This window comes from Beta vulgaris, chromosome 6, assembly GCF_026745355.1.
Source record: "Beta vulgaris subsp. vulgaris cultivar EL10 chromosome 6, EL10.2, whole genome shotgun sequence".
Classification (NCBI taxonomy): Eukaryota; Viridiplantae; Streptophyta; class Magnoliopsida; order Caryophyllales; family Amaranthaceae; genus Beta; species Beta vulgaris.
This window is the reverse complement of record NC_079207.1, coordinates 43359302-43503480: the sequence shown is the minus strand read 5'-3', so window position 1 is coordinate 43503480 and position 144179 is coordinate 43359302. Positions and strand designations below refer to the sequence as shown.

Sequence of the window (144179 nt, the reverse complement as noted above, 5' to 3'; positions counted from 1 at the left end):
TAGTGTTTCCATTCAGTCTTACCACAACCACATTCAAGAATCGAGTAATTGAGTAATTAACTTGGTGAACCCTCACTTTAGTTGTGCAAATAAAAATAAAATATTACTCATGTGTTTAGGGTATAATAATTATCACTCAAAACCTACAAGGTCGACTCGAAATGAAATATGTCGTCTTTAAATTAGCATATCGTTCAATTCTCCACCACTGAGAAAACATAGAGCATACAAAAATCAAAAGGGCTTTAGTAAGGTTGTAATGTAAGGCTCGGGTAAGGGGTAGGAAGTATTTAGTATCTGGTACTCAAAACTTTAAGACTAGTGGAGTACACAATCTGTAACAAGGCCAAAAGTAATGGCCGCAACCAAAACTCCAACTACTCAAATGTTAGCAATATATATCTAATATTAAACTTCCTCGAACTCATTTTCATTCTCAATAACAACCTTTTCTTCCTTTTTCTTATTTTTTTTTCATATTTTCTCATTTCTTTGTTCCTTCATATTTTTCATTTCATTTTTTGATATTTTCTTTTTGAGAAAAAACATAAACAAAAACTAATAGGCTCACCTACACGTAGAAGTATTTTACAACCCCATTCAAATCATGTCACATATTCCACTAGCTCAAAGATTAGGTAAAAGTCAAGTGTTTAGGAAATAAGCTTGTAATGTGGTTTAAACAAAAGAAATAGGCTTAAGGCTCAGATGGGCTTTAGGAAGGGATATGATAATGTAGGTGGCTTAGGCTAAATGTAGTTCAACAAAAACGAATGCCTTAATCATTTTTATGCATGCTCATGCTTCAATGTAGTCTCGAAGAAACCAATGCAAAATCAAGAGTTTATACTCACCAGGAACTAACACACACTCTCAAAAAAATAGAGACTAATATAGATGTTTAAGTATACTAAAAGGCTCAAAAGTCTCACAATAGTTATAGATGTCCACCAAGTAAATCACAATCAAATCTTAAATAACTAGCAGTACCCCTTGCTAAACACATTAGCTTGCAACAAAACTAGAAAAACTATTTTAAAACAAAAATTCAATTTCAAACACTGTTATTTTTTCCAGTCAAATTAAGCTACTGGAATTTGCCTCCAAATCAATATCAGACATGAAAATTATAAATTTCTGCACAAATTTTGGCAGCACCTCCCTTAAGATATGGCATATCCAATTATATTTCCTCATTTTCTAGACATGTTCCTTCACACAAATTAATTCCAACATCACAACAATACACCAAATCTAGTAATTCAAGGATTAAGCCTCTCCCCTACACTTATTATAGACATTGTCCTCAATGTACTACTCAACGTCCATCTAGGGGATAGGGGAACATAGTTGTAAAAAAAATGCAGCCAACAGAAATGGAGAACAAATTAAGTAAGAAAAGGAGAAATACAACCTGGTGTATTTAGATTGCAAAGATATTCTCCGCCATGTAAGTGTTGTCTAGTGCATGACTATAAGCAGCAGAACATTAAAGACATCTGCAGTTGCTGAAATCTAACATACTCGATGTAATCATTTAATTTTAACTACCTACAATTGGGAAGAGAAAGGTAAAAGAAAGAAAAAAAAATAACAATACTAATAATAGGAAAAGAAAAGGAAACAAAAAATAAACGAGCTTGGGTTGCCTCCCATGTAGCGCTTGTTTAGAGTCTATAACTTGACTTCTATCAAGTTCCATTTAACCAGGATCAATTGACGAGTTAGTCACTCCTTTAATGGTTGTCTTACTAATTAAGGGAGACTTACCTTTAGTTTTGAATTCACCCTTTTTCCTCCATGAAAAACATTCCTTGATTGGAGGAAAAACTTTTCTTACCTTTTTGTTCTTAAGCTTAGGAGTACGTGTTTTACTCAAACACACTTCAAGTAGATCATTAATAGCATCAATTACATGTTTCTTATTAGTCATGTCTTCAATTATATCAACTTGACAAACAACATCACGTTGTGAATTGTTTTTAGAAGAACTTAATATATTGAAGTGAACTTTCTCTTCACCTATTTCAAACGTTAAAATACCATTCTTAACATCTATAATAGCTCCAGCAGTAGCCAAGAAAGGTCTACCTAAAATAATAGGTACCTCTATATCCTCATCCATATCAAGAATAATAAAATCAAGAGGATTCATAAATTTATCGACTTTAATTAGCACATTTTCTAGTATTCCTATTGGATATTTGATAGATTTATCGGCAAGCTGTAAAGATACAGTTGTATGGGGCTGACTAAGTTCCATACTGGTCTAACTAGACCGGAGCACACTGATGTGATCACACATGCTTTCTACAGCACCGTTGACTTCGTCATACCGACCTTATTCAGATACCTTGCCGATATCATTCTACGGGCCTATTGCCAATGGGTTGGGCCTGATCCATCCTCGTTCACCAGCGCCTACGGGCCTAAAAGATAAAGGTTGCTTATGAGATAGAAGTATATCCTAAGGGAAAATACGTAGAATATCCCCCGTAAATACAGGGCCTAACCTATATACGGGCTTATTCGGGTTCCTTATAAATACCCCGTTGATCTAAGTCATAAGGTACGTTCGCGAATCCAAAGAATCTATACTTGAGACCTACCGGTGTTTCCCATAACTGACTTAGGCATCGGAGGGGCGTTCCTCGGATCAACCCCCGAGGCTAGTTTACGTGTTCTTTCTTGCAGGAACTGGAACCGGCTTGATTGACTAAAGGCATCCCTGTTTGTACCCTAAAAACTTGTCCCATACCAGAACAATTGGCGCTAGAAGGAGGGGCGAACAATACCTTGTAGTCTAAGCCATTTCTTGCAAACAAATTAACCCTCATGGATCCTAATCAGCAATTTGGGATGCCGGAAACTGATGAAAACAATGTTCCCGTTGAGAAAACCCCCCCAAGATTCTCAACTCCGCTGCCGGCCACAAGACAAGGTAGAAAAAGCCCTGAGACTCCCCAAGAGAACATCTTCCATACCCTGCAGCACATGTTCACCCCAGAACAACTTCGGAGAGCTGCAGAGGTCTTCCAAGCCATGGCAAGCCATACCCCACCGACCGGTCCGCCCGCTAAGCGACCTCTGAGTAGAGCCCACAGCCCAGTGAGAAAACTTCGTTCACTGGGGACGGGCCGCCAGGGAGAGCAAGGTCGGCATGACCAGGATCAGGTGGCCAACTCCAAGACCCCCACAGAGCATATGGGAGAAGAAGAAGAAGAGGAGGAGGAAGCGCAGGACACAGAGGTCTAGCAGTAATCCTCTCATCTAAGGAAGGGAAGTGAGTACAGGCGAAGAGCACCGGTATCATTGCAGAATTCGCCATTCTCCACTGCTATTTTCCAAGAACCCATGGAGAAAATCAAGATGCCAACATGTAAGTATGACGGTAAGACTGACCCGGAAGACCATATATCGGCCTATGAGGGGCACATGCTGCTATACACCGACACTGACTCAGTATGGTGCAAGGTGTTCCCCTCTACACTAACTGGATTGGGATAGACATGGTTCAAAAGCATACCATCGGCAACTGTCTTTGACTTCTGCCAGCTTACATCAATGTTTTTTACGCACTTTGTTAGCAACAAACGCAGGGAGAAGACCACCGACGAGCTGATGTCGGTCAAGCAGGGGGAGACAGAAAGTCTAAGGGACTATGTCGGGCGTTTTAACGCAGAAGCTGTCACCATTCCTACTCTTCAGCAGGAAGTTGCCGTCCTAGCTCTCATGATAGGACTAAAGGAAGAAACTCCCTTCATAAGTTATTTGGGCCGAAAGAAGCTAACAAGCCTTACAGAGGTGTTGGGCAAGGCAAACGACTTCATCCGGGGGGAAGAGTTTGACAAAGCGTCAAATACTAAGAGGCCTGCAGCAGAGGAGAAGGATAAGGAAAAAACCGCAAAGATGATACGTATCGGAAAGACAAGAAGCCGGACACCTCCAATAGAAGAGAGCAAAGTAACTATGTGAAAAAGGGCCATGAAGGCCGACCTGATAAGTACCACAACTACACTCCTCTCACGACATCCCGTGCTCAGATATACGAGTTGCACAAAGATGATGACAAGTGGCGTAGGCCTAGGAAGATGTACTACAAAGGCCGGGATAAATCGAAGTGGTGCGAATTTCACAGGGTTTACGGTCACATAACCAAAGACTGCAAAGACCTCAAGGACGGGATCGAAGACATCATTGGAAGAGGATATTTCACCTAGTACCAAGCGAGGATTGACCGAAAATGTCCATCTAAAGAAGATGAAAACGGTAACAGAAAGCCAGTCAAAGACGGGATCACTGAAATCCATGTTATCTCGGGTGGACCGACAAGAGGTGGAAGCATACATGGTGCTAAAGCTAGCTTGAAGGAAGTCAGGCACCAAGTGAACTACCACAATGCAGGGAAATTGCCGGCACCCCCAGCCATGCCGTATATGGCTTTTACGGCAGAAGACGCCAAGGGCATCGTCTACCCCCATGACGACCCTTTGATAGTATCGTGTGCTGGTAGATGGGGGAAGTTCTGCCAACATCTTGTATAAGGAGACACTCGAAAAAATGGGCTTCGACACTACATGTCTAAAGCCGGTCTCATATCCTGTTATCGGTTTCACAAGGGCATCTGTCGTCCCAGAAGGAACCATCAAGCTAGCTGTAAAGCTGGGGGAGGGATCTCACTCAAGAGACCTGCTAGTAGAATTCCGCGTTGTTGATGTACCGGCGGCGTACAACGACATCATAGGAAGACCCCTGATTCATGACGCCCAAGCTGTGGTATCAACCTACAACCTTATAATGGTTTATACCTCAAACGACGGCAACCCCGAGAAGCTCAGGGGGAACCAGGAGTCGGCAAGGGCATGTTACTTGACCGCTCTCAGGCACTCTGACCATAAGCGTGTCGCTGATACACCGCCGTCAGAACGGAAGAAACGAAGGCTGGAAAGTAAGGCCAAAAAAGATCTGTAAATGGAGAATTTTGAGGGAAGGCCGACAGATCAGCCGAGATCTAGCCCAGAAGGAGAGACAGAGGAAGTAAGCTCAGAGCAGGACAGGCCGGAAAGAACTATGAAGATTGGGGCAGATCTGGCAGAAGAGGTTAAAGTTAACCTGATTTCCTTGCTGAGGGGTCACGCCGACATCTTCGCTTCTCCGCGGATGAGATGTCGGGGGACCCGGAGTTCATGGTGCACTGGCTGAATGTAAATGAAGATGTCAAGCCGGTAAAACAAAAGAAGCGAAATTTTTCCAGTGAGAAAAATGCATCCATCAAAGAGGAGGTAGACAAGTTGCTGGCATCAGACTTGATTGAGCCCTGTGACTATCCTGAATGGCTTGCGAATGTAGTCATGGTGAAGAAAGAAAATGGGTCTTGGCGGATGTGTGTTGATTTTACCAACCTCAATAAAGCCTGTCCCAAGGTCTGCTACCCACTGCCCAGAATAGACCAACTGGTGGACTCTACTAGCGGCCATGCCTTACTAAGCTTCATGGACGCTTTCTCTGGTTATCATCAGATCAGCCTGCTAGAGTCCGATAGAAACAAAGTGGCCTTCATCACAGATGCTGGGGTCTATGCGTACAAAGCCATGCCCTTTGGGCCCAAAAATGCCGGTGCCAGGTACCAAAAATTAGTGGACAAGATTTTCGAGCACCAAACAGGCCGGAATGTCGAGGTATACGTCGACGACAGCATAGTGAAGAGCCTGACAGAGGAAGAGCACGTCGTCGACTTGGAAGAAACCTTCGCCACGCTCCGGCAGTATCAGATGAAGCTGAACCCCAAACAATGCGTATTCGGGGTGAGATCCGGCAAGTTCCCGGGGTTCATGGTAAGTGAAGGAGGCATTGACGCCAACCCTGACAAAGTTAAGGCCATCAGCGACCTCCCGAAGCTAAAGAGCATCCGGGACATTCAAAAACTGACAGTAAGAATGACGGCCCTCACCAGGTTTGTATCCAAGTCAGTTGAGAAAGCCCTATCGTTTTTCAAAATCCTTAGAGGAAATAAGAAGTTTGAATGGGGGGATGAGCAAAAGCAGGCTTTCGAGGAAGTGAAAGCGCACTTTAAAAAGCTACCGACAATAACCCGACCAGATCTGGGAGATAAATTACAGCTCTAAATCTCGGTATCTGAGAAGACGGTGGCAGCGGTGTTGTTGGTGAACAAGAAAGGGCATCAGAGCCCCATATACTTCGTGAGTCATGTACTGATCGGAGCAGAACAGAGATATGAGTTGTTGGAAAAAATGGCACATGCCGTCTTGATTGCGGCAAGAAAATTAAGGTCATATTTCGACTCCCAAACCGTCCAACTACTCACTAATCAACCTCTGGAAAAATCTCTTCATAAGCTCGATACAACCGGCAGACTACTCAAGTGCGCAATAGAACTATCTGAGTTCGATATCGAATACCGGCCTCGTACAGCCATCGAAGCCCAAGCATTAGCCGGCTTCATTGTCGAAACTACTTACACAGAACCATCAGGATCCACCGGTGTCTGGAAAATAGAGGCCGACGGTTCAGCAGCCCAGAGTGGAGCTGGGGCGGGAGTGGTGATGACGTCCCCATAAGGGGAGATCTTTGAATACGCTATACAGTTTGGCTTCAAGGCGTCTAATAACGAGGCAGAATACGAAGCAGCCCTGGCCGGACTAAGTCTGAGCATTGCGGCTAGAACCAAAAAAATCCTCATGACCACGGACTCGCAGTTGGTATCGAGCCAAATCGAGGGAACACAAGCCTGGGAGCCGGTTATGCAGAAGTATCGCAGTAAGGTGAAGAGCATGACGGCGGGATTACAGAGCTTTGAGGTCAAATTAGTACCAAGGATAGAAAACATGGCGGCTGACGCCTTATCAAATCTGGCAAGCTCGACTGTCAGTGACAAGAAGCGAAGTGTCATGGTCGAGACTCTGGGGGGAACGAAGCATAGACACTCCAGCACTAGACGTCAACACCATAGGCTAGAGCCTGGAATGGTATGACGACATTATGGCCTACAAACTGACAGGTTCCCTCCCGGAGGAGAAGATAGCGGCCAAAAAGCTGAAAAGGGACTCAAATTGGTACTGCATATTTCAAGGCTAGTTGTACAAGAAAGGGTTCTCACTCCCCCAACTAAGGTGCGTAACGGCCTATGAGGCCACGAAGATAATAGAAGAGATTCATGAAGGAGTCTGTGGGAATCATATCGGTGGGAGGGCGCTGGCACTAAAAGCATTAAGAGCAGGCTTCTACTGGCCAAGTATGTTGGCAGACGCACAGGCATACGTCAAGAAGTGTGATAAGTGCCAGCGGTTTGCACCAGTGATAAACCAGCCGGCAAACTATCTGCAGCCAATCCTAAACCCAATCCCTTTCGCTCAGTGGGGGATGGATATAGTAGGACCTTTCACACCGGCATCTGGAGGAAGGAAGTTCCTAATTGTGGGTATTGACTACTTCACGAAATAGATTGAGGCGGAACCGACTGCGAAGATAACGGCCAACCAGGTGAAAAAATTCATCTGGCAAAACATCATCACCAGGTTCGGGATTCCTATGGGAATAGTGATGGATCATGGCGTCCAGTTTGATTGCGGTGCCATATGAGACTTCTTGCAGCCATACAGCATCAAGTTCGCTTTTCGTCGGTTTGCCATCCCCAGAGCAACGGACAAGCAGAAATCGCCAACAAGCAGATCCTCAATGCACTAAAAAAGACGTTGGACAAGCTGAAGGGAGCATGGGCCGACATGGTTCCGGCCGTGTTATGGTCCAATAAAACCACAGAAAAGGAAGCCACCGGCGAAACTCCATTCAGGCTAGCTTTTGGAGCAGAAGCAGTGTTGGCAGTAGAAGTGGGACTGCCTAATTGGCGAATCTTAAACTACGAACCAGAGCTGAATGGACAACTACACAAAGAAGACCTAGATCTTCTACCAGAAGTCAGGCTGGCGGCAGAACTAAAGTCAGCAGCATACAAGGAACGGATAAGCAAGGCCTACAACAAGCGAGTACGGAGCCAGCCGATTTTCAAAGGAGACTTCGTACTCAGACGCACGGCAGCAACCGGGAAAGCCCACGTGGACGGTAAGCTCACAGCTAATTCGGAAGGTCCATATTTGGTCAAGGAAGAAATCGTGCCCGGATCTTACCGGTTGGAGGACATGTCGGGCAAGCTGCTAAAAAATAGCTGGAGCGCTAGTGTCCTCAAAAAATACTATGTGTAGTCAATTAAACAGGCATTGTTGCCAGTAGGATCTAATCTTTCCTAGCATTCTTATTTTTACCATTGTAGGCCATAAATCCGGCACAGCGGGGAAGAGCCGTTTTATTTTAATAAAATGAGCAACTTCTACGTACAATTCTTTAACTATCTAAACCTGTAGGTCAATGACCTTCGTGGATCTGCCGAACGAAGTTAAAACAGCATTATTAATCATTCAGTCAATGACCTTAGTGGATTTGCTGAATAGGTTAAAGTGCAAAGCCGGTCAATGACCTTCGTGGATCTGCCGGATAAGATAAATCAGCAGTATGGATTAATCAGTCAATGACCTTAGTGGATCTGTTGAATTAATCCATAAGCTAAACCGGTCAATGACCTTCGTAGATCTGCCGGATAAAATTCAAAGGCGTTACAAATTATTCAGTCTACGACCTTATCGGATCTGCTGGATTAATTAAAACGCAATACCGGTCAATGACCCTCGTGGATCTGCCGGGTATTGAAAATAGCATTATTCATGATTCAGTTAATGACCTTAATGCATCTGCAAAGTTAACTTAATAAAATGCAAAGTATAAACAACAAGACGACATCGAAGTTAAGCAAAAACTGGGTGTCTGTATTAATAGCCAAAAGAGAGTTGAAGTACAGCCCTAACTAAAATAAGCAGCCCGCCACAGACGGCAAGACTGCAGAAGCTAAGACTACCGGTCACAAAAGACCAGATTCACAGGGGAGTAGTAAGAAAGTTAAAAAATCTATCTATTTAGCACGTTCTTCTTCCTCAGAACCGTCGACCACCACGACCGGCTCCTCCGGCTTATCAGCACCGATAGGAGTGTTGACGGTCACCTGCTCCTTAGTAGTAACAGCAGTGTTGACGGTTCCCTGGTCCTCTGCAAACTCGGCATGAGGATCAGCGTTGGCTATCCGCCTCAGTAACGCCGGTATCCAGAATCTCGCCCTCAACCGGATTCTCGAAGTCACCGCGTAGATGAGCTGCCTTGATTTAGGACCAATCATAGTCCGGAAAGTTATGGCGGACACATCTCATGACGGCTGACCAGCCACCATTATACCGGTTGAGAAGGCGAGACACGAAGTCCATGGACTTCTTATACTCTTTAACGACCTCACGCTCCTGAGTCTTCGCCTCTGCAATCTGTTCACGGAAAAGGCGAATCTCCTGATCCTTGGTGGACAATACCAAGGAGTGGTCCTTCACAGCCTTGGTAAGAGCCTCATCCGCCTTCTTCTCGGCAGCCTGGGCGGCATTCATTTCAGTTTGGGCCGCCAGCAATTCCTGCTCCTTGACAGCTATTTTGCCTTTCAGCTCCTTGTGATCCTTTACCTCCTGAAAATAGGAGGTATGGAAATACCGGTAGAGATCACAAAGCTCCTTACCGGACTGGGCTGACTGCAGGAGGCACAGAACAAACAAATTAATACAGGGAAAAACCGACAGCACACTTGTAAAGAAAAAAGGTGAGAAGCTATGAACTTACCAGGTCCAGGTTATGCACGTGCAAAGCCACCAGCGCGTGGATCTCGTCCACAGGCATATCGTACTTCAGCTGCATAGCCTTCAAAATACGGTAGCCTAGGTTCCCGCTCTCCAGGGGACGATCAAGCAGCAGGGACTCATCGTCCAAAACGTTGAGCTTGGGCTCGAACTTCTCGCCGTTCTTGACTGGGGAAGGGACCAGCGCTTCTTTAGTATCTTCGGCACCTCGAGCCGGGAGCGTTCCAAAAAGCCAACCTTTCTTGGTTTGGCAAACAGCTCCAATCCCGGCACCATTTCAGGCAAGGTGAGTTGCTTATATATTTTAGGTCGCATTGAAGAACTGCCAACCTCTGCCACCCTGCCAGAAATGAGGTCGGTAGCCTCTGGTACCTTAGAGACGGAAGGGGTAACTTCCACTACCGTCTTCTTAGCAGTCGTCTGCTCTTTAGTCGGCTCAGCTTTTCTCTTGGCAGAGACGGTAGCGGACCGACGATGAATCAGGGGCATTAAGTCCTTGTCCTCCTCATTAAGGCTGGAACCCCTGTCGGCTCCACGCCCCCCTCTGCCTCCTTGGCCTCCAGCAGACGCTGGGATAGAAACAAATCGGCGGGCGGGCTTGGGAGGCATGTTAATAAGAGGACAGTAGCGATGGTCGACGTGTAAAGCTTCGCGAATCAAAAAATCCTGGCCTGAGGACAAACACCCAAGGAAGATATGGCATTTAGTAAATCAATCATGAGAAAGAGCAATTAAACAAAAGCAATTAAAGCATGTACCCACCATAAGGGTCGGTACGGCAGAAGCCTAAAACCGACAAGGCGAGGTTGCTAAACACATATGTGGTATGAGGCAACCAGTGTTTTGGCACTGCTATCTGTTTCTTGCCCCTCAATGCCGGTATCGAGGAAGAAGAAAAGAAGTTATAAGCCTCTCTCTCCCACCGAGTAAGGCCTCGATCACGGATGTGTTCCATCCGAGAGCGCGGTTTAGTCCAGTGGCGCGAAGGGGAAAATTATCAGGTACCCGTACCTAGAAAAATCTCTCCCTCCAATGCTTGAGGGAAGTAGGCTTGGGGTACACTGTCAGCTTGCCGGCCTTCGTGCATAAAGACATCCAGCCACCCCGGCCCTCGTCTTCATCGGCCCGGGATCTCCTTTTCCTCCCGGCTCCTTTCCCTTTGGCGGAACCGTCCTCCTTGATCTAGTGCAGCTTGCGGAAGAGGTTCAAGGTTTACGGGAAGCCTTTGTAACGAACCACCCAGGCGTATGCTACCAGATTCCGCCATCCTAGGCGGGTCAGCTGGGCTAGGCAGATATTCCAGGCTTTGAAAATTTTAACAAAGAAGGGATCCAAGGGAAATCTCAGCCCAAAATGTAGCATATGGGCATAAATAGCGATGTGACCGACTGGACAATCGGTCACACAGCTCCCTTAAGCCGGGAGCACTAGTTTGTATTCATCCGGAAAGGCAAAATATTGGGGTCCTTTGATCAGAAATTTATTCCCCCGGCAAATATCGGCCCAACCTCCATCTACCTGCACGACGGCGGCACTACCGGGCTCGTTGGGGGGCATAAATAATTCAGCCAAGCCCTCTTCATCTGACTCCTCTGGGATAACTTCTGGAGGATCCTCCCAGTCAGAATCGTCCTCCGCCTCCAGAGTGACGGATTCCTCATCAGACTCCTCCGCAAACCGGACCATGCTATCTACTGCGTCCGAGTGCACAAGCGACACCCTTGTCTCTTAGGGTCCCGGCCTACCTCAGGTTTCCCCAATCTCAAAAACCGGTCTAGGGGCAGATGAAGTACCAGGAGGGAACAGTTCAAGGAAGTGTTCAGCTAAACCTAACATGGTCCCATATTGTCCGTAAACATTCACTCCCAAGGCCTCTGCCTGCCCTACAACCATCCCCAAAGGAGAGGCCTGTATTGCCTGTTTGTCAATAGGCCGGTCAGAGGTACTACAGTCATGCTGGGCTTTGGTTCTAAGTTCCCTAGCAGTTTCTATTATTGGTGAATTGCTAAGTTCTATGGACCTAGAGGAAACGCTATCAGAATTAACGTCACTTTCAGACAGGGCAGAAGGAGTTCTAGAAATGTTTTGTGAATCAGAATCTGAAGACATTATAAATAAGACGGTATGAAAAACGAAAGAAAGACTTGAAAGAAATACCTGGAAGGAAGAGTATAGAGGAAGAATGAACCGGTATCAGCAAGTAGCGTGAGGCCGGAAAGAGAGTTTGGTCACAACCGTCAGGAATGCAAGGGACGAGCTTAGAGAGAGAAAGTCTGTTGTGATTGGGAGAGCAAGTGCGAAATTGTGAGAAGTGAAAAATAGTTCTCACTCAAGGCGTATTTATAGAAGAAGTCATGGTTGGGATTAGGCGACTCTTCGTCTTCCCGTCCCGATCACGCCACGTGTTGTTGAATGGTACCAAGCTGTGATGCAACTTCTCATTAAGATCTCTGACAGTTGATGCGGATATCAAGGCAACGTTTGAAATTCCCTAGCCAACGTTTCAGCTTCCTACTTCAGCTCCAGTCAGCTCCACCCATGTTGGTTTACAAAATATTTAAGCAGGATACGTCTATGCTAGACATACCAGCTTGGGGGCTAGTTGTATGGGGGCTGACTAAGTTCCATACCGGTCTAACTAGACCGGAGCACACTAATGTGATCACACATGCTTTCTACAACACCGTTGACTTCGTCATACCGACCTTATTTAGATACCTTGCCGATATCATTCTACGGGCCTATTGCCAATGGGTTGGGCCTGATCTAGCCTCATTCACTAGCGCCTACGGGCCTAAAAGATAAAGGTTGCTGATGAGATAGAAGTATATCCTAAGGGAATATACGTAGAATATCCCCCGTAAATATAGGGCCCAACCTGTATACGGGCTTATTCGGGTTCCCTATAAATACCCCGTTGATCTGAGTCATAAGGTACGTACACGAATCCCATGAATCTATACTTGAGACCTACCGGTGTTTCCCATAACTGACTTAGGCATCGGAGGGGCGTTCCTCGGATCAACCCCCGAGGCTAGTTTACGTGTTCTTTCTTGCAGTAACTGGAACCGGCTTGATTAACTAAAGACATCCCGGTTCGTACCCTAAAAACTTGTCCCATACCGGAACAACAATAGTAGATTTTATATTATGCAATCCTAACTTCTTGCAAATCGATAAAGGCATAAGAGAGACATTGGCACCTAAATCACACAAGGCTTTATAAAATTTAATATCACCTATAATGCAAGGAATGGAAAAACTTCCCGGGTCTTTCAGTTTAGGGGGAAGCTTTTTCTGAATCACAACACTACATTCCTCACTCAAAGCAATGATTTCATATTTTTCCAACTTCTTCTTTTTAGACATAATTTCTTTAAGAAACTTATAATAAGAAGGAATTTGCATTAAAGCATCAATAAAAGGAATGTTAATATGTAATTGCTTAAACATATTTAAGAATTTCTGAAATTCACTATCTAATTTAGTTTTAAGTCTTTGTGGAAAAGGAATAGGGGGAACATAAGGTGTCACTGGGGGAAGAGGTGTCAATTCAGGTTCTTTTTCAGCTTCATAATTATCCTTCTCCTTTTCACTTTCATTGGCGACCTCATTTTCTTCAATCGTACTTTTTATGTTACTTAACTCCTTACCATTTCTAAGAGTGACAGCATTGCAATGTTGTTTAGGATTAACTTCAGTTTCACTAGGCAAAGCTCCTTGACTTCTAAAATTGATGGCATTAGCTAACTGTCCAAGTTGAAGTTCTACATTTCTATTAGAAATAGCAATCTGATCCACTTTTGTTTCCAACTTTTCAATTCTTTTAGAAGTAGCATTAGCCAATTTTTCAATAGCCAACTCCCACGATGGTCTAATTTCTTGTTAGGGTTGTTTTTGATGGAAGCCAGATGGAATTTGTGAGTTAACATTAGCGTTTTGTTGTCCTTGATTCCTCCATGAAAAATTAGGATGGTTTCTCCATCCAGGATTAAAAGTATTGGAGTATGGATCATTATTGGGTGGCCTATTAAAATTAGAAACAAATTGAGCTTGTTCCACATTAATGCATTCATTGGTCAAATGAGTACCTCCACACAAATTACATTGCATAGTAGTAGACACAGAATTGACATTACTCATGTGCAAGGTGCTATTTAGATCCAGAATCCCTAATTCTGAAAAAACTTGCCAAGCATCACAGTTTTTAACAAAAATGTAGTTATAAACCTTAGAAATTAATTATATACATTTCAAGGAATCTAGTAAAAAAAAACCCCTAAGTAGAAGATAAAATTGAAAACCATGAAAAACGGTGAAAGAAATTACACTTAATTCCAAAAAAAATGAGAGTTTATCGTCCAAACTTTGCAGTACATATAGCAACACACAAAATCTTAAATTTTATAAATTTATTCAATCAAATTAACCTGCAATATGAGGATGCGGGTGAATCAAGTAATAGTAGATTCATGGTAAATAATTTAGGGAAGCTTAGCAATAATAAGTCACATAAGAATTGAAAACCCCAAATTATATATTCTTCAAGATTGATAAGTGGATTAATGGATACCTGAAGGAGTAAGATATGAGGAGAGAGAAAACAAACTAAATGTTGGACAACGAAGAAAGATGAAGGAACTATGAGGAATTACATGTGATAATCCTCTATTTGGGCTCATGAGAATGTTGGCAGCCATTGATTAAACTCGAGATAACATGCTCGTGAGCGTCCGGGGTGGAAGGAGTCACGGGTTCGGAAGACAGGAGGGTAGGGAGTCGTGAAGTTCGAGTAACTAGGGACTAAGGGGTTCGTCGGCGTCGGGCGACAGGGGATTAGTGACGGGGGTTTGGGCGTTAGAGGCTAAAACTAATAATACATTATAATACAATATTTAAAGTTCTACTTATATCCTTCTAGGGTTGCATTATCAAAAGGTCGGTTCGTAATCTTATTCACAAGATTACGTTTCCATTTTTTTTTTTTTGGTAAATTCTAATGTACCTACTAATGACTACTTAGTGTATACGAAAATTAAATTTGATGGATGACATCAATTTTCAAAAAAGGATGTAAAATCAAAGTAACCACTTAATAAGAATAAGGGTTTTTTTGTCTTGGAATTTTTTGGATACATGCAAAAAGACCACTTTTCTAAAAAGTAGGTCTTTTGTCATATGAAAAGAGACCCCTTTTCTAACGAATTAGGTGCTTTTTACTAAATAACCACTTATATCATCAATATGGTCTCTTATGGGTGATTTCTTTGCACATATTTGTAGTAGTGTGACGAAGCTCAAAAGGCATTTGAACTTGTAAAAGAAAAGATGTGTAACACGCCTATTCCAGCTTTACCTGATTTTACTAAACCATTTGAAGTTGAGTGTGATGCAAGTGGAACAGGTATTGGAGTTGTTTTGATTCAATGTAGCAAGCATATTTCTTATTTTAGTGAAAATCTTAACCACGCCAAATTGAACTATTCTACCTATGATAAAGAGTTTTATGCTATGGTTAGAGCTCTTAATCATTGGAGTCATCATTTACGACAACAAGCTTTTGTTCTTCATTCTGATCATGAATCATTGAAATATATTCATGGACAACATAAGCTTAGTGATCATCATGCTAAATGGGTAGAATTCTTACAATCATTAAATTTTGTTGTTAAATGTCGAGCTGGAAAAGCTAACATTGTAGCAGATGCACTATCTCAGAGGCACCTATTGCTTAGCATGGTGGATTCCAAGGTACTTGGGTTCAAATTGATAAAAGAGTTCTATGTTCTCGATGAAGAGATGTGTGACCTGTTCGTGGCTACAAAAGAAGGTCCAAAAGACCATTATCATCAAATGGAGGGGTTCTTGTTCAAGGGGAACAAACTTTGTGTTCCTAAGTGTCTTGTGCGTGACTTATTGATTAGAGAAGCTCATGGAGGTGGGTTGGATTGTCATTTTGGTGTTAGCAACACTACAGAGCTATTACAAGAGCATTTTTCATGGCCTCATATGATCAAACAAGTACATGTTATTTTGGCTCGTTGTGGTGTTTGTCAAAGAGCAAAGAGTACATTTCATGAGGGGTTATACAATCCTTTACCAGTGCCGGAGAGACCATGGGAGGATATTAGCATGGATTTCATTGTAGCATTTCCTAGAACACAAAGAGGGAAAGATTCAATCATGGTGGTGGACCGTTTCTCAAAGATGGCATACTTTGTGCCTTGCCATAAAACAGAAGATGCTATTAACATTTCATATTTGTATTTCAGGGAAATTGTACGTTTACATGGAGTACCAAGAACTATTGTCTCAGATCGAGATAGTAAGTTTTTGAGTCACTTTTGGAGGTCCCTATGGAGAATGATGGGTACTAAGTTGTTGTTTAGTACTTCACATCACCCTCAAACTGATAGTCAAACAGAAGTGACCAATCGAACTCTAGGCACCTAATTAAGAGGCTTAGTAAGCAAGAAAGGAAAAGATTGGGACGTGAAGCTATATCATGCAGAGTTTGCATACAGTAGAACTCCAACTTTTGCAACCAAACACTCACTATTCAAAGTTGTATATGGGGTAAATCCTTATGTACCTATTGATCTTATTTCTTTGCCTAAAGACTCTTATGTTCATGGAGATGCTAGGCAACAAGCTGAAGCTATGGTGAAGGGTCACAAGGAGATACACACTAACAAAGAGAACGCAAATGAGATGTATAAGAAGAAAGCAAACAAGAGCCGAAAGCCTAGGGTGTTTGCTCCTGAAGATTTGGTGTGGATTCACTTAAGGAAGGAGAGATTTCCAAGCAAAAGAAAGCATAAACTCATGCCTAGAGCTAAAGGGCCTTTCAAGGTTCTTGAACATTATGGAGATAATGCATAAAAGATAGACCTTCCCGGAGGGGCGTGGATGATTAGAGGTAGGCCAATTTCAAATATGATTAAGGGTTGTTTGGTTAGTTTGACGTCATTATCATCACTAAGATAATTTAACTTGTAGGGGCGTGGATGATTAGAGGTAGGCCATTTTACTTTATCAATGAGGGTAGTAGACACAACATTAGCACAACTACCATTATCAATGATCAAGTCACATACCCTTTGCTTCACTAGGCAACGAGCGAAGAATATCTTGTCCCTTTAAGTGTTGTCCAAAGGAGCTGGTTGTGTATGTAGCATGCGTCGAATAATGAGTTTTTGGCCTTCATGGACTGGTTCTTCCTCTGAATCTACCTCATAAGCATCTTCCTCTTCCTGACTCTTAGTGTGATCACCATCAAGCTCCTCTTCTTCGAAGCTACCCCTTGCATAATTTGCATCAATCTCTTGGAAGTCTCTTAAAGTCATGACCCTATTGTTGAGGCAATCCTTCAAGATATGGCCATAACCCTTGCATTTAAAACAAATGCGCCTTTCTTCAGTACATAAGGGTGTGGAGGTCTTCCCTTTTTCACCTTTGAACTTGTCAAACCTAGGTGTAGGTGTGGATCCACTTGCTTCAACATTCTTGTGGTTACTGTTTTGTCCAAGTTCTTCATAAAAGGTTTAAAGGTCGAGGATTTTCTTGGCCTTGACATACTTCTCAGCTCTCATGGCCACTTGAACAACCTCCTCGAAATTCCAATAGAGTTGGAGATCAACTTTCTTATCTTCTTGTCTAAGCCAGAGAAAAATCGAGCTATCTTATGCTCGGCCTTTTCGTCCACATCACAAAGCATGTTAATTCTTTCAAACTCCACCACATAGTCTTCAACACTCAAGGTATTTTGTTGAAGTACTTGGAGCTTTCGAAACATGTATTGTGTGAAATCAGGAGGAAGAAATCGTTTCTTCATCCTTGTCTTCAATTTCTCCCATGAACGTAGACTAGGCTTTCCATCCTTGCGCCTCTTAGTTTTTAGGCTCTCATACCATAGGCTAGCATATCTTGTGAGTTTAAGAATAGCTACCTTGAATCTCCTGGCATCATCATAGTCCTTGTAATCAAAGACTCGTTCCATTCTTTGCAACCATTCCAAGAACTTTTCTGGTTTCATAGTTCCATCAAATTCAGGCAAGTCGAGTCTTAAGCCTCGATCATCTATCCTCCTTTGGTGGTCTTCTATACCTAGGATTGTTAGTCTCCTCATCTGAACTATCCTCTTGGGGGGTGTTTATAGTACTCCTAACAGGACTAGGAGTGTTGTTGGTATTAATTCCCACGCATCCCTTGTTGCATCATGTGCATCAACTCGTCCATGCGTGTAGTTAGGTCCTCTAGCCGGCGATCCCTACGCATGTTTTGAGCTTGTTCAAAGGTTAGTCCTCTAGGGACTCTACCCTCCCTGCCACCTTGTTCGTCGTCCATACTAAAATCCAACCATAACTTGGATCAAAGCTTGCAACTTGTGCCCCAAGCAACGAAGGAACTAGGTGTATGATTCGATTCTTGGACGTTTTCAATGATCTTGGATGATTTTCTTTCACCACTTGACAATTAGTAAGGATGTCCTTTGATGAAACTTTGTGAAAAATCAATAATCTTTAAAAAAAAAAAGATTTGATTTTTATAGGTTTCTTTAAGATCAAACTACTCCTTAAAGGAAAAATAAATTGAAAAAAAAACGAACCTTGTATGTATAATGGCTCGAATTTTTTTGTGTAATGGATGTCACCAAAGCTCTTGATACCAGATGATGTATTTAATCTAATAAGATCAAATAATATTGTGCGAAAGAACGTGTATTAAGTAGTTAGATTGTTCAAACAAGAATCAAGAAACAAGAACAATACAGTTCTTAGATGCTCAATGATAAAGGCAAAGCCACTACAATGAACAAACTAAGGGTTTTGATGCGTAAAGGCAAAGCCACCAGTAATCAAGATTGTTTGTGTTTGCACACTCAAGTTTTAAGAAAACTCACAAAACTTTTATTCAATCACCTAATAATAATTGGAACTACACCTTGGCTATTTATAAGAAAACGTGCATACTAACCCTAGTAGGCTTAGGACAAGTCCCTAAGTCCTAGACTCCTAATACTTTGAATCATGTAAAATCCATCATTTTAAGAACGTAGGCAAAACCATGATTACTAATACAATTAGAACTAGGAAAGCAATAAAGATAGTATGAGTCCTAACAGAACTAGAACTCTCACAGACATGCTATGCATTGGCCTAGTCCATGCTACCTAAGTTGGTTAGCAAACATACTACCACCTTGTAGTCGTCCCCATGAAGAGTCCTTCATGTACACCAATTGAGCCAAGGTCCACTGAGACATTCTTATGAGCAAGAGTTAGTAAAGCTTGCATCAACTACTCCTGTATCCCTTACAATCCAAGATTAATTCCTTCTTTATTCCAATCCTTCTTATTTGTTGAACCTAGCCAACAACCAACTTACCTCTCCAAGGTAGAAATTATCAACTTACCAAATAAGGACCACAGTCCCCATAGAGTAATTAAAATAATAAAATAAGGGAACACATGATTCATCATGATCAAACTAATAAATATATTAATTCCCCCACGTGATTTAATAAATAAAGTTTCCAACCAACATGCTTGCATCAATATTCCATACAAACATAATATCAATCTCATAATTAAATCTCCATATACTTAACATGTTCGCCCACATGCATAAAACATGTGAAATTCAATCATAATAGCAATCATATATGTAACAACCCGCTCTATCAAGCTGCTAACTAATCACACTTAAGATACACAAAACACGATCAGACTTAATAAACCTCGAATTTACATTTATTTACAGGGGAAACAAAACCTATAAAAACGATTCTAGATCTGTGGGTCAGGGGCCCGTAACATAACAACTTGAAAATCAAATTAAATAACAAATTACGAATACTTCCAAAAAAAAAAAGCATCTAACTTTAACCTCAGCCCACCATTTTATAACATAAAAATATTCTTTCTTGATCAATAATCATATTCCAAGTCCTCGACATCAACCCTACAAAATCACTAACAATGAACCTTGCCCCCACCAGGACAGGTTCCAAGAACAAAATTAGAAAAACTGAATACACACACTGTCCAACCAGAAATTCATTTTGGTGGCTTAAAATATAGTTGTGCGGTTTATTACTCATCAAGTGGAACAACCCCAAACTTCAAAATACTTAAAATCAAATAGTTAAAAATGTTTTTATTACGACACCAGTAACCCCTAACTAGAAAATCCGATAAAGAGTACTCATATATATACTACAGATAATAAGTTCCTTGCCATAAGGACAAAGTTCAACACAGTTGAATACATAAGCTCATCCCAAAACCTCATTTTTGGTAGCTTAAGACCATTCGTATACAATTCATGCTAGAATTCAGTATGCTTCACAAGTAAGGTGCTTGATTAAAAATCTCAAGATTACTATCCTTGCACAATCGCATTAAAGTAAGAATTTTTATCATGAAGATCACCATTTAGATCATTCAAAACCCTTTAGGTCTATAGCGTTTAATTTATTTAGGTAAAGCGAACACGAATAGAGAGGGGCTCCTTACACAAGGAACCGACTGCCTCTAAACTAATGGAGGTCGTCACCCCACCGTTTAAATATTTATGCTTGCAAGCCTTAACCAGGACATGTCCCACTTTTATTTATTTGCTGGACTTCACCCACCCAGCGAGGGTTCGGAAGGAGATCACCCATCCTCCAAGAGTTGTTGTTCACACCGTACCTTATTTGGTATCGGCGTTTACCCACTTGTATCCATAGTTTATTTACATAAATAGTTTAAATGCAAAATTTATCAATACCACACGTGTTCCAAAGAAAACATATTCATCCATGGAGAGGAAAAAGAATCACAACTACTATAGTATCGCTAATCATTGCAAGACTTTAATCTTCTTTTGAAATCTTTTGTTTTACGTCAACAATTTCACATATTAGTTACGTGTAAAGATATAAGGAAATAATCAATTCTTTACTGCTTGTAAAAGTCGTATACGCACTTAGTGGGCTCATTTAAACTTTACTAAAAAGGTTGAGTTAACTTGAACATTTGGAACTTTTTTCAAACTAATTGCAGCAAAAACACTGAACTTAAAATAAACATAACTTCCTGCTCGGTACTTCTAATTAGGAATTTTCAAAACTTATACTCTTGTTCTCAATTCGTATCGCATACTCAATTTCAAAGTGTATCGACGACTTAAACTTCCGTCAGTAAATTAATATAAAACAAAAAAAAGTTGAAATGTAATTAACATATCCAAAATACCTGAACCTTAATAATCTTATTATAACACAAAATCGAATCTCAAATAATCTCACTTACCTCAAATATTCTTTTAAAGGAAGTAATATACATAAAACGTATTCGAAATCAAATGTCTCTCCACAGTCGAACCCATAACATAATCAAAATGTAAAATATGTTTGTTAAATAGTTATAAGATAATTAACTATTATCGAGACCCAATTCTAAGCTCGTACAATTAACGTGTAATATTTTACTTGTAGACTATAAGGTATCCTCTAACACGTTTTGCCAATTCCCTTCATCATAATAGTTTCTCTTTGTACTTGGACTTCCATCTTTAACTTATAGCATATAAACTATAGCATTCCAAAATTCTCATGATTTGAATCTTACCCTTAAAGATTTTCTTATCCACAATACATGAACTCTCATTGCCAGAATATAACCTTATCACTTTACCATAAATCACCTACAATTACTATGGCAAGTCAAAATATCTCACTCCATATTTCCATGTTATACTTGAATATTCTATGATGCAACTTTCCATCTGAACTTTAGTATTTCCCAATACTCAAACTATAATAAAGAGTCTTTCGTACTTTCAGAATTCCATATAAAACTTATATCACAAATATTTTCACAATTGTCTTAAACCTGAAATTTTAAATCAACATCCTTGATCAAAATTCCTTTATTTTTCTCTGAAACTTTCAAATATATCTATAGTTTAAATCGAGAGCGAGTTCATAAAGATATCGTGTCGACGTCCCGGCTTAGTTCGTAAATCTAAGTACTTGTTGTAAAACCACTTATATATTAGATATACTAAAGATCCTTGCTATAATTCTCATAGCTACACTTTATAAAAAGATCAACTTACTAAGCATAAGAAACTTATTATAAATTCGATGTGGAAACAAGTAGGTTTAATAATATCACACATCTATATTATTGAAGGATTCAACTACCTCCAATCAGTTCTTCATAAATATATCACTCAGTAAAACTCATCACATATATAGCTTTCGCTCATAGATTAAAACCAGATATATAGTCAACAACTTTTGTAAACACACGAATAACACTTTGAATAATTTTGTATTTATATAAAAGGCTTATTAAGCTCAGCACATGAAATCACATAAAACACGGATATAGATTCGAAGGTGGAAGGACATGTGTGTACCTTGAAATAATTCCCAACAATTCGACATTCGGGATAACCAACTATAGCTCGAACTCCATAAATTATCTCCATATACATACTCCAACAACGACCTCAAAACAAGAACAACAATCATTAACCATCCTCACAGCAATTTAGACAAACAAATTGAATTACTCATACTTTCTAAGCTCTTCCATGAACTAACCACAACAACCCTTATATATAACTCATTCTAGTAATCCAACTCACAACATCAATTCTATCTCTAATTAACATCATTCTGATTGGGAGTATTATCAAACAACATAATTTATAAAAATCAGTTTTTATAAACTTACTTATATTAAGAGGATTAATTCATATTAGAAGCTTCAATCCAATAAGAAAGATAAAATATTCAATCTTTAAGTTTAACAACTCTTATCATAACTATATTTGCTAATCAATAACAAAATTGAGAACCAAGTTTATTTCTAGAATCAGAATATAAAATCCAGTTGCACCACACTTGAATTGGAATCAAAGGAGATGAGGAATTAAGAAAAATTAGCTTATACCTTCATATGGAAAGGAATACCAAAACAATGGCAGCAACAAGGCAAACAAGTTAGCAATGACAACATTGGCAAAAAAAAGCCAACCACGGCAGCAGCGCAACACAAAGTACAGCAGCAGTGCTGAACTTGTGTAAGGTGTAACTCATAGCTCCGAACTTCGAATTGAGCGATTTTTGTGCCCAAATTCGTTAGATTGAAGTGATCTACAACTTTGATGCAGCAACAAAGAGCAAAATTGAATTGCATGTTGTAGATAATTGAGGCAACAGATTATCGGAATAAAAACAGAGGAGAGAGAAATGAAGGTAGCAACACGAAACTTTCAAAGACCATAACTCATAGCTCCAAACTCCGAATCAAGTGATTTTTAGGCCCAAATTCATTATCTCAAAGAGATCTACAACTTTTATGAAGGAACAAAGACTAAAAAATGAGTACATGTTGCTTGAATTCGACGGACTGAACAGAGGTGAGAGGAATGAAGAGATTTTGGGGTTTGGGTTTCTTCATTCCTATTTAGAAAGATTGTAGGAGAAGGTAAAACTTTTAACAACAAGGAAAACTCTTGGCTTTTCCATATTAAGCCACGTAAGAGAGGAAATATTCTTTTTCTCTTTAAAACACTTAATTTGCTTGACAAAATACATCAAGTTATACTAAAATATCATAATTAATTTATAACAATGACTAGCCTTTAATTAAACTTGCTTAAGATATTTGGCTATTACAATATATGAACTCACGAAGTTCCTATACATATGATACTACATAACTTTCCTTCCTAAAGTCATTATACTACATAACTTTCCTTCCTAAAATCATGATACTACATCAAACAACACATAGGTATGTACGTACCTTGTGTAGACAATTAGTAGGCCACTTTTACAAATTTAGAAGTCGCCTACAGAGAATTCTTCGCGTAAAACAACCAATAGAATTTATAATCAATACCCCAAATGAATTCCAGCAACTTTTAAATACTTTAAATTCCCTTTAAAAATATTTAAAAGTTATTTTATCGCTAAAACTCCAATTACTCATATTCCCTAGCATATTACTACTATACTAGTCATAAAAACTCATAAAACTCCATTAATAACAACCTTTCTAAATTCCAGCAACTTATAAATTATTAAAACTCCCTTTAAATTCATAAGTTAAATCAATTTCATAGTTTATAACATGCTACTATGATTTTCCAATCTTTAACACCCTAAAAATTCACGCTTTGATTATTAAAATCCCAATTTAAACATAATACTCAAATCTGAATTTTTATTCGTTCCATACATAATATATATATAATCATAGATTCATCATTAAAACAGTAAATTAAAGCTTCTAATCATCGAATCTGAATTTTTATTGATTCTGATGAATATCATACAACCAAAATAACGTAATATACAACTGAAATTAAATAACAGATATAACAAAACAATGATTATTCCAGAAATCTTAGTGCTGAAATGAAAAAAAACGAACGAAAATAGGAAAAAAGGAACGAAAATAAAAATAGATTTTAACAAAAATGAACAAAAAATGAAAAAAATAACCCTAAAATTATAGATCTGAAAATGAACTAATCTGAACATTAACAAAAATGAAAAAAAAAACCTAAAAAAATAAACTAATCTGAAAATGAACAAAAAATGAAAAAAAAAAACCCTAAAATTATAGATCTAAAGTTGAAATCAAAACACTAACAAGCGAAGTTCACGAGGAAATCTCTAGCAAGACCACCGCCAAACTTGTCGGAGGCGACGAACAAAGGCTGAAATAATGGCGGCAGCCTTCGTGAAGTTTGAATTTCGTTACTGTTTGCTGCCATTTCAGCAGGCTTTTCGTTTCTATCGTTTCAGCAGTTGCGGGCATCCTTGGCTCCCGACGAGGCGGCGACTAGTTTCTGCACTTCCATTCACGACTTTCACGGCAGGAGTAAAGGTTAGTGTTATCAAATTTCTGATGAAGAAGAACAGTCGAGTCTTCGCTATGAACAGGCGACGCCGTTGTGAGAGAGAATGAGATTGTGAGAGATGAGAGAGATTGAGAGAATGAGGGAGGGAGGGTTGGAGAAATAAACCCTAGCGCGCTTCTTTCAATCCGAATGCGCTTCTTTTCAAAATAAAATAAAACAAAAAAAAGCCCATGAAGGGTTGCGCTTGTCCCAAAAATGCAGCCCTTCAATTAAAGGCTGTGTTTGACTAAAAAAACGCATCCCTTCTCTTTACAGTAGGGCTACGTTTTTTAGTCAAGCGTAGCCCTTTTTGTAAAGGGATGCACTTTTCTATAAAAACGCAGCCCTACAATAAAGAAGGGTTGTGTTTTATTTAAAAGCGCAGCCCTACTGTATAGAAGGGCTGCGTAATGAAGAAAGAGCAACCCTTCCTTTATTTTCCCCTAGTGTAGGATTGATGAATAAACTCCTAACATTACTAGAAGTTCCTTTTCCTAGTCCAATTAGTATTTGGATTCCTCAAGCCGATTTAAAATCCTTTTTCAAATCCAAATAGTATTTAAAATATTTTTCAAAGCATGCCTTAACAAAATATTTTAACTTCCTTTAATCTTTAAAATAATTCCTTTGACTTTCAAAATAGTCAACCTTTTAAATAAATAAATTATTTTAAACTAAGTTATATTTATATATATATACACTAATATATATTTATAAAATCCTTGAATTTACGGGGGATTACACTCTTGGTGGTATCCTTTGAGTTCTTTTAAGCGACAAATAATCAATGTGTCCTTTTTGGTGTCGAGAACATTTTTGGCATATATCAATTTATAATTGCTTACTCCAAACTAAATTGATAAATTGGATAAGTCGATTTAAACATGTTTGTTATGATGTTTATTTATCTGCAATACCATGCTAGGTTCTTAGCTTCTATGTACTCAGCTTAGCTAATATCGTACTTTATATTTTGATCATAACTTATACCTTACTGATCCGGTGATGACCCATTATTTAACGAGCAAGTAAGTCCAACAGAATTCAAATTTTTCTAAAATAGGGGCACAACTGACCTCATGTGGGAAGTCTAGAGATGGAACATCAAGGATGTTATGATCCATATAGATTAGAAGGTTAAAGGTGGCTCACATGTGAGAGTGAAGTGATAAGAGTATAACTCATATGTGAGCAGATTAGCTACCCCACCTGTTATCAATTGGTTATAGAATGAAATATTTTTAAATAAGGTAGTCTTTCACAAAATTGTGTATTAAATTTTTTGGTACTTTATGATAAAATTTTCCTCATATAAATCTACATAATATAGAATTTTTTCCTTGAATAATGCAAAAAAGGGTATTAATTCCCAAAATGTGCCCAAAAAAAATTTAATTCCCTGCGTACCGTCCACGTAGGACGGCACGCGAGAATTTTATTTTTTTTGTACTTCAGCTAAACTGCTACTGCGAGTAGCGGTTAATGCATAAAAACCGCTACTCGGAGTAGCGGTTATGTTTGAAATTAACCGCTAGTTCGAGTAGCGGTTCATATATGTTGACCGCTACTCTAAGTAGCGGTTTACTAAGCTTTGGACCCGCGCCTGTAAACCGCTACTTGGAGTAGCGATTCATTAAAGAAAATCGCTACTCCGAGTAGCGGTTTACTAAAATCCCCAAATCAAACCCTAACTCTTCCAATTTCGCACATTCACATAACATTCTCTCAAACTCTCTTCTCCCTCTCTCTCTTAACCCGACAGCAGACACCGGAGTTCACCGCACCGCACACCGCCTCACCGGAGTTCACCGCACCTCACCAGCGCACCACCACCGGAGTTCAACAATTTCGCTGACGGAGACCTCACCGGCGCACCACCAGTCCACCACCGACAGCCAAACCTGATTTTTGTGAGTTTTTTTTGTTACTTTTTTAATTTAATTTGCTTAGCATGCCATATTTGTTATGTATTTTAGGTTTTAGTTTGATTAGTATAATTTAGTTGTTGATGGTTAAAAATTTAGCATATTGTGATGGTTGATTTTGCATGAATTGGAAGGTGATATATTATTGATATTGGTTGGTTAAAAATGGCTTTGAGCATTTTGTGATGGTTGATTTTGCATGAATTGTTGTGTTTAAGTTGCAAATACTACTAGTATAGGTGAAAAATGGTGTTCATATTGTTTGAATGTGTAGAATAAGAATAACTTAAACATTATGTTTTTTGTATGTAGAATATGGAACAACCTAAATATCCTCTATATCTTTATTGGAATGGTGAATTATCTCAAAATGATGTTGATATTGTGTATAGAGGTGGAAGGAAAAAGTTTTTGTTCATCAATTCCGGTATGATGTTTCAAGAGATTCTGAATAGGGTATATGACGTTGTTGGATGTGATCGTATGTATGTGGAATTGAAATTGTTTATGAGATATCTGATGTCGGGAAAATATGTACCAATTGCCCTAGAGGATGACGAGTCACTGAATGCTATGTGGCTTTCAGTGACACAAACGTCAGCCATGGCAATGGAGGTGTACATTGAACAAGTTCCCAAGGAGATAAATGTGCAAAGTAATGTGGGTTATGTACCTTCAATGGACTTTAGGGATAGCATGGAGGTACTGACATCAGCTCCTAATATGCAATTTGAATCATTTACTAGCATGTTGTCAGACCCACATTATGTCAATTAGCACATGAATGAGTTTATTTCTCCTGGTTCGTCTCCCCACATACCATCCACATTCCATCTTGACACTTTACATCAAAATGATGTTGATTTTTTGGGAAACGAGGAGGAGCATGTGGATTCTGATAGGGATGAGGATGATGATGCAAGAGAAATAGCTGACAAGGCAATAAAGGCTGGTGTTCCTTCACAAGATTGGCTTAGAGTTGACGAAGTTGATCAAAGGTTAATAGATTCATGGATGACTTGGAATGCACTGGTTCATTGATGTGGCTTCTGAATTTGAGATAGGACAAGAGTTGCCTCATTGCAGCAATTAAAGAATTTTGTGAAAGCATGGTCGATCTCTAGAAACCAGATGTTTCGGTGTTAGAGTCAGAGCCCACAAAGTATGTCATTGAATGTGCCAGAAAGGAAGTGTGTCACTGTCCATGGAGGTTGCGTGCAATCATGACTAAGTCGTTCTCATTCAAAATTGTACGATATGTTGGTCCACATGCAAGCAATTGTTTAGGAGACATAACATGTGGAGACCATCCTCTCATTTCATCAGATTTCGTTGCTGATCTTATCGAGGATTTCATTAGGACTGATCCTTCATTCAAAGTTCAGTCCATCCTTACTTTTGTGAAGAACCAATATCAATTTTCAATAACATATAAGAGAGCTTGGTTAGCAAAACAAAAGGCAATCAGCAATATTTTTGGTGATTGGGATAAGTCGTATCAAGAGTTACCGAGGTACTTGCAAGCCTTGAAAGAGTCCAATCGAGGCACTGTCGTTTACTGGTGTACGATCCCAACACAAGATCCTACTACGCACATCTTTAGAGGGTCTTCTGGGCCTTTAAACCCTCCATTTCCGGATTCCGTCATTGTCGGCCTCTTATCATATAGATGGTACTACTTGTACGGGAAATACAAAGGCAAATTATTGATTGCTATGGGAACAGATGCTAATTTCCAGCTTATTCCCACTTGCCTTTGCTGTTGTGGAGGAAGAAAGCACGGAGGACTGGTCTTGGTTTTTAGCTTGCATTAGACGTTCTGACAATAGAAAGGATTTGTTGTCATCTCTGATCGTCATAGGGGTATCCTTGCAGCTATGAACGAGCCTCAAGTGGATGGGAAGAACCATATGCACATCACCGCTTTGTGTGAGATCTTGCTTCGAACTTGAATTCGAAGTATAAGAATGCTGCCATCAAGAATCTATTCGGAAAAGCTGCATATGCTAGGCAGAAAAGGAAGTTTTTGTACTATATGGATCGAATTGGCTCCATTAATGTCGAGGCAGCTAGATATCTGTTGGACATTCCCCTTCATCTATGGTCTCTGCATCATGATGGTGGGTGTAGATATGGTGTGCAAACCACCAACATGTCTGAAGTGTTTAATGGTGTCCTAAAAGGGGCAAGATGTCTTCTGATCACTGCTTTGGTAAGAATGACATTTTATCGTGTCAATTCTTATTTTGCTACAAGGAGAGAATTGGTAGAAAAAGACTTGAGGAAGGCCATGATTATAGCCCGAAGGCGACTACCATCATTGAAAAGAACATGGAGAAGGCAGGTGCTCATGAGGTGATTGTGTTTGATTATGAACGAGGGCTATTTGAGGTCACTACTGGCGTGGAGACCGTATTGCAGGGAAAGGTGGAAAGAAACACACGGTTAACTTAATGCAGAAGACATGTACATGTGAGAAAGTCATAATATATAAGTTGCGTGTTCTCATGTCCTTGCGGTATGTCGTCACCGGAGCTTGTCATATAGTGGTTTTGTGGACGCTTCTTTTCTGACTAGCTCGTATCGATCTACTTATATGTCCTTTTTCAAGCCTGTGCCTGATATGCATAATTGTTCTCCATATGATGGTCCGAGAATTATAGCTGATGAGAGGCTAAAACGTGGAGCTGGACGTCCAAGGTCCACTCGAATACAAAATGAAATGGATGAGCTGATAGGCTGGCAAATATAGATGTAGCATTTGTAAGGTTTCAGGACACAATAAGCAAAGATGTCCTAATAAGAACGGTGAAGGAACATCTGGGTAAATGTTTTCATATTTTTTAAATTTCATAAATTTATATTATTTTCATAGTCGTCATTATGTTACTAACCGGTATATGTTTTTTTTTCTTATTAGGTCTGATGGCAATCCATCTTTCCCGCCCCACTGATCGCAGCGTTCTCACCCTCCAGGACCAGCATCGGAGTGAGGATGTCTGGAGGGGAGTAGCGGACACGGTATATCGTGTCGGTTGATCATCATAGTCTCTATCTTGACTGGGAGATTCACAGAGGGTTCTTCGGTATGTCGAGCTGCTGGTTTTCTCGGCATACATCGTTTGGTAGGGGGAGGTTTGGAGATTGATAGACCACTTCTGACGGCATTAGTGGAGCGATGGAGGCAGGAGACCCATACTTTCATTTGATGTTGGGGAGGCGACGATTACTTTGGAGGATGTCGCTGTTATCCTTGGACTTAGAGTGCACGGGGCACCTGTTACTGGTCGAGGCGAGGGTAACTGGGCTGCATTAGTTTTCGAGTTGTTAGGGATTTGGCCCAACACACCGGAGAACGAGCCCAAAGTTCTCCAGGGTTCGTCTTGAGATTGACATGGCTTCGGCAACATTTTTTCTTGTTGCCGAAGATGCTGATGAGGTGACAGTACATCGATTTGCACAGGCTTACATTCTTGTGTTGATGGGGTCCATTCTTTTTGCTGACAAGAGTGGAGATGCAGTCCAGGTTCTTTATCTCCCACTTTTAGCTGATCTCGACGTAGCAGGGACATATAGTTGGGGTAGTGCGACCCTTGCATACCTGTATCGGCAGCTATGTCGGGCATCACAGAGGGGTGCGAGGGAGTTAGGTGGCCCTGTGTTGTTGTTACAGATTTGGGCATGGGAGCACATACACATGGCAGACCTCGGATTTCGAGGGGCGGGACCCACCTCCACAGTTTGACGAGGTTGTTCCTATTTTAGGCTCCCAGCATGTTCCGGGGATTGACCCCTTAGCTGTCAGGTAATATTCAATGTCTCACATTTGTTGACATTATTTAGTTTCATTTTTCTCATGGATAATAACGTGTATTTCTTTTCAGTTGGCTTCGAGTACACTCACTAGGTCCCACTAGCAGGTGGGCTTCCTTACTACAGGGATGCACTTGACCATCAGACGGACGAGCAGGTACATAGGGTCGTACTTGCCTAACTTATATACATTGGTAGACATTTCTCACTGCCTAATATTTGAAGATTCTTTTTTTGTAGATGACTTGGCAGCCATATACTGATGCGAGACTGGCGTTGTTACCTGCTATATGTCAGCTGATCGACATGTATGGGCACAGTGGCCCCACTTATTCTGTTTGACATTGTAGAGTTCCATTTCCCTGGTCGAGTTATGCGCCAGTTTGGATTCGAGCCGACAATTCCAGCACCTTGTGATACGAGCACAACCCTTCATGGCATAGATCGGAGGTCGAAGAATAAGAACTATCCGCTCAGACATCGACCTTACATTGCACAGTGGGATGAGCGCGAGGGACACATAGTTCAGGGAACTCCTTTTAGTGGTCGTACTCATGCCATTGAGGAGTATATGATATGGTATCGTCGCATCACGAGGTTACGCATGACGAATCCATTGAGGCGACCACCTTCTACACATTATCAGCCTGCGTCTGCAGATATAGTACTGGTAAGTCCAATGATTTATAGTTGTACTTTTATTTATTTATACGACTATATAATATGTATTCTTCTTTCTATGCAGGCACATACTTTATCTGATATTGCTCATAGGTGCGGTCTGTACTAGAGGCTTCTGAGTCATTGTCTCCAGATATGGTGCGTTAGTTGTATGGACAGACATTGCAGACCATGAGGGGACTGTGTATTGATGTTGTTGGCCGAGCTGGACATGGCCACATCGTACAGGGCGTGCCTACTTCTGCTGGACATACATTGACTTCTACATCTTCTACGTATGTTGCCCATATATCTACCACGACAGCTTTGCTTTCACCTCCAGTCAGCCAGAGGACCTATCGACGACGTTCTGACACTACTCCACCTTCTCTTGATGCCATTGCAGAGTCTCATGAGACCACACCTAGTTCATCTACACCTTCACAAAAGAAGAAGAGAGGGTCTTAGCATTTTCATTTATTGTTTGTATAGTTAGTTAACATTATGTTACATTTTAAACTTTGTTTCTGATTGACATATTTTCTCAATCTAACTCGTCATTAAAAAAAATTTGCATAAATTTGAATGTGGATGAACTTGGTGATTGGTGATTGATGTGTGGATGAAGTTGGTATTGTTGAATGGAATTTGGTGCTGGAATTGCAGGTTGGATAATTGTTGGAATTGGAGGTTGGATAATTGTTTGGAATTGCTGGAATTACAGGTTGGATACTTGTTTGGGATTGCTGGATTTTTTTGTGTTTCTGGCACTTGGCCAGTTATGGGGAAACAGTGCAATGCGCTGTGTTATTGCAACAAAACTGCTACTCCGAATCGTGGTTTACTTGTGCGGTGGAACTGGGGAATCAAACCGCTACTCAGAGTAGCGGTTCAGTCATCAAAACCGCTACTCGGAGTAGCGGTTTATGTGAATGAACCGCTACTCCGAGTAGCGGTTTTGTTTAAATGAAACCGCTACTTGGAGTAGCGGTTTACCTGCACCAAAACAAAAAAAAAAACATTTTTTCGCGCGTCCTACGTGGACGGTACGCAGGGAATTTATTTTTTTTGGGGCACATTTTGGGAATTAATACCCTTTTTTGCATTATTCAAGGAAAAAATTCACATAATATATATACTTCATCTATTTCTAAATAAGTGCAACATTTCTCATTTTAGGAAATATAGTAATAAGTGAAACATAGCTCAAAATTTTTATTTCCTTTATTTACAAAAATGTCATTACTTAATTCCTCCAACAACACAATTAATTTATAATCCACCAAGATAAACAACATTAATAATCAACCCAGCCCCCTCTCTCATTTCAGCCACCTATCTCTTTCTCTCCTCAACTTAACACACCAACCCGACACTATGACTAGCACCATCAACCGGACACCACCATGCCACCACCTTCAACCTCACATTTGTAATCACCCCAACCCCCACTCTCTTTCACCCTCCACCACCATGAGACTCACCACCAACACCATCATCTCTTTCTTTTTTTATTCATCTTCACCACCACTGTAACACCCGATAATTCTCTCTTTTTCAAAGTACCTTATTAATATAAAACATTGAGAATTACCAAAGTATTATCGCCCGAATGATAACGTATCGGCTTATTCATAATTTTGCAGCGGAAAACATATAACTAAACTTTATAATTGAAATATAATAAATAAACAAAGTACTTAAAACCAAACACACTATTAATGTTAACTTCAAACCAAACTTAAATAATATGTTCCTACTAAAACAATAATTAATATAAGTCCATCAGTTACGCAAGCTCTCCATTCCCAGATCCCCATGATGCAACATCTGCAAACATGTAGATGTCAATGCTTTAAAGAATCTGCTCACCAAAATGGGTTATCACAGGATCAATAAGGCAAAGTCATGATCAACATACACAAACAAAGCACCTAATTAGCAAAGCTGAATACTACATAATAATAATAATAATAATAATAATAATAATAATAATAATAATAATAATAATAATAATAATAATAATAATAATAATAATAATAATAATAATAATATAATAATAATAATAATAATAATAATAATAATAATAATAATAATAATAATAATAATAATAACAATAATAATAATAATAATAATAATAATAATAATAATAATAATAATAACAATAACAATAACAATAACAATAACAATAACAATAAAAATACAATAACAATAACAATAACAATAACAATAACAATAACAATAACAATAACAATAACAATAACAATAACAATAACAATAACAATAACAATAACAATAACAATAACAATAACAATAACAATAACAATAACAATAACAATAAAAATAATAATAATAATAATAATAATAATAATAATAATAATAATAATAATAATAATAATAATAATAATAATTCCTAACATGATACTAATAAATGATAAGCAGGGCTAAACAATAATATAACAATCTAACATTCTGCAAATAACTTTTACTAAATTAAACTTTAACCATCTTTTTATTACATTAATGGAATAATTATTGGACCGAGTTGTATAACTAAAACTTGCATTCACCTAGGAAGACGAAATACGGGGGCGACTCCGTATTCCAGAATGACCTGCGATATCGAGGAACCTTTGAATAGAATAGGAACGGTTATCAACTCAATTCCCAGAAAAAGCCATGGCATGCTCACCATGTACCTCCTGATTGTTCAACTTCAGACGTGCATCAGTCTAAAGTTTATTACTATCCAAGTTACAGTTTACGTAATTTACCAATTATTACTTGTTATGACAGACTAGCAACACATATAAATATAATCGAACATTCAAAACTTAACTCATTTTTATCTTAGGATTGAATAAGTGATCATACAACTTACAACCCAAGATTAATTCCTTTTTATTCCAATCTTTCTTATTTGTTGAACCTAGCCAATAACCAACTTACTTTTCAAAGGCATAATTAACAACTTAACAAATAAGGCTCACAGTCCTCATGAAGTAGTGAAAATAATAATATAAAGGGAACCAACTCAATAAATATATTAATTTCCCCATGTAAATTAATAAATAAAGTTCTCAACCAACATGCTTGCATCAATATTCCATACAAACATGATATTCAACTCATAATCAAATCGTATAATCAACATGTTTGCACATAGGAATAAAATATGTAAAATCCAATCAAACTAGAAATCACATACGAACTTCCAAAGTCCCTATACATGATACTACAACATTTCCTTCCTAAGATCATGATACTACATCACATAACACATAGGTAAGTACGTACCTTGTGTAAATAAATTGGTAGGCCACCTTTAACACTTTAAAAATCGCCTACAGAGTAATTTCCACCTAAAACAACCAATAGAATTCAAAATCAATACTCCAAATATATTCCAGCAACTTTAAAATACTTTAAATTTCCTTTAAAAATATTTAAAATTTGTTTAATTTAATCATTAAAACCTCAATTACTTATTTTACCTAGCATAGTACTACTATACTAGTCATTAAAATTCATAAACTTTATTAATAACAACCTTTCTAAAATTCCAACAACTTATAAATTATTAAAACTCCCTTTAAATATACTCAAACATGCTTAAATTCATAAGTTAAATCAAATTCATAGTTTATAACACACTACTATGATTTTCCAATCTTTAACACCCTAAAAACCCATGCTTTGATAATTTAAAATCCAATTTAAATATAATTAATCAAATTTGAAATTTTATTCTTTCAATACATAATTTACATAATCATAGATTCATCATTAAAACAGTAAATTAAAGTTTCTAATCATAATTAGTACTAAAATAAAACATACACTACAAAAAAAACTACATATAGATGCAATCCAAAATTGCATCTAAATATATATCTGTAGCCTCTAATGGTGTTTAGAAGCAATTTTCTCGCTGCCTCTAATTAGTCCGTCGCTAATTATCGGTTGCCCCTAATGCCACGTTTTAGAGACAAATAAGTTATGGTGTTGCTAATTGTTGGTTGCCCCTAATCCCACCCTTTTGAGGTACAAAACTTGAATTGTTGCTAAAGCCACTTACATTTAGAGACGACCACCAGGCAGTCGCTAATTATAGGTTGCCTCTAATGCCATATTTTTGGGGCACACATGTTACGTTGGTGATAAGACCATTTATATTTAGAGGCACCCATAAGTTTGTCTCTAATTTTAAATTGCATCTATTGCTTAGTTTTTGGGGCACAAAAATATTGTTTCTAAAACCACTTATGTTTAGATGCAACTATAAATTTTGCCACAGATTCTAATTTAAGGCAACCACTTCTTTTGCATCTAAATATATTTAGTTGCAATTACATTTCATAGGTTCAAAACACATTTAGGGGTATTTATACATGTTGCTCCTAATTATATTTAGATGCAACTGTAAAATTTTATAAAGTAGCTTTTTAGATGCACCAAATTGTTATAATGATATTTAATAATGCTACGTAATTTTTAATATTATTTATTTATTTACTTATTTTGCATAATAATTCAGAAAATTAACATAAATGGAAGAAAGAAATTATAAATTTATCAAAGAAAGAAATATGCATTTATATAAACGTGACAACTATACACAATCCAAAATAATATCCATAGATGATGAAACATAATAACCTAGAAAGTTTTAACATAATCATTCCCGTATATCTAAGGAGCCAAAATCTAAGTAACTTAAGCTATGTAGTCAATGCACCATATCTACCAATCTGTTCCAAAAAGGTATGTGCCCAAAAAATCTCCTAAATATGCAACTGTTGTACATCTTCACTTATAGTTCTAAGCCGGGCTTAGTAATACCCTGTAACCTCATCGTCACTAATACTACTATCACTGATAATCTTTATGACCTCATATTCGTCGCTTTCATAAGCTATAACAGAATATCCATCCCCTTTCAAGAGCTCTATGACCTCATCATCACTGTTTTCACTTTCAGTGTCCTTATATGTGTCTTCTTGGTTAAAGATCATGACCCCGTTGTTCGTCCTCCTCCTGTAAGACCTTCTTCTAGGAGCAACCAATCCTGAGTACAAACCAAAAAGATCCAGCATTAAAATACAGAAATAACATATATAATAAAAAGAAATAGAATACATAAGATGTGGTCTTCCATGTGCCAGGTTAATAATGTTATATGGTATACCAGAAGATAACGCATAAATTACAACGCAAGCAAGAGATAAAAAGCATCATACACTGCAAGACAGTAGGTTGTGAAGATTCTAATCTCTGCAACTCAGAGCCTCGGAGGTAAAAGGCATATCTTCAGACCAAGGTCAGAAGACAGGAAAAGCGCACAGGCAGAAGCAGCGAAATAAGATTAACAATATGAAGTATCCACCAAGCAAGTAAGATTAAGAATATGAAGTGTTAACACCTTCTGCTGTAACAGAAGTAAAAATTTTAGTGATTTTTAAATGTCAAACTATAACACATTAATAAACAAGACATTTTGCTAAGGCCCAGCCCAAACCTCCTATTTATTATACATATAGCAGGAGAAAGAAGAGGGCAGGCAGTGATAACTAGCTACACTTATCTAAGGATAAGTCACTAAGGGGGATGTACTGAGTATGAGAGAATATTGAAGCAAGGAAAGAATCTGTTAGGCTGTTAGGTTGTTAGGCCACCTGTATTTGGCAGGCCACTAAGGTCCACTCAGTAGTAAATATTGTAATAAATAGCCTGAAGGAGAGGGAGAAAAGGGTATGCAGACATTGAGTGTGGTTATTCTAGTGGGAGCACCTCACCTCTCGAATGTGAGGGAGTTGTAATTGTGGATTCACTGATCCTCAATACAACTTCTATCTTTGTGTGTTTGTTTGCTGTTAATTTTCTGCTATTTCAGTAGCTACAATTGTGAGAATCTAGCACAAATCTGTAACACAATTACACTATTAACATTACACCAAAAACCTTATACATTCATCTTCTTAACAATTGTGATCACATCCAATGATTGTAATGCTTATCATAAGGCCTTCAGGTTTCATTAATGAACTGCAATGCTTATCATAAGGTCTTCACCTTTCTGTAAGATTTTATTGATGAACTGCAATGGTTATCATAAGGTCTTCACCTTTCTGTAAGATTTTATTAATGAACTGCTATTTCAGTAGCTACAATAAAGTGCAGCATCACATCAAATAGTCTTAAACTGAATTCAAGCCACTAACCTCTCAAGCCATAAATTTCATAAAACATATCAATACAATCACAAGTTCACAATACAATTATTAAATAAGAAAGCGAAAAAAGAAAAAGAAAGGACCTGAGAAGCAGAACAAGAGGAATCAAGTTACCTTAGATCAAGGAGCAACAACAACCACAAGATGATTTGTAAATATCACTATCTCAATTCATGAATATCAATTTTGATATGAACTCAGGCACATAGGTTTCTTGCATAAGGTTAACAAACATAGCTAGTCAGATACATACACTGCCATCCCATTAAAGAGAAAAGAAAACAAGAGGAAAAGGTTTTATGTACCATTAATGGCTGAGGTGAATCCTTCAATTGACACCCTAACATTGTTGCTACTTTAACAACCCGAGGAAAGACATCATAATTTAAGAACCTACTATATCTCTATATCATCATCTATAGATTGGTCACATCTTCCACAACCTAACATTGCTGTTAGTTTAACATGCTACAATATAGGTATTAGTTTAGTGAATAGGGTATAAATTCTGATTCTTTAATAATGTTTCATGGATTTTGCAGTATTATGAAAATAAAGAGTTTTTGTTAGTAATATCAGATTACATTATGTTTATAAAATTCTTCCTTCTATCAATTGTATAGCATGGTTAGATTTCGAATTATGCGATTATGGGTTACTTACTGAATTCATAACAAGACTTCGTTAGAGACTTTGAATTATTCTTGCAATTGCCATCGTAGACAGTAGCATATTAGGTTATATAATAGTCCCTCCGTTCCTAAAAGATTTTCTGTTTCTCCTTTTCACGTTTACTAGTGCAGGTTTTATATCATTCGCATCTTTAATTACATATTAGGAAAAAAATTATAAAATTCTGATTTAAAAACTTAGAGTTTTCTTATACTTTAACATGCTGCTAAAATGATTTGCCCTGTCCAACACTATCGTTTCCCCTTATTTCCAACAACAACAACAACAACAACAACAACAACAACAAGAATAACAGCAACAACAACAACAATAACAACAACAACAACATAATACCAGAATTAAAGGGACGTATTTAGACCTTCTGATTTGAAAAAAAAATTATTAACTAAATTGAAAAAAAAAAAATTTTTATACCTTCAGAATCATCAACCATCTTCTCCTTCCCCTTATTTCCAGCCGAATTTTTCGGGGATGAAACCCTGGCTTTCTTCCGTTCCTTTTCATTGACCAATTCGCTCCCCTTTGCTGGAAGGGCACACACAATTTGCCTACCTTCTGCAATAGTTCTCATGATCGTGTTGAAGGCTGTTTTGGCATATGGACTCATGAATGGCGTTGTTGCTTTGTTTCCCATCAAAGAAAGAAAGAAATCTAGGAATTTTCTTTCACTGATAAGGTCGAAACAAAGTTTCAGCCATGCCTTTCTTTGTGGATCTTCTTCAATTTTATAAGCTATTTTTAATGGTGTTAGATCTACCATTTTTTGGTGTTTTGGGGTTAGCTCTACCGGAAAAGGGAGGGAGGTAATGAATGCACAAGAGGATGAACGCACAAGAGGGAGGGGAATTATGAACGCAAAAGAGGATGAGAATTAGGGTTTAATGGGAATTTGGGGGTCATATAGTTGGTTTGGCAAAGGGAAGGGAAGAGGTTAGGAGGTTTGTTTCATTAAGGCGGGAATCTATTTCAGAAATAAAAATTTTTCCCTCCTTAAGTTATCTTCATTATATCTTAGATTTTTGGGTTTGAAAAACTCTGAAATTATACCGTAAATAATATCTAAGATTTTAGAGAATTTTCATATTTTCTTCTTTATACAACAGATATTTCGTTTTGGGAAAAAATATTCATTTATTGTTCCGTATGAAATAAAGGGCATGTTCTCTTCGGTATAAAACAGCTGAATTGAACTGAACTGGACTGAATTGAATTGAAATTGAATTAAATTGAATTGAATTAAATTAAATGTAATAAATATATACATGATAAATAATAATAATGAATAATAATAGTATTTTGGATATTTTTAAATGATAGTTATAAATAAATAATATTAATAATCATAAATTAATAATAATAATAATTAATGATAATAATGATAATTGCATCATATATAAACCATTTTGACGCGATTTTATTGGTTTACGAGCTAAAAAACGTGGGTTTATGTGTGCTTTTGACCTAAACCATGTTCATCCTAATAATAATAATAATAGTAATAATAATGAGTAAAGCTACAATAAACAAAATAATATATAGAACTTTTCCTAATCCACTTAGAATTCGGGTTCCTCAAACCCATTTAAATTTCTTTTCCAAATCCAATTAGTATTTAAAACTTTTTCAAAGCATGCCTCAATAAAAATATTTCAACTTCCTTAAATCCTTAAAATAATTTCTTACTACGCACTTTCCTGTCGAGAATCTTGACAGGTCTTTCCTCATATGTGAGGCTACTATCTATCTGCACTCTTTCAGGCTCTAACACATGACGCTCGTCAGGGATATAGCGCTTAAGTTGAGATATATGAAATACATCATGCATCTTTTCAAACTTCATTGGCAATGCCAATCTATAAGCTACTTTCCCAATGCGCTCCAAAATGCCAATCTATAAGATGGGAAGGAAGAGAGAGACAGTGAAGTGGCAACCCCCCAAGATGGATTTTCTGAAATTAAATGTTGATGGAGCTTGGAAAGAGGAGTGGCCAATGGCTGGTATTGGTGGGGTTTTCAGAGACAATAAAGGAAAATGGGAGTTTGGTTTTTCGAATAAGGTGGATGTTGCGTCGCCGAAAGCAACAAAATTATTGGCGATTAGGGAGGGGCTGCATATAGCGTGGGACTGTTCCTATCCTAAGGTGGAAGTTGAATGTGATACTCTGGGGGTGGTCCAATTGCTGGCGAAGCCATTAGAGGCGGAGAATCATCCACTGGGGGTGGTGATCATGGATATTTGTGTGCTGATTGCAAAGGATCGGAAGGTGGAGTTTATTTACTCTAGACGAGAGGCAAACAAGAGTGGTGCATGTTCTCATTCCGGAGCATGTCAAAGAGGTCTACCTGCGAGACCTAGAGTTTATTGCTAGCTCTTCTTAAGGGGTACATTGTGTGTTATTTTGTATTGTTTCCTGGTTTGTAATAAAAAAGATGGGATGGGTTGGTTTGGCAGTGCTTTTGTTTTGGGCTGTATTTTCTTTTGTGATGGCGCCAACTTCATTATAGGTGTTGGTAGTTTATGTTCTGGTAGTATGGTTGACTTTTGTCTTATGTTAAGAATTTTTTCCTTGAATAATGCAAAAGTAGGTTTTAATTTCAGAAATATACCAAAGAAAAATTCCCTGCGTACCGTCCACGTAGGACGGCACGCGAGAATTTTTTTTTCTACTTAAAACTTGGGCAAAATGTTGCAAGCACATATCAAATTAAACTCCGGAGTTGGGATTTCAGTAAACTGCTACTTCAAGTAGCAGTTCATTAATGAAAACCGCTACTCCAAGTAGCGGTTTACTGAATTCCCCATCTCCAGAGTTTGATATGTGCTTGCAACATTTTGCCCAAGTAAACCGCTACTCGGGGTAGCGGTTCATATATATAAACTTCTACTTTAATTTAGATAGCGTTTTATGTGTATAAACCGCTACTTAAAGTAGCGGTTCATTTAAAATAAAGCGCTACTCTGAGTAGCGGTTTACGTGGGCGAAAACAAAAAAAAAAACAGTTTCTCGCGTGCCATCCTACATGGACAGTACGCAGGGAATTTTTTTTTTTTTTTTTTTTTGGAATATTTCTGGAATTAAAACCTACTTTTACATTATTGAAGGAAAAAAATTCCTTATGTTAATATAATCTGAATTTCTCTTGGTTTAAAAAAAAACCAAATTATAACAAAGTGAAAAATTGAGGTATCGCCTAGACCTCACCTAAATACCAATAGTTTTTATATGCACGCGATGCGTGCGAACATACGTACAAAATTATTTTTTTAGGAGATGAAAAAAATTAAATTAATTATTAATTATTTCTAATAAATTAGGAATTTTTGAATTCTTGATGGTTTTCTTTTTGTAATATTTTTTTATTTTTAAAATTAATTAGGTAGTTTTCTTTTTTATTTTTTCATTAAAGGAAGTAGTTATAATAGAGATGTTATGAGGGTAAAATGGGGTTTCTAATATTTTGGTGTCCTACCCCTCTTCCCATATAGAATAGAGACTACCCCTCTTCCCATATAGAATAGAGATGAAACAGTTCGTTATTCTCTAATTATTTTTTTCTTTTTTTCCTTTTTCTATTTTTTGGTGTCCCCCATGTGTTGCCTTATATAATAGAGATTATACTTCTAAAAATGATTAGCAATAAACCTGTAAACCTTCCCCTAGAAAACAAAAAAAAAAAAAAAAAAAAAAACCCAGTAAACGTTGGTGCAACCTGCACACAGGTCTATACTTTACAGCAGAACACCAAAGGAGCCCTCAGAAACCGCAAAAATGGCTCCAAAGAAGAAACAACAGCAGCAGAAGCAGAAGCAGAAGCAGAAGCATCAACAACAAAATAACAAACAAAAGCCTCAATCATCATCTTCATCAGCAGCAGGCCCAAAACTGCAGTTATCCGCGGAAAATGAGCAGAGGTTGCGCCGCTTGTTGCTTAATAATAGTAGCGACGCTGCCATTCTCCGGCCGACGCTCGAAGAATCGCAATCGCACTCAAATTCTCTCTCTAAAGCTCAGAAAGTTAAGAAGCTGAAATCAATTTACGAGAATCTCTCTTGTGAAGGCTTCTCCGATGATCAAATTGAACGAGCTCTCTCCGCTCTTAAGGTAATTTTTCTTATTATATTTAAAATTATAGTTTGAGCAAAATTTGTTATAGCAAATATTTCGATGTTGTTTCTCAATTTTATATACGATTGTTGGAAATGGAGGTAGAATTGCTTGTTTGATGTTTAACCTGATTATGGAGTTTTATCTTTGTTATTACAAGTTCGCTGAATTGTATATTGAATTTTCGATTACAGATGGTATTATAAATGCTCAAGTTATCAATTTTATCTTAACTAAGAGCACCATGATTCATGATCTTAAATAAATCAGAGATCATCCCGCTCTCTTTCTAACTTTCTCTCTCTAAAAGAATAACACCCCCACAATGTTTTCTCACCTATCCTCTTAACCATGAACAACAAAAAAATCATCCCAATTTTCCTCTCTCTCTAATTTTTGGACCCATCCAACTACGTTTCTCTATCTTACTATTTATTTGAAGTATAAAAATGGAAGATATTTCATATAAAAAAAGCAAAATTAGAGAAAATCAGTAAAGAGCTGAAAACAAATTGTCCAAAATATAGCAAAATGGGTCTCCATTTATAGAGCTCGGAAAAACAGAGCCATTGGTATTTTTTTTAATTTTTTTTTCACTTTGTATTTTTCAAAATGAAACCGTTGGGAATTTACAACATTTACTATATTTTAAAACCCAGAAAGTAAACACTTGGCATCATCTTATTTTCATTCATTGTTAAGGGGATTTTTTTAAGATTACATTCTTAATCTTATTTCTTGATCATTGATAAGGGTGCTCTAAGTAGTTATCCAATGGTAATGGATAGTGAAGGAATAATAATTGACTATGCTTTATGTAGGAAAATTTGCGAGAAAGTACCTAATAAAAATAATATGAGGCGTGAAATTACCTTACGACATGTTTGGTTAGTGGTACTAAATTGTGGCAATGGTAATGCTTTTTAGTTTTTAGTGTAAGTTTGTGAAGACATTCCAATGTTAAAATCCATCGTAATGAAACTTGATGTCAAAGCATGTGTTTTCCTTAATAAATTTCCATTACCATCCAATACCACCTTCCCAAGTGGTAATGGATGGTAATGAAATTTTAGGAAGAAAATAGGGGTTTTAGGATAAAGTAGCATTACCAATTTACCATGGATGTTGACAAGGGAATGCCTTCACAAATTTGCACAAGAAACAAAACCATCACCATTACCACCATTTAGTACCGCTAACCAAACATGCCTTATAAGTTTTTTCTCAAGGCAAAAAGGTACCATTGGTCGGATTGTGATGGGTTGACTATACTCTTCGACATTGACTTACACGTCTTGCATGTTATTTTTTACTTTACCCCTTTTTCTTCCTTTTTTCTCTCATTTTCACTAATTGTCCCTCATCAATCAGGAACTTGCTATGATTCGACGATCCACACATATTAATAGCCAAAGACATTTCGAGTTGAGAAATCTATAAGTTCATCTTCCATTTGATTTCAGATGTCTTAAATAATCCAAAAGTGGGCAAGACTCGAATCATGTTCCCACTTCCCAACATTTGGTTGTCCGAATTAAGGTTATTCAAAGAAAGTTTTTTCAAATTAGGAAGATTAACAATACCACTTTCAGGTAATTTATTAGATGGTGGAATTTTTATATCGCATGTCTTTGGGACCTACCATTAACATGAAGTTCAAGGCCTTCCTGCCAGAAAATTGGAGTAGCCCTCTTACAAAAGAAATTCATTTCAGCCTTAGAAAAGTAAAATTCAGTTTGAATGTTTCAAGCAGTTTGGTTACTGATTTAGGGTCTGAATTCAAGAACCTTATGATTGTAGGAAGGGACAGTGAGGAAAGTAATGTCAATGCTGGGATGAGTGTGTTTGTGTGTATGCGAGTGAAAAATTTGATGCAATTGACGGTACTATTAGATTGATTAAGCTTGATGATACTGATTTTCCCTTTTATTATCAAAAAATTGATGCAGAGATTTTAGATGTTGCATAGGTTAACACGAAGAAAAAGGGAGATGAAGACGCGAAGTGAGAGGATGGTGTTTTCAGATGACCAAAGGTTTTAGGGAGATAACTCATCAGTCATATAATTTTTTTTTTCTGTTTTCATCTTTTTAAATTGGAATGCAAGTGAGGAGAAAGATGGTAAGAGGAAGAAGAAAGGGGAACATGGGAGGGAATATGAAAAGAAGGAATTAATGAAGCGACATGCAAAACATGTGCGGAGCTATGCCGGAATTCACAAGTCAATGTTGGATTCCGACAAGTGGTCTCTTTCAACAAAGACAAAAATGATCAAAGGTGGTTTGGGACCTAGTCTTTTATAAGGTTATTTCTCACAAACTAAGCTATTTAGATTGGTGTTTGTTATCCCTGGATACATGTTTGAACTTTTCCCTTTTTTCTTATTTGTCTAAATTGGTTATGAATAAGGTTGCCTACATCTTAATTTTGGAGCTTGGACCCCTATATGGTGGGGTTGATGTTTGATTATATGATTTACCATCATCAGAATGTTAATATGTGCTCGCCTTCTTTTGTCATGATAGATCGTAGGGAAAAAAGGGAATGTGCAGGAGGCAATAGTAAATCTGAAGTATTTGTTTGATACACATACAAGTTTTAACTTTGCTCATACTCTACTTTCATATGCAATACAAAATCATAGTTTGAAAATTGTTTTTGGTCGCGATTGCGGAAATAGTTGCAGTTTAAAGGGAATAAAATGGGATACGTTCAACAAGGATTGCATTACAGTTTCGCCCAAGAATTTGGTGTTCTTGTCCTCTTTAGGTGCTTTATAATTATACGCTGATATTATGATAGTATAATAATAAATTGGGATTTTGTTATATTTAATAGAATCTTTTATATCTCATAGATTATCATACTGTTATTTGCACTATATTTATAAAATTAACTTATAGCCTTGTACAAAAAATTTAATCTATAAATTAGCGCTTTAGTACAAAAAATACGGGAGAAATCGCCTTGTCATTGGTTCGCCTATTCAATAATTCCACCCATTGCCGTATGGGTCTAGCCTTACCCTACCCAGACCCTGCCCATTGCCATCCCTAATTCCACCGCTTTGAAACGGTCAAATTTGATTAGCCAAAGTTGAAAACTGTTCCAATACGGGAGAACTGAACTGATTCCGCCGTATTTTCAAACCATGATACGAATGTGTGTTCACTCCAGATCTGCTGATTTAGTTTTTCTCATTTTAATTTTGACCTTATGCGTAGGATGCTGCGTCCTTGGAGGCTGCGTTGGATTGGTTGTGCTTAAATTTGTCTCGGAGTGAACTACCTGTAAAGTTCCGTGATGGATTGTCTCTGCATACAGGTATGCAATCATAAACAAAAACTACATTATTATGTTATAAAATATAAGATATAATCGACATACTAAATGGCATGTTCAAATTATGAAGACCCTAGTTTGTTAAGTTGGTATTTTAGTCTGAAATATATGATAATTTTGGCTACCTTTGTTAGGAGGGTCAATCAGTGTGGTGTCTACTGCACAGGAAAATTGGATTTCCTCAATTGATACGACAGCAAGATCCCAGGATGAAGTGCTTGAATATTCTATCATAACTAGAAGCCGCCATGATGATGACTCTTTGGATTTACATGAACCATCCCAAGCTGATTGGATTCGTCAATACATGGAGAAAGAGGAAGAGGTAGAATACTATTTGTTTTATTTTGTTATATATAAATGTATTTAAAAATAAATGTCATTGTAAGCTCAATAGCATGAATCATGTAATTCATAAGAAGAGATTAGATTGTCCTTAATCAATGATTTTTAAAGGTATGCCTTTCTGATGATTGTGAGTTGGTAAATTAAGAATAAGTAAAAGTATTATTAAGGGTAATTAGGAAGTTTGGTGTGATTTACATTGAAAGAATCATAGATTATATAGTGCCACTTATCCAAAGGTTTCCTAGAATGGCCTCTGGAATCTGGATCACCGATGTACCACATGTTCTATTATTTGAAATGGTGATTTCACGTTTGATTTATGAAAAAATTACGGTCATTGGCGTCATGGAAGTGGCATCTCGCGGGTGTTATGAAGCACTATGATTTCCTTGTAGCATGAATTGACCAATTACAAAAGACCAATTTAATCATTGTTATTCAAGAGTTTTGGAAGATATTTTTTAGATTGTCGCTTGAAATATCTGTAAAACTTTTTTTGGTATCTTTGTTTTTAAATTATGGGTTTAAATATTCATAGTAACTAAAATATGAGTATAACCTTAATTCAAGAGTTCTGACACTCTAAGCTTTTGCTGGCTTAAACAGCACAAGGCATTTCTCCTCTCGTGTATACTTGATGTCTTGTTATCGTGGAGATGATTTGTCTTTGTATTGCCGCTTTGCATATATCTACAGCAGAAGTTATATGGTTTGGTTAGGATACATATGTTGACCCTATTTTTTTCCATTAGTGTCATATGGGGATACAGATCATATGAATTCTGGAGGGAGAAAGGGTGTAAAGATTGTCTAATGTGTCCCTTTCAAATGTGATTGATTGAAGTTCTTTTTCTCTTTAGCCTTTCTGGTCCCCCCGCTTTATATCATTCTTTTTGCTGTTATTGAAGACTTCTATAGTTCTATAATTCTATTATCTAAAATGTGTAATTTGCCAAAACAAGCCTTTATATACCAGTTTGTGCAAGAAGAACCTTTTGCAATTTTACCTGGCAACTTGAGACATTAATTTTTTTCTGTGAGATACAACCTTAGCCTATTTTTAGAGTTTGACCCCTTTAAGTCCTTCATGTAAGAAGTGATTTAAGGGGGTTATGTGAGGTAAAAAGGGTGGGAAAAGGGTGGGAGACGTTAAAACATGAGGCACATGGTTCCCACATGAGGGATTTGAGTGGATTGACATTGGAAGCCGATGGTCAACGCCTGAAAATAGGTTAAGGGTGTACTCCTGGGAAAAAAAAAATTTAAGGTCTAAAAGGTATCTTCTTGCAAAAAGTGGTATATAAAAAGTCTGTTTCGGCAACTTTGCATCTAAAAATGCAAATTTTTATACGCATAATGATTTTTCTATGTGAACTTTTGTGTGTGTTATTTTGGAATGGTGTGTTCGTGTCCAACATTTTGACGACAACGTGGCCTGATGGTGAAGAGGATGAATATTCTGGGATTGATATGGATTTCAGGCAGAAGAAAGAATGGTATTTGAGAGAGCAGAGTTGTGGTTTCTTTTTCGCCATTTCTTCCTGCTCATAATTCTTAAATCAGCTATTATCAGTTTCACTCTTGAAATTTGCCAATTTTAGGTTGTGTTAGTGTGTTGAAGCACAGCTATCCAAGGTTTCGATCATTGGTAGGCTCTTTTAGGATGAACAGAGGTAATTGTGTAGGTCTCACATGACATTCTGGGTGGGCTACTGAAAATGAAAGGCACCAGGGGGCGGGTTAACAAAAGAGACAAGTAGACAACACCTTGTAAGTAGGGGTGAAAGTTCAATGTATGGTTTGGACTTAGGCCTAGTCCAAACCAATCCAATTTTGTTCAATCTTCTAGTCTAAATCCAAACCAATTAGAGTTTGAGTCTAAGGTCCAAATGAAACCAATCCAAATTTTCAGAAATTAGATTGGATCCAATATGAAATATCCGAAATGTCCAAATTTTAAAACTCTTATTCTTTCCATGAAGTAAATTAGGCTAGAGCATGAAAATAAAGTAATTCGATAATAGATGTTATTCATACAAGCCTAGAGAAAGAAAATGAAAGTAACCATTCGATTAGGGTTAGGGAGGTGGGGAACTGGTGAGAATTGAGATTGAGAAAGAGAAAATGAAGGTTTATATATATGATGGTTGTCGAGTGAGTGCTGAGTGTTAAGGGACTTGGGCTTTTAAAAAAAACCAGTTAGGTCTCTTAAGATACGCCCAGCCACATCCCAAATATACAAGACCTATTTATCTATTAAGTTATTTTGGAATTTTGGATCCAATTACATCCAATCCAAAGTCCAAACCAATCCGAAAATCCAAATTTTCAATCCGAATCCAATCCAAACATAGTTCGAGTCTAATCCAAATTACTAATATGGTTCAGGTCAGATTGGATTTTATCTAAATGCCTTTCACCCTACTAGTAATGTTATAGTACAGATACTTATTTCATTTAAGTTTATTTCCCTTTTGCAGATGGAATCTGAATCTTGGGAAGATATGCTGTCAGACGAAGGCTCTTGCAAAAAGGTATTAACACTCTCTTGTCGATGACTGGAGTTCATGTCCTGGTAGTTAAGACTGCTAAGGCGAGCTTCAGTATCTCTTGTATACATTGTAAATTTTGTTACAAGGTGTCTGGATGTTCAGAATTGTTTGGAATATTGGAAGAGATTGAAGCCTTATGTTTAGATATTTAGTTATGTTGGGTTTGAAATTGTTTAAAGCTAATGTCTCAATTGTGCTTTTGCAGTAGTTACTATAATGCTCTCAATAATAATGACGATTTATATTCCTTTTCAGGTTGCTGAACCTAGGTCATACGACACAGTTGTCCAAGAGTACCAATCTGCACGTATGGAGGCTATTGCTGCTAAGGAGAAAGGGGACAAACAGAGCCAGGAAGTGGCTAGTAAAAGAATTCGAATGCTCAAGCAGGAGATGTCAGCTTTAGGTTAGACTTGAATGCTTGGATACACTTATCACGGGTTCTTAAACGTGTATGGTTCTTTCTAAGGAATATTATATTTTTTGAAGCAGGGGAATATGATGTACTCATGTCTGAAATTAGTAATACGGAGGCATGTTGTTCTGTTTACGAGGAATACAATTCTAGTCTAGATGCATTGGCTGATCCATTGATTGGTAAAGTTGAGATGGAGCATTGCTTCAAGGATGAGGTAGCAGAACAAAGTATAACTGTCAATGATGTGGCAGCTTCACAAGAGGATGGAGAAGACACAGAGCTTGGTAACTTGTTCATTGAAGATGATTCATTTATTGCAGCCTTGCCTCTTCAAGTCTCGATGACACAAAACAAAGTAAGGGTCAAAGATAAACCAGCTAGCAAAGACTTGGAAAAATTGGAGGGCATCTGGAAGAAGGTACTTTGCAATTTGCACTATGATAAACTGTTCTCTACCCTTACTTGCCCCTTCTTGGTACTTCTGTGCAATTTTTAATGCATGAAGCTTTTTTCCCCAACCAGTTTCAAACATTCAACTTGGAGATTTCATTGTATTGCAAGTTTGCGATCTTCTTGGAAAATATGTTATTTTCCTAAGTAGGTTTTTGTAATTGTAGGAGCTGATCTTATTTTGCAAAACTTGGCTAGTCAACACGGCAATTTTGCTCATTTATTTGATTATCACACCATATTTATCCCTTTTTTTTATTAGTTGCAACATTTTGAGTTTCACGCTTGGCAATGCAGAGGTTTGATTACTTATATCTTTAATTATCAAATTCCTCCATTTATTTTTATAGTTGCACCATATTGGCTGGACACTATTCACAAACTTCATTTCAACTCTCTTGTATCATACTTCATTTGTTTCAAATTTGTTGTTACACTTCCCTTAAATTGAAATGTCACATTGCTTGCTACAAACTCTAAATGGACTTCTTTTGACCCCTAAACTTTCTAGAATATTCTTAATAAGTTGGTGGTCCCCCACTTTCTCCTTTAAAATACCCATATTTTTTTGTGACAAACTTTTTATTCAAAAAGTGGTGGTCCCCCGTTTCCTCTCTCTACGTTTCTTGAACCCACTTTATCTTTGTAGCAAGTATTTGAAACGGGGAAGTACATATGTAAGAAAAAAGATAGTCATGGGGTGTGAGTGGAAAACTCAAAATGTTGCAATGAATAGAAAAACCCAGGTAGTATTAGACAAAACCATATATGTGAGTGCCAAGTCCCTATATATTAGGAAAGTACTGTGAATCACACCATATTGTGCAATTTACCATGGAAAATATATATTATCACTAAACATATACTTTTTTGCACTTTCCACGATATATATAATTATATATATAATCGTATAAATAGGAATCTTAAGAAAATACGGATACATGTTATTTGGTGTTGGCTAAACGATGTTCTTAGAGGTGGTATGAGGCTTTTGGCAGCTTGAGCCAAGGTAATCATCTTCCCTCTTATTTATGCCGAGGGCTGGTCTTTTCAGTAGGATGTTGTTAAGTTTGAGTGTATGATTGACCGTTTTGTGGTGTGTAGGAAGGAGGTACAGCTGTGAGGGTGTCTCATTCTGATGATAATATTGTCCACTTGGATCATATGATTGAAATAATTATAAAATTGATATTGTAGATTTCTGAGCTAATCTAGTCTCAAGATTAATTTTTCTAGTATCACCAGGATTGGTGTCGGTTTTGCTATCTTGGTCTCAAGATTAATTATTCCTTGTCAGGTTCTGTAACCCAAAGTTTCTGTTGACCTTCCCTGGGCTTTGGATGATTGCTCTGTGAACTGCTTTATCAGGCTTTTCTAGTTTTTTTGGTAACTGGTTGTGGGGAAGAAGGGTTATTTTTCCCTTTTGGGGGAAACAGGGTCATTTATATTTATCCAATTCCAACTCCTGCCTTGATGATATACTGTGTCCTTTTTGGAGGCCCTGGTGGGTGCAACCATGAAACTGAATCAAAGTTATTCTGTAATAAAGGCTGTTTTGGTATGAATTTCCTACTTGCCATTTTCCTATAGTTATAACAGGTATTTGGACATCATATTCCGACATTCACTGTTACAGTTTTTATATACTGCATTAACCTTTATCAACTGTTATTGATGTTGCTATGCATATTGATGAACTCTGTCAAACATTTATAACCTCTTACATCTTCATAGAATAATAAGACGAGGTTCTAAAGGGTCTATTTGTACTTAAATTCTCAAAAAATCTTTCCATGACTCTTGCATGACAAGTGGTTTTGTTAACATTTTACAGGGTGATGCGACGAGGATTCCTAAAGCTGTTCTTCATCAATTGTGCCAAAGGTCGGGCTGGGACCCTCCAAAATTTGACAAAGTGGGTAAAAAAGGAAGTGGTTTCAGTTACTGTGTTAGCGTGGTGCGTAAATCTACTGGGAGGGGTAAGAACAGAAGATCTGGTGGTTTGATCACTCTGCAGCTGCCTGGGCAGGACGAAAGTTTTAATTCTTCTGAGGTAATAAACTATAGTTCTTTATTTCAAGTTCATGACCTCATTTAAGCTATTTACAGTGAAGAATATGTGCGATATGTGTTTCATGGGACTATCTTGATGTATATTCAAATTATCAAATTGGAATACACATGTAAAGATCGAAGAACAAACATTAGCATCAATGGCAACCAAGCTTAGTTTGGGTGAATATTTTAAGCTCTTTAGAGATGAAGTTACACCACTCAATGAACTATAACTCTCCTAAGATCACATATTAACTAGCGATGCTAATCAAGCAAAGGAATCAATTCTAACTCGGTTCTAATCCAAGAAACTGAATTGAGAATCAAAGATAATCACACACTTGTGTTTGGTCATAAAACTTCACAGATTTTTCATTCATTTCATTTGTCTATTTATACAAGTCTTATATGTCCATTTTCTGATTTTTAGGACTAAAAGAAAATACATAAAAATGCTGAAGTAAACATCCACTAACTATCTCCATAACTCCATGTAAGAGGACGTGTGAAATGGTGTAATAATGCTTAGAAGTGCCGTTGCATTACTTCCACTTCCTTAAATGACTGCATTTCTTCCTTGATCCTAGCTTGAATCGAGGCCATGATGTTGTGCTTTGAAAGCCACTGCATCACCTATTGAATAATCAGCACAAATGAGCAAGTAGGTGCCTTAAAAATAGGAACCACTTCCTCCTTCATTTGAACGTGCAAGGTGATCCTTGTAGGCGCCTTAAAAAGTAGGAGTTAACTCCTTGTGTGCTGGTTAATTTTCCCTTGCCTCCTCCCTCTTGGACGTGCATTATGGAGTTATAAATTACACCCTAAGACTTGTAAGTACAGCACAAAGCTTCATTACATGACTCCATTAAAACAAAGAACTTAAAACAACAACAAAAAACAAACTGAGTTGAAAGAAGACCTAAATAAACAAGGACTCTACTAACCCGACTTTACTAATGAAAGAACAAAGCTTTAAACAATCAAATTAACCATGGACACTTCATTCGATGGAAATAATGAGAATGAAACAATACTTCAAGCAAAGTAATGGCAACCATGTTAATAAGCTTCGGATCTTGAGTATCCATAGATGACCTCCATCATCCTCCCCTTCTTTGGAAGAGTTTGACCTCAAAATTGGTAACTCTACTTCTTCATCATGGAATGGACTTAGATCTTCAACATTGAAGGTACAAGAGACGCCATAATCACCTGGAAGTTCGACTTTGTAGGCATTATCATTCACCTTCTCCATAATCTTGAAAGGAATATCCAATCTTGGACTAAGCTTGGATTTTCTCTTAGAAGAAAAACGTTCCTTTCTAAGGTGAATCTACACCATGTCTCCTGGTTGAAAGTGAACCTACTACCTCTTCTTGTCATGTTGCTCCTTTGGCTTTGCATTAGCCTTCTCCACTTTTTCCTTCACATGTTCATGGAGATTTTGAATCTCCTTAGCTCTAAGCTCGTCTTCATGGCTGTATATTGTAGGTTGTGGAATAGTTGCTAAACCAAGAGGGGTATAAGAGTTTTGTCCATAACCAATGAAGAAAGGGCTATGGCTAGTTGTTTTGTTTGGGACCCTATTGTAAGCAAATTCAGCGTGGGGTAGGAGCTCTTTCCATTGCTTAGGTTGTGGTTAAGGCACGAAGAAGAGTACCTAGTGTAACACCCCAAAACTTTGGTTTAAAAATATTATAAAACATTCGGTTTTCATCTAAATATATGACCAAACCTTTAGGGTGTTACCGTTGCATCTATTGCTAAAACATTATGTGTTCCGAAGTTTTTTCCAAGGCTGTTAGCGTAAATCGTTCTTAATGGACATGGTTTTTGAAGTGGAATTCTAACCTTTCCATATTAAGGACATTTTTAGAAAGATTCCGTTTGTCTACAAAATTATATTGTAATGTTCAATATCATTTTACACGTATTTAACATGTGAAAGCACATGCAAGAACCTTTATTACAATGTTTTACTAGTGATGGCCCCCTCATAGTTTCCCTCCTTTTTGATTCACGGTAGAAACTTCTGATCTATCCTTCACTCAACTAAATGATGGATATTTGGTTGAGATCATGGCATATAGGATCTGGGACATGTCTTATAAGTGACTAATTCTAGTGGTAGTTATTTTTGAGCCAAGACTCGTATGGAGGGTAGGTTAGGGTAGGGTAGCCTCTATCTTTGTGCTAGGGAAAAGGATGGCATGTAACACCCTAAATTGTAGAACGAAATATATTTAAACTAAACAAAAAACTTAATGGAGAATCCAACAATATAAATAATTTTTTAGATGATGTAATAATCTAATTCAACATTCATTAATACCATCAATTTTATGCAATTAAATGCTCGATCTTGCTGAAATTTAACTCCTGAAGTATGGGTAAGTTTTAATTTGATCTTTAGTTCTAAACTCAAATCTCCCTTTTCTCTCTCACGTTTTCGCCATAAGTGTCCAAGGCGATCGCCTAGTGCCTCTCCGAAGGTGCGCACCTCCTTGCGCCTCTCGTAGGTCGCTTCGCCTAGGTCTTCGGATGCGATTTTCCTCACGCCGCTTACCTAGTCGCGCTTTTTAAAACTAAGCCCTTGCGCACTTAAACAATTTTGCGATCCTATGTCTTCTACAGATAAATCATTTGCTTCCTTCTTATCATCGAAATCCAAATAAGGGTCATTCTCTTGCACATTGTCTTGCTCAAAACTATCATTCTTCTTCATATACAGTTTTACCTTCTTGTTTGGGGAAGAAAGTCCTATTCCTAAACCTGTCATTCTGAAGATGCATTTTTCAATTCCCTTTGAAAAGAGAACTTTTTGTCTCTTCAAGTTTCATGGATACCTCCCAATTTCCAGGTTCAATGTTTGCAGCCATCAACAAGTCCCGATAAGCCCAATCCCTTTTTCCTAGTTCTATAGCAGCCATAGCTCTTCTAAACAAAGCTTTAACACTATTTGGGTTGAAATCCAAGACGATTGAACAAATTCAACTTGTGTGCTCGAACTCATTTTCTCTGCTAAAACAAGCTGCAAAATTTAAGGGAATGCAAATAGCCAACTCAAAACATTCAACCATTTCCCTCTCTTCTACAAATTCATAACAAGCAAGAATGACCCCTGGATATCCATATTTCTCCAAGCATCATCGATTTTCCTTTGCTGTTATTGTTTAGGTAACGATCTATCTGTTATTGTTAACAATGTGAAGCAATAAGTTCAGAAAACTCATGTGCTCCCCATTGAGGGAGCGTTTGGTTCACATGATTCTGGTATCAGGTATGGGTTTAGAATGAGCAAAACCCATACCTAGTGTTTGTTTTATTATTTAATAGATTTAAAACCCATACCTCAAACCCATAAGGTATGGGGTTTAGAAACCCAAGGGGGAGGTGGGTTTGGCTCATACCAATACATATAGGTATTAAATAGAAGAAAAAATTTCATTCCCAAATAAAAACCAAACACATGGTATTAGGTATCAAGTTCCAAACCTATACCACCTTGATTTCATTCCTCATTCCAAAGCCATACCACTATGTGAACCAAACGCCCCCTGAGTGTGTTACTTAACACATCATCACAGGTTCATCATAATATATTAGATGGACACAAACAAACATATCATAACAAGTTAACAACACACGCACATGCTAGCAAAAGTTGGGTGAAGCATTCATGAAAAACTTGATTAAAACCCATAGCATTAAGAAAGACACTGCGCAAAAGCTATGATGCTTTATAGATTACTGATTAATGATTTTGAATTGAGATCAAATTCGTTCCTTTATCACTTAAAATTGATTTTTTCAACCATGCTTTCAGTTGTTAGGCTTAGCCTTTATATTTAAGATTCAATCATCAAGGGATATATAAGAACAATGGGATGATTATTGAACATAAGAAGAATATGAAGATTAATTATAGCAGGCAAAAGTGCTATGATGTTGTATTTCATGTGTACCTAGATTCTATTTTTGGTTACTACTTCATGGCATGACTTCCCTCTACCCCCTTTTCTTGTTTCTTCTTTAACATGCTGTATAATTATCATTCTAAATGTTTATTTGCTATGCTTAACTGTTATATTTACTCCAATAATCTTATCAAGAATGCTTGAATTGAATTCAAAATCTCTAGAAACTGTATTAGTTGTCTCATTGATTTACTTTATATTATGGCATGTAATTGTTTCACATCTCCACATAGTCCCTACTAATCAACCTAAGATAGATGTTACTCACTCTATACTATCACATTAAATCATGGTCCCATTTAACATTGGGATCCAGTGCACTAGTAAAAAGCCCCCTCCAACCTTCCCACCAAACCTTTCCTACTCTTCTAACCCAGCAAATTACAATTCTCATCCAACTATAACTCACTTCACCAAACGCTCAATTCTCATTGAAGACAAATCTCTGCGAATTTCTCCTATGGGTGAGCCACTGATAATCATATCTCTTCAGACACACATCATTGTTGCTGCCGATGCCGAGAATCGAGTGCTAATTTCTCTATACCTTGAGGACAAGGTGAAAGTTTGGGCCGCCGGTAATGTAATGAATCAACCTAGGGAGAGGAGCACTGTTGGTACTGCATAATTATTTAGTTTTAATAGTAGCTTGAAGATTAAGTTCGAAAGTCAGTGAGGAAATGTTTCTATAAATATAGAAGATTGGCTTGGAGAGAGAGAGGTTATGTTGAATATTTGTGAAAAGTGGTCAGTTAGTTTAATTTGGAGAGTGTCATTCCTCTCGAAAGAGTGTGCTAGGTTGTAATTGGTGATTTATTCATCTATTCAATCATATTATCATTTGTCTTCCTTAAGGATCTTTCTCACTCCCCTAATTTCTCGTTCCTTCCATTAATCCAGTGTTCTTGGTCTGTTATCTATGCTATTCATTACTTTGTTTCTCGCAAAAAGTGACAAATCAAAGATTTGTTAAGACAATTTTGCCAAATATTTATTTATATAATGTAAAGATTAAATACAGTATCTCATGCTTGAAATGGAAAATGAAAAGGCCCCCTTCCAAATATGGTCAGGGGGCTGTGTACCCAACATCGAATCTGACCCGAGTCAGAATGGACACTTACCCAATTCACCCGACCTGACCAACTGTTTGCCGAGTATAATGACATGCTTAGGTGGATAGTGTCAGGCTTCTACGAAAGGCCTCCTATGTATACTTGTGTATGTAGTCTGGATCAGGATTCATATTGTACTTTAAGCTTGATGATTGTGATAAAATATTATGAGAAATTATACAGATTGGACATCAGAAATCTCAACTGTAGTGTATCTCACACTTTCATAATTCCAGGAAGCGCAGAACAGAGTAGCTGCTTTTGCCCTTTACCGCCTGTTTCCTGATATACCCACTCGGTTTCTGATTACTGAGCCATACGCTTCACTTATTGTGAAATGGGAGGAAGGTGAGCTTTGCAAACTTTCAAACTTATTGATGGCAGTTCTGTTTATCATCTTGTTTTAAAATCCCTGTGCTATCAGGAGAATCATCAAACATGATTGAAGACACTTTGGAAGATCGAAGGGCTGGTTTTGTGGATTCGTTGTTGAATGCTGATTCCTCAGTAGAGATTACTTCAGCTTATGTTGCTGACGTTTCAAATCAGAACGAGGTTTCTGATGTGTGTAGTGAAAAATCTGCTGCTGCTGCTTTCTACTGTAAGTGAACATTAGTTTCTATCATTCGCCATGATTTGTATTAATTCTGACAATTATACATAATTGTAGACATTCTTTACATGGTAGGAGAAATAACACTGGATGACACAACTAAAATAAGATAACAGCAGAAGCGAAGCCATCTCTGAAACCCCACAAACCTAAATTGTGAGAACAAAATTGATTAGTAAAGGCCTGAAAAGTGGTAGACATGAGTTATTTCAGGATGCATCTGTGAAGTAGGGATGTTAATGGGTCGGATTCGGGGCGGGACGAGCGTTACCCGCATCCATCACCCGCTTCCATCTGCTCCACCCGATCCATCCATCACCCTTTAACCATCACCCGGACCCATCCATCCACTTTTCACGGGTGAAGCGGATGGATCGGGTTAAATCGCATTGTATTGTTACAAAATAAAAAATATTCACGCCAACAGTGCAAAAGGTTCAACAATTGATAAATATGATAATCTTCAATGTTTAAATATCAATTAATACCAAAATCCAAAGACAAATAACACATTACATAAATATTGTTCCAAAATAACACACTCCAAATACAAGCCAACAACATAACACTAAAGTAGCAATAGCAGCACTACAACATCAATACATCACATTTTGGTACAAATGCATTAAAAATCCAAGCCATCTTCATCTCCCTGTTAAAGAAAGAAGGAATAGTGGATTAGGAGATGAATATAGATTAATTTAATTATTAAAGTTGTTAATATACAAAGACATTACCGAGTCGGCATCAACTACTTCACTTCCATTTCCACTAGTACTTCCCTCTATATCCACTGCATCAAAATCTTCTAAAATAGTTGCACATGATTGAACATTGTCGAAAGAAGATCCTATTTCAAAATAACAATTATATTAAACAAAGCAAAACAAAATAAGAGTATGTAAGATTGTAGAATTAATGGTTAGAATAATATGTTACCTCAATAATCCCCAAGAATCCGGTTTTGCATAGACATTAAAGCTTCCACGGTATTGATAGTAAGTCTAGAACGATGAGGGCTAATTACTTTTCCACCTGAATGCACTTTCTGATGCAATCGTAGAGGCCGTAATTGCTAAGATATCTTTTGCAATCCTTTTCAAGGTGGGATGTTTTAACTCAATGTTTGAATACTTCAAAATATCAAAACAATCACTCTCCGACAAGGCAACCTCCTCCAAGTAATGGTCCAATTCAGACTTAACATTCACCTTCTTTTTTGTTATCTTCATTTTACTCCACTTATCATCCACATCGTCCCCTTCAACTCCAACACCAACAACACTAGATATGGGTCATTTACCGAGCACACTACTTTCAAAAGAGTTGGAAGGATATATCTCATTATAGAATGCTTTGTCTTGGTACTCATACAAAAGGTCATGCAAAATGTTTTTCACTCTCTCAATCTCATTCTCAGCCTCGTCACCATAAATCTCGTTGAAATAAAACTCAACACATTCTACTTTATTCCTAGAATCTAAAATGGCACCTACACCTAATACCTCATTAATAATTAACCAATACTTATTGTACTTGTCAATCATCTTTGATGCCATTCCCTTGATAATTTGTGAGTCACTTAACAACCAAGAGGACAAAGCAAGTTTGATTTAACAAATTTGATGAAAAAATAAATTGGAAGTTCGGAAACTTTCTTCCTGAAAATAGTTCAATCACCTTATGGAAGTTTTTCAACTTATCACAAATTACTGATACAAATTCCCAATCTTGATTAGTGGGTCACGAACCCTTTTAATCCCCTCACCAATAACATCCAATCCATCTTGCACTATAAGATTCAAAATATGTGCACTACATCTCATGTGCAAAAATCTACCCTTCAAAATCAAAGATTCTTCACTAAATCTTGGTGTCAAAATATCCATCATAGCATCATTTGTAGAACAATTGTCAACAACCACAAGGAGATTTTTTCAGCAATATTATACATATTCATTGTATCCAGTAAAACATGAGCCAATGTGCTTTGTGTGTGAACAAATCACACATGCAAACCTATTATACAACAAAAGAGCAAGAATGAATACCAAACTAACCAAACAACATAAACAAAAAGCAACGAACAACATAAACAACAAGCAGCAAACAATGAATCAAAATAATAACATACAGAACATCAAATAGATGTATACAATCATACAGGTAGCACAAACCCATATAATACCTTAGATTCGAGCAAACATAAACCAATGTAATAACATATAGGCAGCACACACTAATATAATACGTTAGATTCGAGCAAAAATACCAATATAGTACCTCAGAGTTTTGTTACGCAACATCCAAAACTGATGGACCTAATGGGCAGTCACGACGACCATATAACCTCTCTTCTGATTTGAAGGAGTCCACATGTCAGTCGTAATGGCAACCTTTGACTCGCTATTCTCCAGCACCTTTTTCAACCCCTTTTTCAACCCCGCTTTCTCACTTGTGAACGTATTCATAATATCGGCTCTGAGAGTAGTATGAGATATGATCTTGAAGCTTGGATTTAAGGTAGTTACTGATCTCCTGAATCCTATGTGATTGAAAATAGCCAAAGGATACTCATGCATAATCACCATGTTAGCTAGCTCTTTCCTGGAAACTTCGTGATTAAAGTTTGTTGTATCCAGACTACAAGTACCATCAGATTTCCGGCTAACATTCAACAACTTTTGGTGAATATCAACCTGAAGATTCTTTTTTGAACACCTTAGATTCAAATGATCCTTTAGGTGAGAAGTCCCATTTGTGGTGTTAGCCGACAACATCTTATCACAATGAACACACTTTGCCGTTTTTTCACCATTTATCGTTAACTTTTCAAAATGATCCCATATAGGAGATGTAAGCTTTCTAACTTTACGGGAGAGTGGAGATGGAAGACTTTGTTTACCTTCAATTTTTTGTGCTTGTTGGGATGAGAAATCTACAGAAGATCGTATCTTTGAGATAGAAGGATGCAGCGGTGGACGAGGAGGAGGAGGTGGCATGACTGGTGTCTGACCATCGCCACTAATTGGAGTGAGAAAAACAGTAGAAGGGGTGGAGCGAGGACATGAAGATTCATATCCAGATACGTGGCCATCCATTTCCTATAGTAGCAAATAACAACATATATTTAAGAAACTAAGAACATCCATTGTTGATTAAGCTCAAAACACGTCATAAAAATGCTACGAATATATAGATTATATGCAGTTTTAGTTAATTTCAAAACCTCAAAACAACAGATAAACAAGGGTCGTATAAATGCTACGAATACCATCATAAAAATCAAACAAATAAAAATATAGGAAACAAAATCTTTGAAAATGAATAAAAATATGCAAAAATACGCTAGAAATAAGACAATTCCCCATGAAAACCCCCAAACTCAGAATCCTTGATGAGAAATAAGCCACTTACCAAAGAGAGGATCGAAGAATACTCGAAACACAAGAAAAAGGTTAACTTAGTAGTTAATTGATTCCGGTGAGTTACTTTCAGAAGTTTCCGGCGAGGCGGCGACCATTCAGAGAAGGGAGAGACCTGAGAGTGTGAAGACTGAAGAGTGAGAGGGAGTGAGAGAGATGCGTCGAACTAGAGAAGTAGAGAGTAGAGAGTTTGGGTCTGGGTACCGGGGTTAGGTTTAGCCGTTTAGGGTTATTTATGTAATAAGAACAATACATATATAGATTTTTATATATGCGGGTGATGGGTGGGTGGTAAATGGATTATTGGTCGGGTGATGGATGAAAAGTTTCAACCCGAATCCGACCCGAATCCTTCACCCGCTTCGTCTACCACCCGCTTTTCATCCATTTAAGCGGGGTTTTCACCCTTTTTTCTATATCGGGTGGAGTGGGTGATGGATTATCCAGTTGATATATCCATCCCTACTGCCAAGTGCTTCTTGTAGTTCTTCACCAACATATGGGACTAAGAGCATTGCTGCCATCTCGTCGGTTACCATTGGAACTACATTTTCAATGATATTCGAGGGTTCAGCTTTTTGACTCGATTTGAATGAGCTTTTCAAAGAAATTAATGGTTACTTCTGTAATTTGGTGTTCTTCTTCAAACTGATTTCCAGCTTCATCATTAATACTCAAAATACTATTTCTCTCCAAAGTCCAAACTCAGGTTTGCCTTAGCATTAAAGTCTATCATTACTTAAACAGAAAAGATTTGAGCCTATTGCTTATGGGAGTATTATTCAATATATCTTGTATTTTTAGGTCTCATGTAAGGAGGAGTGCTAATGTAGTAGCACATATGCTAGCTGAATTAAGCAAGTCTTTTCAGGGTTTTAAAGTTTGGACTTTGGATAGAAGAATTTCCACTTGAGGTTAATTGCCATGTAAGAAATGATGTTTTATTGATGATTGAATAAATTATAGTTTCACTCGTCAAAAAAATAAAAAGAAAGTTTTTTGGTGTCTATTTCATTACATCGACTTACCAAATATTGTATAACTAATAAATATTTTCATAAAGATGATCCATCCACCCATCTTATAGACATTGCTGCTTACTCAAATTATATTAGAGAACGTATGCTTGATTATTATACACTAGGAAGGAAAGACAAAATAAATAACTTGAGAAAAAAAATCTTATTAAGCACAACTTGCTATTTCTTATCTTATTCCTTGCTTCACCAAACAAGAGGTGACCATGGTCCAACACCTTTCTGTTCTCCTCTCTCTGTCTCTCTTATCTCTTTCTCAACCAATCCCCACCACCACTAACAAGCGGCCATGTCCAAGCCTAGAACAAGTAGCCAAAGGAGAATCTGAGCAAAAATTCAAAATGAAACTTAGATCCAAACGCCATTTTATACCATAACATTGACATATATAACCTGATTAAGTTGGGATGCCATGTTTATGTGTAGTTAACGTAACAAATTATTCTATTTTATTGTAACTATTTCATGAGTACTTCCTTAGATTCAATCTGTATATATCTCTAATATTTTGTGAAGGCAAAAAAACCTTAGTTTGCAGCTCATTTCGTACTTAAAATTAGTCTCAGGAGCATTTTGCTTATGGTCTAAAGCTGGTTTGGGCATCTTGCAGGGGATAACTCTCTGATGGAAAAGGAGTGTTTCTTGTTAAGACAAGAACTAGAAAATAAACGGAAGACACCAAGATACAAGGTTTGTAGTTGAATGTAATTTTGTTATGGTAAAACTGTTTAAGTTTCACTAGGGGCTTGTGGCTAAGAACTACGAAGCATGGACACAAACAAAGAGATGAAAAGAGGATTTTGCTGATTTAAAATTTTGATGCTAGAAAGACATAATTATTCTTGTTGCAGTCTTCCCTTAGGAGTTAAGACACTGTTGTATCTCTTATCTTTAAAATGTCAGTTTAATTTCTGCGTCAATGATGTATTTAATCTAATAGAGTTTTTTGTCATAAACAACCTTTTAAAGTGCCATTTTGTCAGAAACAACCTTATAAATATTTTTTTGTGACAAACAACCTTTAAATGGGATTTTCTTGTCAGATCAGACCCTTCGACTATTTTCCGGCATTGACTTGATTTCATTTGGCCAAGATTTGATTTTCCGGCGAAGACTTTTTTTTTACCCCCTTCCCTCTCTTTTTCCCTCAAATTTCTTATTGCAAACCATTATCTCTCCTCTCTTTCACTTCCTTCCCTGACTCCTCATTCTCTCACGCAGCATGGTTTCTTACTAGTTAATGGCAACAAGCTAATTTTTTTTGTGCAACCATGGTGAAATGAGAGAAAAGAGATGAAATGGCAAGTTCACAAGAGATTCAAATGGGGGCTGACATTTGAAAGAGAGGAGAGATAGAATGGTTTCTTTAGGTTTGAAATAGGGGACTCTTCCCTAGGCTTCCAGCCAGTACCGATGTGGTGGCTTCTTGTGCGAAGGAGAAGGCGAGAGGGTGAGGCTGGAGGATGGAGAATTGGTGAGGCTGAGGTTGGGGTGGGGTTGGAGGAAGAAATTGGAGGGAAAAATAGAGGGAAGAGGGTAAAAAAAGTTTTCGCCGGAAAAATCAAGTCAATGCCGAAATGGTCAAAGGGTCTGATCTGACAAGAAAATCGCATTTAAAGGTTGTTTCTCACAAAAAAAATTTTATAAGGTTGTTTCTGACAAAATGGCACTTTTAAAAGGTTGTTTCTGACAAAAAACCCAATCTAATAAGATCAAATAATAAAATGCAGAAGTATGTAAATTAATCAAGCAATGTTCGAATAAGAAATAATAAACAAGAACTATATAGTTCTTAGTCTATTCAATGATAAAGGCAAAGCCACCACAATGAATAAAGCTAAGGGTTTTGAAAGCATAAAGGCAAAGCCACCACCAATCAAGGGAATTGTGTAAACACACTTAAATTTTTGAGAAAACTCACGAAAAACTATATTATTCACTCTATAAAATAATCGAACTACATGGGTAGTATTTATACTAGTTTATGCATGCTAATCCTAGAAGGAATCAAATAAACTAACCCCAATAGGCTTAGGACAAATCCCTAAGTTCTAAACTCTCTAGACTTTTGAATCATGTAAAATCTATTGTTTTAAGAACTTAGGCAAAACCATAATTCCTAATACAAACATAACTAGGAAAGCAATAAAGATATGAGTACTCTCATAGACATGCTAATATCACACGCCTATTCCATGCTACCTAAGTTGGTTAGCAAGCATGCTATCACCTTGGTAGTCATCCCCATGAAGAGTCCTCCATGTACATCAATTGAGCTAAGGTCTATTGAAACATTCTTATGAACAAGAGCTAGTAAACTTGGATCAACTACTCCTATATCCTCCTCCTCTTCTTTAGAAACAATTGACCTCAATTGAGCCATATCATCATCATGGACATAGGGAGCCAAATCACCCACATTCACAGTGGCACTCATATTGTAGTCTGAGGTAAGTCAAGCTTGAAGGCATTATCATTAACCTTCTCTACAATCTTGAATGTTCCATCTGAACGTGGCATTAGCTTGTTCTTTCGAAGGCCTGGAAACCTCTTCTTCCTTAGGTGCAACCAAATCAAATCACTAACCTTGAACACATGTTGCACTCGATTCTTGTTAGCTAGTTGTTGGTACTTGGTGTTCACCTTCTCAATCCTGGCCTTCACTTGTGCATGAAGCTTGAGCATAGCTTGCGCCTTCTCCTTAGCATCCACATGATAAAGCTCATCACTAAGGAAGGGAATAAGATCAGTAGGCACCCTAGGGTCAGCACCATTGACAACCTCAAAAGGAGAACATCTCGTTCCATATGTAGGTGATCTATCATAAGCGAACTCAGCATATGCAAGCTTCACATCCCAATCCTTGGTACTTTTGCTAACCAATCCCCTAAGTAAGGCGCCTCAAGTCCTATTAGTGACTTCAGAGACACTAACACATAGCTTTGTACCAAGGAGCTTCCATAAGGTCTTTTAAAAGTACCTCATGAACTTAGTATCCCTATCACTCACAATAGTTTTAGAAACACCATGGAGACGAATGATCTCCTTACAATACAAATCAACCACCTTTGAAGCATCATCAGTCTTATGACAAGGAACAAAGTGGGCCATCTTAGAGAACCTATCAATGACCACCATGATAGAATCCTTGTCTTTTTGTGTCCTTGGCAATCCCACAAAGAAATCCATAGCAACATCTTCCCAAGGACCATCTGGAATAGGTAGAGGAGTATACAACCCTTGGTGAAAACTGCTCTTGGCCTTATGACATGTAGCACAACGTGAGATAACCCCTTGAACATCTCCTTGCATCTTTGGCCAATAGAAATGCTCTTGTAGAATAGTCGAAGTCTTGTTCATTCCAAAGTAACCAACAAGGCCTCCACCATGAGCTTCCCTCACCAAGAGCTCACGAATGGAACAAGAAAGATTGCATAGCCTTTCCCCTTTGAAAATGAACCCTTCATGAATCACATAAACACCATGTGATCCCTTAGAGCATGCCTCCAACACCTCTCTAAACTTCTCATCTTCTTTGTAGTACTCCTTTACCAACTCAAAACCAAGGAGCCTTGAACTCAACACCCCAAGTAAAGAGTGTCTCCTAGACAAAGCATCTGCCACCACATTTGCCTTGCTTTCCTTGTATTTAGAAGAGAAGTTAAAAGATCGCAAGAACTCAACCCATTTGGCATGTCTAGGGTTTAGCTTTTGCTGTCCATGTATATACTTCAATGCTTCATGATCAGAGTGAAGCACAAAGTGACTTGGACGAAGATAATGACTCCAATGATCAAGTACTCGAATTATTGCGTAAAATTCCTTGTCATATATAGAGTAATTGAGCTTAGCACCACCCAACTTCTCACTAAAGTATGCAATAGGGCATTTCTTTTGTATCAACATAGCTCCAATGCGAACCCCACTAGCATCACATTCAACTTCAAAAGGTTGAGTGAAATCTGGAAGTGCAAGAATAGGGGTATTGCACAACAAGTCTTTAATGCTTTCGAATGCTTGTTGAGCTGTCTTAGTCCATATAAACTTACCTTGCTTGATACATTCAGTCATAGGAGCTATAATGCTACTAAAATTGCGCACAAACCTTCTATAAAAAGAGGCTAAACCATGAAAGGAATGTACCTCTAAAATGGTCAAAGGAATAGACCAACTCTTGATTGCCTCTACCTTGGATATATCAACTGACACGCCATCTTTGGGGACAATGTAGCCCAAGAATGTAACACTAGGAACTAAAAAATAACACTTCTCTAGCTTCTCATATAGTTTCTGTTTGCGCAACACCTCAAAGACTTCTCTTAGGTGACTTAGATGCTCCACAACATTTCTGCTATACACAAGGATATCATCAAGGTAGACCACTACACATCTGCCTAAGAAGGGTTTCAACACCTCATTCATCAATTTCATGAAGGTGCTAGGTGCATTAGGAAGTCCAAATGGCATGACAAGCCACTCATATCGTCCCATCTTAGTCTTGAATGCAGTTTTCCACTCATCTCCTTCTCTCATCCTGATTTGATGGTAACCACTCCTCAAATCAATCATAGAGAAGATAGTAGAACCAATCTAGGGATAGGAAAACGATACTTCACAGTGATGTTGTTAACATCCCTACTATCAATGCACATGCGCCAAGTACCACCCTTCTTAGGTACTAACAATGCAGGAACGACACATGGACTCATGCTTTCACGTAAATACCCTCTAGACATCAATTCTTCAATTTGCCTTTGTAATTCTTGTGTCTCTTGAGGATTAAACTATAAGGAGCCTTTTTAGGAAGAGATGCACCTGAAACTAGATCAATTTGGTGCTCTATGCCTTGAATTGCTGGCAATCCTGGAGGCAAGTCTTGAGGAAACACATCATTGTACTCACCAAGCAGACTCTCTAAGCATCTTGTACCCTTGCTGCTCCCCTTCAACCTCACGTGCAACCAAGATATACCCTTCACTTTCCTCTTCCAATTCCTTCTCAATCTCCTTAGCACTCACCAATAATGAGCCTTTTGATGTAGGAGAGGATGACAAAGGTTTCAAAGCTGTTTTCTTACCTCCCACAGTAGCAATACACACATTTGAACGCCCATCATACTTAACAAAACGATCATATTGCCATGGTCTCCTTAACAAGATATGACAAGCATCCATATTGCATACATCACATAAAACCTCATCTTTAAATTTGCCAATTTCGAACAAAATCAAGGCTTGTTTGGTTACTTTAATACCATTATCATCACTAAGCCAATTTAACTTGTAGGGGCATGGGTGATTAGAAGTAGGCCATTTTAGTTTATCAGTGAGAGTGGAGACACTACTACCATTGTCAATGATTAAGTCACATACCCTTTGCTTCACTAGGCAATGAGTGAAGAAAATCTTGTCCCTTTGAGTATTATCCAAAGGAGCTGGTTGTGTATGCAACATGCGTTTCATGAACTGGCTCCTCCTCAGAATCCACCACATAAGCAGCCTCCTCTTCATGATCCTTTTCCCCATCATGCTCCTCTTTTTCAAAGCTTCTCCTAGCATAGTCAACATCAATCTCTTGGATATCTCTCCAAATCATGACCCTATTGTTGGGGAAATCCTTCGATATGTGACCATAACCCTTGCATTTAAAGCAAATGCGCCTCTCTTCAGTAGCTAAGGGTGTGGAGGACTTCCCTTTGTCACCTTTAAACTTGTCAAACCTAGTGGAAGATATAGAACCACTTGCTTCATCGTTCTTGGCGCCACTTGGTTTGTCTAATGGCTTCACAAAAGGCTTAAAGGTGGAGGCTTTCTTGGCCTTGACATACTTCTCAGCCCTCATGGCTACTTGCACTACCTCCTCGAAGCTCTAATAGGGTTGAAGATCAACCTTCTTAGCTAACTTCTTGTCCAGACCAGCTATGAATCGAGCAATCTTGTGCTCAACCTTCTTATCCACATCATACAACATGTTGATCCTTTCAAACTCCACTACATATTCTTCGATACTTAGGGTGTGTTGTTGAAGAACTTGAATCCTTCGAAACATATCTTGTGTGAAATCAGAAGGGAGGAAACGTTTCTTCATCCTTGTCTTCAATTTCTCCCATGAATGTAGGCTAGGTTTGCCATCCTTGCGCCTTTTATTCCTTAGGTTCTCATACCATAGGCTAGCATATCCTCTGAGCTTTAGAATAGCCACCTTGAATCTCTTAGCATCATCATTGTCCTTGTAATCAAAGACCCTTTCCATTCTTTGTAGCAACTCTAAGAATTTCTCAGGCTTCATGGTGCCATCAAACTCAGGTAGGTCGAGCCTTAGGCCTCGATCATCCTCCTTTGGTGGTCTCTATGCCTAGGGTTGTTAGTCTCCTCATCAGAACTAACCTCTTGGGTGCTATTTCGAGTACTCCTAACAGGACTAGGAGTGTTGGTACGTTGGTTGCCACGCATGCCTTGTTGCATCATGCGCATCAAGTCATCCATGCGTGTGGTTAGATCTTCTAGTTGTCTATTCCTATGCAAATTTTGTGCTTGTTCAAAGGTTAGTCCTCTAGGGACTCTACCCTCTCTACCATCTCTTCCACCTTGCTTGTCATCGTCCATAGTTCAACCCAAACAAAACTTGGCTTGGACGCTCGAAACTTGTTCTCCAAGTAATGAAGAAACGAGTGTATGCTCGACTTTTTGGCTGTTTTTATGGATCTTGGATGATTTTCTTTAACCAATTGACAACTAATAATGATGTCCTTCGATGAAACTTTGTGGAAAATCAAGAATCTTAAAAAAAAGATTTGATCTTTAAGAGTTTCTTGAAGATCAAACTACTCCCCCTTAGAGGAAAAAAAGTTCGAGCAACAAGAACCTTGTATGAGTGCTCGAAAGCTTCAATGGATGTCACCAAAGCTCTTGATACCAGATGATGTATTTAATCTAATAAGATCAAATAACAAAATGCGGAAGTATGTAAATTAATCAAGCAATGTTCGAACAAGAAACTATAAACAAGAACAAGATGGTTCTTAGTCTATTCAATGATAAAGGCAAAGCCACCACAATGAATAAAGCTAAGGGTTTTGAAAGCATAAAGGCAAAGCCACCAACAATCAAGAGAGTTGTGTTTGCACACTCAAATTTTAATCAAAACTCACGAAAACTTCTTATTAATTCTCTATACGAAAGAGTTCATCTATTGAATACTTCTCGATGTATGTCTTATAAGAGGAGATTTTGTTATCCTCAAGCCTTCATGCAACTTGTGAAAAGACTACTTCAGAAATAGAATGTTTACTTTTTCAAAGTATTGTTGCTTACAATGGTTTTGGAAGAATTTCCTAGAGAAAGCATCCCAGAGGAACCACTTCTCTTTTTTGTTTTGAGTGTATATGCTCTTTTTCTCCTCCCCATATTACTGAATAAGAGAGATCATAGAAAATATATATATATTTTTTCTGTTAAAATTCGTCCTATATGACTTCGTGTGATAACATAAAGCTCTTTTCTTTTTGCTTGCAGAGCATGTTGGAAGCGAGAGCAGGACTTCCTATTGCAAAATCAAGGGATGAAATATTATGGTCTCTGAAACAGAATAATGTTGTCGTTGTTTGCGGGGAAACAGGTTCTGGGAAGACTACTCAGGTGAATGACGTTTATTCCTCTCGCATATGTGGATCCTTATTCCTTATTTAGTTATTTCCATCTCTCATTAGCTGATTCACCTTATTGTATCATCTAGTCTTTGTACTTCTTAACAGCATGAATACTTCATTCTTATCGGTTTCATTATAGGTTCCACAATACATATTGGATGACCTGATTGCGGCTGGTCGTGGTGGGCATTGCAACATTGTTTGTACACAACCACGAAGAATAGCAGTGAGTGTTTATCTTCTGTAGCATATGTCCCTCGTTTTGGTTGTGAGGAGTCTAGAAGCCATGTTTTGGTTAGCATCCTTTTTCACGGGTAGGTTGCATGCCTTTGTGGGCATCAGTTAGTGTGTTTGCAGTCTCTTGATTCTCATGTAGTACTTTCAAGTGCATGGGTTTGAATCTAGAGAGGCACATGGGAAGGCATGCTTTGTGGTATGCAGCTTGCCAGGCTGTCCCTTGGTTGTTGTGGATGGAAAGGGATGGCCAGATATTTTAGGGTGAAACTTCTAGTTTGGAGGGATTCTCTTCGTTCTTGCAGGTGCAATTGACATACTATGGAAGTTATAGCGGATGAAGAGCTTGATGGCAGGTAGTTCACTTGTCTGTTGCTTGGGTGTTTTGGGTGGAAAGAATGAGCAAATTATCTGGGCACAACTTCGAGTTTGGAGCTTACTTTTTTAAAAAATTTGTCCAGGCAGGGCACACAAGTGCAGACGAAGATGCATCCGACACATCTGGGTGCAGTGACCTATGATAGGTGTTGTGGTCCATGCACTTCCATCCAGCTTTGGCGGGGCCAAGGCTTACCTCTGGTAGCTTGTACAGATCATCATTTTTGCAGTATAGCCGATTTCTCCTCTTTTCGCCTCCACCTCTTTCTTTGTCGCTTCAGATCTTTCTTTTTCATTGTCCTTTTTGTAGATGCCACCTTGTGGCGAACATTTTCACTGATGACATTTCCACCCTCCTGAGCCTAACCTTTGTGTTTATTGTTTTTCCTTTGCCAACTTTTGAGCTGCTTCTGTATGCCTGTACCTTTGCTTTTTCTATGCTATAACATTTTCTCTACTTTTTTAATTTATTGTTGGTTTTTTTTTTCTTAACCACTGCAATAACTTTTACTCATATTTGACTTCTACTCATTTTGGGGATGTTCTTTTGAGATTTTCTGACGTAAAATAAATGAAAAGGAAAAGGAAAAAATAGAAAAAAACAGTGGGCCTTACACTACTTATAGGAGTTCATAAATTTAGATGACACTTTTGAGTAGAGTTCTGTTATCTTGCTTCTTGGGTGAGGTTTTGGGTCGATTTCTTCAACTTATTTAGTTGTTTCTTTGGTGATAAATTCCTGATCTCTATCTTGGTAATATGGTTTATGATGCGGAAACGTTTACTTAAGCCTGCTAAGCTTCACTCACTTACTTCCACTTAAGGGTTCTAAATCTATTTAGAGGCTTCACTCACCTAAAACCTGATTTAGGAAGGGATATGAGAGTATCTTAATTAGCTTCACTAACTAATTATCCTAACTCTCTCTTAAATTAAGCTTCAGTTGCTTAACTTAAGGGTTTTGAGATTAAGTTCACTCCTTAATCAAAACAAGAAATTTGGATCAAGTACTTCCGATTTCAATAAGCTAAATGGTCAAATTTCATTCAAATTCAACTGATTTTACAAGTACCTTACATGAGCGTATGTAGTGGGAGCTTACAACAAAGAAGAAATAAGAAAACAAAAGAAATACAAAGCTTGGTTACTAAGGATATTTGGCTGGCACACATTACAAGAAATGGAAGCTCTTTTGCCATTGGTTGCTGCTTATATGACTCATAACCACTAGGAGGCTTTCCTACACTTGAATTTTGCTCCAACCAAGGTGATTACTGTGATTGGACGCCAAAACGCTGCTGCCCAGAAGCTGGAGAAAGGAAGTTGCCAACTCGCCATTTCCAACAAACCAATAAGGAGGTTTCCTCCTTCGGTGGGTAAAGTGAAATCCACCTCAAGCAAGCACGTCAAGCACATAGGTGAACTCCCTCATGTGTCACCTGCTAGCTTACACAATTTAATTGCAAATTTAAGGCTTTTAAGCTTACAAAGTCGGACCATAATCTAAGGAGTGCAAAACCACTATACTGATCCAGAAATGACGTCTCAATTGAAAGGCTACTGCGACTTCATTTGTTCATGAAATCTCACCAAATTTGGTAGGATGAAACTTCAAGATGTTATCAATCCACCTAAAAAAGAATCTCTGGAAAATTCGTTGTAGATTGTTCACAATTGCCAAAATGATTTTGCTGCGAAGAATGTCTTCTTTTCTAAGCTAATCTAAGAGTTTAAGCTTAATCTAACAAAAATGGAGATTAGTGCTAATTAGCTACAAAACAAAGCTACTCCCTTAACAAATTAAAAATCAATCTAAATTAACACAAAAGTCAGTTTAAAACAAACATTATCAAAAAACCAAAATGAGATGCGAAAGAAATAAGCATCAGTTTATAAAGTTGCTAAATGGTTTACACTAGTTGAAAGAGTATTTTCTCTTGCCTCCTCTTCTTACTGTTCCTTTGCCACTCTCCCAAACCCTTTATTAAAATTTTCCTTTTGTCTCATTCTTACCCCATCTTTCTTTTGCTTCATTTATGCACCATAAAGGTTGAGGCTTTTATTTACCTACCTTGAGATATCTCAGTTTCATGATGTTGTACTGTTTTCATTGCTGAAAGATATAATGTCCTTTTATGTCCTATACAACATGCTTTAATCAATGTTCTATTATTGTATTGTATATCTTTCTCTGTAGTAGGATGCAGAACTTACAAATGTGTTATTCCAGGCAATATCTGTTGCTGAGAGGGTCGCTGATGAGAGATGTGAACCTGCACCTGGCTTAGATGGATCATTGGTTGGTTACCAAGTTCGGCTAGATACTGCAAGGTGTGCTCTTCTCACCATTTCAAAGTGATTGAGAAAATGTAGTCATTCTTGTATCTAGCAATTCTGTAAATCAAAAGATGTGTTTGTTTATCTCTTTGCTTGTTGTACTCCGGCATAATCTCGTATATGTCCAACAGTCCAAGTGTCCAACTATGGTATTGCATGAATGATTTTAGTATCTCTTGTCTAAATAAAGTTTTAAGTGTCTAAACCCATCTTTGAGCATCAATGATCCTTTGAGCAACATAGCCCTTAATATAAGTTTAGAGGTAAATTCAGATAGTGAAGTATGGCTATGATTTAATTTATTATCATTCTTTTGTTAAATGTTATACATCAGTTGTTGAATAACATTATATTAGTAGTTAGTGTCCGAAGAATCTTGTTGGGAGGTGGTATGAGGAGTAGGTACCTTTCCCGATTTTACTTGTCTATTCTACCTTCTTGTGGACAATTCTTGGGATCGCTTTTTAAGGACGCTTCCTTACAATAGATTGATGTTTTACGTCATGGAGCCTAGTTTGATGACTAATAAAATTCTGGGTATGGGTATGTGATCCTTTAGGAATGTTCTTATGTATGTTTCTTCTTTGAAGTTTAGCCTTGCAACCATAAAACTTCCTATCCTTGTTGCTAATTTAAGTCGGAAGACTAAAAGTTGTTTTTAATGCAAGGGCTTTCTTGTGAATTCCAGCATCTAACAGGATTAGGACAAATGATGTGCTTTAGAGCCAAAGGGCAGATTGTCCTTTGAGTGGCTTTTGAGTTATATCTCTGTTATATAAGTGAAGGGGGGCAAAATATGTTGTCCTCACAAAAAGTCTGATATACCCTTAATGAATTTAAATTGCCATATATATATTAAATAATCCTTTCTTCTTCCTTCTTGCCATATATATTAAACACGTTCAATGAAATTGAATTTGAAATTTCAATTAAATATTAAATTAAGGAGAATGGTTTCTTCTTCTTAGATATGTGTGAAAAAATCTGATCAAAATTAAATTGATAATCTAACTTAAATACTTGATTCACACAATCAGAATAAAGATACAAACTTGAATTTCATATTAATAACGATATAGATAATATTTCAAAACCTAAGTGTTGAATATTGTTTGGTAATCTCTATTCTATTAATCAAACTCTTCTTGTATATTAATATTCAACGATTGAACCTAATACACAAATTCTTCCACTTCATTTGAGCAAAAGCTTTCCTGTACTTTACTTTCCTTCTCTCAATATTATATTTGAATAATGATGGATAAATAATTAAAAAAACCAACAAAACATTGATTTATAAAAAACATGTTAAAATTTTTTAAAACAATTAAAAATGTCTTTTCAAATGAAATTTGCAACTCTTGATGAATAACTAATTGAGAAAAAACGTTAAAATGACACGTAATGCATAGTGTAATAGACTAACCTAAGGGGGCCCAAGTATTTTTAGGAATATACGCTAGTTAATATGTTAGCTTTGGGAGTAAGGCAAATACACTATAAATAGTGGAGATGAGGGAAAGAAGAGGGTATGAAGAAAATTATTATGAGTCATTTTAGTGGATATCTTTGGGAGTGTGACCAAGTTACTCGAATATGTGGCAACTATCTTCATCCTCAAGTTCCTTTCGTATTTGCTTCAGTTCAAGTTGAAATTTGAAAGAGAAAAGCTCCTCCCAAAGCTTGTTTGCTTTCTTTTGGTTGCAGTCATAGATAAATCCTGACCAAGGATGTTCTTAAGAGAAGGAACTATTTCATGCCTAGCAGTTCCTATTGTTCCTTGTGGAAGAATAATCTGTATTATCATCTTTTTCTTGGTTCTTTCTCTTTTGTACCTGTCTTAAGCCTTTTTTGGGCTGTCCAATGGTCCAACCTTGATGTTCTTGTTGCCTGGAAGAGGGAAAAATATTCATTTCCCAAGGTATGAAAGAGAGTAAAATTGGCAATTTGGAAAAATAAGAGACCAACATATTTTTTTCAGGGATTTTTCTTCTATTCGTCAAGGTTTTCAATTTCAATTTTTGAGGCATATCTCTAGCTGGAGTCAAGTTTAGTCTGCTATGAATCAATATTTAGGGGTAAGGGTAATTTAGGGAGTCTCTTTATTAGTTAGCTTGAGGAATAAGTTAGATTTGTTAGGGAAAGTAGTATAAATATAGAGCAAAATAGAATGTGAAAGCATGTTGAATATTGATAAGAAAATTGGGTGAGCTTTTAAGAGTTCAATTGGGAGATAACCAAGCCTCTCGAAAGCTTGAATATCATTTACTTTTCTTGTAATTTCAATTTAGCAATCAAATACACATCTTCTTCCTCAATTTATGCCTTTAATGGTGTCTAAGCTACGTTGATTTGTAGCATAGTCTTTGAATGTCACTTGACTTTTTTGATTTTGTAAAATAGAACTCCTCTGCGTTATTTTCTTGGCTTGAGCCTTTTTGTCCTTGGCCCATCTTTTAGTACATGAGCAACACTGGTCTTGTTGTTGCTGGTAGACATTTACATGTGCAGAGGCATATTCAATGGTTATCATTGTCTGTAGCTTTCTTCCAACTTTGATTTTCAATATATCTAATCATATAACAGTCGTATCTTTTTTAACTGTAAAATACTTATAAGGTATGATGTTCATAATTAATTGGTCACATTAATCATTTCAATAGTAATACTGTAATTATGCTTTTTGTTTCTTTCGCTCTGCAGGAATGATAGAACCAAGCTTCTTTTCTGTACAACTGGTATTCTTTTACGACAAATTGCGGTATGGGGGTAACTCTTGTACTCCTAATCTTAATAAACGCTATCCTCTTATAGCATGAACTGATTGTTTCTTCACACGACCTTTTTGTTTAGTCATGCGTATTTAGTTGCTGTCCCTGCTCCATTCTCTTACAAGGGGTATCAACTATTAAGTACTTCAAGAAATTACCATTGACCTTTCGCATCTCCAGGGTGAGACAAGCTTTCTATAACTAGGAGAACAAATAAGGAAAACTGCATTACTGCATGGCTAACTTTAGCATTTAGATCTAATATAATGCGGCAATCTGCTCAGCAGATCTGTGCTGTAGACCTGTACCTCCACAAGTGATGGTGCAGGTGCAAGAGATAGCATAGACAACATGTCTCCTTGGCTCAAGTTCAATGAGTCATATGAACTCTTTCCACTTGCTGATGTCATGATAGCTATCTGGAAACTTTCCACTTCTCGCAACGGAATGTTAGTTGCGAAGCGAAGCCCATAAATGAGATTACCATGAATCCCTAAGGCACTTTGACACAAATCATCAGTGCTAGCATTAGTTATGCCAAATCTCACAAATTCGTCCTGGTTAGAGTCTTTTGCTTGAGCACAACGGAAGCTACTAAGAGTGTCCGTAAATGTGGTACATATTTTATACAACAGTCATGTGTGACTTGGGTTCGAGGCTTTGAGCTACTTGTCTTTAACTAATTTGCGTCATCATCCAATGACAAGACTTACTCTGTGCGATTAATAGTAGTCTCCTGTCTATCACATCATATTCAGAAGTTTATCCTTGTATGATTTGTACCTCTGGTCCTCTGTCACATCTTTTATACGACTGTCAAGTGTCAATTATAATCTAGTTAAAATATTAGTGCGTAGAGTAAGCATCCCTGTACCCAGTAATGACTTTAGCTGATATATGCCGTCAGCTTTTTAAACTTTTTTGAGATTTATCTGTTTGTGCTTTTCAACAAGGCTATTCTGATTGATTCTTTCAGGGGAACAAAAGCTTTCATGGTGTTACTCATGTTGTAGTCGATGAGGTGCATGAACGCTCTTTATTGGTGAGTCTTAATTTTGAGAATTGTGTATCTTCGAGAGTTTGGTTCATCTGACAAGATGCAACATGCCTTAGAGATTTTTTGTTTTGTTTTGGGGATAGTGTTTATATGGAGTTTCAGCATGATTGGCGGCACTTTGTTTTTCTCTTCTACTTGACACAGAGTGTTTGTCCTCCCTCCCATAATTCTTAAAAGATCTATTGTTCAAAATTCGTTTTCTCATCTCAAAAATATTCCATGTTGAGATAAGAGGAAGAAAGTTGTTTATTTGTCTCTCTATATATAGTCTTTCAAACTTTGGGGTGTCTGTAATAAAAGAAATGATACTAGGTCTTCTCAAACATTCTTCATTGTGACTTGTGACATAAACAGGGCGATTTTCTACTTATTGTCTTGAAGAATATACTGGAAAACCAATCTACTCATGGCACTCCAACATTCAAAGTCATACTCATGTAAGGGATTTTTGCATTATTTTGACTATGCGTCGTGGACAGTTTCCTTTTCTATTGTCTTTTGTATTTAATTTACTAATGCACACTGTTCAGGTCTGCAACAGTTGATTCAAATTTGATTTCAAGATATTTTGGTGACTGCCCAGTAATTACCGCGGAAGGTCGAACTTATCCTGTGTCAACAATCTTTCTTGAAGATGTATATGAAGAAATCGACTATCATCTTCCGTCGGATTCTCCAGCCTGTTTAGGTTTCAAGACATTTGGCCATAAGGTGTTGTTTAGTAGTTCTGATTTATACATATCTTTTTCGTGACAATTGTTAAGTTGGCCGGTCTTTTACACAGTCCTCGGTAATAACCTTGGGTATTCATCTGATAGAGTTCTTGTAATTTTCTTGATTTTTCTGGATACTTTATGCCTTAAACTTTTTTGAACTAAGGCAGTGGCTAAACTTGTGGTTTGAATTTCTAGATTGTCGGTGGTTCTATTGACAATCGTAGAGGGATGAAAAATCTTGTCTTATCATCACTGGGCGATGAAGCTCTTCTAGCTGAAGAATGCATGAACCCACAGTATAATCCAAGAGCATATCAGTCGTACAGTGAGCAAACGCGACTGAATTTGGTATGATATTCGCTCCTAGTATCTGATGGTTTTTATAACATGATTGTCATGCTAATATACTCTACTTACTTGAATCAGTTTTGTTTCTCTGCAGAGAAAGTTGAATGAAGATGTAATTGATTACGATCTTCTTGAAGACTTGGTGTGTTATATTGATGAACATTCTGGTGATGGGGCCATTCTTGTTTTCCTGCCTGTAAGATTTTCCCCTCCCCCCCTATGGAGTACTCAAATAATTTTGTTTTGTGCTAGACACTGATTGAAAAATTTCCGCTGGAGACACCTTCTAGGGCATGTCAGAGATTAACAGATTGCATGACAAGCTCGCTGCTTCATATCGCTTTGGTGGAGAATCTTCTGAGTGGCTCTTGCCATTGCATTCATCTGTAGCCCCAGCTGACCAAAAAAAGGTGTTTTTGAAGCCACCCAAAAACACACGTAAGGTATGCTAGGATCTCATATGGTGTTTCCTTTTCTGTTTCCATTTAGGAGGTTTAGTATGCTAAATTCTACCTTATGCTTTCTTTTTTTTTTTTGAAGAAAATAGGTAAAAGGGATATAAAAGGCAGTTGTGGCTTTCAGCCTCTGTGAAAACGTTGTTTTGTTTACCTATTGAAAATTAAGTGCGATTTTTGTCATTTTCCTACCTTGTATCACTCATAAGCCACTGTTTTATTTTGAGAATGCCAGCTGGTTTTATCGGGAGATAGCAAAGCGATGCATGACTTGGTTTGTGTTTGTGACTTTGTGTTTGTCTTTTGCCACTTAGTTACGACAATTTCTGGTGGATGGAATTATCTGGATGTAAAAGGTAATAAGTTTGGTGCTTATGAATGTGAACCATCACTACTCCCACAGGAGCCAATTCTTTTGTTCACGCCTTACTTAAGATCCATTGTTCTAGGATTATTCAGAATTTTAAGGGGGGCTTGTCAAACTCCTAACATTAAAAAGGAGTTCTTATTGTTTGAGGACTTGTATTGTAGAACAAGGGGTGACTTCTTATAACATATGGTGTGACCTTTAAAATTAACATAAGAAACAGGGAGACTGTTTTTATCATGTGGCATGTCATATCTTGGACTGAGACGGTCTCAGTCTCACACAAGACTTTTTGTATTTAGTTTTGCGATTATGTTATACATGCAGATTATAATGGCAACAAATATAGCAGAGACAAGCTTAACAATAGATGACGTCGTGTATGTGGTAGATTCTGGAAAGCACAAGGAATATCGTTATGACCCCCGGAAGGTATGCTATGGGTGTTTTGTTGTATAGTTGATATTATTACTATAACCTCTTAAAAATAATAATTTCCAATTTAAACTTGGTTACTTCCAGAAACTCTCAATGATGGTTGAAGATTGGATATCCCAAGCAAATGCAAAGCAAAGACGAGGAAGAGCTGGAAGAGTAAAACCTGGTACCTGCTTTTGCTTGTATACACGGCATAGATTTGAAAATCTGATGCGACCGTTCCAGGTACCCCGTGAATATTCTGTTTTAAGTCTTTGTAGTTGATGTCCATCTTGTATGCTGTCCTCTTATTTCCCATGTTATATATTCTTAAGGTTCCGGAGATGCTACGGATGCCTCTGGTGGAATTATGTTTGCAGATTAAGCTGCTTTCTCTGGGCGACATAAAATTGTTTTTATCCAAGGTAAGACCTTGAAGATTTTCAATATATAAATTGGTGAAGCCTGGTATAAACTAGTTGGATTTTGCCATGTATGGTAACTTTATCAGTATGCTGGGACACTGTACCAGTTAAGATCGAGGTTACCATTTATGTTTCCTGACAGTTTGAATTAGTAATTGTGATTAAATTGTTGCTTGCAGGCACTTGATATGCCGAAGGATGAAGCTGTAAACTCCGCCATATCATCATTAAAAGAGGTAGTGCTGTTTACTTCCCATATTCAGGTTGTAATATTATTCTGATTTATGTCTTAAGCTGTGTTACCTGGACTCGTATACCCATGTCTGACACGGGTCGTGCCCAAGTGTCTGACTCGGCTATTCTATGAAAATTTTCGATGATTTTGGCCCAAAATGAAGTGTCGAAGTGTTTGGTCCCCACCCAAGTGTCAAGGATCTGACATGGGTACTTAAGGTGAATGGAAGAGTCCATGTAACTAAGGTCTTAAGGTAAGGAACTAATAATGGGGAACGAATTTATTAGAAGCCCTCATTTCTAGTAGATCATATATCAACTGATGAGAATGAAAGTCTGGGCACACTCCACTTATACTAGATAAGAGCCTTTGACTCTATGCTTTTCCCTACAATCATACGGGTCCTTGAGACCAGAATCCAGATGGCTGCCTCATTTGCGTCTTTTTCGTTAGGGATGAAGTATTAACTATGCTCACTTTGTGCCCTATTACGTTATTAAGATTATAGAAGATGCAAAAGCGAATGAGCTACCTTTAATTAATTGAATCAAAGCCCTTGTTTCTATTATGGAACCAATTAGATCTAAATATATTTAGATTATTAATGTTGATTCGTATAGTTGTTTGATTTCCCAATTTGTGTTACGAGAGTAGTATAGCTCGTGTAAATAGAACTAGCACATGTACAACAAATCTGAACCTTCGCTTTCAAATAAATCTTTGCTTTATCCATTGGGTTGGAGTTATTCCCTAGTGATGCAGTGGGCACATCTGTATTTTGAATCCATCCCCGCTTTTTGGTATCCTTGATCGAAAATTAGGTTCATCGATTTTTCCAAAAATCTATCAATAACTTCTAATGTTTTGTCTCATTTTGTTGAACTTGAGTAACTTATACAAAATCCTATTGAACCTCACGTACATGGAGGTACCTTCTTACAATGTCAACAAATTAATGAGCACAAGGCAAAGCAGCATAGCCTGACTGCCTGAGTGTAGTTGCTTGCAGAGGTCATGGCACATCTCGCGTATGAAGTCTCACCCATGGCTTGTAATTAATTAGAGACACAGAGAGATAGAGAGAAAGAGAGAGAGATAGAGAGAGAGAGAGAGAGAGATAGAGAGATAGAGAGAGAGAACAAAGGGTAGGTCTGCTGAAATTTGACCTGAAGGCAAATGTTCATGCTCTCTCTTTCTTTCTGTCTGTCATGTTTTTCTGTGATAATACAATCTGCTCTATCCTTCAGGTTGGTGCTGTTGATAAACATGAAGAGCTGACTCCCCTTGGGCATCATTTGGCCAAATTGCCTGTTGATTTGCTGCTTGGAAAGGTTTAAAATTCATCTTTTTAGCTCTTTTTTGTTTCCCACGGCTCCATTATGATATCTCAAAACTCAAGATAGAACTGATTGTCAATTATGTGTTACAATGAGTAACTGGCTATGTTATTGGTGTTGTCTTAACTCATGAACTGGAAAAACATTAAGATGAGTGCTGTTTTGCTATCGATTGTGGCATGGAGACTACAATTCTGCTATCAAACTTGTATCCTCCTCTATTGCAACTAGGTGGAAGCTTTATAAAGTTGCCTCTGACTACATCAATTTTTTTCCTGTTGCAGATGATGTTATATGGTGCTATATTCGGCTGTCTATCACCTATCCTTTCGATTGCTGCATTTTTAAGTTACAAATCGCCATTTGTTCACCTGAGAGACGAGGTTTCTGCTGTCTCTGGTTATTAAGTTTTGAGCTTAACGGTTGTGACTTAAAAGCCAGTGGTGTGATATAGTTTCTCTTCCAATTTGTTTATCAGAGAGAATTTCTCGAAAGATCAAAACTGGCAATTTTGTCAGACAAGACAGATGGATCAAGCAGTATAGACGATAAGGAGGGCCAATCTGATCATATCATTATGATGATTGCCTACAAAAAATGGGAGAAGATTCTCCGAGAGGTAAGCCTTTGATACTTTGGGAACACTTCATTTGCTTAAATTTATAATATCCAAAAATTATGTGGTGTTGATTGAAACATTACTGTTTTGGAACGTCTTGTCATTATTTTCCTTTTTTGAATTAGAAAAAGGTAAACTGAACATAGATAAACCCAACTACTGGTGAATTGGTGACCAACCAAAATCAACCCACCTACGTAAATACTTCCTCCTTTTGCAAATAGCCGCACCATTTGCATAGTGTTTACTATTCGCATTTGGTGGTTTATACAGGATCTTGTTAGATTCGTCTCAATGTATATTCTTCAAATATCAACTTTTTATAATTTTTACTTATTAATAATCAAAGATATTAGTATTTGAAACCTTGCATTAGCAAGCGTGAAAAAATGAAATGGTGAAAAAATATCTAAACGGAGGAAGTATACAAAAGATTTATTACTTTGTCAATGAAAATGCATAACTGTGACCAATATTCGATATCTGGTAAGAATTACTCCCCAAAAGACAAAGGTGAAGGCCAGATATGCCAAATTATTAAGAATTTAATTAATCAGTGTTAGAGGCGAAAATTGATATACATATTTTTGTAGTGAAAATTTATTATCGGTTGGATATGTCGCAATTTTGTTAAGAAAGTAAATGATTAGAAATAGGATAGTTTTCATTATTGTTTTAGTAAGGATTGTTTGTTTGGACCACCAATAGTTGCGTTTATTATTATTGTCACATCTCAACAAAGAAAGAAGAAAAATATTGTGATTGTGTTTATGAAGAAGTTGGTTTGTGTATAATGTGAGATGCTAAGTAGCATACATATCAACAAAATTGTATACATACCTTAATTTTGCATATTATCCTGTATATTGAAAGGATTCTTGACTATTACCACTTATCTCTATCTCAGAAAGGAGTTAAGGCTGCTCAATTTTTCTGTAAGGTACACGCTCTCAGCGGCTCAGTTCTGCACATGATAAGGTACGTAGTCTTCTTCCAAGCTTTTCTCGTGCTCTTAATGTGCTGTGAATTTCTTTTAGCTGGCCTATAGGCTGTTGAATATGTTGTAGGCATGTGACTTTTAAAATGATGCCTCTGGTGAACAATGAATGCTGTTAAATAGATTGTAAGTGATGTGAGTGGATCATTGTGGTAATTAGTATTTAAACAATGTGAAATGGATACTTCTAGGAAAAGAACCTTTACAGCACTAATTCCATATTTTGCTATACTACAAATTTCGGCCTTGTTTGGTATAGAGAGGTGTGCGGTAAATTTAGAGGGTTAAACCACTCTATACCACCAAACAAATGGGAATAGATTACCTAGAGGTATCACAAAACACACACTGCTGAGGCTGAAAACATGTCTCCTTTCGAGTTTGTCTTTGGTGAGGAGGCCGTCATTGAAATTTTCTAGAGGAAAGAGCTAACTTTTGGAGGCACATTCAACTTCCAAATCCAATTAGAAGACATCCTTTCCATTTTATCTAACCCCAGAGGGAGGCAGGCTCCAGATTTGGCAGACTAGAGACAGCACCACACACTTGTTTGTCTAGAATAGGATGTACTGAATGTAGATGCCAGTATTATAGGAGACAATTGAAGTGGGGAGGAAGGAGTTTAAAAGAGGAACATTCCAACCATTGTTATCTAGCATAACATCCTCGACTTTGATATTAGAATGATGGGTAGGGCAGGGAATTTTTTTACTAATGGGATAGAGGAAGACCCAATTATCATCCCAAAAGTCAATTTGAGTTCCACTCCCAACAATCCATCTACTCTCGTTAGAAAAAGCACGTCTGAGAGGCATAAGTTTCTTCCATTGCCAAGAGGCCGAGGAGGGGGATTTTAGCTTTCAAAGTATCTCTGTTCCTCGCATTATTTTCAGAAACTATGTGGACCCACATATTAGAGGGGTAGAAGATAAGCTTCCATAAGAGCTTGTTGTTAGAGAGAGGCTTTTCGAAAGCCAACACCATCCCTATCTTTAGGCAGGCATATCTTGTCCCAACCAATCAGATTAGAACTTCTACTGTTGGGATCTTTATCCCTGAAAAAGTTTTGATAAGTGTAAGTTTTATCTAGTAGAGATTGGGTGGATTTCGGGAGTAGAAAATTCTGAATATGGTAATTCGCTTTAGTTGCAAATTTTGCATTTATTAACACACTCCTTCCTGCTTGGAAAGAGAGTTAGCTTTCCACTTTGGGAGTTGCTGCAAGACAGAGTGCGAGATCATCGCAAATGTATTTTTATTCACTTTTGGGGAGAAGATGGAATCAAGATATTCCTCTAGGGACTCTTTCTGAGTCATTTGGAGGATATTATGAAAACGCACCCTTTTCCCCATAGGGACATTAGGAGAACATTGGAAAGTTGATTTGTGAAAATTTATTAATTCCCTTCACATAGAGCAATATTTTGCTAGAATCTCTTACTTCGAGTATCATTTTTGGTAAAAATCAAAGTATCATTTGCGAAGGTAAGAAATGGAACATTAAGACCATATTTACCAATTTTGACTCCAATAAAGCTTTGATTCGCAGAGGCTTGAGACGGAGAGCTAGCGTGCCAATAATTCGGCACAAAGAATGAAGAAGTAGGGAGAAAGAGGATCACAGACAACATTCGAGGACTTAAATATGTTCCCATGGACACCATTAGCCAAGACCGAAAATGAGACTAAAGGAATACAAGCTCTAATCCGTTGGATCCATTTTTCATAAACACGCAACTTTTGAAGGGTGATAAAGATGATATTCCATTCTAATCTATCATGAGTGTTTTCCATGCATAGCTTAATTGCGGTCGATCACCAGATTTCTTACTTAAAGGGTGAAAGTTCATGGGCAATCAAGATATTTTGCTAAATAAGGCGTTCTGGAACAAATGCCCCTTGAAGAAGGATGAATAATCTTACCTAAAACAACCTTGAGTCTATGTGTGATTACTTCGGAAACAATCCTATCGATGGTGTAACAAAGGGTAATTGGCCTAAAATGGTTTGCATTATTTGGATATTTTGTCTTTGGTATGAGACTGATGAAAGTATAATTAATTTCTGATAAAGTATGGCCCGAATGAAAGAAGGCCTTAACTGCTCGTGTGACTGAGTTACCAACCAGGCCTCAATACTTTGGGAAAAAAATAAGGCGGGAAACCCTTGGGGCTTTATTCGGAGTTAAATCAAATAGGGTTGTCTTGATTTCATCATCCTTTTGGGAGCTATTAGAATGTTATTGTCTTCTTCTGTAATGATCGGGTAAGAAGGCTAATGTCTTTGTCGGGGTCAAAGCTACATTAAAGATTATTGTGGAGTAGTTACGATGGAGAATGGGAATTTTCAGAGCCATGAAGGGGAAATTGGGGTTGGAGAAAGTGTAGAAATAAGGACATAGTGAATTGGTTGAGAAGAGAAGGGCCCAAGGAGGATCATGAGCAAAAAGAGGAGGTAGAATTTGATATCATTGATGGGAATTAGGTATGAGTTGTTTGGTTTTGATGCTTTTGTAATTTTCTATTATGTATAATATGAGCTATTTGTATATGAACTAAAATCTTTACTCACACGTTTGCTGTTTATGTGATCAATATGTTTATATTTCCCTATCACCTTACTCTAAGACATGATTGCGTATATTTTGATATAAGAAAAATTGAATTCAAATTAGATGCATGAATGTTAAAGTGTATCAAATGTGATTTAAGAAAAATACTATTCTCTAACCGCTGGATTTCTGATCATAAATTGTGGGGCTTACTATAGTCTAAGCAAGAGGGCAACCAAACTTTTCTGAATAGTCACACCAACTAAGTATATAATATCATAGTACCAATATATTATGTTCTGATGCAAATTGGTTGATATATCTTCCATTTCTTTCTTGATTTATACTTGGTTCATGTATAATGTTATTAACTCAATTTTATGATTAAAAGGAGATATTTTTTGTTATATGGACTACATAATACTTCTATAAGTGCTTAGAAATTTTGAATTTGTATGACAAAAGGAAAGAAACACACAGTATTACATTGTATGTGCTGACCATTCAAATTATTTTTTTGGTAGAGATATGCGAGTGCAGTTTGGAACACTATTGTCAGACATTGGACTAGTCCATCTTCCTGAAGATTATCAGGTTGCCTTTTCCTCCAAGTATCTGCATTTTCGTAGTTCGTGAGATTGTTTACATTTTTAGATATACAGAATATTTACAAATGACATGAGCAAAGGGAAAACTTTGTTTCCTTAACTATCACAATATTTTCTTTTTTAGGAACATTACGAGGTATTTAGGCACGAGGCAGAGGTGTGCCCAATATGTGTGAGAGCCCTGTTTGTTGTCAAACAGTTAGAGGTTCTTTCTAGGCCCGTTAAGTGCATTGCTTAACTGGTATGTGTGAAGCACATAGGTTTATGTAGCATTACCAATAGGGGTCTTAAAAGGGCTTGATCCAATTTATCAAGCCTCAGGAAAATGTTATATAACAGGGTACTGACTCAAGGGAAAGTCTTGTTGACATAAAAGAAGAAAGTTGTACATAACTATGAGGGACAGGAATTCTTCAAGCTTCGGGCTTCTCATAAACAACAAAGACCGTAATCAAGTATGCTGAGAAGAAAAATGAAATAGTCAAATCGAGTAATAGAGTACCCAAATCAAGAACCTATGGTACCTCGGGTAAGAAATCCAAGTCCAAAACAGTGAAAATTTACGTCTAAGATAATCATATGGGTTAGTGGAGCATTGAGACAGAGTGGTTGCTAAGGGAGAAGTGTCATAATTTAATGAACAGCATAGTGAGCATACACACAAAATGATAAATTTTGAGAGATCTTAAAAATATTCTGTTTTCTCAAAAGAAACAATATATTGGAATTGGGTACATGCGAAAACACACTCCCTTCCTTTGTCTTTCACTCAAAAGTACAACCAATTCATATCCTTTTTTTTCCCTTTAAGCTGGCTCCTTCACAGCATAGAGTCTCCTATTATTCATCTCAATGTCCAACTCATAAACTAGCAAACCTTCATCGTCTTTTTTTTTTAAATTTCTCTGCTTGCGTGCTTCTACCACAAGTTTATGTGGCTATGCAAGGGGGGAAAAGAAGTTGTAAGGCTTGAGAAAGGGAACTCATCTATGAAAACAAAAGGACAAACACTAGTATTCTTATGCAGAAAAGAAATGAAGTTTATGTAAAGGGGCCAACACTAGTATTCTTAACAATAACTATTTAGCACTCAGGTGGGGAAGAATCGAGTAGCATTAAAAATAGAAAGAGCAAGGAAGGATGTAGATGCCAGAATCCTTTGTGACAAATTTACTCATGGGAGGGCTCTCTAACCTCTTGAAAGTTAGGGATTTTAACTGTTTCGGCTACTTATTTAATAAATACAATAATGCCCCTTCTACCCTATTTTCCTATTTTTCTTCTCTCTACTTTCTTCTTTCCTCTTGTAATTACTCTCTATCTATCGTGCTTCGCGAGTAGTTAAGTATTCTAATTTGCGACATATTAAAAATGTATACTTCCATACTCAACATTACTCCATTATGCAGAATAGACCTGTTTTAATTGATAGACTATAGGCAAAGGTTATACAAATTTATTGAGTCTACTAGGATTCTATGTTTGCTTAATTGTTATTTACTGCCTGCTCAATGAGCCATTACCACTATCTGGTATTTTATTGGATTTTCTACTGTAAGCATGTCAAATCAATCTTTTGGTGGGCATGCCAAAAAGGAAGAGCTTAGGAAATTGTAAATTGCGTAGTTGTTTGTCTGGCAACAATCAGGGGAATAGCCATCCAAGGAGTCCTCTCGTCAAATATTGGGGGAAATAATGCCTTGAGTTGAACTTCCTAATATCAATGAAAACATTCGAGAGCATTGAAAACTGTATTTCCTGGAAAGTGAAACTTTTTGGGAAACAGGTTTGTGTTGAACCAAATGAACCTAATCTTTATGCATTTCTCTCTGTTCCCCGAGCATGAATGTTTTTGTCTTGTGCTATTTTTCCGTTATCTGTATCAATAAATGACTTTTTTGACCTGATAATGTTTTTTTTGTTCCATGGTTTCTGATGTGTATTGGTCTATTGGATGTCCAGGGTAGGAAGAAAGGAAATCTTGACAGCTGGTTTTCTGATGCATCACAACCATTTAACAAGTATGCCAATCATTTTCCAGTGGTGAAGGTAAATATTTCTGATCTATGCTTAATATAGTTTCGTTTGAGGTAAATTCATGAGTCATTAGTACTATTATTGGTATCGTGTCCAGCATTAGCTCTCCAAGAATATTTTTAATGTTATTTATGAAGGAAAATTTCCATAAGAGAAAACTCAGGAAGCTGCAAATGTGATGAGGATGTTTCTGAAAAGAATTGGTCGAGAGAAAAAAAAAAGTGTGCCAATTGTGTCGTGTGCATGATGAAACTTTTTCTTGTGCATGATGATGAAACTATTTCAATTGAAGGAAAAAAATAGAATGTTGGTGGTGGCCACTGCAAAGGAAGTCAATGGTGGTGCAAAGAGGGGAGATGTTGGCAATGATAAAGTTGGTTATCAGTGACAGGGAAGAATGTCACCTGTTTGCGACGGTGGAAGATGATGGTGCTAGATAGGTCTTAGGCTGTTTGGGAGGGTTGAGTTAGAATGACTGAGTGGTTGTAAAAGTTCAGGGAATCAGACACTTATAATGTCCCGACGAATCAAATTGGGTAACGAGAGGGTTTTGATTCTGTTCATATCCTTGTCCTTGGTTTTTTGCACTGAAGTCCTTTCGCCATGATTTTTCTGCTTTCTGTGTAAAAGTAGCACTGAGTTCACTGAGTAGCGGCGAGTAGGTATATTGGGCATGAGGAACAGAGGAAGAGAGAGGAAGGAGAAGGAGAATTTAAGATTGTGTGCCCTGAGTTGCTTTTACTTCTTACTTTATGTGGGATTTTTTTTATTCAAAATTGTAGTATGCTCTAAGTGGTGGTAGGTCGTTTCTATCTACTATTTTTTAATCACTTTTTTCTCTGTTTACTTCAGTCTCCACTTTGCAGCACTTCTTTTTTAGTTACTTTCCCCTCTCACGTGCCACTTCCCTTTTCTTCTTTTTTCACTACCAATAGTGTAATACCCCGGCAATTTTTTATTTTCCAAAATACCTTTTAAATATAAAACTTAGAGAATCATCAATGCATTATCGCCGGTATGATAACGTATTGGCTTATTCAGAATTTTGCAGCGGAAAACATAATAAATAAACTTTATAAACAAAACTTAGTCAACTACAAAGTCAACTCAAAAAAGTCAAACCAACAAAGTCAAAGTCGAACTTAAAACCAAACCAACTACGAAAAGTATAAACTCAATATATGATAAATAGACTACACAAGCTCTCCAATCTCGAAATCAATGATGCATTATCTTCAAACCGGTAGATGGACAATGCACTATTGATCCTTAGAGACTGCTCACCAAAATAGGTCATTACAGGATCAATAAGGCATAATCGTGATCAACATACACAAACAAAACCACATAATCACCAAAGTTGAGTACTACATAATAAATAATTCTAACATGATACTACTACATAATATGCAAGAATAAATAAGAATATAATAACGTTGCAGATAATTCTTACTAAACTAAATTTCACAACCAACATTTTATTCACTTTAAAATGGAATAGTCAATGGAACAAGTTGTCTGACTATAACCAGCCTCTCCTTTGGAAGACGAAATAAGGGAGCGACTCTGTGTTCCCATGACCTACAATATCAAGAAACCTTTTAAATAAAAATAGGATATGGTGATCAATCCGGCCCCAGGAAAAGCCATGGGCTACCACCATGTAAACTCTCTATTTGTCCAATATTTCAGACATGCACAAGTCTAAAGATATTGCTATCCACGTTTCACTTTACATGATTAACAATTTATTACTTATTATGACTCACAAGTAGAACAAACGTTATCATCATCAAATAATCGTAAAGTTCTATTTTTATCTTAGAATTAGAGAAGTGATCACACAACTTAACAATCCAGATCAATCTAGATTACTTCCAACTTGAGTTCAATCTTCCTTTATTTGTTGAACCTATACAACAACCAAAGTACCTTTCATAGGTAGAAAATATCAACTTACCAAATAAGGCTTTCGGTCCTTATTAAGCAATGAAATACTTAAAAGGGAACAACATGATCACTCATGATCCAAACCAATATATATATACAATTCCCCCATGTGAATTAATTAAATAAAGTTTCCAACCATATGCTTGCATCAATTTTTCATACAAACATAATATAGATTTCATAATCAACATGTTTTACACAATGGCATAAAACATGCAAATCCAACACAATAGAAATCATATATGAACTCAAAATAGTTCCTATACATGATAATATATAATTATCATCCTTAAAATCATGATATTGATCCCATCAACACGGGTATGTACGTATCTTGTGTAGACAAATTGAGTGGCCACTTTCACAACTTTAAAAGTCGCCTAAAGAGAATTCTTCGCCTAGAACAACCAATATAAATTCACAATCAATATTTCATGAATTTACAGCAATAATAAAATAGTTTAACCCTTCTAAAAAGTGTTCAAAAACCTTTCCCTTCATAAAACTTGATTATTAAACCTCTTAGCATAGTACTTATTACACTAGTTGTTAAAACTCATCATAAAACTCCATATTAATACTCTCTGTTAATTTCCAGCAATATATTATATGTTAAAACTCCCTTAAAGCATATTTAAACATCTTCGAAATCATAAAATAATCATTTTCATAAATTATGATATACTACTATGATTTCCAACCTTTAAAACCCTTAAAAATTCATGCTTTGATAATTAAAAATCTAATTCAAACCTAATATGCAAATCTGAATTTTTATTTCTTCAATACACAAATTATATAAACTTAGATTCATAATAAATCATCAAAGTGAAACTTTTAAACATAATCAAACTAAAAACAACTCTTAAAAACATAAACTTTGAATAAAGAGCAAGAAAATTCATCAAACCAGAGCAAAGAAAGGAGAAGAAACACGCCGGTGGCGTCTGGGTGGCCGGCAGTCGACTAGTGAGCAGTGGTGATCGGCCGGAACCAGTGGCCGAACCGAAGGAGAAGAAATACCGAAGGAAGAGGAAGAGAGAAGAAAAGAAAAAGAAAGAGAAACAAGAATGAGGGGAGGCCGAAATATGTAAGAGGAGAGAAAATAATTGTGTGGGAAAAATCTTGGCTTTATGGGGTTTATATACTGCTGTTGGGCTTAGGAAAAGGTGATTGGGCTGAAATAGAGTTTTTGATTAAATTAGTGTTTGAATCCCCATACCCAACTAGGAGTCCTTTTCCTAATCGAAATAGTGTTTGGGTTCCTCATACTCACTTAGAAATCCTTTTCCAAATCTAAAAAGTGTTTTGAGCTTTTCAAATATTTTTTTTCTAAATCATGCCTAAACAAAATATTGTAACTTCATTAAATCATCAAAATAATTCCTTTGACTTTCAAATAGTCAACAATTAAAGAAATGAATCATTTAAATACTAAAATATATTTAAATATAAATAACTATACATTAAAATATATTTATAAAATTCATAAATTTACGGGGGACTACAAGTAGTACCATAAGATTTTGATTTTTATTTTGTATCACATTTCGGTAATCATTATTCGGTTTTTTCACTAGGTACCCTTGTGGTTTTTCAAAAGTCATATTCTACCCCTCCTTTTTAAAAAATGCACCATATACCCTTACTATTTCAATAAAATTCATGAAATGCCCTTAACGCCTAATGGCGTCAAGTTTCCGTTGGTCATTAACCCTAATTAACCTAATAACTCTCTCTAACCCCGATAAGCCCTCTAATCCTAACCCTTAAACCCTAACCCCCTAACATCTAACGCCAACCTTAACCACCCAACCACCATTACCTCCCCCACCCCTCCCCCTCCCACGCATCCCCCCACCCCTCCTCCTCCTACGCATCCCACCACGCCACCCCCACCCACGCATCCCCCCACCCCCTCCCACGCATCCTCCTACGCAGCGCAACCCCATGCAGCCTACCACTCCTCCCCTCACGTAGCCCACCCCCTCCAATCCACGAAATCCATCAACCCAGATCCTAGAAAATCCCCTAAAACCCCACAAATTTGACAATGGACAAAAACCCCTCAACCCCAAATTTCGGTTCGAATTTCGAGAAGGGACAAAAATGGCGAAAAATACAGCAGATGCTCGCAGGTGGGTTTTAAGAAGGGGCGAAAAATCCATCAACCCATATCCTCTTTGTCGGAGTTTTGAAAAGCTGCGGGGGGGGGGGGTTTCTTGCGAGGAGAGGACGGCTACGGCGGTGTGGTTGGGCTGCGTGGGTGGGGGCTTCGGGGTGAGGGGAGGGCAGCTGCGGGGTTGGGGGAGGGCGGCTACGGGGGTGGGGGAGGGGTGGGGAGGGTAGAGGGGGAGATGTGGTGGTTGGGTAGTTAGGGATGGGGTTTAGGTGGGGGTGAGGTGTTAGAGGTTTAGGAGTTAGGGTTTTGGAGTTAGTGTTAGAGGGTTTAATTAGGGTTAGAGGGGTGAATTAGCCCTAATGACTAACGGAAACTTGACACCGCTAGTCATTAAGGGCATTTCGTACATTTTACCCCCAAAGTAAAGGTACGTGGTGCATTTTTTAAAAAGCAGGGGTACCCCATGAATTTTGAAAACCATAGAGGTACTTGGTGAAAAAACCGTTATTATTATTAGTTGTAACTATTAGTAAATGGTAATTCACTCTTATTCCGGATATATTAAAAAGATTTTATTTATTATTGCAAATTTATAATTTATTAATATGCTATCATAGTATGGGTGTAATTATGAAAGCACCTTAATACAGTGTCGTGGTCCGTGTAGAACGTATCCGTTCCATTCCACCGAAATTGCAACCGTTACCGAAACCCTATTTTCGAACTATGCTTCCAACTAATAGAGGAGTTACCTAGGAGCATCACACAACCAGTGACTGACCTCCTAGTGTTTGGATATGCTGGCAGTCTGAATCACTATATGCTTGAAGAGTGAGGTGATCTGTAGCCTTAAGAAGAATCTCTTGGCCAACAGTAGTATGCACATAATGAACGGTATGAATAAGGGCCTGATAATGAGGTAAACGTGGAGATTGCATGAATTGATTCAAACTTTGAACACCAAAAGCAAGGTGTGGCTTTGTATGAGTCAATCAATTAAGCTTGCCTGTAAGCTTTGTAGGCTGCAGTGCTCCTTCATCAGCTAACAATTTAACATGAGTAGGAGGAGGTGTAGATGTTTTCTTCTTAAAAGAGACAACTATCTTGAAGGAACTCTTTAGTAAATTTCTGTTGAGAGAGAATAAAACCACCATCAGTAGAACACTTCAATTCCCAAGAAATAACTCAGCTTCCCTAGGTCTTTGATGCTGAAAGTTTGGTGAAGATAAGGTTGTAGAGCTGTGATTGTATCCAAATGATTGCCTGTGATGACAATATCATCAACATAAACAACAAGAATAGTGAGTTAGTGGAAGATTTCTTGATGAACAAGGAGTGATCATTCTTGGATTGAATGAAGTCTTGAGAGAGCGAACCAGAATGTAACTTTTCAAACCATTGTCTTCGTGCTTGCCTTAAGCCATATAAAGACTTTTTCAATTTACATACATGATTGTAAGGGTCAGGCAAACAATCAGGCATTTTCATATAGACCTCTTCTTGAGGTCTCCATGTAGAAAAGCATTATTATTTATATCAAGTTGATATAAAATCCCCTTTTTGCTAGCTGCCATGCCCAAAATACTTCTAATGGTAGGCATCTTTACTACTGGTAAGAAAGTTTCTTGAAAATGAATGCCATATTTTTGAGTGAACCCCTGTGCTACTAGCCTTGCCTTATATCTATCCAAAGACCCATCAGCCTTCCTTTTAATTCTATACACATATTTGCAACCAAAGGTCTCTTGCCTTTAGGGAGTGGAACAACATCCCATGTATGATTATCATTTAAAGCCGTAATTTCCTTATCTATGCTTCAGGCCATAGAGGGTGGTCACTGGAGGCTTCTAAGTAAGAAGTTGGTTCAACTCGACAAATTTGTAGCAAGTACTTTTTCATGAGGTGGCAGTTGAGGTGAAAACACAATGTTACACCAATGCTGCGAGCTGATAGTCTGAGAACATACATAGTCGTGTAATGAAGGTGGTTGAACAGTTCTAGTAGATCTTCTAAGAGAAACTGGAACAGTAGAAGATGTAGGACTTGTATCAGGTATAGAAGAAATAGAAGTAGTAGTATCAGTAGAAGAGGTAGAAGAAGGAAATGAAGTAGATTGTAGTGAATCAGGTTGAGAAAGTGTCAGTTAAATCTGTGACTGTAGGAAGAAAGATTTGAGAAGGGTAGATAGAAGAAATGGGAACATCTTTAGATGTAGAATAAATGTTTTTCAATTAAATAAACATCTCTGGAAATTTTGATTTTGTTAGTAACAAGTTCAAATAATTCGTAGGCTTTTTGTGCAGGTCGGTAACCAAGAAAAATGCAAGGATTGGCTTTAGGATCAAATTTAAATCTGTGAATAGGAGAGGTACTAGCATAACATAAACACCCAAATACTTTGAGGTGTTCAAGACTAGGCTTATAATGAAATAATTTCTCAAAAGGTGTAATGTTTTTGATGCTTCTTAAAGGCATGCTGTTGATCAAGTAGGTGGCTGTCAATATACACTCACCCCAATATACCCCAATATACCCCAATATCTAAGTGGGAGTTTAGATTGAAGTAGAAGAGATCTAGCTGTTTCCAGTAGATGTCTATGTTTCCTTTCCACTACATTTTGTTGGGGAGTGCGACTGCAACTTCTTTGATTTTCAATTGTTTGAATGAACATTTGTTTTATCTCTCCTTCCACAAGATCTGGAACATTGTTAGTTCTAATCCTTTGTACCTTGACATGAAACTGTGTATTAATAAAATTGAGAAATTGAATCATTAAAGCATAAGAATTAGTCTTGGATTTCATTAAATGAGTCCATGTGACTCTAGTAAAGTCATCTACTATAGTAAGAAACATAGTATGTCCTGAGTATGAACAAGTTTTATAGGGTTCCCATACATCCAAATGAAGCAGTTGATGTTTTCATTGTACTAACAGGAAAGGGGGCCTAGACTGCTTAGCTATAGGACAGACAGATGTTTTCAGCTAGACATCCTTGGACATCAATTGAATCATCTAGGTTCTTAATTTTATTGAAAGAAATGTGACCTAATCTCAAGTGCCACAGTTTTGCACTTTCAATAGCAGAGAAACTAGAATGTAGGGAAGATATAACAGAAGTATCTGCTTGATTTGTAACTGATGAAGTAAATTCTGGGTTGAGCGTGTATAATCCATGCTCCAGCTCACCAAGAACCATAGAGTTGTTCATCAAAGGGCCTGAAGCACACATATATTAAGAGTAAATTGAACTATACATTAATCATCTTCGCACATTTTTGGAATAGATACAAGATTGAATCTAAAACCAAGAACATGTAGAACATTTTTAAGTTTTATGTGCTCTTCCAGTTTCACATTACCAATGTCACTTGAACCTTACTCCCATCAGAAATTGTAATAGAGTAATTACTACCAGAGACTTCATGAAATGTTGTGAAAAGATTTAGATCAGAACACATATGGGCAGTGGCTCCACCATCTATAATCCAGGTATGATCTAAGGCTGTATTTGGACAGAATACACCTGCTAATTGAGCTGTTGCTGCAAGACCATGATTGGTAGGATCCCCAGACTTCTGTGTTTTAGATTGATTATTAAGTGCTTCCATAATTCTGCAGCATTGCGTTTTAGAAAATGAAGCTTGAATAACTTCATCACCACTGTCTTATTCATCTGAGCCACAGCTACCACTCTTTTTCCTTTAGCAAACTTATGACCAGCTCGATAGCCATGAATTTTCCAACATCTATCCATGGAATGACCAGACATTTTATAGTGATCACAAAAATATACAAAAGGTCTCTTATTGCCTATGATTGTTCTAGTTGAACCAGAACCAGTACCAGCATTTGTGCTGCCAGTGTGATTGTGAAAAGTGACTCTAGACTTGAAGTTCCTTGAGTCTCCATAAGACTTTGCAGTGAAAGCAACACCTCGATTTCCAACTTTTACAGAATCACTGAGATTCTTGTGACTTCCTCCTGACATAACAGCCTATATGCTTGAGTAATATGAGGTAGTTACTCTTAACTAATGCATATTTCTGGCTAACCTTCATCACAAAATGCAACAACCTTGTGTCTTGCTGAGACTTCAAAATTTTCTTAGTCAAGTTGCAAATGCAACAAGAAGGTATAGGATCTAATCCATCAATCATGTCCCAAATTGATTTGATCATTATAAAAAGTTCAGATATATTCTCATCTTCTTCCTGAACAATATCAGATAATTGTTGTTGTAATCCATACAATTGAGTTCCAGAAAGAGTACCAAATCTCTCTTCAAGACTAAGCCAGATTTCTCTAGTAGTTTTGAAATCGAGAACTCATCTAGCAATTACTTAATCTAGTGAAGCTAGAATCCAAGAAATCACCAAATCATTGCATCTAGTCCAAATTTTCAATAGATTTGCATTTCAAGTTGGTTTGGACACAGATCCATCTACAAATCCTAGCTTATTTCTAACAGATAAAGTTATAATCATTGACCTTTTCCAATTAGAAAATCCATTAATAGAGAAAACAATAGGAACAAGCTTTGTTGTGTTAAGATCACATGAACTAAGGAAATAAGCACAACTAGGATCTGATACCTATGAAGCACAGGTACTCCTCCTGGGCACCGTTTTCCGTACCGGGTACGGGTACGGGACGAATTCGTCTGGGATTCGTACCCAAAACGAATCTGGGAAGGTGGGTACGGCGGCAAGAATTGGGTACGGGTAATATGCAAACGGGTACGGGATGGATACCTTTTTGGAGCTTGAGAAACGTACCCAGTCAATTTATGAAATTTTAATGGGGCAAAATCAGATCCAAGGGTTTTTGGAGATTTTCAAATTCTCTCTCACCTGAACTGAGAACCCCTTCAAAGTTCTTCGTTGCTCCTTCTCGCAGATCGTCGCTGGTAGTCAGTCGAAGTGCTCGGCAGTCAGTCCAGTCATTGCTTGAATTTTTTTTTTCCTTAGTTTCTTGTCCGATTTACTTTTTTTAGTTGAAGGAGAAGGTGAAAAGTAAGGGTTGTTCATTAACTCATCAATAGTTGTACAACATATTTGTTTATTTTTCTATTTATTTTTTTAGTAAAGTTATACTAATATACTTGTAGTGTTGCAACCTTCTATTCTCTCTCATAGTCTAGTCTGACTTATATAGGGAAGAGGTTATAACTTATGGGTGTCCAGCTAATATATATTTTTTTTCTTTTTTAGTTTTCCTTTTGACCCCCTATATATTTTAATATTCTAAGAAGGTGCAAAACTTATTATCTAATTTTAATGTTTTTTATGCAAAAATTATATGGAGATTATATGTTGAAATTTTTTTAAGGCAATATTATTTATTAAATGTATTATATTTATTTACTTTGTTTTTTGCTGAATCCAAGCCGTACCCGTTTTCGGAAATTTTAATTTTGCCGTTTTCCGTCCCCGTACCCGTATTCGTCCCCGTATCCATATCCATATCCGTGCTACCTAGTCTGATACCATGAAGAAATCTAAGGATTTATGAACTCAGATGTATGAAATCATGAAGAAAGTATACTCAAGCAATGAGTTATTCATTAGAATTTCTTAGAGAGAATTATCTCTTTGAGAGAGAGAGATATTTCATCATTACAGTAAGAATTGAATGTAATGGTTGACAAATGAAAAGAACACAAATCAGACTATATATACAAGGATCTAGAAGAAAAGGGAAAGAAAGAGAAGTAACTAATTACAAGCTCTCACAACCCTCAAACTTATTCTGTTGATGTAGTTACATTGTTGCTGAGTTGGCATGCTGAGCTGGCAGAAGTAGTAACTTCAACATAATTGTGTGATGGTTTCACCATGTGATGAAGGATGGGTGGAAAATACAACGAAAAGAAATACGAAGCAGCCTTTTTCCTTGCACATGAGTCTTAAATCTAGTTTCTGAACCTATCTTTACTCTTTTCACTTCCAATGGGATAGAATAAAGGGATATTTAGGTTATATATTCCCATGGTCTAGAATAGAAGCTTATTTAATGTTCGAGTGAACAGTGACAGACAAGGATAAAAAATGTAGCACTTGAGAGACCTTGATTGAGAAGGACTATCCTCGGGGTGCAACGTATTGAATTGAATTTCTTTTACAATGAAAACACTTAGGAAATTATTGGTGAAAGGTATTTGCTAGATCTTTATAATGAGTAATTAACAGCAAAATTGGAACTTAGATAATCAAGGAATGACAAATATTATTGTAATGATTCATTGTCAACAATATTTAATCTCTATCCATCTTTCAAGAGGTAGAATTGTCTCCTATAACTTATAAGTATCTCGATAAGTTGATGTATACCTTAGTCCTCAAGGAAGCCCTCTATATTTGATTCCCCAAAAACCTTCTCTGACATATAATTCCCTAAAGATCCTTTTACTTATATGTAACTAACTATTAGCGTTTTGCTTTTCGAATTATTCTTTTTCCTGCTCCTGGATTACATCAGTTGTCGAGTAGAATGCAGCTGATTGCTCCGGTTTCAGAGTTAAAAATGATTACTATTTAAATCAGAACACAAAGCAATAAGAGATTTAGTGACCAAACTAGAAGTATTTGATAGTGTTTTCCATAATAATATAGTACTGATCATGTTCCTACAATGAAGTAGACCTTATAGTTAAAGGTGCATTCGGAATGGATATTTGCAGGCAATATTGTGTGCTGGGTTGTATCCAAATGTGGCAGCAACAATAGAGGGTATACATGCTCCAGCTCTCGGTAATCTTAGGCAATCGCTTAAATCTATTTCTAAGGGAAGCCCAGCCTGGTATGATGGAAGAAGAGAAGTTCATATACACCCTTCTTCTGTCAATGGTGATTCAAAGACTTTCCAACATGCGTTTCTGGTGTTCCTTGAAAAGGTTGGTACAATGCACCTATTTGGTTTTCATAATGCTATTATCTGTATAATAGTCTTTCTATTGTTTACTACGTGTCTGCGGGTGTAATGGACACATTTACTTGTGCTCAACATTATAAATCCTTTTTCTGTTCAACGTGTAAAATTATGTATCTTCCTTATGGTTGATTATGCTTCTGTGATTGTCTTTCTGTACTGAAAGAGACTGAACTTAATCTTTGATTCTTCTGGCATTGCGTGTAAGCAGTGAACTCCAGTGGCGGGTTCCTTTTTTATGTGGGAGATAATGTGATAGGATTACATGTATGTGAATTTTACCCGGTTGATCTTGTACACTATCGGATATTATATTTACTTAGAAAAATCTTGTCATATCCTTCTCTGCGCGAGCATACTTGTCCAGCTATATGATTTCTAGTCAAACTTTTCCAATTGAACTCCAAGACGTTATGTAGCATTGGCCATTTGTCACTTATTGAAAGCCTATTTATGTCCACTGATCCGTATCATGGAAAGCTGAGGGTCTATTGTCCCTTGAAATTATCAACACCAGAATTTTGACATGGTGGCTTCAGCTTATGCTCCCTCCAATCTAAATCCTGTATGAGACTGAGCTGAGGATTCTAAGTCGTTTTTGAATAAAAATAGTTGGGAGGGATTAACTTGTTTAAAATTTCCATTTGTTTAGGTTGAAACCCGCAAGGTTTTCCTGCGAGACACTACAATCATCTCTCCATATTCTCTTCTACTTTTTGGGGGTGCCATTAATGTGCAGCATCAGGTAAGTTATTCTGCCAGATGTCAATTTCAGCTGGAAAATAACCTTGGTTTATGAAGGTCCTTGATTTCTTATGTAGATGTGGCATGTCTTGTCTTTCTTTCTTGGTATATATTCGTTGCTTAATCTGTTTTCTTCCTTGTTTAACTATGAACAGACTTTCTTTTGAAATTTCATGCAATGTAATTCTTAAATCAATGTAACATCCTTCCGCTCATAACTAAAGTCTCAGTCTTATGAAACCTAATCTATAAAAGAAATTAGAGGGGCTTAATTTTCAATTCTCTAATTTATATTTAGGGTGTATCATTTATCTCTAGTACTTGTTCATCTGTTATTGACTTGATGCACCCTCTTCTCAAGTGGAGAGTTGGACAAATAGCATGGCTCTGAACTGTGAAGACTTCATACCCCCTTGTATGCAATTTCTTATAGTACAGTAAGTTTGGTGGTGTTTTTTTTTTGTGAAGTGCGATGAGTTTTATTTGTTGGTTCATGTTTATGGCCCTGTTCTCTCCCCAATTAGCTATTAGAACAAGAGGGAGAAATCCTTTGATCACTTCATTCTACAAAATTATTTGGTTTTTTTTTCCAGTTGGGACTTGTCACGGTAGATGGTTGGTTGAAGATAACTGCACCAGCACAAACTGCTGTGCTGTTCAAGGAACTCCGCTCAACTCTCCAGTCTGTTCTTAATGGAATGATTCGTAAGCCACAGGTATTCCCCCTGCCTCTGTCATCAAATTGTTTCTCATATGATTACAGACTGCATGTGACTTACTTTCCCTCACTTTTGTATTTGAGATGGTCTGCGTTGATTAAATAAGTTAAAGAAAGAGAAGCAAAAGGAAATAAATATGCATTATAAAGATGTTTATGGACAAGCATTCTTATAACTGTTGTAATTGATATAACATGTTCGAGAGCAAAGGCTAAAGTGGTATGGAATTTGAAAAGTTATATCCCTATAAAACATAAGGACTTTTTGGAGGAAAAAGAATGAGAAATTGTACATGGTGACCTCCGAGTATATTGAGTTCTACTTCTACATGGTGGGTGGAAATTTTGTTTTGACTTTCCAAAGTAACCCTCAACTATTGTATATAAGATTCTTGTAACCTGACTTTACATATTTTATTAGAATGCCATTAAGTATTTATATTAATAAACTTCATGTCTTTCTTCATCTCCTTCCACACCACCCAACCACCTACCATGGCAGCCTATCAATCCAAACTCACTGTCCCACCAATTCTAGCTCCGTGGAAGAGAGGAAGGGGGTACGTGGTGTGATGGTGCAGCCTCGTGGTGGAGTCTGTGATGATTGAAGGTTAAGGAGGTGGTAGGGCTTTGTAGGAAAAGAGGGAGAGAGAAGGAGAAGGTATGAGGGAGAAGGGTAAGGCTAACAAGGAGAGGGGTGGGGACAGGTCATTGGTGGCTGCAATGGTTGGTACCGTAGGCATAGGAGGAATCGGACTAATTTTTCTTGGCTAGTTCGAACTTGTTTTGTGTTTTTATTGTTTATGGGGGTTAATGTGCTGAAATCAAAAGGATAGGCTCTTAAATCTAAGTTTAAGAGGTTCTCTTGTGAATCTAGGCTCCAAAATCACACAAATGTAAGTTGGTGTATCCGAACACTCAGTTCATTGAAGCTCACGCTAAACACTTACAGTTCATTAAACACAAACTTCTGTTTGTTTTATTAATGATGAACGAATGCCTTATATAGGTGTTTTGCAACACAAGTAGACCAAGACTAGGAAACTAAATAAGACAACAAGAAATAACAAACTCCTAGATAGAAGAACAACTACTTGGGCCCTACATGCTTACCGTTACTTATTTTCCTAATCTGACTAGAATCCTAATGTGCTTAAATCAAGTAAAACCTTCCCCAAGTGCTTAAATCTGACTAGAATCCTAATGTGCTTTAATCCAACTAGAATTAAGATTGCAATTTATACTCCTAACGGAACTAGGAGTTCTAATTAACATGAGTCCTATTCCTACTAGAACTAGGAAAACTAACGATACTCCTAAGAGAATTAAGAGTATTATACAACTTCCATTTCTAAGAGGGATTACAACTTTCACACGTTACCAGTACTTATTTCAACATGAAACTCAACCATAATACAATGACCTCTGCATAATACAAAGAGACCAGTGTCTAATGGGAGAATGGAGCTAAGTATTATTTGAGGGGAGTTACATGGCTTTTAATGGCTTGTTGCATACGATTATTGTGGGTTATGGCTTTTCCTATGAAGGCTTGATGTTGGTCTGGTTATCAGTCTCAGGAATGTTGTCTAGTGCTCAAGGGGCTTGTCTAATTTTCGCATGGCTGTAAATTATATTACACTCTAGGCAAAATCTCTTTGCTAATGTGATATCTTATTGTCAAAGGATATCTTGACCTGCCCGGTGAACTTTCTTCTTTTATTATTGTGTGAATAGTCCTGGTACAAAGCTTAAAAACTAGGAAAAGTTTGCTCATTTACATCTTGTGTCTACAACATTCCTTCAAGCCTACAAAACATGAAATCCAGAGAAGCCTTTAAAAATTGAAAAGAAGATGAGAACAAATGAATGAGGAGGAACAAGTTTAAACAACTTTGATGCGTACACTTTACTGTTTATCAAATTCTGCTGACTGACCTATTAAATGAAAAGATAACAAAATTTCTTCATCATTGTTTAGGACTTTACTTATAAATTACTAGTCTTATATGCACACACTGCGTGCAGAAGTATATTTCAAAAGTTAAACTAATTGAGTAATTATATCTAATACTCTAAAGTAATTCAAATCACTCCCAACTTCCCTTAAAAGAAATTGTAATAGTGCAATAAATGTAATAACAAAGAAATTAGATAAACATATAAATAGTGTTTTTCACTAATTTAATTTGCTTTCTTTTTTTTTTTTTTTTTACAAGGAACTTGCTTTCATTATAGAATAACAATTTATCTTAGAAAATTTATCAACAAAAGCCCAAAAAATCCATGTTTTGGTAATAACTTTTTACCCCAACTACAAATTGAACAAAATCTAGAGATAACTAAGACAATTCTTCAAAACATATCTATTGTTCCACACCTAGATAACCTTATATTAACTCCATCTGTGGCCAAACTCCTTAAATTATGGCGCAAAGAGCCACTTTCACGAACACAAATTCACATATATCTTGTAGTAATTAAAATAAAATAAAAAGTAAAAATTGTTTTAGATAAGTCAACCTGCTTGGTCTTCCCAAAATAAGTCAAAGTTTGGGATCATTCCTCATTACATTAAGCTTTTAGGACTATTTTCTTCTATTGAGCTTAACTTGTTTGTCACCTGTTTAGTTGTGTAATTGCAAACTGCCGTGCAGTTTCGTGGTGAACTATTTGTTTTTTCTTATTTCACTTTTCCCTTTTAAATTTGAATTGTGATAGATTTTGTAGTTTTGTTTTGTTGTATGAGTAATTTGGGTAATTCACGTGGACACCAAAGTTCCCAGCAGACAATAATTTTTAGTGATAATTCAATAAGAAAATTAATTCTGCCTTTATCGGTGACGATGAGTTTTGTGTAATTTTGTAGAGGATAGCAGTTGAGAACGAAGTTGTACGATCCATTATTCATTTGTTGCTGGAGGAAACCAAACCTCAAGCATAATCTGTAATTAAAGCAATACAGGTTAGCAAATACGGTACTCTTATCTTTCATTTGCAATGCTTGTATATAGAAACAGCCCCCTTTTGTTGATAGGTTCTGTATAGCTGATTTTTTTACACTTCATTACGTCCTAAATATATACTTTTTTTAACAAAAAAGAGAATAAATTGAATTAATGGTGTTTTAAGCTTGTTTTCATTCGAAGTTGAGACTAGTCGCACAAGAAAAATATTTGGTGCTATTGGCATTGTTATCTTACCTACACTGATCATTGATTTTTCGCATTCCATTTGAACTATTCGTTGATATCTCTATGCTCTAAGAAACACTTAGGGATTAGAATTATCACTTTAATGAGTCCTAAGTTTCTATCTTTCAAGCATTGGAAAATGATTTTTGGGGCGAGGATTTTGGTTTACAAGAGAGTGCATGCTTTGAATCTGTTTGGCTGGCTGTGAGAAGCTTATTTATAAGGAAGGAGCTTCTTTGTTGAGAATTAGGAAGGCTAAGCCTCGGAGTGATATGTCTAACCTTTCACAATCATGTTATAGCAATTGTTGGATCTGATCTCTCTAAGACAAGTAAAGATCTAGGATGTCAAATCGAAAGTAAAATCAATCATGGAGTTCGTGAAACTTGGATAGGCGAAATTTTAGGTTATTGTGTGTTGGCGAAGAAAACATGCTTTTTCTCAAGTTCTTTTAGAACTTAAATATGTCGTTGAATGGGTTTGATCTTCTTTTTCAGTTGGACGTTTCAATCTTCAGATGAGGTTATTAGGTGATGAATTCAAACAATTCAACACATGTTTATGTATTGGGATTGCGGGAGGTTCCCCAATTTGATTTGGGATAAGCTTTGCACCCTCAAATTCTAGGATTCTGCCTTTTGAGGAGAAACTCATGGTACCCTGAGTGCATGATCAGCCATAGAAGAAAGTGAATTCCTTGTTAGTTTAATCTTTAAAATTCCAGGAAGGTTTCTTATTTCAATGGCCTTGCGATTTATTGTCTTGTGGAACTTTGTCGTTGAAGTTCTTTTTCTGTAATACATAAAGGTCTACACCAAAAATTGCCAACTGAAGTTCGCTATATAATTTACATAATATCTTCTACTCAAAACTTTGGACTAGTAAGGTAACTCATTTTAGTGTTTGTTTATATTTCGTTTGTAGTTGGATCATTCTACTTATAGTTTGTAATTCAGTTTTTAATTAATGCAGATTATGTTGATGTCCAACAAAAGAAACACTTAATAGTTATATGTATTAGTATGTTCCTACCAAATTTCCTTTGTCCCTAAACTATTTAGTACAAAGGAGTGTATTTGAAATGAGTGCATATCAAAACAAATCAGAGTATCTTTTAAATAAGTATGTATCTTATTAAACGAGGATGTATCTAATTGAATGAGTATGTATCTTTTAAAATGATTATAAATATTTTTTTTAAAAGTAAATTCTACAAATGGACAACCCTATATCTAATTGATTATACCAATTTTAAAAATGAGTATGCATTTACTGAAATAAGTATGCCTTAGTTTAAATATCAATAAGATGTTTTTAATAAGATTGTACATGATTATATATTTATTTACATGTAAATCACAAACGATGTTCAAAGTGAGATTTCTTAATAGAGCAAAATGCTAAAGTGTACCAATCATAAAACGGAGATAGTATGCTAAATGTGAATGAATTATGTTTGATTTGATTTCAAAGGTTATTAATATTGACCTCGGCTAAATCAAAAATTAGCAGGTTTTCGACACGACATTTTAACCCTTGACTTGGGCTTGCCTCGAATTGAAGTTGTTTGAGAAAAAAAGACGACTCAGGCACAACTTAGAAATTTAGGCCCAACCCAAAATGATAGGTTTTGGCGTGAAAACGTTGGCTTGATGTTTATCCCAACCTAAGGCTTTAGCATGAAACGCACTAATTTTTGGGGCAAAACATGATCATCTCTATTTGATTTATGTAAAAGCATAACTAATTAAATATTTGATATTCGTATGAGTTGATAATAGATGTAATAAACATATACCCCTAAATAATTAGGTTTTTCACTATTTACCATTCAACTTTTTAAAATTTCTTTAATATTTACCATATGTACTTAATAACTGACGATTGTGAACTATTTTAGTCATTAGTCCTGAATTGGCCGTTAGAGGTGTCAATCTGAGTCACTGGGTGGGTTTGGGTTGACCCAACCTGGGTTGGAATAATCAGGGTGAGAGTGTGCCATTGGTCGGAACTGGGTGGGTCTGGGTGGAGTTGGGTCGGGTTCAACTAGGTGAGGGGGCTTTTAGAGGGTCAGAACTAGGTCGACTAGGACTTACTCACTCTCACTGAGTTACTATATTAGCAACAAAAAGAGTTAAAAATGAGTTGAATTAAAGAATTAGAAATTAAGAAATGAAAATATGAGATTAGAATATTAAATATAATAAGTTAATAATATGTAGAGTTGAAGACGAAAGTATGATCCTACGAAGATGGAGACATGAAGTGATGAAGTTATTATGTTGTCATTAATATCTTATTAGGTGATGTATTTGATCTAAGTAGTATGTATATTAAGCAATCTAAGCAATCTATGTTTGAACAAGAACCAAGAACAAGATAGTTCTTAGCTTATTCAATGATTGGCAAAGCCACCACAATGAATAATCCAAGGGTTTTGATGCATAAAGGAAAAATCACCAGCAACCAAGAGAATTGTGCTGTTTGCACACTTAAGTTTTAACAGAACTCACAAAACTTTATTCAATCACTTATGAAAATAATCGAACTACATGCTATGTATTTATACTGAATCGTGCATGCTAATCTTAGTAGAAATCGTGCATGCCAAACCTAGTAGGCTTGGGACAAAGTCCTAAGTCCTAAACTCCTAATACTTTTGAATCATGTAAAATTCATTGTTTTAATAACGTAGGCAAAACCATAATTCCTAATACAAATATAACTATGAAACTAATAAAGATAGTACGAGTCCTAACAGAACTAGAACTGCCATAGACATGTTAATCACACGCCTAATCCATGCTACCTAAGTTGGTTAGCAAACATGCTACCACCTTGGTAGTCATCCCCATGAAGAGTCCTCCATGTACATCAATTGAGCCAAGGTCCACTGAGACATTCTTATGAACAAGAGCTAGTAAACTTGCATCAACTACTCCTGTGTCATCCTCCTCTTCTTGAGAAACAATTGACCTCAATTGAGCCATATCATCATCATGGACATAGGGAGCCAGATCACCCACATTCACAGTAGCAGTCACATTGTAGTCTCCAGGTAAATCAAGCTTGAAGGCATTATCATTAACCTTCTCTGCAATCTTGAATGGTTCATCTGCACGTGACACTAGCTTGTTCTTTCTTTCAAAGGCCTGGAAACCTCTCCTTCCAGTTGCAACCAGGCCAAATCACCAACCTTGAAAACATGTTGCACTCGATTCTTGTTAGCTAATTGTTGGTATTTGGTGTTCACCTTCTCAATTCTAGCCTTCACTTGTGCATGAAGCTTGAGCATAGCTTGCGCCTTGTCCTTAGCACCAACATGGTAAACCTCATCAATAGGGAAGGGAATAAGATCAATAGGCACCCTAGGATTGACACCATAGACAACCTCGAAAGGAGAACACCTTGGGGCATATGTAGGAGACCTATTGTAAGCAAACTCATCGTATGCAAGGTTCACATTCCAATCATTGGTACTCTTGCTAACCAATCCCCTAAGTAAGGCGCCTAAAGCTCGATTTGTTACTTCAGTTTGCCCATCAGTTTGAGGATGGTGTTAGGTGCTAAAACAGAACTTTGTACCAAGGAGCTTCCATAAAGTCTTCCAAAAGTAGCTCATGAATTTAGTATCCTTATTACTCACAATAGTTTTAGGAATACCATGGAGATGAATTATCTCCTTACAATACAAATCAGCCACCTTTGAAGCATCATCCGTCTTTTGACAAGGAACAAAGTGTGCCATTTTAGAGAATCTATCAATGACAACCATTATAGAATCCTTGCCTCTCTATGTCCTCGGCAATCCCACCATGAAATCCATAGCAACATCTGTAGGATTCTATAAGTACTATAAGCGGAATTTCAAGAATCTAATTCATAAGCACTTAAAACAGGATCACATGCATATATAATAAACGATCACATAAAAGTTCAGAAATAACCTTTGTAGCGTGAATTCCACAAAGCTTGATATAACCTGGATAAAGAACCCCAATTCTGATTCCTCTACTTGGTCCACGAACCCAGTTCAACACTCCACCAATGCTAGTTTGAAGGAAGAAATTCTTCTTCTACTTTAATGGAGTTTTTGTGACTTTTAAGAAAGAATATGAGAGAAAAAAAATTATAGGAGATATCAAGTATTTTTATTCTATTGCCTAACCCAATATATAAATATATTTAGTTTAGAAATAGTTCCCTTCTCTACTCCTCTTGGCCGGCCACCCCTATGGCCCTTATGGGCTCTAGGTTTCTTTTGCTGATCCAAGTATAATGTGTGACCTAATAGGATCCATTATAATGGGCTTCGGGTTTATAATTTCCTAACCCAAAGTTCTATAGCATTCTCTAGCAAGACGTATAGATGACTCAATAGAACGAATTTATTATCTCCATAATACGATTCATAATATAATTAGTAATTGCATTTAATTCGACATAAATCCTTCAATATCATCCCAAGGACAATCTAGAATAGGTAGAGGTGATATGACATAGAAGTAGTATCTATGTAGAGTTCTACTTCTGTTAGAATTCTATGTAAATTAGGATTTTAATTTATAGTTTCAGTTTTATTTTAAGTGTTTAAGTGATAAAGGACTCCTATTATACTTAGGAGTCTAATTCCTTATCATTTAGTCTTTGTAATTATCTTATAATAGGCGTGTAGTATAAATATGTTTTAATTTATCTTTATCCTTAAGATAAAGATAGATAAGTTTGTTAGTTGTTATCTTTAAGCTTTATTAGTTTTTTAATATGCTTAGGAAACTTGTACTATAAATATAAGTTTCGGCCATTAATAAAAGGGAGTGAATCTTTGAGTTAATTCTTGTGAGTTAAAGTTTCAGGAGAGAATCCACAAAAACCCCAGTTGAACTTTGAGTCGAAATACACCTAAGTTCTCCATATCCAAAAACCCTAGTTGAACTTTGAGACGAAATACGCCTAAGTTCTTCATATCCTGGTTACCAATTGAGTTGTTGAGACGAAACACGCCAACATACTCGACTTTTCATTAAAGAAATTATAAAGAACCTTTCTTTTAATTAAGATTCGTTCAAGATTACATAAAGATTCAATCTTTCATAAAGAAAAGCCATTAAACTACATCAAAGAGCCTAAACTAAGTGAATCTTGCATCAGGAACCACATCAAGTGGTGTGGCTGCCTCGCACACCCTGCTCGCCCACACTCGTCCGCCTCGACTCCTCGCTCGCACACACCCCGCCCAGCCGACTTCGTGCGCGACGCAATCCTCGCTCGCACACTCCCCGCCCAGCCGACTTCGTGCGCGACGCAATCCTCGCTCGCACACGCCCCGCCCAGCCGACTTCGTGCGAACATGCCTCACCCTCGCTAGCCTTGCTCGCCCAGCCTCGCCTGCCCTGCTCCCTAACTTCCGCCCACCATGCCTGACGACCACGCATCCTTGCACGACGCCATTCAGCCTACCAACGAACAAGTTCAACTTCTTATTGCTCAGATGGTTGCTATGTCCTCGAAAGTCACATCCTTTGAGCGTGACGCCAATTTTTAACGCCCACCTCCACATCAACCTCGACGTGAAGATGACTTATGGTTGGATGACTTGCCTTCCTTTGATGGCGACCTCAACCCTGAATCATATTTGGAGTGGGAAAGCAGGTTGGATCGCTTCTTTGATCACAAGAACTTGAGTGATGGCTCTCGTTTTTCCTATGCTATCCTCAAGCTCATGAAATACGCGTCCCTATGGTACGATTCCATGCGCACAAGACGTGCACGAGAGGACAAACCACCCATTGACTGCTGGTCCTCTCTTAAAGATAAGATGCACAAACGATTTGTGCCTTGAACCTATAGACAAGAACTTTTTGTGCGCCTCAACTCCCTGCGACAAACAACTTTGAGTGTTGAATAATACATTAGGGAGTTTGAAAGACTACATATGGCTTGTGACATTCAAGAAGAGGACGAACAAAAAAACGCTCGCTTTCTTGTTGGTCTGAATACATCCATCGCCAATATAGTTGAGTTACAGCAGTATGTCACATTTGATGATGTTTGCATCCTGGCTTTCAAGGTAAAACGTCACAAAAACGAACCTCCCTTTAAGCATACTCCGTGGGTGACACCCACTGCTTCGGCCGACCCCTCGTGCACTTCCCCAGCCCCTTCGACTGACTTGCGGAGTGCTAAGCCCAAGTCAACCGAACCATCTACCACATCTACGCCTCCTGCTGATAGTGCCACGCTCAGAGGTAAGAAAACTCAATGTTTTCGTTGCCAAGGCCTCGATCATATTGCTAAAAATTGCCCCAACACTACTCTCACCACACGTGAGGAATTGGTGAACTATTTGGCCGAAGAATTGCATGCCCCTATTGCCACTACACCTCCTATAAATGATGAGGAATTTTGGTCGAACCAACCTATTTGTGCACTGGAGCAAGAGCAACCTAATTTGCTAATTCGATGCTCTTTGTTATCTTCCAACTATGATGAACCTATGGATGAACAACGCACAAACTTATTCCACTCGAATTGTATCATCAAGGGTAAAGTTTGGCCATTTATCATAGATAGTGGTTCGTGTACTAACGTATGTGATTTGTCTTTGGCTGAATCATTGAATCTCCAAACACGCAAGCACCCACAACCCTATAAACTAAGCTGGTTGAATGACGATGGCATTTGGGTACGTAAACAAGCATTAGTTGGTTTCCGTGTAGGTGAGTATATGGATCAACTATGGTGTGATGCCTTGCCCATGACTGCTTGTTCATTATTGCTAGGACGACCATGGCAAAGTGATAGACATGTGATGCATAATGGCAAAACTAATGCATATTCGGTTTTGATGGGTGATAAACGAATGATCTTGCAATCTTTGCCTCCTAAATCTAGGCGTCCCAAGTCCTTAGATACTGCCACGCCATGTAGGGAGAAGGAGAAGCAAGAAGGAGCTCATGTGTGCATAAGTTCGTGTCATAACAAGAAGGAAGGTAGACAACGAATCCTGCAACTTCGACAAAGCACTAAGTTAGGTTTAGGTGACAAAGTATGGTTGTCACTTGCTGCTCAAAAACTTCATGTGAACCACAAGAATCGAAAGCCTATGGATGAAGGTCCATTTCAAATTGTTCAAAAGATAGGCTATGCAACATTCAAAGTGTTGCTAGGAGATGGCATATGTGCAACATTTCCTTCATGTGACTTAGTACCATTCTTCGAAGACTAAAAATTGGGGACAAGGTTTTTCTATAGGGGGAGTATGATATGAAATAGAAGTAGTATTTATGTAGATTTCTAGTTTTGTTAGAATTCTATGTAAATTAGGATTTTAATTTACAGTTTCAATTTTATTTTAAGTGTTTAAGTGATATAGGAATCCTATTATACTTAGGAGTCTAATTCCTTATCATTGAGTCTTAGTAATTATCTTATAATAGGCGTGTAGTATAGATATATTTTGATTTATCTTTATCCTTAAGATAAAGATATATAAGGTTGTTAGTTGTTATTTTTAAGTTTTATTAGTTTTTTAGTATGCTTAGGAAACTTGTACTATAAATATAAGTTTCGGCCATCAATAAAAGGGAGTGAATATTTGAGTTAATTCTTGTGAGTTAAAGTTTCAGGAGAGATTCCACAAAGACCCCAATTGAACTTTGAGTCAAAATACGCCTAAGTTCTCCATATCCAAAAACCCTAGTTGAACTTTGAGAAGAAATACGCCTAAGTTCTTCATATCCTGGTTACCAATTGAGTTGTTTAGACGAAACACACCAACATACTGATAAGTCTCTATTTTATATATGATTTCTGCATGTTATATTGCATTTTAGTATAAGTTTTGAGACTTATAATATGTTTTCTTCTCGTATTTTAATATTTTAACAGTTAAGTTACTTGAGTTACAAAGTTGATTTAAGATATGAAAAATACGCTTAAGAAATTACTTGCTTGATTTTAATACTATTTATACATGCTAATTTGATTTATCTAATATTTATAATAGTAGTATTTGTTTATTATGCAAATAATTTATTTTGGAGCTTGTGTTTATTACTTTATTAAATTATTTGTAGGAAAATGAAGAAGAAGAAAAAGAAAACAAAAGAATGAAAGTAAAAGGAGAAAAAGAAAATGGGCCAAAACCCATTATTGAAATAAAAAAAAGCCACGCACGAAGGAAGGAGGAATAAAAGTGAAACCTAAGACTAAGGACGAAAGACAGCAGCACAACAGAAGACTAAGAACGCAGCACGCAGAACCGAGGTGACGGAGGCGAAGCGATTGATGCAAATTCATCATATGAATATGGAGTTTATCTTTCTCCTCTCTTAGTTAGTTTATGTTATTTAATTTCATAGTTATTATGTTTAATTTCAGATTTTTAGTTTCAATTGGTTTGTTTGATTTAGTTGTTATGTCTAGCTAAATTCCTTTGTTCTAGGCTAGATGTAGTCTTTTAATTTTCTGTTAATGAATTGAATTATTGTTTGGGTTTATCTATTTCAATTGTAATTTGATAATTTTGGTTTGATTTCGTATAATTGATTTGGCCAGTTGATTATATGTTTAAGGTATTGGATTAGTAGCGGGAGTGAACTTCCAATATTAGTTCGTGAGATTATTAAACGCTAAGAAGTATAATTTTAGGAATAGTTATACTCTTAGGGTGGTCTTTTATATGAATTCTTATTCTTAATGAGTTTGTTCTAAATTTTATGACCACGGAAGTAGGCATAAGTTTAGTATTCAAATATACGTTTTCCGCCTTGGAAGAGGGGTTAATATACATTAGGAAATTCGATCATTGCAATACAATAGTCTTTAACCCAGCAATTAGTTTAATTTCATTGTAGAAAGTAATTGGCGAAATCTAAGTCCTAGAACCATTTCTTATACTTGATTTATCCCTATTGTCTATTTTATTAGTCTAGTTTATCACCACCAATCACTATTTCTGGATCGTCTAGATAATATTAGTGTCTTTTAATTTGGTAGTTGATTATATCCTTGTGGGAAACGATATCTGCTTACACTATATTTATTTTAATTAATTGACCCGTACACTTGCGGTATTTTAAGGTACATTTAGGACCGACCAAGTTTTTGGCGCCGTTGCCGGGGAGGCAATAGTTCAATATCATACTAAAGGGATTTTGATATTAATTTAGACAAAGTATTTCTTAGTACTACTTGTTTTTTTTTTACGCCTACTTGTTTTTTAGCTAGTCTTGTGTTGCTTAAAGTAGAGTACCATGTTTTTATTTTATTTTAGTTGATTTCATAATTTAGTGTTAGCCATTAGTTTATACATTTTTCTGCTCATATTTTGCATTAGTTTAGAGAGCTGCATCTGTGTCTTTACATTTAGAAGTTATTCAACATTGATTTTGGTGATTAATCTCTATTGTTTTATCCATTCTAACTTTTATTTTTAACAACTTTATGCTCTTAGCTTTTATTTGCATTCTGCCAATAGTCTTGGTTTATGAATTATTAGTACTTTATTATTAGTGTATGCCACGTACTAATCGTTCTTTGGTTTCATTTGATCCAGAGATTGAAAGAACGGCTCGTGCACTAAGGAAACAGAAAAGGTTGGAGCAAATACAAAAGCTGCCAGATTTTGATTTGGAGTACATCTTCTCTGAAGCATCTGACAATAACCATTAGAGATGGGGATAACAACAACGAAAAGCCACTACGTGACTACGCAATGCCGAATGCTAGTGGAGCCCCTTCAAGTATTGTAAGACCAACTGTTACTGCAAATAATTTTGAAATTAGTCCTGCCTTAATTCGTATAATTCAACAAGAACAATTTAGTGGACTAGATAATGAAGATCCTAATGACCATATAGGTAATTTTCTAGAAAAATGTGATACTCTTAAGCTGAATGGAGTAACCAATGATGCCATTAGATTAGGACTTTTCCCCTTTTCACTAAAAGATAAAGCAAAAATATGGTTAAAATCTAATCCTGCTAATTCTTTTACTACTTGGGAAGATTTATCTGGAGCTTTTCTTAGAAAGTACTTTCCCCCTGGTAAGACTGCTAAACTAAGAAATGATATAACTAGTTTCATACAGAATGATGGGGAGTCTTTATACGAGGCTTGGGAAAGGTTTAAACATTTACAACGTCAATGTCCTCACCATGGTGTCCCAGATTGGTTGCTTGTGCAAACTTTTTATAATGGTCTGAATGAATCTGTTAGGATCACTATAGATGCTGCTGCAGGAGGTGCTATAATGGGTAAAACTACTGAGGTAGCTAATAAATTATTAGAAGAAATGGCTTCAAATAATTATCACTGGTCTAATGATCGAAATAAACCAAGGAGAACTGGTGGTAAGTATGAAGTAGAAGGAATAAATATGTTAAATGCAAAAGTGGACAACTTAGTAAATTTGTTCACTAAAATGAATAATGTTAATTCTGTGTCTTCTTCTACTATGCCATGTAATTTATGTGGAGGTGCTCATTTAACTGCTGAATGTGTTAATGTGGAACAAGCTCAATATGTTTCTAATTTTAATAGACACCCACAAAATGATCCATATTCTAATACTTATAATCCAGGCTGGAGAAACCATTCTAATACTTATAATCCAGGCTGGAGAAACCATCCTAATTTCTCTTGGAGGAATCAAGGACAACAAAATGTTAATGTTAATTCACAACATCCACCTGGCTTCCACCAAAAAACAACCTCAACAAGAAAATAGACCATCATGGGAACTAGCTATTGAAAAATTAGCTAATGCTACTTCAGAAAGAATTGAAAAGTTAGAAAGTAAAGTAGATCAGATTGCTATTTCTAATAGAAATGTAGAACTTCAACTTGGACAATTAGCTAATGGCATTAATTCAAGGAGTCAAGGATCTTTGCCTAGTAAAACAGATGTAAATCCTAAAGAACATTGCAAAGCCGTGACCTTAAGAAGTGGTAAGCAACTAACACAAGTAGAAGAGTCAATTGACAAAAGTAAGGGAGTTAAGGAAAATGAAAAGGAGGGTGAGGAACACGTTGAAACTGAACATGAAAAATCACCTTCTCCACCCCCTGCCAAACCTTATGTGCCTCCTATCCCCTTCCCTCAAAGGCTTAAAAAGAATATAGACCCTTTTTAGCTACTGCAGGTGCTGTTATTGACGTTAAAAATGGAACTTTAACCTTTAAAATTGGTGATGAAGAGGTCAAATTTAATGTGTTTAAATCTGTGAAATTTCCTTCTTTTACTGATCATGTTTTTCAAGTTGATGTGCTTGATGAGATAGAAAGGCAGACGACTAATAAAGTGCTCTATGATGATCCTCTCCGAGCATTCTTAGAAAGTGCAGACTTTGAAAGCCCAGAAGTAAATGAAATAGCTCTGGCATTGGAGGCATGTCCTCCATGGCGGAAAAAAGGTAATAACTTTGAGGAGCTCGGTAAAGGTAAGCCTCTTCCTCCCCCATCTGTAGTACAAGCCCCTGTTTTAGACTTAAAACCACTCCCTGCCCATCTAAAATATGCATATTTAAGTGAAAATGATACTCTGCCAGTGATTGTTAGTTCATCCTTAAGTGATGATCAACTTGATAAGCTTCTGCGTGTTCTAAGAGAAAGAAAAAGGGCCATAGGCTGGACTATTTCTGATTTAAAAGGGATTAGCCCTTCTGTTTGCATGCATAAAATTCTTATGGAAGATGAGTTTAAACCTTCTATTCAAAATCAAAGAAGGCTAAATCCTAATATGCAAGAAGTAGTTAAAAAAGAAGTTTTGAAATGGTTAGATGCTGGAATAATATATCCTATATCTGACAGTCCGTGGGTTAGCCCAGTGCAAGTCGTACCTAAAAAGGGTGGAATCACAGTAGTACCTAATGATAACAATGAACTAATTCCTACTAGAACAGTCACTGGTTGGAGAGTTTGTATTGACTATAGGAAACTTAATAGTGCAACTCGTAAGGACCATTTTCCCTTACCTTTTTTAGACCAAATGTTAGAGAGAGTTGCTGGACATGAGTTTTATTGCTTCCTTGATGGGTACTCTGGTTTCAATCAAATTCCGGTTGCTCCTGAAGATCAGGAGAAAACCACATTTACATGCCCTTACGGTACTTATGCATTTCGTAAAATGCCTTTTGGTTTATGTAATGCCCCTGCTACTTTCCAACGTTGTATGATGTCTATATTTTCCGATTATATTGAAAAGATTATGGAGGTCTTTATGGATGATTTTTCTGTTTTTGGATCCTCCTTTGATAATTGTTTAGCTAATCTATCTCTTGTCTTACAACGTTGCGAAGATACTAACTTAGTTTTAAATTGGGAAAAATGTCATTTTATGGTACAAGAAGGTATAGTACTTGGGCATAAAATTTCTGTGAATGGTATTGAAGTTGATCGCGCTAAAATTGAAGTAATTGAAAAACTACCTCCACCTATTAATGTCAAGGGAATTAGGAGTTTTTTAGGACATGCGGGGTTCTATAGACGTCTCATCAAAGACTTTTCTAAAATTTCCAAACCCTTATGTGATTTATTAAATAAAGATATTCCCTTTGACTTTAATACTAACTGTTTAAATGCATTTAACAAGTTAAAGCATGAGTTAGTTTCATCACCTATAGTTGTACCTCCTGATTGGTCTTTACCTTTTGAATTGATGTGTGATGCGAGTGATTATGCTCTTGGTGCTGTTTTAGGCCAAAGAAAAGACAACAAGTTGCATGTATTTATTATGCTAGTAAAATGCTCAATGAGGCTCAATTAAATTATGCAACTACTGAAAAGGAATTACTTGCTGTGTTTTTGCGATGGACAAGTTTAGGTCGTATTTGATTGGTTCAAAAGTAGTAGTTTACACGGATCACTCTGCTTTAAAGTACTTGTTAAATAAAAAGGATGCTAAACCTAGACTTATTCGATGGATTCTTTTATTGCAAGAATTTGATTTGGAGATTAAGGATAGGAGAGGTATTGAGAATCCAGTGGCTGACCATTTGTCTCGCTTGAAATTTGATGTTGCTTCTGATATACCTATTAATGATATGTTTCCCGATGAGCGATTGCTAGCAGTAGTTAATATCCCTTGGTATGCTGATTTGGTGAATTTTCTAGTAAGTGGTATTATACCCCCTAAGTTAACTTATCATCAGAAAAAGAAATTCTTTTGGGATTCTAAGCATTATTTTTGGGAAGAGCCTTTGCTATAAAATTTTGTGCTGATGGAATTATTAGAAGATGTGTGCCTGAAGAATATGTTTCAAATATATTGCAGCATTGTCATTCATTAGAATGTGGAGGTCATTTTAGTACAAATAAAACAGTTTCTAAAGTTTGGCAATGTGGATTTTATTGGCCTACTATGTATAAGGATTCTAGAGAGTTTGTTAGTAAATGTGATCGATGCCAAAGAGTAGGAAATATTTCTAGAAGAAATGAGATGCCTTTGAATATTATTCTTGAAGTTGAACTGTTTGACCTTTGGGGAATAGACTTTATGGGGCCCTTTCCTCCGTCCTTTAACAATAGGTACATACTAGTGGCAGTAGACTATGTATCTAAATGGGTTGAAGCTATACCTACTCAAACGGACGATTCTAAGGTTGTCATGAAATTTATTAAGAAAAACATCTTTCTAGGTTTGGAGTTCCTAGGGCATTATTAAGTGATGGAGGCTCTCATTTTTGTAATAAGCCACTTGACAGTCTTTTAAGAAATATGGGGTTAAGCATAAAGTAGCATTACCATATCACCCCCAAACTAATGGTCAAGTTGAGCTTGCTAATAGAGAGTTAAGCTTATTTTGGAGAAAACCGTCAATAGTTCTAGGAAAGATTGGGCTAATAAAATCGATGACTCATTGTGGGCATATAGGACAGCCTTTAAGACACCATTAGGCATTCTCCCTATAGCCTAGTATATGGAAAATCATGTCATTTACCTGTAGAAATAGAGCATAAGGCATATTGGGCAATTAGAGAGTTAAATATGGATCTTAAGGCTGCTGGAGCTAATAGATTGTTGCAATTAAGTGAGTTAGAAGAGTTTAGGTTAAAGGCTTATGAGAATTCTAAGATTTATAAGGAGAAGACAAAACTTTGGCATGATAAGCATATAAATCATAAGGAATTTGAGGTTGGACAACAAGTTTTGCTCTTTAACTCACGTCTAAAACTTTTTCCAGGAAAGTTACGCTCTAGATGGTCTGGTCCTTTCACAATTGTTAAAGTTTATCCATATGGCTCTGTTGAACTACAAGGTAATTCTGACACTTTTAAGGTTAATGGTGCACGACTGAAGCCTTACTTGGCTAGCGAGATGGTGCCCAATGCAGTGACATACTCCTTGGAAGATCCTTCTGAAGCATGAATACTATGGAAGTCAAGCTATAGACTCTAAACAAGCGCTACTTGGGAGGCAACCCAAGCACTTTTAATTGTTTATTTAAATTTTCTCATTTAGTTCTATTTATGCTTGTTCCTTTTGTTTTTCTTTTGCAGATACTAGAGACTGTAATGAGGCTGTGCGATAATTAAGATGAGTCTCTTATGCATGTTACCTGCTCTGCTACGTGCTACTGTAACCTGCTATTGCTATGTCCTGCCACTTCCTTCACCTATGTGTTGCTGCCACGGGCTACTCCTCCAGGTTGTTTCTCTCTAAGTTTTTATATTTCTTAGGTTATTGCTACAATTTCCCCTTTCTCATATAGTTTGAGTATATTTAAACATTGAGGACAATGTTTGGAATAAGTGTGGGGGAGAGGCTTGAGTATGATGTGATACATAGCGCTGGGATAGCTGAAGTACATGTTTAGGAAACAACTTTCTGATTTGCTGTTTTGGAAATGTTCGTTTTATAGGGGAGGTTCTGTCAAAATTTGCATAGACTATCATATGAATATTCACATACTACAATTGTTGTCTAACATTGACTTCAAGGCAATTCTATTGGTAAAACTCGACTGAAATGAAAAAAAATGAGTTTTTGAAAATGAACTTTCTTACGTTTTCCATTTTGTCGCAAGTTAAAGGTTTTTTTTTTTGAACTGATATGGAGAATTGCATAGTATCATTGTGTAAGTGTTTGGCAAGTGGTAAGACTGGTTATTTAAGATTTGATTATGATTTACTTGGTGGACAGTTATAACCAATGTGAGACTTTTTTTGAACCTTTTAATAGACTAAAACATTTATCTTAGTCTCCTTTTTTCTCATGAGTGTATGCTAGTTCCTGGTGAAGTATTGACTCTTGAATTTGCCTTGGTTTCTTCGAGACCACATTGAAACTTGAACATACATAAAAATGATGAAGGCATTTTTTTTGTTGAACCACATTAAGCCTAAGCCACCTACGTTATTATATCCCTTTCTAAAGCCTAAGTGAGCCTTAAGCCTACTTCTTTTGTATAAACCGCATTACAAGCTTATTCCCTAAACACAACTTTTACCTAAGCTTTGAGCTAGTGGAATATATGGACGTAGTTTAAATGAAATTATTTGTCGTTTATATATATGTACGTAATATCATTATTTTTCAATTTTGTTTTGTCAAAAAAAAAAAAAAAAAAAAAAGAAAAAAAGAAGAAGAAGAGAAACAGAGTTGAAAACAAAATTGATGACAGAATATGAAAAGAAAATAAAGAGAGAGAAAAGAAAGAAAAGGTTGATATTTAGAGTGAAAATGAGTTCGGCGGGAAAGTTTATTATTGGATACACCTATTGTTAACATTTGAGTAGTTGGAGTTTTGATTGTGGCCATTACTTTTGGCCTTATTATAGAATGTATACTCCACTAGTCTTAAAGCTTTTGAGCACCAAATCCCAAATACTTCCTACCCTTTACCCGAGCCTTACATTACAACCTTGCTAAAGTCCTTTTGATTTTTGTATGCTCTATGTCTTCTTAGTGGTGGAGAATTGAACGATATGCAAATTTAAAGATAATATATTTCATTTCGAGTCGACCTTGTAGGTTATGAGTGATAATTGTTATACCCTAAACACATGAGTGATCATAATATTTTATTTTTATTTGCACAACTAAAGTGAGGGTTCACCAAGTTAATTGCTCAATTACTCAATTCTTGAATATGGTTGTGGTAAGACTGAATGGAAACACTAATACATGAAGTACTATGCTTTTTAAGAATTGGTTGGTCTTTGGCTCATTGCTTGTGACGTCTAAATAATATTGAACTAAAATTATTTTGAAATCATATTTTTTTGTCTTTGTGAAAACTTTCAGTTGAGTTATGGCTACTTATAATAGGATTTGCCTGAAAAGTCAGTCAGATGAGAAGTTAAAATTTATAATGACAAATAGAAGCTAGTATTATAGTCCTAGTTTGCTCGAGGACTAGCAAACCTTAAGTGTGGGGGAGTTGATAAGTCTCTATTTTATATATGATTTCTGCCTGTTATATTGCATTTTAGTATAAGTTTTGAGACTTATAATATGTTTTCTTCTCGTATTTTAATATTTTAACAGTTAAGTTACTTGAGTTACAAAGTTGATTTAAAATATGAAAAATACGCTTAAGAAATTACTTGCTTGATTTTAATACTACTTATACATGCTAATTTGATTTATCTAATATTTATAATAGTAGTATTTGTTTATTATGCAAATAATTTATTTTGGAGCTTAAGTGTTTATTACTTTATTAAATTATTTGTAGGAAAATGAGAAGAAGAAAAAGAGAAACAAAAGAATGAAAGTAAAAGGAGAAAAAGAAAATGGGCCAAAACCCATTATTGAAATAAAAAAAAAGCCACGCACGAAGGAAGGAGGAATAAAAGTGAAACCTAAGACTAAGGACAAAAGACAGCAGCACAACAGAAGACGAAGAACGCAGCACGCAGAACCGAGGTGACGGAGGCGAAGCGATTGATGCAAATTCATCATATGAATATGGAGTTTATCTTTCTCCTCTCTTAGTTAGTTTATGTTATTTAATTTCATCAGTTATTATGTTTAATTTCAGATTTTTAGTTTCAATTGGTTTGTTTGATTTAGTTGTTATGTCTAGCTAAATTCCTTTGTTCTAGGACTAGATGTAGTCTTTTAATTTTCTGTTAATGAATTGAATTATTGTTTGGGTTTATCTATTTCAATTGTAATTTGATAATTTTGGTTTGATTTCGTATAATTGATTTGGCCAGTTGATTATATGTTTAAGGTATTGGATTAGTAGCGGGAGTGAACTTCCAATATTAGTTCGTGAGATTATTAAACGCTAAGAAGTATAATTTTAGGAATAGTTATACTCTTAGGGTGGTCTTTTATATGAATTCTTATTCTTAATGAGTTTGTTCTAAATTTTATGACCACGGAAGTAGGCATAAGTTTAGTATTCAAATATACGTTTTCCGCCTTGGAAGAGGGGTTAATATACATTAGGAATTCGACCATTGCAATACAATAGTCTTTAACCCAGCAATTAGTTTAATTTCATTGTAGAAAGTAATTGGCGAAATCTAAGTCCTAGAACCATTTCTTATACTTGATTTATCCCTATTGTCTATTTTATTAGTCTAGTTTATCACCACCAATCACTATTTCTGGATCGTCTAGATAATATTAGTGTCTCTTAATTTGGTAGTTGATTATACCTCCTTGTGGGAAACGATATCTTGCTTACACTATATTTATTTTAATTGACATGTACACTTGCGGTATTTTAAGGTACATTTAGGACCGACCAAGTTTTTGGCGCCGTTGCCGGGGAGGCAATAGTTCAATATCATACTAAAGGGATTTTGATATTAATTTAGACAAAATATTTCTTAGTACTACTTGTTTATTTTTACGTCTACTTGTTTTTTTTTTTTTAGCTAGTCTTGTGTTGGTTAAATTAGAGTGCCATTGTTTTTATTATTAATTTTAGTTGATTTCATAATTTAGTGTTAGCCATTAGTTTATACATTTTTCTTCTCATATTTTGCATTAGTTTAGAGAGCTGCATTGTGTGTCTTTACATTTAGAAGTTATTCAACATTGATTTTGGTGATTAATCTCTATTGTTTTATCCATTCTAACTTTTATTTTTAACAACTTTATGCTCTTAGCTTTTATTTGCATTCTGCCACTAGTCTTGGTTTATGAATTATTAGTACTTTATTATTAGTGTATGCCACGTACTAATCGTTCTTTGGTTTCATTTGATCCAGAGATTGAAAGAACGGCTCGTGCACTAAGGAAACAGAAAAGGTTGGAGCAAATACAAAAGCTGCCAGATTTTGATTTGGAGTACATCTTCTCTGAAGCATCTGACAATAGACCGTAGTTCGTGCAATCATCGCCGGCAAGGAGTCCGATAAACTCCATATTTCAGATTTAGAGTTGTTTTCTTAGTTCTTACGAAGATTTTATTTCACAATTCTGATGTTACTTTAACACTTGTATAAATGTTGAAGTTAAGTTGTTGTTGTAAGCAAAGTATTTTATAAATTAAAAGCAATCAGATCTTGGTTTATTAATGCTAGTTCGTAAGATGGTTATTCTTAACTCTGATTATATAATACATACAAATACCAGTTTAGATTTCCGTTGTTATGAACAAGTATAAAATAAGTTAAAGAAAATTAGATTTTGCAAACACCTTATTATTTGTTCCTAATTATTTTAGCTTCAATAAAGTTTATGAAAAGAAAGTTTAAACAATAAGTTGATTATTTTATTATTCTGATTTTAGTTGAGAATCTGGTTTAGGGTTGTAATTAAGTAAGATGGGAAGTAGAAAAACTATATTACTGTTATTGGTTGGAGTTACCATCTTATTACACGAACCTGACTTTTGGACATAAGAATTTTGGACATAAGACTGGATTGGACCTAAGATTTTGGACATAAGACGTGGTTGGACTTATGACTTAATTGGTTTGGTCAAGGTAGTGGACTAATCACACTAACTAAGTTTAGTTTGCTTACCAACTCTGACTCCTAAAATACGCTAAACTCATTAGAATAGAAAAGTAACGAAAGTTCATGAACAAGGGGTTTAGCTATCGTTTATTTCGAATTATTAGATCGTTATAGTCTTCGTTACGTAGTAGTTGTTAATGTTATCAAGGATGTAGCACTAAAGTTTTATTTAACGGTTTAGGTCCCAATTTCATAAGCGGAACGTTCGATTAAGACAGCGAAAATTCTCCATTACAAGGTACGTACGCGTACCAGTTTAATTCCAAGTATTAGTATCATGATTAGGTTGCAATCTATTCTATTGGAACCTAGAAGCATGATAGGGAACGTTTGATTGTGGAGATTGTTTGGTTAGACATTTATAATTTGAAAACGATATGTTGCATTGGAATGCGTAATTCTATCGTAGTATAAATATGAGCATTATTAATCTTATCCATAGTGTAAGAAGAGTGTTACAAGAGATACGATTTGATCATTTTAACTAAGAGAACATGTAAATGACTCTATGTGGTTATGAAATGAATGGACAGTATTAAAGTGAATTATGGCAATAACTTGTAGCTGGACTCCCTACAAGTGATGAATAATGGGGGGAGTGTGGGACTTGTCCTATGATCCTACGCAGGCCTACTGTGACGACAGTAGTGTCCTTATATTTTTGATAACTCAAGTAGGCGGAAGGTTCCGTTCGATCTTGGGGGTATGCATACTAAGGTGATGGGTGTGAGACGGATAAAACCGTATTTCATTTCATCTAATAGACCAAGTTGTCTATTAAGGATTCAGTAGCCCGTATGATTCTAGTAAGATGACGGTGCCCGTTCGATGCCAAGTAAATAAAGATTAAAGGATATAACGTAACGTAGTATCATGCTTAGGATTGTCATGCGTGCATTGTTTATGCTTATATGTATTAAATGGTTCATTACGTACTCAGCATAGCTGATTGTGTGTTATTATGTGTTTGTTGACCTGTGACGAACCATTGATACTACAATGGGGAGCAGACTAGGTGTGCTGGTGCTGCTGCATGATATCAAGCATACGGGGGCTAGTCTTTAGTTTTTGAATTTAAAGCATTTGAAATTAAGTACTATTGGATTTTCTAGGACTTACATAAATGGTTTGTGGTTTGAATAAAATGGGTTGTCGACGATTCCCGAGTTGTAGTTACATTTTATTTCCGCTGCATTTCAGTTTCCGAGACAATGTTTTAAGTTATCTTCATTTCTTATTATGCCTGGCGTTTCATCGCGGCGGTAAGACTCCCAAAGTCGATGCGACGTAGTAGTGGTAGACGTGTATGGATTTTGGGGGTGTTACACTCCTAGACAAAGCATCTGCCACCACATTTTCCTTGTCTTCCTTGTACTTAGAAGAGAAGTTAAAAGATTGCAAAAACTCCACCCATTTGGCTTGTCTAGGGTTTAGCTTTTGATGTTGTCCATGTATATACTTCAATGCCTCATGATCAGAGTGAAGCACAAACTGACTTTGATGAAGGTAATGACTCCAATGGTCAAGTGCTCGAACTATTGCATAGAATTCTTTGTCATAGGTAGAGTAATTGAGCTTGGCACCACCCAACTTCTCACTGAAGTATGCAATAGGTCGCTCCTTTTGTATCAACATAGCTCCAATGTCAACCCCAGTAGCATCACATTCAACTTCAAAAGTTTGAGTGAAATCTGGAAGTGCAATAATAGGGGTATTGCACAACAAGTCTTTAATGCTATCAAATGCTTGTTGAGCTGCCTTGGTCCATGTAAACTTCCCTTTCTTGATACATTCAGACATAGGAGCTACAACACTACTAAAGTTGCCCACAAACCTTCTACAAAAAGAGGCTAAACCATGAAAGGAACGTAGCTCTGAAATGGTAGAAGGGATAGGAAAACTTTTGATTGCCTCTACCTTGGATGGATCAACTGACACACCATCTTTGGAGACAATGTAGCCCAAGAATGTAACACTAGGAACTAGGAAAAATCACTTCTCTAGCTTCCCATATAGCTTATATTTGCACAACACCTCAAATACTTCCCTTAGGTGAGTTAGATGCTCCACAACACTTCTGCTAACACAAGGATGTCATCAAGATACACCACCACACATCTGCCTAAGAAGGGCTTCAACACCTCATTCATCAACCTCTTTAATGTGCTAGGTGTATTAGTAAGTCCAAATGGCATGACAAGCCACTCATATAGCCCCATCTTAGTTTTGAAGGCAGTTTTCCACTCATCTCCTTCTCTCATCCTAATTTGATGGTAGCCACTCCTCAAGTGAATCGTAGAGAAGATAGTAGAACTATGTAACTCATGTAACCAAGATGTAACCTTCACTTTCCTCTTCCAATTCCCTATCAATCTCCTTACATTCACCAACAATGAGCCCTTTGATGTAGGAGAGGATGACAAAGGCTTGAAAGTTGTTTTCTTACTTCCCACAGTGGCAATTCATACATTTGAGCGCCCATCATACTTCACAAAGCTATCATATTGCCATGGTCTCCCTAACAAGATATGACAAGCATCCATATTGCATAAATCACATAAACCTCATCCTTCAACTTGCCAATTTCGAACATGATTAACGCTTGTTTGGTTACATTAATGCCACTATCATCACTAAGTCAATTCAACTTGTAGGGGCGTGGGTAATTAGAGGTAGGCCAGTTTAGTTTATCAATGAGGGTGGTAGACACAACATTAGCACAACTACCATTATCAATGATCAATTCACATACCCTTTGCTTCACTAGGCAACGAGTGAAGAAGATCTTTTCCCTTTGAGTGTTGTCCAAGGGAGTTGGTTGTGTATGCAACATGTGCCTAACAATGAGTTGTTGCCTTCATGGACTGGTTCCTCCTCAGAATCTACCTCATACGCATCCTCATCTTCATGATTCTTATTGTGATCACCATCATGCTCTTCTTCTTCAAAGCTTCCCCTAGCATAGTCAGCATCAATCTCTCGGATGTGTCTTAAAGTCATGACCCTACTGTTGGGACAATCCTTCAAGATATGGCCATAACCCTTGCATTTAAAGCAAATGCGCTTCTCTTCAGTAGCTAAGGGTGTGGAAGACTTCCCTTTGTCACCTTTGAACTTTTCAAACCTAGTTGTAGGTGTGGATCCACTTGCTTCATCCTTCTTGTGGCCTATTGTTTTGTCCAAGTTCTTCACAAAAGGCTTAAAGGTTGAGGCTTTCTTGGCCTTGACAAACTTCTGATGTGTGCAAGAATGACTCCACCAAGCTATCTTTAAATGCTTTCTTAGGTCGTTACATGGTTTTACTTTACTTCTAAAGTAGAGGTTTTACATGTAACAAAAAAATATGTTATTATTTAAAGTTCAGTTGTAATAAAGTCCGAAAATGTTAGATTATTTCGGTTCATTGAAGTCCTAGTTGTCATAAGTTGTAACTTAGGAAAGTTTCCTTAAAAGTTTAAAGTGTGAAGTGGCGTGCAAGGGACTCCTTGTAGCCGTGTGGTTTAGTTGAATTTAAAGAAAGATTTGCCATCGTTCCTTAAGCTTTTGTTTTCTCAAGTTCTAGCTAGATTCTAGGCTAGAATTAAGGGAGAATACTTTCCTTATTTCTTACTACAGGGCCATATGATTTGATGTACTTGGGGAGCAAGGTTTTCTTGCTTCTTCTCCTATAAATAAAGGCACCTAACCATGTAAAGGTTAGAGGATGATTAAGTTTAACCTATTCCTTGTGAATTAAAGTTTTCGGAGTGAATCCAAAGTTTAACCAGTGAATGCAAACCCTAGTTGTTGTTAATACTTGGTTAGGAATTAATAACTCCATATCCATTATTACTAATAAAGTTTAGAGTATCGTTAACTTGTCATATTCGAACTCCACCATCATAAACACTAAAAGAATCCAACTTTCAAGTAAGAGTCTAGAATAACCTTCCAAAATCATATCAAATTGGTGTGGCTGCTGGGATATAACTCAAAGGGAAGGTTATACATCCTTAAACATGCCGAAGGACATGGATGTGATTAAAGCCCTAGAAAAACAACTCGCGGATCTCATGGAGATGCAAACTGTTAACAATGCAAACATGCTTAAATTGAAGCGTGACATGCATGAATTGAGAAGCACTCGACCTACTACTTCTAATTCTTGTGTGCATAACCGAAGGAGAGAAGAAGAATTGAAACTTTTGGACCTACCATTCTTTGATGGTGATGAAGATACGGAAACATACTTGGATTGGGAAAGGAGAATGGAACGTTTGTTTGAGCACAAACAACTTGAGGATCACACATGTTTTTCCTATGCCACGCTTAAGCTTACACGATATGCTTCTCTTTGGTTTGAATCACTTCAAGCTAGGCGTGAAACTAAAGCTAAACAACCACTTGAAACTTAGACCGAATTGAAAGCTAAGTTAAAGAAACGATTTGTGCCAAGAACACATAAACAAGACTTGTTCTTAAAACTGAATTCTTTAACTGAAGGGTCTATGAGTGTTGAGAAGTATATTAAAGAATTTGAACGACTTTATATTGCTTGTGATTGTCGAGACCAAGAAGAACAAAAGATTGCTAAAGTTGTGCTTGGTTTAACTATAAACTTGGCATAATTTTGTGCAACTTCAAATCTTAACCACTTTGATGAAGTATGTTCATATGTATGTAAGTTGGAAAAACAGCACAAAGGTTCTCCCTTTGGAGAGTTTAAGATCATAAAATCCGAAACTGAAAATCCTATTGCATCTAAAGAAGGTGAGTGTTCGAAAAAAACTACACAAGAAGTTGTGGATGTTTTGAGAGGTAAGTTACTTGCTGGTGGTTCTAAGGAAACTCCTCTTAAGAAGGTGGTGTGTTACAAGTGCCAAGGGTTAGGACACATTGCTCAAAATTGTCCAAATCGTATCTTGATAACAAGGGATGAGTACTACAACTTTTGCTGCATGAAAAGAACGAAATAGAAGAGAAAGAACAAGAGGTGGCGCAACCACAAGTGCTTGATATGTCTAGTGCCGAATTTTGGAGTAATCAAGCTAAATGTAGATGTAACACCCCAAAACTTTGATTTTAAAACTATAAAACATTCATGTTTCATTAAAATATCTGAAGAAATCTTTAAGGTGTTACCGCCGCGTCTATTGTTAAAAATAAATGCAAGGCTAATTTTTAAGGATAAAATTTTAACTTACAAACCAAAGTATGAAAATAACCCAAACTAAGTTGTCTAATTTAAACCAATCCAAAACTAAACAAACCTAATTATCGGTACTATAATATTTTTTAAACTAGGTGAACTTAAAAACTATATATTTGCTCATTACTGCAACGTATTCCCTTTCACCAACCTACACAATATTAATAGGAAAAGAACAAATAAAAACAAAAACACAAAAATTAGCGAAAGCTAAGTAATTACAACTCCATCCCGTAAAATAATAATAATAAAAGTTATATTTTGAAAATAATTTTTATAGCATAATACAGACAAGTATATAATATACTTAACCATTTCAATTTATTTCAAGTTTATATGAGTCATACAACAACAAATTTAATTATTAGATGGGAATTGAACGTCAGTAGGTCGGGACTAATCCTAGTAACCACCTACTTCAACATGGGTTGTCACCCAAATAGATTAAGAGTAATGGCTAATATCGTTTTGTAGCTCGTCCCTAGTTTGCACACTCCTCACTAATCTAATGGGTATCCGCAATGCGCACCAATAGTATTAGGAGGAAAACAATAAAGAGTTGTAACAGAATAAAATCAAGTATTGTTCATCACCTATGGAGGATCCAAGTCCACAGGATAATTCCCTCAATAATATTTCCACTTTACGTGATAAATATATTTTAATAGTTATGACATATCAAATATCACATTAACATTAACAAGAACATCTTCAATTCAATAAATATTTTTTCACAACTAAACCACTTCATAAAATTATAATAATCAACGTCCATAATTCATAGTAACCAATACATCTAGAGCCTCATAGAGTCACAATAACTACTACAAAAAGGGAAAAGATAACTGTTAATTAAGGCTTTACATAACAGTTTTGAGGTGTTATCCAAGTCAATGTAATGTAAAGTAAACATAACACCTGACGAAAGTGTTATGTTTGCCAAAGAAAACATAACAGTCATTTACAATACACGTTATGCGGCTAGATAACACATTTTGTAAATAAGTGTTATGTTTGCTATTTATATGACAAATTGAAAAAAGGAAAATTTAACACTTATCTTGAATAACTGTTATGTTTTCCTATAATATATATAACATATATAACCTATAACTGTTATCTATGATATTTTAAAAAAAAAAAATCAAATCATCATTTCACGCATATATTGACAGACGCAGCACAACAATGTTGTACAGTACAATTCCTTTTTTAACAGGATAGTACAATACCTGTATCTATTGTATAATTAATACTCAAGCCATAAGATCTTACAACCAATAAATTGAATATGATATTCTAAAATTCCAAAATTCTTTATATCACAAAATAATTCAACTAATACTCATAATTCTAAACTTCTAAAAAATTACTATATATACATATCAATAATAATCTAAATCATAAACAAGATCAAATCTAATTCAACTAATATTCATACTTCTTGCAGTATCATAATTCAAAATTTGCTGCACCTGCTTCAGGACTGTTTTTATTTCTTCATTGTAGTCAAGCTTCGAAGCTACATGTAGATCCTTTGCTGCCTTTTTCCATTGTCCAAGCATTGCTCTTGTCATGCCACGAGTTTTGTACCCTTTAGCAGAATCAGGATTTATCTACCAAAAGGAATATGTAGAATTAGAGAAATACGCAAGGTGCCATAAACATGTATTAAGTGGCTCAATCTGCTGTTACATAATCAACAGCTTGTGAGCAAAAGGAACATACAGTAAAATAGGCAGGCAATTATCTATTTCAACATACCATAAAGTAGGTAGGTAATTATCTACTTCAAAATACCAATATCTAGTGAGCAGGTAATTACTTCTTCAAATACTACAGCTATAAATAACATATTACAGACTTCTAGTAGAAATGCAATATCCAAAACAATTAATCAGCTATTCAAGCAGAAAACTTTATCGAATCTGCACTATTCAAGAAGCTTTTATAGGAGCAAAAACAATCCGTTTGATACAGAGAAACATTACCGATTCACAGTGATGTATCAAATCACTAATTCGTACACACCCTTTGTTGATCTGTAAGCATTATTTGTCAGACTCAGGACACAAATAAAGTTATCTAAGATGGCACGACCAAGATCAAAAGCACACCAGAGTTCTCAATCACTGGTTTTACTTTTCAACTCCTATAAAAGCTTCATGGAAAAAGCCTCATGAAGCATTAGTAAAGAATTGCATGCAATAAACCACCTAATACAACACATTGTGCCCCCATGAACCTTTGATACCATGAATGCAATCCCTTTCATATAAATATATGACATTGCCAAGTTTGTCTCGAAAAATCTATGAAGCACAAAGGCGAAAGAAAGTAAAAACATAGTTAATAGTATGGCCATATTAACAAAGGAATCACAACTCACAAGGACTCATCTTTCACTCACGGTGTTTTACAACTATAATTTTATGCATAACATCACCATGATAACAATGCCATGTGGATGTTAAACTAGAAAGAAGAAGAAAATCTCCTTTCAAGCTTAGCCAAAAGGAAATAGAAATAGTAAAAAAAAAAAGTAGGAAACGAAGAAACGGACCTGCACTTTTATATGCCTAGGTCTGGTGATATATTTCTCAAGCAAGATTGTGTATGTTAGTTGTGTATGTTAGTTGTGTACGTTAGTGGATTCTTTCTTGGGGCAGAGGGGGGTGGATGGTGGTTGTGTATCTTAGTTCTGAAACTGATCTTCTGCAATGTTTTATGGTGAAAAGTATTTTTAAACTTCATTTTGCTGATAAAAATACTTATCCATCAGATGTGTTCTCCTTGGCGTTAGTTGTGGGGCAAATATCTCGAATTATGTGGCTAGGAAAGCTGTTGAATCTGGGAAGCTGCTCGATCCGGTGAAGGTTAGTTGTGGCACAGGTTTTAATGTACCCATTCTTTATTGGCAGCGTTCCCACGCATTCAGAGATAAAGTTTGCCAATTCATACTTCTATGACAAGGCTATGTGTGTGCTTGCATGGAATTTGCTACCCTTTATATGCTTTTGAAGACCCCTCAAGCCCAGGCATGTGTGCAGAAGATATTGCCATCTGGGTTAAGAAGTACATCTCAATTCGTGGTCATGAATTCTCTTAGTGAGTTGCAGATTCTTAAAAGACGTTTCAAGATTGCGTCTTTAATGCTGATCTTGAACTCATGTATTATGAGATTATATTGGAGAGTCAAAGCTGCTGTAATCAAAATAGGGAATCGGCATCAAAGGGGGAATTTTCTTGTTTACCTTGAACATAACGAAGAATGGGATAACAAACATTTTTAAACGAAACACAAATCCTCCATGACCATGTAACTGAACTCAAGTACGATTCCTCTTACATGATTTTTCTAAGACCCAATAGTATCTTATGAAGATATTACATTTCCCGACTCTTCACAAACTTTGCTTTAAGACTTAAGAGACTAGCTACCACCATAATTGACAGAGAGTTCTGAAAATTAACTTGATCATCCTAAAAAATTATCAAGATCACCGATCGAATTAGTATCTGTATGTCACATTACTAGTACAAATTACACTATCAACGTGACAATAAATTCTGAACGAGCAAATAATAGGCTAGTTACTTGACAACAAATAGAGCAACAAATATTATGAGTCATTACTCATTATCATTAACCAACATTCCAATATAACGGTTCTAACAAGAAGACAAATACAAACCCCACATTGCATACATCAACATCCAAATAACACAACTAGATAGAACCATTTTGCAATTCTTCAAAAAACTAAGTAAGTCAATTAAAACTGATTAAAAAAACTCCCAGCAAAATTAGGCCTCACCTTGAGAATTCTGCAAGCAAAATACTTATGACCAATAAAAGGTTTTTGTCTCGCAGTTTCAAGCCTGCAAATTCCAGCCCCACATGAACAACAAGTATAAGGTGGTTGACGATGAATCAAAATCTCTTCTTTCTTCAGTTTATGACACCATTTGAAGTATCTGCAGTGCATTTCCTACACCCAAATTTTTAGTTTTTTAATTAATTAATTTTTAAAAATGAGAAAAAAAGGAAAGAAAATATGGGTAATCGAAACACTGACATATTTGTTAGGGCAAGAATAAAAGTGTTGATTTTTTTCTGGGAATCAGCTTAATTATGCGGAATCCTCCACCACAACGGCAATAAGTAGGTGGGAAATTCTGAGTAAATGTGATTTCTGGGGTTGATGATGAAAATGATGGCTTCCCACGACCAAATTAACCTACGAAAAGAACCCGACTAAAAAGCTAGAAAATGGGGGGAAAGGGAAACCGGTTGTGAAAATTACAACTTGAAAATTACGAATTACCTGTAATGAAATTGCGAATTGTGATGTAGCAGTCAGTTTCTCCCAATACAATTTGCTAGGTAGATTGAAATTGCGAATTGTGATGAATTTTTGACGTTGTCTGCTGCAATGGAATTGAGGTGTGATAGGCGGAACGTCGTCGGAGATGAGAGCCGAAGGTAGTAAGTGATGATGTTTGTTTTCTGGTAGAATTTCGTCTGCCTGGAATTCCAGGTAATTCAAGAATCGTTCGTATAAGGAAGAAGAAGGGTTTACATACACAACTTAGAACTTGAAAACGGGGGTTTAGAGCCAAAATTCAAGATTACGTACTTAGTGCTCCTTATTTTTAGCCATGACAGTTTTTTTTTTTAATTTAATTATTTTGACAGATTTATTATTATTAATAATAAAGCAAAGATAACAGTTTTTATATTCTCATGAAAAAATTAAAACATCATGCATAATATTTTCATAGCAAAGATAACACATATTAAGATATGTGTTAAATGATATATTATCAATACAATCTAAGATAACATTTCTACAGTTAAAACGTTAAATTTAGACTTTACATAACAGTTGGTTAAATAAGAGTTAATTTAAGGGTGTTATGTTTGTGCTTTTTTGTAGTAGTCATATAATATCGTTCGTAACATCATTAACTCACTAGTTCTACCCGTTAATTTACATTATCAACATTAGTGTACTTTTTAGCATGATGGTTACATATTTGCATATAAATTCAAAGATAATAACAAAATACTAGTAGATACATATGTATTATACGCAGGGATAGTATGTATTATAAATATAATAATAATTTTAGTCATAACAAGTACTAATACTATTTATGTCACATAATATACATCTAACATAAACATAGAATAACACAACCACATGTATTACACATAGCACATACAATTCCTAACAGGATTCTAGTTGTTGATGGACATTGTGAATTACCTCGAACGCGTCCAAAGTATAGCAATATCAACTAAAATTCGCCTCCTACGAAGTTTCCGTCTACAGCAAATAATATTACCTAAAGTTAGTCACTTGATATAATATCTCGAAAATAATTAACCAAAGTTAAATAATCAAATCTGGAATAAAATAAGATCATTTGCAAGGTTAAAAAGTATAAAAAACTTTTGAAAAGTTCATATATTTTTGGTAAAAAAATCCTGACTTGCATATGAATTCAACATAATTCATACACATGTTTCCTACCTAATACACTAAAGACAAAACTTCCTTTTCCTTTTTCTTTTTTTTTTCTATAAAAAAAAATTACCCAAAGCTTAAATAAGAAAGTCAAGAATTTTTTTTTCAAATACTTGTACACGACATAGAAGACAGAAAAAGGTAATTAAAGAAGAAACCACAAGGAAGAAGAAAGAAGATAGGGTATGGTGGTCAGTCGATGCTCCGGCAAAGCCTTGACATAACACGCACACAAGATGGTGTTTCTGTAACACTCCCAAAATCCATACACGTCTACATACTACGTCGCATCGACTTTGGGAGTGTTACCGCCGCGATGCAACGGAAGACATAAGTAGAAATACGGTAACTCAAATTATTGTCTCAAAACTAAATTGCAGCGGAATTAAAAATGTAAATACAACTCGGGAATCATAGATGACCATTTTATTTAAATTAAACCTCAAATCATTTAAGAATGTTCTATAAAATCCAGTAATACTTAATCCAAAATGGTTAACTTCAAAACTAAAGACTAGCCCCCGTATGCTGGATATCATGCAGCAGCACCAGCACACCTAGTCTACTCCCCATTGAAGCGTCAATGGTTCATCACATGTCAACAAACACATAATAACACACAGAATCAGCTATGCTGAGTACGTAATGAACCATTGAAAATATATGAGCATAAATGATGCACACATGAACAATCTAATGTATGATACTATGTTATGTCACAGACCTTAAATCTTTCTTTATTTGGCATCGAACGGGCACCGTCATCTTACTAGAATCATACGGGCTACTGAATCCTTAATAGACAACTTGGTCTATTAGATGAAATGCAAACACGGTTTTCTTCCGTCTCACACCCATCACCTTAGTATGCATACCCCCAAGATCGAACGGAACCTTCCGCCTACTTGAGTTATCAAAATATAATGACACCACTGTCGTCACAGTAGGCCTGCGTAGGAGTGTAGGACAAGTCCGACACTCCCCCCATTGTTCTTTACTTGTAGGGAGTCCAACTACAAGTTATTGCCATAATCTTCTTTTACTACTATCTATTCTTTTCATAACTTCAAAGAGTCATTTACATGTTCTCTTAATTAAAAGCTCAATCTTATCTCTGGTAACACTCTCGTTACACTATAGATCAGATTAAAAATGCTTATGTTACACTACGATAGAACTTCGCATCTCAATGCAACATATTGATTTCACGTTACAAACGTCTAACCAAACAATCACAATCAAATGTTCCCTGTCATGCTACTAGGTTCCAATAAAATGAACTGCAACCTAATCATATACTAAAACTTGGAATTAAACTGGTACGCGTACGTACCTTGTAGCGGAGAATTTTCGCTGTCTTAATTGAACAAGCTGCTTATGAAATTGGGACCTAAACCATTAATACAAAGCTTTAGTGCTACGTCCTTGATAACACTAACAACTACTACGTACTAAGACCATAACGATTTAATGATTCGAATTAAACGATAGCTAATACCTTATTCAAGAACTTTCGTTACTTTTCTATTCTAGTGGATTTAGCATCTTTTAAGAGTCAAAATTAGTGAGCTACTAAACTCAGTTCGTGTCATTAGTCCACTATTTTACCAAACCAAATAGGTCATAAGTCCAGCCACGTCTTATGTCCAGAAGTCCAGTCTTACGTCCAAGAATTAGGTCTCATGTCCAAAAGATAAGTCATAAGTCCAAGAGTTAGGTTTCATGTCCAAAAGTTAGCTCATATGTCCAAAAGGTATATGTCCCACAAATCAGGTCACGCATAATAAGATAATAACTTTAACTAATAACAGTAATACACTTTTCCTACTCCCATCTTATTCCAATACAAACCTTAACAAGATTTTTAACTTAAAAACAGGATAATAATTTAACTAGTTAAACAGTCTTATAAATTACTACACAACTTTACTTACTAATTACTAATTAGTAATTACAACTTACGAAAAACAGTAAATATAAAAAATAAACTAATAAAACTGATATAATGAGTTAAGTACATACTTCCTCCGTTCCATTTTAAATGAAACGTTTGCTTTTTCACGCAACCCAACGCGCTTCTTTAGTCATTAATATCTTTAGTTGTGTAAACGTAAAAAATATAAAAAAGTTATAATTTGATAGTATACATCGAGACGAATCTAACAAGATCCCACTTGACTATGTTTTTCTTTATATAATAGCGATGAATTAGAGTTAAAATTGATTAGTGAATAGTGTCATTTCATCCAATGTTTCATTTAAAACAGAACGGAGGAAGTAATAGGTTTATACCACTGACTTTCGCCGGCAAAAGAATTCCGGCGACCAACTTCCGACGACGACGCACCCTTTCCGCCGCCTACTCGCGCGGCCACAACACTCAACCGGCACGCGCACAGCCTTCGCGCACACACCCGACGGACACCTTCGCACCCCCCTTCGTTTCGTCGCCCAAACACACTCACGCGACCCAGATCTGTCGCGCCACCACACTCGCATGACTCGGACTCTTCGCGCAACCCCAACGCAGCCTTGCGCACAACTCTCGAACACCGCGACCCTCGTCGCAGCCCTCGAACCACGAGCAGCGCACAAAACCTCGAACCTTCTCGACGGAATTCGCACAAAACCACTCTTCGCACGACCCTCGAACAACTTTCTCGCAACCCTCGATGGAACCCCGTCTCGCACCAACACCACTCACGCACAAACACACAAGCGACGAGTGGGAGGAGGCGAGAGGAAGAGCAGCGAGAGAATCAGAGAGAGGGAAGGTGAAATCGGCTAAGGGAGAGGGAGGGGAGAGAGAAAAAAAATGGCTTGGGAAAGAGGGAAGGGTTTAGGGTTTTGTGATTTTCCTTCTCCTTTTCCTTTTTATACTCCCCTTCAACCCTAGGTTAAGTAAAATCAGTTTAACCTTTTTAAAAACTCCAAAAATTTCCTAAACCAACTTATATTATCAATATTTTATTCCTATTATTTTGTAAATAAACTAAAATACCTTTTATTAACTTCTTTATATTTTCTTAATTAATACGAAATAACTCCCAAAATACGGAGTATTACAGTTTCCCCCCTTTTTTTTTTAACCTCGAATAATAACAGCTATGGGAAATTCAGATGTGACATTGAAACTTACCAAAGAGATGAAGAAAGTGTAATACATGAGAATTTTTGGGTGTTTGGGGATATATATATGTATGTAAATATACGGTTTTCACTAAAAGATAAGTATTCAAAAAAAATTCAATCCTTTCCCAAAACCAACTCAAGTTATAATTTCAGAATTTTCTTTTCTCTCTATTTTTCTATTTGAACGAAAAGGTGATATAATTTGATTTTCATTAAGCAATTTGATTTTCTTGATAAAAAAAATCTGGTATTAAAAAAAACGAATTTCTTAAAAATCTAATTATTACTATTATATTTTATTTTTTTTAGAATTTTATATTTATAAAATCTTATTATAACAAAATAAATTTCATAAAATAGTTATAAAATTTGGCATATTACATCTACTCCCCCATTAAAAGAAAGTTCGTCCTCGAACGTTAACGCTATCACTCGCTACTAATATGCAAACAAAAAGTTAGTATCACATTCTACCCCCCTCCCCCAAAGAGTTTCGTCCTTGAAACTCAAGCGTACCTGCTGAAAATGTTCGGGATATTGGTTTCATATCATCTTTGGCTTCCCATGTAGCCTCTTCCTAAGTTTGACTTGACCATAACACCTTTATTAATGTTACCCCCTTGTTCCCAGTACTTCTCGTTTTGGTATCAAGCATTCTAATTGGGCGTTGCTCAAAGGATAAGGTCTCATCTAATTCAATGGTTTCAGGTTGAATGATATGGGTATGATCATGGACATATCTTCGAAGTTGAGACACATGAAAGACCTTATGGACATTGGCTAACTCCATTGGGGTAAGGTTAATCTATAGGGTACTTCCCCAATTCGCTCCAAGATCTCATATGGTCCAATGTAATGCGGACTCAACTTTCTTTTCCTACCAAATCTCATGACCCCCTTTGTTGATGACACTTTTAACAAAGCTTTCTCTCCAAGCTCCAATTCCATCTCCCTTCTATTCTGATCAGCATAATCCTTTTGTCTATCTTAAGCTGCCCTCATGTGCTCCTGAATAAGCCTAACTTGTTACGTTGTTTCTTCAATCATCTCAAGCCCTAAAGTCATCGTCTCACTTATGTCACTCCAATACAAATGACTCCTACATTTCCGCCCATATAATGCTTCATACGGTTCCATCTTTATGCTTGAGTGATAATTATTGTTATAGAAAACTCTATAGTAGGCAAATAATTATCCCAGGATCCTCCAAAGTCTATCACGCATGCTCTCAACATATCCACCAAAGTTTGAATTGCTCTCTTTGTCTGTCCATTTGTTGCAGGGTGAAAAGTTGTACTAAACTTGTGCAATGTCCCAATGCTTGTTGTAACCTCTCCCAAAACTTAGACACAAATCTCGAGTCCGAGTATCCTTCATTGCTATAAACCTGGCCGACTTTGTCAAACGATCCACTATAACCCATATAGCATTCTTAGCTGACTTAGTAATAAGTGGTAATCCTCTCACAAAATCCATTGAAATAGACTCCCATTTCCAACTCGGCACTTCTAAAGGTTGCATCCACTAGTAGAAAAACGTTGATTTGCGTCGGACATGTGACCCCTATTTGCGCCGGACTTGGGGTATGACGGCACAGGTCTCGACGCAAATGACCTATTATCGATCTGCGTCGTATGCGGAAACAACGCAGATATTTTAGCTATTTGCGTCGCACGTTGTATACGGTGCGACGCAAATTTCTCTTCACAATCCACAAACTACACACTACAACGGGAATTTGCGTCGCACATTGCACATGGTGCGATGCAAATCAGGTAATTTTATTATAAAAAAATAGACCCTGCGTCGCACAGTATTGAATGTGCGATGCAAATTGGTAATTTTATTACAAAAAAAAATCTCATATCCAAATTAAAAATGAAATACACAGTAATTTTACATACAAACAAGAAATACAAGAACAAAACCATGAATAATGCATTAATCTGAATCGAAACAACGAAATAAGTACAAGAATGTAATGAGCGAGGAACGCAAATTTGAATAGAAATTACAAGAAAATACAAGAAATGAGTCTGTTTTCTACTAGTGCTCGTTGCTCTGTTTCGTGAACCACCAAACCACATCTGTTCGTGGCTGCTGCCGCTACTGTTGGTATGGGCGCTGCTGCTGCCGCTCTGTTTCAATCTTCCTCCTCATATTGCTTGTGTTTTTTAAACGAAAAAATGGAAAAAATGGAAAAAATGGAAAATGAAAAAAAAAAACGAAAGGTCATCAGTTGAAAGTTTTTGTTTTTAGATCTAAAAATGAAAAAAACAATTTTCAGATTTGAAAATTAAAATCGAAAATCAAATCTAAAAAATGAATAAAAAAATGAAACCCTAAACAAATCAGCACACGAATGGCGATTTCTACTGCAAAACCCTAAAAAAATCGTACTTGTGTAGTCGCCGAAAAGAAATCCAAATCGAGTAGTTGGAATCAATTTCTTCAATGGCGATTTCGAGTGAATACTGGAAAAATCGAGTAGTTGTGCTCCATTATTTACCTTGGTCGTGTTCTGCCATAAAACTTTCTTCAATATCGAGGCGCTGAGTTGAGGAGAGAGAGAGAGAGAAAGAGGGAGAGGCGCTGAGTTGATGAGAGAAGAGAAGGAGAGGCGTTGAGTCAAGAAGGAGGGACAGTGGGAATGTGAGGGAGAGGCGCTAGGGTTTAAAAATTTTAGAATTAGGTGGGCGCGGATGGATACATACGGGGCCCAAGTAATTTGCGTCGAATGGGCCTAGAGCTCCGACGCGATTCAGTCTTTTGCAACACATCTTAAAGATGTGCGACGTAGATTGGCCTCCGTTTCTCCGCACTACAACGCAACAATATGCGTCGCACCACAGCAACATGCGACGCACAAAGGCAATATGCGTCGCACACACAGAGGGTGTGACGCATATTGCTCGTATACCTGATATTTTTGTTGATGTTTGCATCGTACACTGTGTGGCGTGCGATGCAAATAGGGTTTTTCTACATGATATCATTCCACCAGGTCTCATATGGCGAATCTTCACTTTCTGACACGTCAAACACTTTGCAACGAACTCGAACACTTCATGTTTCATGTTTTTCCACCAAAAAAAGTTGCTTCCAATCCTTATAGAGCTTATCTCCTCCAGGACGCACAGAATATGGCGTATTATGAGCTTTTTTCAAATTCATTCTTTTTAACTCCTCATCCTTAGGAGCACACCATCTTGCCCTATACTTCACAACACCATTCTCATCGATGTCAAACTCAATGACAACTCCATCTTCCTTAATTTTCTTAATCTTCACCATCCACTCATCACTACCTTGCTTCACTCGAATCTCAACGAATAAGGTGGGTTCCACACATAGTGCATTCAATTGAGCTTCTACTTTCCCTTGCTCCATGACTTCTAAACTCAAGCTCCTGAATTCTTCACACAATCTCTCAGATAGCACCATTATGTTCATCGCATGACTAGTCTTCCTACTCAACGCATCGGCAACTTTATTTGCTATACCCTCATGATACAATATCTCTAAATTATAATCCTTAAGGAGTTCAAGACATCTCCTCTGTCTCATGTTCAACTCCTTCTCAGTAAATATATACTTCAAACTTTTATGATCAACGAAAATCTTACATGACACACCATACAAATAATGCCTTCAATTCTTCAATGCGAATACTACAACAGCTAACTCTCAATCATGAGTAGGGTAATTCTGTTCATAAGGCTTAAGTTGTCTCGAAGCATATGCTACCACCTTACCATGTTGCATCAATACACATCCTAACCCATTCTTAGAAGCGTCACTATACACCTCAAAAGCTTCTAATCCAGATGGTAACGTCAAAACTGGTGCTGAAGTAAGTCTTTGCTTCAATTCTTGGAAAGCTTTCTGACACTTCTCATCCCACTGAAATCGAGTTATTTTCTTCATCAAATTTGTCAAAGGTTGAGCTACTTTTGAGAAATCTCGTACAAACCTCCTATAGTAGCCAGCAAGTCCTAATAAACTTCTAATCTCTGTCACATTACTAGGTCTCGCCCATTCTCTTATTGCTTATATCTCTGATGGATCTACAGCAACACCTTCCTTCGAAATCACACGACCCAAGAATGCAACTTTCTCAAGCCAAAACTCACATTTTGATAACTTAGCATACAACTTCTCTCTCGAAGTATCTCCAAAACTTTCCTTAAATGACCTTCATGCTCTTCTTTGTCCTTCGAATACACCAATATATCATCTATGAACACCACCACAAATCTATCTAAATAGGCTGAAAGTCCTATCATAAGATCCATAAATGCTGCAGGTGCATTAGTAAGTCCAAATGGCATCACTGTGAACTCATAATGCCCATACCTCGTACGAAACGTGTTTTTGGTATTATCTTCCTCCGAAATTCTCAATTGGTGATACCCAGACCTCAAATCAATCTTAGAGAAAATTCCAGCACCCTTAAGTTGATCAAATAAATCCTCAATCCTAGGCAATGGGTACTTATTCTTTATTGTACATTATTCAACTCTCTGTAATCAATACACAACCTCAAGGTTCCATCCTTCTTTCGAACAAATAACACTGGTGTCCCCAAGGTGAAACACTTGGCCTAATGTACCCTTTCTCCAATAATTCCTCCAATTGCACTTTCAACTCTTGCATCTCTGCAGGTGCCATCCTATATGGTGCCTTAGAAATAGCTCCAGTTCCAGGCACTAGGTCAATTTAAAAGTCCATTTCTCTCACTGGGCATCCCTGGAATTTCTTCTGGAAAAGCATCTTGGAACTCACTCACCACAGGTATTTGAGATATCTCTCCATCCTCCACACTCACGTCATTCAAATGGCATAAATAGATGGGGTAAGCCCTTCCTAATATAGGTTTTGAATGACATGGCTGACACAATACTGACTCCAGGTTTAGAAACAATTCCTTGATAGGATATTCTATTTCCCTTTGGCCCCCTAAGAGACACCTTTTGAGTATGACACTCTATCCTAGCTCTATACTTAGCAAGCCAATCCATTCCCAATATTACATCAAAGTCGGGTAGGTCAAACTAAATAAGATCAACAGGCAAATCAGATCCTAATATGGTAATGGGTATGTCTTGGTATAAGGAACTACTTCTCCTGAAGGTATTGTGATGAAAGTTTGACACAAGATTGAGGGACACAAGTATTTCAAGAAATGAACTAGCAATGAAATAATGAGACGCCCCAAAATCAAAAAGCAAGTAAGCAGGGTTAGAGTTTACGAGGAAAGTACCCGTCACAACATTGGCTTGTGTGTCTGCTTCATTCTGGTTTCACATAGATTCTTCATTGTTGCCTCGAGCGCATTTCCATTGTTGTTCTATTGTTTTTCCTCCATTTGCTCATTGATATTCTGACCATTATGTTAGTAGTGTTTTCCCTCCTTGAGCATTCGAAGCCTGACCCTGGGAGTTGTTATTGTTATAGGGACGCTTGTTGTTCTGGTTCTGATTAGTCCCATGACCATTCCTATTCCCCCCCATTGTTCCCATTTTGTCCATTAATCTGACGCTTAGGACACCTATTATCCTTATGTCCTTTCTCTCCACAAGCATAACAACTTATTGGGTCTTCTTGATAGGTTAATCCTGGGTGGCTTTTGTTACACTTCCTACAGGTAGGGTTCTGGGTATGGGATCCTTGCTGGTTTGATCTCCCCTGACCTTGGTAGTTGCTACGATTCCCTTGATAATTACCACCACCATTAGTGTGATTATTGCCCCATTATTATTGTTACCCCCATATCGAGGTTTCTTGTCATTTCCATGGTCATTTTGGTTGTTAGGTGGGTCTTTTCTCTTATTCCTCCCCATAACTTCCTCTTCACGCCTCAAAATCCTCTCAATATTAGAAGCCTTAGCATAAGCCTCCTGAAAAGTTGCAGAAGTTGCTCCCCAAGTCTGGTCTGAATTCTAAATGCTAACCATCCTCAAACTTTTGAGCCTTGGCTCTCTCATCTGGCACAACATGGCAAAATCTAGCTAACTCATTGAACTTTTGGGCATACTCTTGCACAGACATAGTACCTCCCTGGTTAAATCTAGTGAAACTCATTGTATTTTGCCTCCTAAAATGTTGAGGGAAAAATCTATCCAAATAGCAACTTTAAAAGTATTCCAATTAAATTTTTCCTGAGCTCTAAGAATAGGTCTTGACTCTCCCGCCAAGTGTGTGCATCCTCCCTCAAATAAAAGGTAGCTTGGTCTACTTTTTGAGCTTCAGGTGTCCCAGTAGCAGTGAATAACTTATCAAAGTCTCTTAGTAGTTCTCTAAGAGTAATGTGTCTTCCTTTCCTCCAAAAGGAGGTTTAAGGGTTGCTAACTTCTTTGCCATAGCAGCTTGTGGGTCCTTTCCACCGTCATTCCCTAATTGATTTTATAACAGTAAACCCATAAGTTGCGAAAGTTGTTTGAGAGATATGAGCCTCTCAAGCAGTTCAGAGGTTTCAGCCATTTGTTCAAAAGTTCTCCTACGAGATCTAGTGTATACTTGATAGGTTAGCATACGATTCCTGCACATTAGCATTGGTATTACTACATCTATTCACCCATACATGGTCTTGCACATAGTTTTATTTATTCAATACTAACATTAATAATAAGAAAATTACACGCCTCAACAAGATATATTTCATCATAACATTGCAAGACAATCTTTGCATGTTTCCACATAACATAATTTGACAAGTAAGCAACAATTATAACGAGAACTTAAACTTTATTCAACTTAAAATGAAATAGTCAAGTAATAAAATTCCTAAAAAAAACATGAACTTAGAGAATTTCTAATACTACTAAAGAACTTAGTAGACAGACCTTATTATAAATATAAATTTCTAAATCCTATGTTGAAACGGTCTTCCTAGCACGACATTTTCTTGTAATTACATCTAAATATATAAGAACGAAAATAAACAATTAATAAGCACCTGAAATAAGTGCTTTCACATTAAGGCACATAAATCCTTTTCGATCCCACTCTCATAATTTATTTTAATGTTTATTACTTAATTTATTAATACCTATATGTTTTTTAACCTTAGACTCGTAATTATCTAACACATTTTATTAACTCCTAATTTTTATAAATTTATTATAACCTAAGCTCTGATACCAATTTGTAAAACCCCAAAACTTTGATTTTAAAACTTATAAAACATTCACGTTTCATTAAAATATCTGACCAGATCTTTAGGGTGTTACCGTCGCATCTATTATTATAAATGCAAGGCTAATTATTAAGGATGAAATTTTAACTTACAAACCAAAGTATAAAAATAACCCAAACTAAGTTATCTAATTTAAACCAATCCAAAACTAAACAAACCCAACTATCGGTACTGTAATATTTATTAAACTAGGTTAACTCAAAAACTATATATTCGCTCATTCCTGCAACGTATTCCCTTTCACCAACCTGCACAATATTAATAGGAAAAGAACAAAGAAAAACAAAAACACAAAAATTAGCGAAAGCTAACTAATTACAACTCCATCCCGTAAAATAATAATAATAAAAGTTATATTTTGAAAATAATTATTTTTATCGCATAATACAGACATGTATAACGTAGTACAGATAAGTATATATATATCAGTAGAGGATGAAACAATAAAAGTTGATGATAGTTAATATCAATCACATCAGTGGAGGATCAAAGTAGATCATAGTTAATACCAATCATATCAATGGGAGATCAAAGTAGATCATGGTTAATACCGATCATATCAGTGGAGGATCAAAGTAGATCATAGTTAATACCAAATACCATATTATATCCTTCATCATGTATGATAATGGAGGATCAAAATCGTTTACGTTTCGGTTGTTGATCTTAAAAGATAATAACATAGGAGACGGTCTTATTAAACGATCCATGTAAGAAAAACTACGTCATGTTAACATATAATCGAAGCATCATTAAATTATTATTAAGGTGTATATAAATCAATTTTGAAACTCAAACGTTAACTTAAATTGAAACAAATTATTCATGACATTGATGAATCTAATCCAAATACTCAAAAGTCAATATATAATCCATCTATTAAGTTGAATTTGTCCATAGAAGCTGCCATAAGCTCAACTTACAGTTGTAGTTAATCATCAATTTATCAAATTCGGATAAATAATTTTGATTTTGGAGTTTGGACATTCGATAATGGAGATAAAATACTTTGTTCTTTACTTCTTTGTGAACACGGAACACCTAACAATTAACAACTATAATCTATAATACCATACTCCATACTGATAAATGATTAGATTATTAAAGTCATTAAACCTGGCCATTTAGGTAGTTATTAACGTTCGCACTCTCACATACTCGTCGTCTCACTATATAACAAGAAAAAAGAGTAAAAGATAAAGAATTATAAATTAAGAAACGAGAATATGAGATTAGAATATTAAATATAATAATATATAAAGTTGAAAACTAAAGTATGATTGTGTGAAGATGGAGACATGAAGCGATGAGGTTACTTATAAAATTATAAATAGAAAAGCATGAGAAGTATGAAGTTTGTTTGAACTTTGAACTTATGACATTGTAGTATTTTGCGTTGATAGTGATTAGTGAATACTAATTAATTATTCATATGTAATACTCCGTATTTTTGGGAGTTAGTTTTTGTAAATAAGAAAATATAAAGAATAAAGCGAAAGTATTGCAATATTATTTACAAAAAATATACATTTTGAGTAAGCCTATAGTTATAACTTAAATATACAACCTACTTATTAGACCTAATTTTATTATAG

The 144179-nt window shown here is 36.7% G+C and overlaps 3 protein-coding genes, 1 long non-coding RNA gene, 1 other non-coding gene and 1 pseudogene across 16 annotated transcripts; 4 read left to right on the top strand and 2 right to left on the bottom strand.

The window, feature by feature from the left end:
• The first annotated feature begins 6251 nt into the window (after positions 1–6251).
• LOC104896920 (uncharacterized) lies at positions 6252–7461 on the top strand. The gene is made up of 3 exons (XM_010683708.3): positions 6252–6560; positions 6606–6986; positions 7096–7461. The coding sequence occupies exons 1-3, from the start codon at positions 6252–6254 to the stop codon at positions 7459–7461; spliced, it is 1056 nt and encodes a 351-aa protein (XP_010682010.3).
• A 34181-nt stretch (positions 7462–41642) lies between these two features.
• On the top strand, positions 41643–103784 carry LOC104896899 (DExH-box ATP-dependent RNA helicase DExH7, chloroplastic). 11 transcript variants are annotated; one of them, XM_057395478.1, is made up of 37 exons: positions 41937–42076; positions 44029–44383; positions 45304–45403; positions 45556–45746; positions 48250–48303; positions 48577–48727; positions 48811–49157; positions 51024–51242; positions 56573–56684; positions 56761–56937; positions 62022–62101; positions 68926–69048; positions 69199–69285; positions 71902–72002; positions 74712–74769; positions 75756–75821; positions 76191–76273; positions 76367–76547; positions 76748–76900; positions 76995–77096; positions 77191–77343; positions 77591–77711; positions 78114–78154; positions 78245–78385; positions 78475–78564; positions 78744–78800; positions 80047–80130; positions 80421–80519; positions 80615–80755; positions 81663–81733; positions 84828–84897; positions 86874–86960; positions 97702–97914; positions 98602–98694; positions 99287–99409; positions 102281–102376; positions 103103–103441. In XM_057395478.1, the coding sequence occupies exons 4-36, from the start codon at positions 45729–45731 to the stop codon at positions 102353–102355; spliced, it is 3771 nt and encodes a 1256-aa protein (XP_057251461.1). In that variant the 5' UTR covers positions 41937–42076; positions 44029–44383; positions 45304–45403; positions 45556–45728; the 3' UTR covers positions 102356–102376; positions 103103–103441. The 11 variants fall into 11 exon arrangements, with proteins under 11 accessions (XP_048503219.1, XP_048503218.1, XP_048503215.1 ...); XM_057395479.1 differs by having other exon boundaries at positions 41943–42076; positions 44038–44383; XM_057395480.1 differs by having other exon boundaries at positions 41946–42076; positions 44049–44383.
• An 8539-nt stretch (positions 103785–112323) lies between these two features.
• On the top strand, positions 112324–121087 carry LOC125498924 (uncharacterized; annotated as a pseudogene).
• Positions 112666–112772, bottom strand: LOC125499155 (small nucleolar RNA R71). Its single transcript, XR_007275873.1, has one exon. It is a non-coding gene; the product is annotated as a small nucleolar RNA R71 (small nucleolar RNA).
• On the top strand, positions 116595–116975 carry LOC130591834 (uncharacterized). Its single transcript, XM_057395769.1, has one exon. It carries the CDS (start codon positions 116595–116597, stop codon positions 116973–116975), a length of 381 nt encoding a protein of 126 aa, XP_057251752.1.
• A 9242-nt stretch (positions 121088–130329) lies between the features above and the next one.
• LOC104896898 (uncharacterized) lies at positions 130330–131380 on the bottom strand. Of its 2 annotated transcripts, XR_008970029.1 has the most exons (3): positions 131049–131378; positions 130800–130961; positions 130330–130712 (listed from the first exon to the last, which is right to left on the bottom strand). It is a non-coding gene; the product is annotated as an uncharacterized LOC104896898 (long non-coding RNA). The 2 variants fall into 2 exon arrangements; XR_790546.3 differs by lacking the exon at positions 130800–130961 and having other exon boundaries at positions 131049–131380.
• Positions 131381–144179: the final 12799 nt, after the last annotated feature.

Coding starts and splice junctions, on each gene's coding strand:
- LOC104896920 (XM_010683708.3), top strand. CDS start 6,252: ATGGCACATGCCGTCTTGATTGCGGCAAGAAAATTAAGGTCATATTTC. Junction 6,561..6,605: donor GTGGAGCTGGGGCGGGAGTG/GTGATGACGTCC, acceptor TACGCTATACAG/TTTGGCTTCAAGGCGTCTAA. Junction 6,987..7,095: donor ATAGGCTAGAGCCTGGAATG/GTATGACGACAT, acceptor TTTCAAGGCTAG/TTGTACAAGAAAGGGTTCTC.
- LOC130591834 (XM_057395769.1), top strand. CDS start 116,595: ATGGATCTTAAGGCTGCTGGAGCTAATAGATTGTTGCAATTAAGTGAG.
- LOC104896899 (XM_048647258.2), top strand. CDS start 41,744: ATGGCTCCAAAGAAGAAACAACAGCAGCAGAAGCAGAAGCAGAAGCAG. Junction 74,770..75,755: donor TTCTTTTACGACAAATTGCG/GTATGGGGGTAA, acceptor TGATTCTTTCAG/GGGAACAAAAGCTTTCATGG. Junction 77,712..78,113: donor GAATTATCTGGATGTAAAAG/GTAATAAGTTTG, acceptor TGTATGTGGTAG/ATTCTGGAAAGCACAAGGAA.